The sequence below is a fragment of the Eleginops maclovinus genome, chromosome 24, assembly GCF_036324505.1.
Source record: "Eleginops maclovinus isolate JMC-PN-2008 ecotype Puerto Natales chromosome 24, JC_Emac_rtc_rv5, whole genome shotgun sequence".
Lineage (NCBI taxonomy): Eukaryota > Metazoa > Chordata > Actinopteri > Perciformes > Eleginopidae > Eleginops > Eleginops maclovinus.
Genome location: NC_086372.1, coordinates 9,445,453 through 9,589,631, shown reverse-complemented (window position 1 = coordinate 9,589,631; position 144,179 = coordinate 9,445,453). Strand labels below are relative to the sequence as shown.

Sequence of the window (144,179 nt, the reverse complement as noted above, 5' to 3'; positions counted from 1 at the left end):
TTTATTAATATGCCTTCATTTCTTTGAGCTCTTCACATCACTTTAGAATATAAATAACACAAAAAGCTTAATAGTGCACCATTACTTACTGTCAATCACCAGGATTGATTTCCCACACATTGCTGATGATGCACGAGGACACTAGCTAAGCAAGCATTCTGCAGCGTTTTCATCAGTCCCTGCTTTCATTTGAATTATACAGGGTTCAAATCTAGCCTGGTAATACCAGCCTGTCTGACTTCGCTTCTGTCCGGCATACAGTCTGGGACAGCGTCATTGGATTTGGATTACTGTAATGGGTGGAAACTTGTCTGAAGCTTAACATCATTGGAGTTCCCTTTAACCAATCACTAACAGTTGGTAATGACGTATGTTCTGAGGCTCTGACGTGACGCTTCCTACTTCCGCTTTCACAGTAGTAAACAAATCACTACCTGCGAGCGTGGCTGTCAAAGACATGTGTCGGTGTTGTCAGTGTAACCCAAGGATTCAGGGGACAGTTCGTAACTCGAAACAATTATTTGAAGCTAGGAAGAATTCCTTCAAGAGTTGAAACAACCGAGCGGATAGCTAGCGTCTCTTCCTCCATCGCCATTGTTGAACTGCAGACTAGACCACAATTCAAACTCGGCACCAACTTCGACGTAATCGCTCTCAACCCCTCCCCCTGTTCGCTGATTGGACCGATAGAATTCTGAGCTCCAGTAATCGTACGTAATGAGTTCTTGCCCAGTCTCACTCACAGGAGCAAAATGAAATTGGGCGGAAGTACGTAGGCTGGTATAGCCAGGCTACTTCAAACCTGCCTGTGTATCCAACATCCATCCAACATCAAAGCCAATGGGCAAAGTTACGTCAGATGTTTTGCTAAATATAAGCTCAGAAGCATTCTCTGGACGTTACACTTCACATCTTGTTCATAATCAGGAATCAATACTTTATGCCAGCGTATCGCTATGCAACAGTGTGGTGACCCATTTGGAAAACCTCGAGCTACATCATTTGGAGTTCCCCGAATGCCATTCCCCCGTCCACTTAACCAGCTGCTGTAACTGTTCGACTCCTGAACAGCTTCAGTTTTTTGTTGATGTGTATTCTTTTTTCTCTGTTTGCTGCTGTGTATTTTGCTGAAGCTTTAGACTCTCATTAAATCAACTGAGGAACTGCAAGCCTCTACAAACATCAAATCTATAAATTGCACGGATGGTCTTCCGCTAGGTCTCAGACAGCACTACCCCTTTGATGAAAACTGCTGGGACAAAAACAGAAAAATAACTAGAGATTCTGAGGCAAGAAGAGAAAGTCTTGTTTTGACACTAAGATTAATTTACAAGTTTTCCCTCACTGGTGAAAAGAAGGGGTGTATGTGGGGGGAAGGAGCAGAGAGAGATGAGAGGAGCTTTTGATATTTATTAGGCCTGGACCTCACCAAAGGCCTCTCCCAGGACTGCCGATGTGACAATTAAGCCAGGTTGTGCTTTGACACTGTTTCCATAGGCAAGTGGCCAAAGTATATCTCCAGTCAAAATATCCATGCCAGCTAACAAGCTTGTTCCCTCTCCATAGAGCGGAGAAGAAAGGAAAGCTGCAGCCTTGAGACATGAACAAAAGCAACAAAAAAAAAAGAAGGATGAGGGGGTTTGGTGTTGGAGGGTAAAATAAAAAGAAAGGCGCCCCCCTCCCAAAAGAAGCCGCTGGAGTTTGCTGAAGAAAACGGTGTCAGCGACTAGATGTGATCAAGGTGTTGTGTGCAGCTCGCGTCTGAAAATGTCCAACGCCGCCAAGGCCCGGCACAATGCGGAGCCAGATAGGAACCCGGCCCCTGGGTACGCTCGCACTCGCTTTTGTTCCGCCTTAATGACCCTGCCTTGATTCCATCCATAACGCTCGCAGCTCTCGCTACACCTTGCCTATTTAGCCCACAGTCATGTCAGCTCGCTTCTCCCATTGCTCAATCTTCGCCCTCATTTCACTTCTTTTTTGTTATGTGTGTGTGCGTCCACGGTGTGTGTGTGTGTGTGTGTGTGTGTGTGTGTATGTGTGTGTGTGCTGGAAAATGCTCTTGTCTTAGAGGAGCTCCCTGCCACACAATGGCCATCTAAACTCATTAAGAAAATTCCGTAAAGAGCCATTAACAAACGGGTTCTCTTTGGCCAGAGATATCAGGTCTAATTAGGTGACCGTTCTTGACAGGGTTGCAAAAACAAAAGGCGCGCTCGCATTTGAAAAGGTTCAGGTCCCGCAAAGGGCCTCACGTTTTTTTCTTCTCCTCCCTCTCCTTGGTCTCCCCCCACTGTAGCCGACTAATGACTGTGGGCTTAACAACAAAAAAGAAGAGAAAATACCTCTCTTTCCTGGGAAGGCGACGGGGAAAAGGTTTGCCATTTGCTAGACAAAAGACTTTCCACTTCGGGACCTTTTTCCCCCTCGCCAGGTGACTCGCTGTCCTCATTTACGAGACAATGAAGCCACAGACAGACTTATTGTAAACACTTTGCATGGGCTGCTAAATGGACTGCCATGCCAAGCCTGTAGCTCAGGCTTCAGTGCCCCCAGCCCCCCCCCCCCCTCCCTAACCGGTCCTCCTCTCCCAGTTTCAAGTACAGTGTGGATTGCTGCCGTTTTTTGTTGTGCAGGAATTTGTTGGGGTGACACTGAAGCAGAAACACTGATAGAGCATCCTGAAACAGTGGGGCCTCACATGGAGAGGTCATGCTACCCGAAGTAGCCATGTTGGGAGTTCAGATGTATTAGAAATGAGCTGTGGGACGGATTACTTGCAAAGAATTGAGTTCCTGAAAAAGGAAAACTGGTTCATAATAAATTGTCTTCCCACAATGACGTAGGAACTGTGTGTTTCCTCTTATTTATATGCAAGATAGGACATTTGGATGCTTTAAAACATGTTATATTTTACAGCAGTATGTAACCGTGTTCTAATTGTCCTCCTTCATAAACATCTAAAAAAGACATGTGAGATCGTTATTGGGGATATTTGCAAAGAAGTCAGTCAAACATAAATCTAGTTGATGATAAACTGGGTCTTCTCACAATGAAGTAGAAAGTGTGTTTCCTGTTATTTTGACTAATGTTGTTTTACTTGATCCGTATCAAGACAGGGGCGTTTTGGATGCTTTAAAACTTGTCTGTGTGTTAGGGTTTATGTGTTTGCTCAGCTTTCTTTAATACGTGAAACCACCTTGGTTATACGGTTAAAATAGATGCTCAGGCATTTCCTGTTTTGGCCTGGGAATGATGCTTTTGAGACTTGGTGACCCAATGTCTGGAGCTGCTCTATCATATTGTATGGGGCCATTGTCCATTCCTTAGCAGTTGAAGACAGGACTGAGGCTGAATGGGGGAATCAAGTAAAAGTCCAATGGCTGGGGAGTTTTTGTTGTTCAAGTCTGATTAAAATGTGAAAGAGCCGTACCTGTGTAGGAAGGGGCCGTCGCTGTGTGTGGTCAGTCCGTCTCTCTGCGTCCTGTAAGCTGTCACTGTCTTGTTAGGTCCTCTAAAAGAACCCCGGACATCAAACGTGTTCCCTTTTGACGGCCACATCCCAATCTATTTACGGTCGGGACCTTTGCAGCCCCAGTAATCCATTCATGTTTGAATGAAAAGATCTTTCACCTTAATGCGTTGCGTTCCAAAGACAGATGACGATGACCTTTGTTCTGCTTTATATTGTACGTGGCCGCGTGAAATATATCGCCTCTGTTTTCAGAGAGTAGCTCAGCATAAATAAGACACAAAAAACTTGGACGTGGTCTTTCATTTACCCGGACATTAATGGCTTTTTTTCGTTGTTCAGTGCTATGATATACTGTATGGGGGAGAAAGGCCCGGTATCGTTCACACTGTTTGGATGTTTCTCAAGGAAATTGCTACAAACACAGTTAAAAGAGCTCCACTAACACTGAGTTTATACAGTATACCACTCTAGGAAATTGCATTTTCTGTGTTATGCTGAGTGTGTTAGTGCGTGTGTGGTGTGTGTCTTTACACATTTGCTTTTCCTTTATTCACTTTCTACCCAGCAGTGTTCCTCTGACTGTATATTGGTCATGATAACACTTGTTTTTCCCTTATTTTTTCACTATAATCTAACTCTCCTGTTTCACACAACTGGTTTAGATTAAGATCTTTTTTAGCAGGGCTTTATTTTCAGACGGAAGAATTTTCCCATGTTTACAACTCAATCTGAACCGGCCACATTTACATTCACAGAAGGCAATACAACAGTAACATGATTAAGGAAATGGCCCGTGAAAAACTTTGATGATTCCACAGCCATTTTGCTCTTATCTTAAGTGAAACTACAATCACACCTCCGGTTTGTTTTCCTTGGTCCAAACCGGAGTGGAAAATTTCATTTGAGTTTAGTTTCACACTGTCCAATAATAAACCGACCGCGAGTTGTAAATAAAAGTCATGTAGGTTCGAGACGCTGGCAGCAGAGGTGCAGCTCAAATTAAATCCACATAAAGAAATGCCTGACTTTGTTCTGCTTGGTTTTTCCAAGCAGGCCGAGCTGCTTCTGTCTCCTTTTACCCATAATCCTCCAGGCTGTTTCCTGTAGTTGGTTTGGATTACATTTTAACTTCTAACAAACCACATCTTAGTTCTTTTTTCATAGGACTGAGACTTCTGCAGCCATCATGGTCCCATTATCACCAAAAAATGGATGAAAATACTGAGTTTATAAGCATGGTCAGAACATTTACAGCCACGTTATACTCTGCTGGATTATGGAGCACATGGACATGCTGCCAGTGTGCAAACAGACATCAACAATGCAATGTATAAATGACCTTGCTATAAGGACATTTCCCATAATGCTACTTTTTGTCAGACCTCCTTTCTGTAAACAGCCAAGATAACTCCAATTAGGATTTGTCTTTTTTTAGACTTAACAAACTAACTCCAGCGCCACAAAAGACATAACAAACCATCAATGGAGCTTCCCCCAGATTCCTTTGTATTGGAAACCACAGTAAGGAACTTTAGATAGATTATGCTTTACATACGGCTCGCTATTTTGAGCCATTTTTAGACCCAAGACCTCATTGTCGTGGTGCAAAGTCTATCTCGGGTCATAAATAAAATATTAATTTGAGCATTTCTGAAACTGAAACGTACGCAGAGCACCGTGTGGGAACGGGATGCCCTACGATGGCGCGCAGTTTGGGGTGCAACTTGAAAATAAGTGTCAGATCCGTCCAGACAGTGACAAAGACCTGACCGCTCCCACACACACACACACACACACACACACACACACACACACACACACACACATACATTGAGTGTTTCCAAGAAATTTGAAAAATGACTCACACACACACACACACACCCATTTCCCCTCACGTATGTTCCGGTAGACGCCTGCTCAGTTTTTGAAATGATGAATGTTTTTCTTAAACACACTAATCATAAAACATATTTACGTTCTGAGTTTATGCATCAGTTCTCCAAAATGTGTAAAATCTGAAAGGCATTGGGTTCATTGCAGGAGGGGCGGTGTAGAAGATGAGACAGGTTGTAAATAACCCCCAGCCAAACAAACACCAATCGTGAAGTTATGACCTAATCTGTAAATCCAGCACAAACTCTTTGACTCAAATTTGACCTCCTGTACTTAGCATAGTTGTGCACTGTTATACACATATCTTCACCCAGCAGTTGGATTCCTGCTCTTAAACTCCTGACTGGTCCATTGTGCTACTCTTATTCTGAGCAGTGGCAGTAAAAATGTATTAATAACAAAAGGAGAGACACAGAATTCCCTGGAGACTCGTTTGATGATGATTCTCAGCCCATATTTGTGAGCTCTCAGCTGCAGCAGCAGGACCATCTCTGCTCAACAGGTGCCAGGTGAACCTCCACCCCCCCAACCCAGCTGTCTTCTGGGTATTTCCTCTCTGGAAGCTCTCACTGGTCAGAAATGTCTGCTGTGTCTCCGATGTCCCGGCACTGCATTCCTGCTCGCCACAGGCCCCGCTGCTCCTCTCCCTACCTTGGCTGGAAAGGTTAATCACCAACAGGTGGAGATTTATCGGCTGCTGCCTCAGCTGTTTACCTTCACGGCAAATGTGCTGCAGGAACACAGCTCTGTCACGCTGGGAATTTCTACTTCCTGCGTGGCGCTGGCCACTGACTACACGTTATACATAGGTTTCATTTATGAAGTCTTATTCACTGTAGCCGCTCCAAATCCTGCCACGTATATTCGTCTGATTTCTACTCAGAATGTCTTTGCACTTAATATAAGACACAATACCCTAAAGAAGTAGCAAGGGTAGGGTCTTGTTTTTAGACTTAAGTATCTGTTGAGGCAAAGACTCAAAGCTGCTGTGGTATTTGTCAAATATGGATCATCTTGTCTCAAGCAATACCTCTCACTTGATTTTCGATCCTTGGAAAATCCACAGCTAACATCCGAAAACAGAAAGCTTTTGAGCATGTCTGGCTTATTGTGTGACGTTCCTGATCCTGGTGGAATACAGTTTGAAATAGGATCAGCTAATTACGATATCTAATTTATCTAAATATCCCATTTTCAGAAATCTTACCAAGTAAATGCTCACTTTCTTTTACTTATTGCAGCGAGAACACCGTGTTGTTGTTCTTTTACTTGATTTTGGAGCTGCATTTTGTCCAGTCTTCATACCAGGACAGAAGCAAAGAGACTCTCTATGCTGCCAAATTAAGATGCAACAAAAAGGGAGCAGAATCTCAAACCTGCTACACCAACTTCGACATGTTCTGATGAAAACCCTTTTTGTTTCTGCAGTGCATAACCAAGGTTTTACATTTCAACTTAAAGAAGTGCAAATGACATTATGCTATAATTTAGCAATAGAAACAAAGTACCAACTGCACTGATGATATGTACAAAGAGAAAGAACGAAAAACAGACAGAAGAAAATAGACCAATCACAGTGCAGGCAATCCCCCCTACATGTACTGCCTGTACGCTTCATACACACATTGTCACACAGTGAATATTTATGTATGTTTATATACGAGTATATCTGATTACATATATGCTGCAGATGCTCCGAGCTTTGACCTTTGTCTCTTCTCATGTTGACCGTCAAGGTGTTAATATTCATCCTACCCCTGTTGTGCACGAAAGCTCGGTTAGAAAACCTGAAATGCAAAATAAATCGATAACCCACCGCGCTGGGTCAGGTGAACCTGCAGCCAACGTGTAGTGTGTGTGTGTGTGTGTGTGTGTGTGTGTGTCTGACGGTGGGTGGGTTATGCCACACGCACGCTGACACACACACCTTTCTTTTCCCCGTTTATAACTCTCCTGGACTCTGAAACTCTGTTTGCAATTTAAGGCTGCAAATTAGAAGCGTAAGTCATCTGTTTCCCATAATCCTCCTGTCAGACCGGGAGCTGCGGCCCCCCCACATACACACAGGCCTGAACGGCACACACTCACAGCAACACAAGGATTTACATGGATATTCATGCAGAGGCACAAAACGACTCAGAATACCTGAACCCTGAACTTATTTAGACTCTCTTTGACTCGACAATCGCTGCTCCATGGTCATTGATGAAACACTACTTCAACGTTAGAAGTGTGGACTTTGACTTCCTGAGTTTTCCCTGCCTGTTTCTCTCTCTGTGTTTAGGATTTTTAGGTGACGTTGCAGATAATTCAGTCTTTTCATTCTGTACAATCAGTTCTGGTTTGGGGTTCCTGAAGCCTAAACCGTTCCCTGGAGAGGAATAACTATTGGCCGGAGAGCCAAGCCGCACGTTGGAATACAAGATTTGCAGATGAATAAATACCAGTGGTTGTTGCAGCTCTCCGACAGGGAATGCCAGTCAATGTTATGACACACACATGTACTTCTGTTTCTTTTCCTAACTCGACTTGTGTTTCTAACAGCGGCAACACATCTGTAAACGTGTACGTGTCGAGGCAAACGCTATATCTGTTCTTTCAATAAGAGCAAAAAATCTCATTTCCAGCTGTAGCCGCAATATATTTGCAGGAATAAAAAAACACCTGGTTCATCTGCCTGGGTGACTTAACGTCCAATAGCAGCAGCGTGTAAACACTCTCAACACACTGAACGACTCTTTAAACTGTCAAGCTTCCAATTTAACGTATTACAGGGACCCTGCGTAATCTGCCGAGGTTAATGCTGTGTGTTTATCTGCAGCGCGTGAATCTGTGTGTGTGCTCTTACATCCATAGCAGCGGCTGTGAGTTTTTCTGGGTGTTAAGTGATCGTCTTTTGTTTTGCTTGTGCGCATACCTTTGTGCATGTGTAACAGTGGCTTGTTCAGTCAGTGTGTGGGATAATGCAGCAGCTCTGCGCAGACGCATATGTGTGTGTGTGTGTGTGTGTGTGAGAAACCCCGGCAAAGGTGACGTGTCCTACATGTTCACTGACAGCTTTATGGGCTCTGTGGCTGTGCGAGGGGAACAAGATTATGGGAAAGGAAACACACACACTGACACTCTGGAGCTGGCTATTATCCCAGATACTATAGTCAGGTGAGGTCCAAGGTTCAGTGCTCATGTTATTAACAGGGACAAGCTGGCGCCCAGTAAACACACCTACAACTTACCCAAGTGGAAAGCTGAATTGTAGAGGGTCAGGCGAGGTCGTGGGGGTCCAGTCTGTCCCTGTAATTATCTGAGTGGACAGCCGGCTGATCCACGGGGTCCTGAGAGGTGGACAAAACGTGTTGAGACTTTCATGCTCCGTTTCAGAGAGACTTTAAACCGGCGGAGCTTTTCCTGTCAGCTCCTCGATCGGGTTCATTTCTCCAGTTGAAGGAATTGTCACTCCGACCACATTATGTCATCTCAACCCATGAGATCATTTTTTGAGACTGAACATGCAAATGGTGCAACAGAATTGACCACAAATTGCCAACATGTACAGTTACTGCAGCTGTTCTCCAGCTCTGACTTTAAACTTTGATTTAGACACTTCTTCTAGTACTAAAATGACACTATAGTTTTCCCCAAAAGCTTCAGGAACACTCTCCTCATGTTGCTATCCTCTCTATGATCCTATGAGTTCCTACTGCGGGATGATTCTCACCATATACTGTAGAGGAATAGGCTTGATTTACTCTTGGTAAATGCATGGACTCCAGCTGATGGAAACATCTTGTGCGCTTTCTTTTTTTACATTCGGTCAGGTCCACTTTTACAGTTTTGAAAGTGGGAATAAGCACATGCTTCACATTTTCTGCTCAGCATCCAAGAGACTCCAAGAGGAAGTGTGTGCACATCCAACATTTCTGACCAGGTGCCTGATACAATAGGGAAGACAATTAAATGGACACAATGTGGATTTACGGTCCTTGGTGGATCATTGAGGAACGTTTGGGACTTGGCTGTTCTTCCAAAAACATTCCCAAGGAGAAGAACAGGTTTGCTGTTATATTCAATTTGACTCCTCGATGCGCAGATGTACATGTGAGCTGATCTGGGGAATAAAAAGTCAAAAGGCCCGCATTATGAGGCTAACAACATCCAGTGCAGTAACAGCACACAGTGAGTACTGCAGACCATTACCGTAGGACTTCAGTGATATCTGTCACAGATTGGACATAATGGCTTTAGCCCCTGTCTTGTGAAAATCTACATCTCACCGCTGTTAACCCCATAAGAAACAAGGAAAGCATTTGACTGCAGCGGTTGGAACTCCTAATTAGGTTGAAGTAGGTCTCTTTGAACCGACGGTGTAACAGAAAAAGCAAAATGTGAAACATTTTCGGCCTCATTATAAGTTATCTAAAAGGCAAGGGCTCGTGATAATGAGGGCCATCCAGTGGGATGCGATGCGGTGGGAAGAGAGTGCCTAATTGTGTCAAATGGCTGGAAGTATTTCACTTTGAATTATGGGAGAAAAGGGGGGAAAATAAAGCAGAGACGCACAACACGGACACAGTATGCCGCTTTAGTGTCGGGGAATAAATGAGGTACTATAGAAACTATAAGTGTGTGAATTTATTCAGGACAGGGTGATATAAAGGCTGGTGTGTGTCCTACACTGTCAAACTCACACCTTCATGTTAAGGCGCAATATGGCCAAACAACATACATCTAATTTACCACGTCCACAGGCAGCATGTGGTGACAGTGCTTTTAAGTGGAAACACCGACTTCCATCGCATGGTTTATTTTCATTCCCTTTTTTCCAGATGATGTAAATATGTTTTAAAGGGTCAGTTCACTTACTTTAGACATAACCTTTTTTATTTCAGCTTAAAGTTTTGAAGTATGGATAGTTTTCTTCTTATTCGCCCAGATTTTAAGATCTAATTGTTGTAAAAAAATACGATTTATTTCACTTTTTCGATTAAAACCAGAGTTTTTTTAGCTTAAGTTATAAACATGTGATTTTTCCTTATTGTTCTCTTTCAGTATTCTGCACTGTCAATACAATACAGGTGAAAATAGGATTTTGTGGTGAACCATCAAAAACGTGACATTTTTCCCCAAAATCTTTAGGTATTTTGACTTAAACTTTGGTAAAAAATCATCTAAATCAAATTCTCTGAAAGCAAGGTGTGTGGGATATAAGAAGGAAGCGTCTTGGTCACCTTGCACCAAATTGCAGCATCATGGCCGACATTATGCACAATTTGCAGACAAACATGCAAAGTAGAATCCTGATTGCTCCAAACACAGCAGTCTTCATGAAAGCAGGCATAATGGCTGCTGCACATCGACTCATTGACAGTAATGGTGGCGCGCTGCACCAGTAAAGCATGCCTTTGAACAGTAATTCCAAATCAAGACATGAGGTTAAGAGGCTGGATGTGGTGGTGGTGAGTGGGGGGGGGGGTGTCTCGTTGGTGAGAGGAGACGTCGCTCTGACAAAGGATGAATACCTTGTTCTCACAGCTGACAGCCACAATAGAGCAATCATCACCAATCTGCCTTGTCGGCCGACACACATCACAACGCGCCTCTTGAAAAGGCTCATTTCGGCGACGCGAGTTAGAGTGCCTCGTACAGGTGACAGTTGATATGCCGCGCCATCTGCATTTCAAAGCGTCCCAGTCTCGAGTACGGACAGACACTCAGCCCTTAGCAGTTTTAGAGATTGGTGGTTGTGATAACTGGCAACAGGCCTCCTCTCCCTGGAAAAAAACTCTGATTTATTTAATTATTTTCCTTGATTTGTCCAAGAAACAGTGGTGGATTGGAACTTTATCTCAACAAAAGTGATAGTACTACGGTCTAAATATACCACATTACAGGTAAACCCCCAAGTCAAAGTACTTAATATGCAGAAAGGCTCAAGCTCATTATTAAAAAAGGTAGTATATTGTACATTTCTGTATATTTATATTCTGTCATCTATAGAAACTCCATGTATAATTGTACTGTTTATGTAAATGTTTTTAATTAATTGATCAGTATTTCTAATATAATCCATTAATACCAGAGGATAACCGTACACTGGTTCATACTGACCGCCCTCCTAGATGCTGAATCACATACTGTATGTTTCATCACTTTCTGGGGAGGTTCTTAGTGGTGACGCTAATTACCCACCTGTTGTCCCAATCAGTCATATTGGAAACACCTGCGGCTTGAGTCGCTCCGGTTTTGTCCTTCAGTTTAGCTATTTAGGTTTGGTTCTTTCATCGCCTTGTAACCTCTAAATACTTAGATTGGAATATTCCCCTTCTTCCTCAACAAGAAAGTCCATCAAGTTTGCTTTTATATACCTCTCGCAGTAAATATAAGCTTACGTTTGCCCTCCAAACACGTGTTGGTTTTATTTTAAATGGATAGGTTTACCTGTTATAATTAGAGTTTAATTCCAGCTATTACACCTCATTTTGGTGCTGCACGTACTCCAGTGCCTCTGTGCACTTTAGTGAGTGATCTATGTCCCCACCCTGTGAATTCCCTCTATTTTGACATGTATCCAGTCTTGTATAAATATTCATCAAATTTCCTTCTTTATTGGGAGCTATTTTGCTCGTGGAATATATGTATTTTTTGGACAAGCCATCAGCCTGGGTAGCCTGCGTTAAATCTAAAGGAGCTTTGGACAGCCAATCCAAACACATTTGGTCATGGCTTTGAAAAACATTACCTCTCACAGATATATAGTATTCCAGACCTGTGGGGAATATGTGTAAACATTAAACTGTAGCTCTGAGGAGCGAGCAGCCGTGCCACGATGCTCAGCTGGAATTACCCCCGTATCCACGCCACGGTCCTCTGAGGGTTTGGGATATTGAGCTTTGCTTGCTCTTTCAAACGTGCACAGGTAGTCGTCATGCGGCTTTTGCAGAAATCCAAGCCCCTGGATTGTTCGTATGGGTGTTTGGTTCACATGACGTACAGCATGCTGTCATGAGGGTTCAGCTTTTATTTTGTGATTTCTTTGGGAGGATTCCACAGGACAGAGCGCAGAAGAGTTGCTTTTGGGTGGAACCCTTTCTTTCTTGCTATTAGTGGAAAACGGTAATGCTTCAAAAGTTAGAAATATATGTCGACATTCCAATTCATTTCAGAGGTGTCGGGTTTAATGATTCGTTTCATTTGTCAAATCTACAGCCTAGTAGTTGGCAATAAAAAAATAAAGTCCAAGGCTCCTGACAACATACAAATACTTTAGAAAAGACATACACTAGTTCAAGAAATGATGGTGTTACGCTTTCATCTACTGGTTCTGGTCACACACTTTCTGGCCATGTTGTTTCTTATTCTGGTTTCAATCCTATTTTAGAGACTTTATAAGGAGGCCGTATTATGCTGTTGGGGTTTTCCCTATAGTGTGTTGTATAGGTTTCTGTGCATGTAAATGGTCTGCAGAGGGAGTTTGTATCCCACACCCTCCTCGCCCCTTACTTCTGCGACATAGTGACATCACTACCTAACACGCGTACTGTATTGGCTAGTGCTCCAACATATTGTACTTGATAGATTAAGGGGTGGGAAATCTCTAAGTGGTTGACAATCACAACAGAGCTGGCCGACTAACCAATCAGAGCAGACTGGGCTCTGGTTTCAGTCTGAGAAAAAGAAAGAGCTTTAAAGCATGGAGACATGTCCCAGGAGAGACACTACAGACAAACCTGAAAATCATCATAATAGGGTCTCTTTAACGAACTCCAGTGCCTGTTTCCATCGCTAAAATGGATTTAAATCACAAACTTATGAGACATCACCTTCTCCTTAAAATCCCAGGGAACAACAAAACTTCACATTTTGGCCGGCAGCGATGAGCTGGGGCTTGTCCAACCGGAAAAGAAACCCAACAAGCGTTTAAACCTTCAGCAAACCTGACAGCAATAAAAGGTTTATTTTGCGAGCCAGCTCCCTGTGCACCGGTTTGAGAGCTAACATGTGCAAAAAGAAACTCCTGCTCTTTCTGGTCCCCTGTCCACCTGCAGTTCTCCGCGGTGACCTCATGGATTACATCACCATGAGAACATGTTCACCGGGGACGTGGCCTACATGCCGAACACCGGACTCGACCCCGGGTCGCGCTGGATGGACGCAGTCTGTCGCATCTCAATCCCTCCTGCAGGAAGCTCCACTGAACATAAATCACACGGAGTAAGTGGAGCCACTGAGCGTCATAAACTGCCTTCACATACTTAAACAAACACACGGGATCCGCTATCCTCCTGCGCTGCGTTAAGTCAAAGCCAGTTTTTACAGTCCTCTTGTAAATGTAGTGAACTGATGTTTTCAATTAAAGCCGCCTCAGAGGTGAGCCTCTACCCTTGATTCATAAACCAACCTTAATAAGTTTTCATCGAGTCGTATCTCTCGAGTCGCCGCGAAGAAATACGCCCGGTGAGGTCGGCCACACAAGAGCGGGTCCAGCTGTGAGAGGAGGTGAAGGTTTGATGTGAGCTGAGGGAGGAAATACTCCTGCACATGAGAGGTGAACTCTCAAACAGGCTGCTCCCATTCCAGTACTAATCAGGGAGAGGAACTCACCCACTTGAGTTTAAACTGGATCTCTGAAAACACCGTTTCTTTCTGAGTGGACAATAAAACCTTTCTTATAAATATGTAAGCTTTAAACAGGACGCTCCAAAGGATAAAAATGAACATATTTAGCAGAAAAATGTGAAATAAAATGATTGGTTGACAATTTTAAAAGCGGATATTGAAACCTGAACATATATGAGGACAAATAAGTGAGTTTGGATACAAATAATTGCACGAATGCTTTAGCAAAGACCTTGAGATTTGAAAGAAGTCCATGTTTCAAGAATGCAAACGTAAGAAGTATAAGTGTGTGTTATTGGAGCTGTTATTATAGCTGCTACTCCTCTCTAGGTTCATCCAATATTCTCCGTAAAGTCTCACAACCTTTTGTTTTAGCTAAATATCATTGACTCATATCATGGATGAGTATATGTTCCAGTCTCATACATGCTTCTAGAATTATTGTTGGAGGACGACGAAATAGATATTTTTTGTTACAAACACATTTTCCTCCCCACCTGACAAGCGAGGGTGTGTTCCCCTTTGATATCCAAACATCCACACGCACAGTCCGCCTGGTTGACTGCATTCATCACGCTGAAAGCATCACCTCTGCAGCCCGAGTCAAGAATGATGTTATTACCTTATCAAAGGTGGAGGTGTCTGCTGCTGCAGGGGGAAAGGAAAGAGATGGAGAGGGGGGGGGGTTGACGCTTCCCTTTGACTGGCTGGCAGCCGGCGGGACACCAGGCGTATTTATCCCTCGCCGCCGGCTTATCAGCGGCGCCTGTAAATCTACCTGACAGCTCTTTACAGGTGCCGTTAATCCCGCTGATTCAATTCATTTTGCTAACTGCTCCGATGCAGCCTCTCTCCACGGGAGAGATCAAACCCTCGCTCCATTCTCGCCGAGTTTAGTTTGTGTTGTCCCCGTGATGGAAATCCACTCTCTCTAACGTGGAGATGAAAGGTGTAAGGCAGTCTGCGTGGCAGTCAGATTATTCCCGCCAACATGTTGCTGCACACAGGGATTCACTGTTTTTTCAAACTGTTATTTACAGAGGAGAGATTTGCTGTGCAGGTATGCCAGGTTGTGCTACACGCTCGCATGTATCCGTACCCCAAAGCTGTCCTGTTAAACTCCAAAGGTGCTGAGAGGCTCTATTTGGATCCTCATCACACTGATTTCCATTCAGCTTTCACTCAAATATTCACTGTTATTCTGTGAGATTTAGGTGGCAATTCAGAACAAAACCTTCCTCTGGTTTTCTGCAGATAATGATGTTTTTATACAACTTAGCTTCCTTTTCTCCCCCCATTTCACTATCAGTGATCTGTCAGACGGTGCACTGCAGTGTCTCAGTTTGTGTTCACACTGAGCAATAACATCCACCGTTCACTGGAAACAGGGGAACATGACGATGACCAACAAATCTGTGAGGAGCAGGTCACCTCTGTCAAGCTTCCTCATTTCATGCACAGGATCTCTGTCTGTCTTGTACAACTTTAAGAGAGGTTCACTCTTGCAGCATCTCTCTCAACTGTAATTTATAAGTACCATGTCCTCCGGAGTGGGCCAGAGGAACTAATCTAAGAAAGATCTTTGCTGTCATTGCAAAATAAATGGAATTTAAGAAGACATTTGGCAAAGATCTTGGTCAAAGGTCATGCATAACTGCACATCAGCAACCGTGCAGCTGTCCTGGTCAAGGACGCCAGAGTAGGAAAGGAAAAGTGAAACATCTCAAGACTCACTTTGATGACTCAGTGGTTATGAGCGAGGCCTCCACAAATCACACAGTTTTAAATCAAAGTAATAACCTTTGTCTGCCCATCGTACCGTACTTTCACTTCCTTCCTAAATGCAGCTCCAAGCTTCCAGTCCTGGATTCTCCAAGGCCTTTTTTTTTTCTTCCTGATCCTGAGTGGGCCACTCACGAGGAAAAACAGGAGCAGATAGAATCTTGGCAGGTTTGCGTGTTTAAACGGAGCAGTCACCTCCGCCCGGCTTCCTGCCGCAGACATCAAGCACCAACCTTATCGTTTCCTCGCGGTGATTAGTCCGCTTCCTGGTGGCTGCTTCACAGGTTCAAGTTTATGCTCCGCGTGCCTCAGAGCAGCGTTTCTCAACCTTTCAGTGAGTCACACACTGATTCTACAAGATCAAAATGATGCCATTTAAAAGTAATCAGTACTTTAATTGACTATTTCCCTCAACAGTTCATAATCTGTTACATCTGTGTGCAAAACTCCTATGATGTGGATTTTTTTGATATTATATGAGCAATTGTTATTATTTGTACGGGAGATTTTCTCCATGCTCATGCCCATACTGCACCTCCTCTCCTTTACATGTGGAAACAACACAGTCGGTGCATGTCTGTGTTTGTATGTTGATAAAGACGCCTCACAAATACTCTGTCAATAAGGGGAGAAGACTGGATTTCAACCAGCAACCTACATTCATATAACCGTTTGTTGCCCCCCCCCACCACCCCACTCTCAGCGAGCTGTTTTCCTGCTCCTCTCTGATGGGACGTCCTCTCTCCGGCTCCGAGTTGAGGGGCGTTTATCTCTGACCCGCAGGTCCGGCCCCGCTGTCTCAGCTGCCAAAACAGCCCCATTCAACATTGTGCTGAGTTCATCAATGCTCCGCTGACACACACACACACACACACACACACACACACACACACACACACACACACACACACACACACACACACACACTGCAAAAGATGCACCCAATGAAATCACAACATGGTATTTTGTTAACCTCCGTCTTGCTTTTACACCGATGCAGTGTCACTTTCTGTAGGTGGCAGTCTCTCTTTTAGGGATATTTTTCATAATTCATTACAAAAAAAGTCTTGAAATATTTTAGTAATCACGTTTGAAATATTTTCCAAAATATATAGATATTTTTTATAATATTTAACAGATGTTTGTGTCACTCAAAAAGCAGTCTTAAAACAGCTATATTTTAAACATGGAGCTACACACCTTCATTATGCGGAACCTGAAAGCATTTCATTATTTTGAATAAATATGATACTACTACATCATTTCAGGACTGTGTGTGGAATTAATGAATGTTAAGCTTTATATTAACGACGAATGACTCTAAAGTAAAGCTGATATTTTTTGCAGTGTACATACAATCCCAGATACAGGACAGCCTCCGTGGGTCTGGTTGGATATCTGGGGACCTCTATGACAACTCCACCGCCTCGTGCCTATCAACCTCCGACAGGTCAGGTCCTCATTCGCACACAAACACACAGATACACACACACACACACACACACACACACACACACAGACACACAGACACACAGACACACACACACAGAGGTCCCAGACCCGCGACCTCTCCCCTGTCACAACTGTCACTTGACTTCAGCGAGCAGAAACCGCTTTTATCAGAGAACCTGAAGCGCAGCTCTGACAAAGCGGAGGAACTGCCAGAGTCTGACCCCTGTGTATATTTAGCAGCCGCTTGGCAGTCGCCCATCCCAACTGTCGAGGCTGTCAGTGTACACACACACACACACACACACCCCCACCTCACTTTGATTATGTTGAACGGGATTCACAGGGGGGCGCTTTCACTGTTCGCTTAATCGCACGCATTCAGGTAAAGTCGTGAAACACCTCCGCCATGTTTGACTCTTCAAAGCATGTTCCAACGTCAAATAGTCTGCAAGTTGTCTTAGTTCTGACTCCGTAAACACCTTTTTTTTAAAATCAATCTCCTCGGGGAGGCAGGTTCAACTTTAACGAGGGTTTAATGAAAGCTGATTGTAGCGACGTGGCGTCCAACAGACTTGATACCTCAATAGTAGGCTGCTTTTTGCTATTACTGTGCCTTAACAGGTTCAAAATCTTGCTTCAATCCAATTGCACTAATTTGGGTTATGATTAAATGATATGCCTTGAAACCGTCAAACCGAGAGGACAAGAATTGGACAGTTGACAGGTTAGTCAACACAAAGGTTGACATCCAACATCAGTGTTACATCCTCTCTTATAAAATATAAAGCATGCCTGTGTCAGACCGGGTGGGAAATGACCTAGTGTCCTGGCTAACAAACTTTCCCTGATGTTAAGTTTGATAGGCCCAGTTTAGTCATAAAACTATGGCAGGATTTACAATCATGTTACATCATCCTATAAAGAGGCATTTCACAGATTATCAGCTTTCAAATTGAAATGTAGAGCGACCCTGCACACGTGTAGTCTCCTGTGCAAGTTTTCGTGAACTCTTTAGTGTGTGTACAGTTGCAGAGGTGCATCCTGGTCACATCTCCACTCAGCTGCTTTTTGTTTCGCTCCTTGAACTCTGTCTTTGCACTCAGCTTTTTTTGCCGTTTGATGATTTTTTCAAGAGCTCTGCAGATGTCACTTCTTTTCAAACGGTGCATATCTGACCATTTCATCTTTTATAACCCTCGTAACCCCATCACCCTGCCATCGTTTGATGAAGTAGGCCAGAGCAAGTGTCGACATTAGACATTCAGCATCAATGCAAAATGAACCAGGGACCCTGCGCAGTCTGAGGCATCGACCGACTTGTAAAGATATCAAAAAGTTTGCCTGCTCTTTGTACTTCTTGCACTTATTTCTGGAGCAGAACATGGAGCCTCGCATTACCGTGGAGGACTGTAGTGTCTGTTTGATGTTTAAGACTGTACTTTTATTACTGCTCCATATTAACATGACCTTATTCACCTGCTGCTAAATCAACCGAAAGACCATTTGGGCCAACAAAGTAGGAATTTGAAACAAACTGTAAGATCATTTCCACTTCTGAGAGACATTTGCTTTCATAAAACCCCAATTAATCCTCGTCTTCCAAGCTAGTGAGTCCCACTGTTTGTACGGTGTGAATGAAGCTCCGGTGTATTAGCATACGAGCCCACCTTTGTTTGCCCTCTTTGCATGTCAAATCGATGCTATATGACATGTGATTATCCTGGTGTAAGGAAACGCATGAGGTCTCCCTCGCTTACCTTCGTCTCGGCAACCTTAATGCAATGAGCAGCGGTGCGGTGGTGCGAACTCTGAGCTTTAGACGGTGTTTGAAACTCGTACACACAGAAAGCGGGATGGTGTGAATTATTACAGAGCTCAGGGTGGATGTGTTCTTCTTCCACTTCCTTTTTTCTACCTACTATGCCACCCTATTTCACCTCTTTCAGTTGTTCTTGTTCTCCTTGTTCTTTTCTCTTAAGCTCTTTTGTCTATGTGGTTCTAGTTTAAGTATACTTACTTAATTAAATACCTTTTAACTGAAATGGAAGACAGAAGCATGTTAGAAGTTGGTCCTGCATTCTGCGTGTTCAGTCTTGCAATACTTTTCAGGCCTGGGTTAAGTTTACACACACAGTATTCCAGCGCTCGCTCTGGCTGAGTGCCATGCGCTGCTTAGCGAGAATCTCAAATTGAACCTAATCGCTTCTCCAGTCAGCGTGTTTAAATGGTCTTTTCGCCAGGTTAATGGGATTTCTGCCGAAAGGTCTGCACTCGACGTCTAAAGTGGTCGAGACAATCGCAATGAGCTCTGAGTCAAGTGTGATTAACACGCTGACCCGCCTGCAGCCATCGCGCCTCTGCTGCCTCTCAGCTCAACTGGAACTGTGTTCAGGTCCAGTCACATTCACTTGTTAGGATGTAAACAAGGACGTGAGGAAGCAAAGAGTAATGAGAACAACAGATAGGGAAAAAGTGAATCCCACAGGAACACAGCTTGTTTGTTTTGTTCCTTCAATTGATCATAATTGACATAACCAGAACTAGGGCTGCACAATTCATCTGTGATGAATCAAAACCACATTATGGACACGTGCGATATCCAAAGCGTTTAGTCGTCGGTAACGGCTTTCCTTGTTTGGTACAGATCGTCTTTAAAAAATCACCTCATGATACATTTAATATGTTCAGAATCATGCATCCTTTCCCAGGAAAACTAAAGTGTATATCAAAATATTAATGGATTAAAAAGCTGAACTATTCTACGGCCTCCATGGCTTGTGACACCGTTTTTCATGTGCTCAGCTAAACTGCCACAGACTCCTGAACACCCAACTTTGTATTCACTTGATTAATGTTTCTTATCTCTGTGATTTTCCCCCACATGACAGCTATTTCACCAACAGCTACACTCTTGCTACTTTACACATAGTATGTTGTCTAACTACCCGACCCTGATAATGGAGCGAATTGTTCCGCATCGATCCCCGCAGTGCTGTGGCTGTAATCATCCGTTTGTGTGGGTCAGTGTCTGCAATGATTTCTCTCTTCTTCTGCCCTCCGACCTTCATGTAGTGTAGAAGTGAGTGTGTGCGGTGCTGTATTATTGTTGTTGAGCATTAGACAAATGAACCGTCGTGTGAGGCAGAAATGAGCTGCGTTATCACTTCTCATGGCTTCCTCTGACTGATGCAGCGTCAGTGAAGCGTTGCTGCCTCCGCATGAGTGTCAGCACACTTACTTCTACCTTGGTGAAGACTTCCTGCATTGTTTTCTATAGCAACATAATATATCCCTGTGTCTCAGGCTTAAAAGGGCCCTACTTGCTCATGATAGTACTTAGTTTACATGCTTTAATGTTCAAAAAGCTCTTTATTTTTCCCATCCTGCCTGTGCTGCAGCTCCCCTTTTCACCCTCTGTCTGAAACCAGAGCCCAGTGTGCTCTGATTGGACTGCTGGCTCCCAGAAAAATGTTATATAAAGCATTTGCCTTTGCCTTAGTGTAGAGACACATACTACTTTCCTCTCTTAGCAGCAGAGGTTGAAGGCCCGTTATATTCATTATACTTCTACCTCCCAGTTTTTTTCAGGAACTCTCTGAGTGTTATCCTGTGATACTTTTCAAAAACAACCTGCAGTATATACATTCACAGCAGCAGGAGTTAAAGAAAACATCAGGTAAAATCTCCAAAGCCCAGAGCTTATAAAGCATTCTGCCAGCCACAGAGTTAAGCCACACCTTCTTTCCGTGGAAAACTGCCATCATTTATTTGAATGTATTACTTTTTGATGTTGCTTCAGTTGTCAGTGGATATCTCGTTGGGGAGGAAATCTTCACATGTTCAATTCAAACGCTGCAGGCAAAGGATTTCTCCTCCCTACTTTTGAGAGTAGCTTGCCTTGGAAATTAGGGTTGATTCTGTGACAGCTACAGTACACGTGAGAACTAGGTCACACATCATTTAGGGTACTTACTTACCAGTGCTTAAAACAGGTTACTCGTGCCCACCTAGTGTGTTAGGAGAGTCTTTTAAAGGGCAGTTATTCCATCAACTATGACAGAGCGCTTTCAATTAAAGTGAAAGTAAAACACCTTCACATGTTGTGGTGTTCATGTGCTGCTGGGAAACTTCTACGTTCGTGTAGCGTCAATGTGTTCCTGCTCGACTGTGGCTGAAGTCAGCCGAGCAGCTTAAGTATAAAAAAAAAAGGATTTCTAGTACGACTCCGAGCCTGGTCTGCTGTATTCAGTTACTAATGTCTGCGCTTCGGCTCGGAGCGGGTGACATCATATTTGACATGAGATGCCAAGTGTGAGAAACTGAATGTGTGTGTTTTGTTCTCTTCAGGGTGTGAAGGTATTAAAGCAACTGGCTGGATAAGTTGAGAGGCTGACGACTGATGGGCGGGAACAGCTGCACAGGTATACACACACACACACACACACACACACACACACACACACACACACACACACACACACACACACACACACACACAGACACACACAGACACACACACACACACACACACACAGAGTAGTTTCTGTATTATAGTCCCTCATTTCTACTGTTACTGTTGGAAGGGCTTTCCTTTTCCACTTGACATACTTGTTGTGTCGTTTACAGTTAAAATAAACTAACTACTAAAATAAATATATTAAATAGAAATTTACTTTTCAATAACATTTGGACATCCTGCATATCCTCATCCGCTTCAGGAAACATTTCCAGGATTAAATGGTAGGAATTTAGTCTAAAAAATATCAGTAGTTAACTGTTTCCAAATACAGTTTAGGACTGGGAAACATTAAAGCTCAGTGTTAGTGTAAAAGATGTGCTCCTGAAGTGCTACACTGGTGAAACCTCAATGTATCATCCTGTAACTGAACACTACAGTCGCATCCTGAGGTGACGATGAGCCAAAATGGCATCACTTACAATAATTGTCCTTAAAATTCCTTTGGGAGAAATTCTGAGTACACACACAATCTCACACACACAGTTTCACAACAGGTGCAGAGGAAGATCAAGTTGCAACACTTTTCTCCCCCCCCCCCCTTCCTCTTCTCATTCCCGCCTCTCTTTTTCTCAAATTAATGCCAGCGAGAGCAGCTTTAGAGACATTTCTGACGTGTGTGTGTGAGCAGGAAGGAGGGGGGGGTCGCTAATAACCAGGCAAGGTACACTAATCTCCGATGGCAACATTTGGTTTACCTTAAGCTGGAGGGACAGCTGTATTAAAAGCAGGAATTATCCTAATCAGTTCAAACTCCATCCTCCTCCTCCCTCCCCTCCTTCCTGCTTCACCTCTTTGCATATAAAACTTCCACATTAAGCTTAAGAGTACAACGGCTTAGCTGCTGTTCGCCCTACATCTGTCTCCTCTGCGCCACGACCAATCAGAAAGGTGGATGGAGGGATGGCGAGGGAGGAAGGGAGGGGAAAACAGAGGAAGGTGTAGGAGAGGGGGAGAAAAGATGCAGGACGGCAAATGGAGAAGAGGGGGAAGAATGGAGGAGGAGAGTGATGGAGGATTTTTACTTGATTTAAAAGTGAATATATTAGATGTGCTTTATGATCTCAAATAAGGAAAGTGTGTGTGTTGTAGCAGCATGTAAGCAGGTCATTAAACAGGAGTGTAATATTTAGAACAACAACATAGCTTCAGATTTTGACACCAGGTGTAATTGATTTCTCACGTAGCTGAGCATTGATTTGATTCTATGTTTTCCTTCTCTATTTTGCCATATCATTTCCACAAAGCCAGGTGTCGGCGCTAATGACACCCTGACCCTGTTCCTCGGTGAGGTATGTGTGTGTCCGACCTGTTCCGGCTGCACTGCAAACAGCTTCTATCTGGATTTTCTTTTCCTTTTTTTTTTTTGCCTCTCTCCGAGGCCCTCGGCACCATAAATCCGACTGATTACTCCGCACCCCTTTTGCTTGACTGAACCTTCACAATCAGCCGTGGCCGCCAACAATGAGGCCCTGATGAATCAAACATCCATGGCATTAGTTTCACCTTGCTGCCCCTTTCCCATGCGCCGCCGCCTCTTTGTCAGGCCCCGGTTTGATGAGAAGGACTACTGACACTGGCTGCACCTATTGATAGACAATTCTGTAAAGACGGACCCCAACTACCCTACCAAACCCCGAACGCTCCTCCCTCTGTGTCCCCCTGTTGCCCCCAAAAATAAGCGACAACATTTGATTGGGGCTCTGCACTGAAACCCCTGCTGCTGGTTTGCTTTATTGGAATTTCTCAATGTTATGTATATTTACCAACTCACATACAACTACCGTGATGTTATCAAACCCAAGGAAAAAGAGAAGTGACAAGAAACAGGAAGTAGTTTCAGGTGCAAGGTAAATTCTCCTGTACATTTGAGAGCACGTTAGATAATGCACTCAAAGTAGAACTACTTCACCATTCCACATGATAAGCACACGGACATTGCATCAGATTATATTCCTTCTCCTCATATAATCCTTTAATGGGAGAGAAACATAATCTTCACCTTAATTCTTTTTAAGCTTACATGCAATGGTCTTTCAACCAGAAGGTTGTGGGTTCGATCCCAGCCCGAGCAGTCAACATGTCGATGTGTCCTTGGGCAACATACCTAACCCCGATGTGCTCCCGATGGCACGGCCAACGGTGTATGAATGTGTGTGAAAGGTAGCTCCTAGAGCAAAAAACTGTACTGCTCTGTGTGAAAGGGTGTGAATGGGGTGAATGACATGTAGTATGTGAAGCGCTTTGAGGGGTCGAAAAGACTGGATAAAGCGCTATATTTAAGTACAGGCCCATTTACATTCTACCCCTAAACCTCCACTCATGCAGGTTATTTTAACACGGACCTATTGGTTTTATCTCTACATGTATCTGTGTTGAATGAGCCTGCCATATTGAGGGAGTAGACTGCTCTTTTTGGTTACATAAAATGGCTTGAAAACATCCACTGAAGTATGTCATGTTGCTTTGAAGGACTTAGGATGTAACAAATACTTGAAAATTGGATGTGCAAATTCATCACAAGGTTTATCATCCCCAGATATTCCTTTTGTTTCAATTCCGACGATATTCTATGATAATAATATTACAAAATACCTTTAAAAATCTGCCATGCTACGTTCAATAAAGACACAATATGAATTACCCAATAAAATACCATTTTAGACTATGCCATTTTCTGATCAACTCCTCCACCCCTGCACATTGGTATCAACAGCAGCTTTTTATTAACCTTTAAGCGGCACAAAGGTGCGTTTCCGGACTCGCTGTCTTTATATTTGTTTAAGTATAGTATGGAGCAGGCAGATGGACCATGCCGTGCTATCACTAACAGAAGATCAAACCCTAATTGTACTGTGAAACTGTTCGGGGCCACTAACAGCGAGCACAGAGCTTGGCAAACACGAGTGTGTGTGGGGAAGGAGAGAGAGAGTTGCTATAATGCTCAAGGCTGCTTCTAATGAGAGAGGGACCCAAACACACTCTGAGCAGTGAGCGCTCATCCAACGTGCTACCCACAATGTTTTATTCATTGAGATATATTTGATTATATTTGAATTTAATTGACATTTGGAGATAAATGGAGAGTTTCTTCCCAAAAATGAGACATCCACTATTTAACAAAATTAACACCTCTTAAAAAGTGATGACTGGCATCAAAGTAAGTCACATTAAAAGCTTCTGTTGAAGTAAGATGATTGTTCATCACCAGAACGAGGCCTTGAGAAAAGAATATGCCAATATTGGAGAAGATTGACGTCGTTGTGGAATAGCTCAGTCCTTATTTTCAGACTTTGATATTACATATATATCCTGTACCTTCAGGAGTTCTATTGTGTGTTACTTTATACTTCTAATGCAAATATTATACTCGTTAGTCCACTTTATTAAGAATTTAAACTATTTGGGATATGCAGAAGGGGGTGCAGCAGGTGCACACCCCCGGTTTTCGATTGGAGACATATTGTGCAAGTTTAAGGACATTTATAAAATGGTTTTGCAAGAATCTTCAGGAGGTACTGTACCTATATCATTCTTTATTGGCTATGATTCCACAATGTATTCACTACTTTATTGTGCGTGCATTTATATAATGTTTGCTGAATTCTTTTTGTAATTCAGATTCTCGCTACGGAGATCTGTGGAGTTACTTCAACAGGACTAAAAGCATACAACCCATCAGCATACTGCCAGGCGTGGCTGGCAAATACTTTGACTCTCACGGATCATTTAGGTAAGAAACATCCAATCACAGAGCCTTAAAGTCTGGTTTACGCTGTGGTAATCTGATCAAATGTTCAGCATTTTAAATCACTTGAAATCTGTCTACGGACCATTTGTTTTTCGTTCTTGATCCAGTAAACTGAAGAACCTCTGAGAGGCTTTTTTTCGTTTTGCTTTTTACTATTACTCTTTTTTCTAAATGATCAAATGGTCATTTGTATTACATTTGCTGTTTTATTTCCATTCACAACAAACTAAACATTCTCACGAGTTTCCTTTAAAAAAACAAACTATAAAATCCTGATTTTTCACCAATAATTAAAAGTTGAAATACTTTAAAGCTTTGAACGTAACATAGTCCTATGATATTGATCAGTTATAGCCACATAATGTGAGTAAGAGGTTTTCTTACAGCTCCATAAAGGTGCTAGATGAAACTATGTGGTTACCGTGCCATTGGGAACTCTCGTGTATACCTTAAAACATGGTAGATTGAATAACCTTTATTAACACGTATTACATCCTCAACGTTATACATGAAACACGGTGTGCCCTTGGATGTACGGAAAAGCTTTTATCTTCTAGAACCCTTTTAAGTCTAAAACAGTTCTTTGCTGCAGCACATGGATTGTTGAAGCTTACATTGAAGCTTACATGCAACAGAGGCGGTTTCTGTGCACACACACAGACGTTTGGAGTATTTCCATGGCATAAAAAATCCCTCTTTGTTCGGGATGATGGCTTCCCTTCAGTCTCAACATGTGTCCGGCCCAGTGAGGTTTAAATCTGCCCACCTGTCCACACACTAATCCCCCCAGCCTTATTACAAAACTGTGCAATTAATTAAAGGCTCAATTGTCGGATTAGTAACCTACATTCAATTTGATACTCGTATCACTAACTCAAGTATGTACCAAAAGTGCTTTTTTTCCAGGATTTAGGGAAAAGAACACTGGCTCCAAAATAAAACTCTTAAAACGAGTGTCAACTTTGAGTTGTTTCCAGGAAAATGATGCAAGAACAACCGAGGTGGCTTTAGTGCAACAGCAGTGCTATTCTAGTTTACAGTGGCATCACGGAGATTAAGATTATCCCCGCTGTATGTTTACAGCATAATGAAACAGGCCTCATATAATGACCATCAAATCTGGATTAGGTCATTCACAGCAGAGGGGGGGAATTTATTCCAATGATTATTGTGAGCAGGTTGTACCGCACAACAATCCCTTCCTTGGCTGACGTATGCCTGAAGACCTCTGACACGCACACCTATACACACACACACACACACACACACACACACACAGATGCATCTCCTTCTGTTCAATTGTATTCAGTTGTATTCGATTGTGTGGCTCATTCACATGTTGAATCACACACACACACAGGCTGCAAGAATAAGGGGTGTGTGTGTGTTTGTGTGTGTGTGTTTACAGGGCCGTTACAAAAGCAGGTTACGGCAGCACAGAAATGACACGGTGCAACAGATGATGGGCATTATCCCATCAACCTGCTGTTTCTGTACACACTCTGTCCCCTGTGTTCTCTTTGAAAGGACAGCAGGGGGGGGGGGGGGGGGAAGAGAGGGAGAGAGGGAGAGAGAGAGAGAGGGAGAGAGGGAGAGAGAGAGAGAGAGAGAGAGAGAGAGGGAGAGAGGGAGAGAGAGAGAGATTCCTTTCACACACACACACACACACTCTTCCATGCACACACACACTCTGCACCTGTCACAAACAGCCTGTCAGAGCAGGAGAAAAGAAACTTCAGCCATGAGGAAGAGCTGTCTGTGTGAGCCGAGATGAGTAAGGCCACGACTGATTTAAGAGAGAAAACGTGTTGTTTTTAAAGACACAGTAGCCAGGCTTGAACACTGAGTTTTGAGGATGTCAGTACCCATAAATCCTGCATCGCGTCGTCACCAAATTTCTCCTGAAATTTTAAAACCCAAGACTAACTCTTGATAGCCCTGTTCTCTTACCGGACCCAACTGCAGCAAGGACAACGGCTTGAGCTGAGAACTACCTTTATTCACAATCATCAACACGACCAAAACCATCTCCCTTTGTAAACTCAAAAGAACCCGGAAACACGAACTTAAATACAAACAAGACCAATCAAGAAGACGAGGCGCAGCTGGGGAGGGAAAACACAAAGGCCCCAGGTGAACACAATCAGTAATCAGACAGGAGGGAGAACCCAGAGACAGGAAGCAGATACAGACATGAGACAGGGGGGGAACACCTTTCATAGTAAAACAGGAGAACAGACAGACCGTGATAACACAGAAAATAAACAGATCATGAAACAGCCATGTAACTTAGAGGCCCTTTAAGTATCCCCTCCCCTGTAGATTGTTCTATAGGTTTTTTGTGCATGTAAATGGTCTGCTAAAATCCCTGTGTCCCCTGAGTTTCTCTCGCTATGCAGCATACAACAGGACAGACTCCGATCCATGTTACTCAACACCATTATCCGGCCTTAAGAACATACATTTATTCTGTGTTTAAGTGCGGGCAGGATAATGGAAGCTCGGCTATTTATAGGAGCGTCAATTCCACTCATGTACTCACTTATACTTGGGTATGAAAATATGAAGCATGTTTGATTTAAATCAGGACGTCCCAGGTGAGGGAGGACCCTGTGAGGGAAGTTCAATTCAGGCATGTCGACGTTCCAACCTGACAGAGATATCCAGGATTCCATAAAGGAGCAACACAGGCCCGTGTATCAGCAAACACAGGATCCGCAGACATACAGGTGTAAAGCTTGTGTGTAATATACCTTGCCAGAAGGTTAACTCCGCCGCCTGTAAATTGCCGCCGCTCCCCCCCCCCACCCACCCACCACAACCCCCACCGGACAATAGGCTCAGCAGTGGCCTGGTGATTGCCTCCTTTCAAATGGAAATGCCGGTCGCCTCTCTTCTGCCAGGTTCCCCTAAGCAGTGTACAAATTACAGTTTACAAGGCATGGAGGAATAAAAAAAGAGGCAGAGAGCAGATAGACAGGAGAAGAGAAGGTGGGAGGGAGCAAACGCAGAATATCTTTTCTCTCGCTATTTTTTGTTCTTTTTTTTTATATATAATTCTCCAAAGTGACATGTAAATTAGCCTTTAAGTGCTCCACTCGGGGACTGTGATCGTGCCCTAATTGTCGCAGTCAATTGTGGCCAACAGTCTCTTCAATCCAGGCAGCTTTTGACAACAAGCACGCCAGGATCAAAAGACGAATCATCGACTCCCCTCCCAACACACACCGACACACGCTCCTACAAAGAGAAACGGTCGAGGTGAGAGAAATGGAGGATGTAAAGAAGGCAGGAAGTGATGAACACAACAGCAATTTGCTTCCCAAAATCCTTTTGAGTGTCGAGATAACAAACGCCGCGGATGACACTGCGGGGAAACAATGGTGTGTCTAAAAATGAGCAGTGGAGGTGCACAATGCATCCAGCAGACTGCGACTTTTCTCCAAGTCCTGCAGGCCCATAAACTTCAGCGGAGGATGAAACAAGATATGTTTGTCCGAGGCAGCGCTGAAAAATAATGCAAACATGTGAAACGGCAAACAAGCGAGCTGCAAAAAGTCTGGAGCCTTATCAAAGAGGCCAAGGGCTCAAAGCTGACTGCTCGGCAAACTTCTGCCACAGAAGGTGAAGAAAGACCAGTTTGCTGCCATTTAGTTTATAGTTATTGATTGTTGGGGCAAGACACACACACACACACACACACACACACACACACACACACACACACACACACACACACACACACACACACACACACACACACACCATGTAGACGGTTTAAAGGTTTGGAGGCAGTATATCGAGTCATAGCATCTTTGTTTTGCTGTACTGTGCTTATTATCTGTACGGCGTAATGTGCTTTTTCATTATTAAGGGAAGGGAATGTCCTTTCACAAAGCTTCGGGTCTGAATTCAAAACTAAGACATATATCAGAACTGACAATTAGAGGTTTTGCAAAAGATATAATGCTGCTCTTTTGTTTCCATCAAAGGACACTTTTATACACCCTTAATATGCTGTATGAACAGTGGTGACTAAGACATGATTAACACTCTAATATGTTTGCTGAAGCAACTCAAAGCACTTAATTGAGGTTTTGATTAAAATACTGTTCTTTTTCAATATTTAGCCAAAACCACAATCTTTCCCAAAACTTAACCAAGTCTGTCATTAATCTCAGCCTAAGCAAACATCGACCACATGCATCAAACCCTGGCTTCAAAAGCATACTCTCTTATTTATATTTGAGTCATTAAAATACACAGTGGAGATCCATCATTCTACCTTTAAAAAAACACACTTCCCTCGGGATGTGGGTGTCCATTTGCATGAATTATGGGTAATGAAGTCCTCAAAATATACAAAAATGACCAGCCCTAACCCTTTACATAGAAAAACGCTGTGCATATGAGTGTGCGTGTTGTATTTGAACTATTAAATGTGGTTGCTGATCATGTTTCCTCTGCCCTTATCAAAATATAGCAAGTTCGTGTCTCCTCCATTCGCAGTGTATCATCATGTGGAGCGATCGGACTGAAAATCTCTGAGAGCCGGACAAGGTTCGTGCCCGTGTAAGTCAGATCTTTTAATTCTATCTCTGTGTCCTGAGAGGATGTAAACTCATACACAGAGGCAGATATTAAGAGCACGCCGATATGCAAATGTCTGTCGAGATTAGAGCTGTAACAATTATTCAAATGTTTGATTAATTATTCATCGGAGACGCCGTCAATTATTAATTTCAGCGAGCGATAAGTCCTCTTTTTTCCCTTCTTCTCCTTCTCTGAGTTACAAACTTTTCTTGTGGGATCCATCAGAGTCCCAATCAAAACCACTTTTATTTGTCAAGTGCAATAAATGTGCGTAAGCCACATCCCATCAGATGCATGGACCTTTTTCTACTAGTAGAACTGTTGACCATTTAAAAGGCTTCACCCTCTTTTTAAACTGCGGATGAAGAAGCTTGTCACGGCATCCTGTGCTGCACTGCATAGCTAAACATCTGAAAGGCATGTTACTGTATGTGCAAATGTGTTGACGTGACTCCCAACTTTAATATGTTTTACATGTAAATATGGTTAAAGCAGGTAATAAACAGCAACAGCATATCAATTCACCAACAAGGTAATCAATACATTTAAAGGATTAGCTGTAACACTGACCATGTTCCCGAATAGGAGAATACATGAGAGAGACATTGACGGTATAAAAGAGTTAAAAAACACATGGTCTTTGGGCTGAAAAATAAAAGCAAAAGTAAGGTGTCAATTAGATTAAAAGGTATCACTTTTGCGTCCCTGATACTAAAACAGATTAAAGTTTGTATTCCCCTGCCTTCCCCAACTTGTTCTGAGGATCCACAGAGGATCTGACCTCAGTCTGCCAGACAAGAAGAGGAAAAAAGATGCCTAACACACAACACGTTTGTCTTTCTCTAAGAGTCTCAGTCGAATAAGTGGTCATTTGTAGAAGCCTCTGCACAGTCTGCAGCTAACAAGAACAACATAAAAAATCAATACTTTTTTGGTGTAAGCATTTGTTCCTGCAGGAATCTGCTATGCAGCGATCTTGTTCTGCTTTCTTCTTCAACTGAGAGATCAGAAATGCTCCGAAAGGAGTTTTTTTTCACTCCCTCTCGCTCATGGCAAATGTAAACTAAATTCATTTTGCATGTTTGAGGAGTTCTCGCAGATCACACGCTGGAGCCTTCGCCTCTCGCTCTTTAATTGTCCGTCAATCTCTGGAGTTGTTTTGGTGCTGAGGCTCTTGTGGTGGCTATCACAGCCAAGCCCCGCCGAGAGATGTTCAGTTTGATGTTGCAGAGCTGGAAGAGCCACAAACAAGCGCAGAGAGGAGATGTGATCTAGGATACTCTTCTCTGTCGTGCATTCAGAACCTCTGAACGCCAACAACGACCGTTATTTTAATTGAAGAGAGGCAAACACTGGCTTTTAGGGCTCAAGCACAAACTGTGTGCTGAGGGTCTAACACTCCAGAGGCCGCGCTGCAGTCACTTGACAGCGGTTTTGAATTGTACGAGTGAATTTTTCTAAATGTCCCTCTTCTTTTTGTAGACCCACTTTCTGGTCAAGCCAGCTTTGTTTGATTTTCACATGAAGCGCTCCCAATTATATTTACATCAACTCCTTCAGCTGGGGGCGGTTGTGAGAACTTGCAATGACTATTTGTTTTCTTTTGTCTGTCTTTAATTGAAAATGTAAGTTGTATAGTTTCCTAAAAAAACCAAAAAACCACTGGACAAATAATGAGAGAAGATTTGCTTTATTTATCACAATTTTAGAAATGTCAAAATGAATTACAAGTGAATGAAATAGAAATTAAAAAACCAAGATACACACATCAGCAGTAGAACATACACACAATAGAAACAGTGGATATATACATATCAATAGTGAAGGATATACATCTAAAGGGTTTATAGAATAAAGAGGTATAACTGAATAACCAGCGATCTGTGCGAGGGGCAGATCTGAGTCATTAAGAGGCGTTTCACCCCAACACCAAATCCTCCCTTCTTACTTCATGTCTGAGGGATGTCATATGTCAATGCATGATGCAACTGCGGGGAAAAGCATCACCACCCAACACACGAGCATCACTGCAGCACTGCTGTGTGTTGCTTTGAGAGGAATAACTACGGTATCTCGATAATACAACCCGAGACAGATTCTAACACACCTTGATGTATTACGAATTTGCCTGAGAGTTGAAATCCTGTTGAAGTTGATTTTATTATCCCGATAAGAATCAACGTCTGGAGGAAAAGCTGAGTCACTGTTTTGCTTGGAAAAGAGTCAGAGTTGTTTGTGCCAGCGATTTAAGTGTTGGCACCAGTGATCAGCTTCCTGCAGCTCCAGGCCAAAGACATCAGTGTTAGCATCACATGTAACTTGCAGCCACATTAGTGTAGCTAACTTTGACCTCTCCACTGTTGTTGTATTGGCAGGAGCTTAAACCCCATCTACGGTTACACTGCAGATAAATATTTAAGGACATAAATATTGTGTCTTTCCTCAGAAATATGACCTCTGTTTTTTTTATTCATGATGCAACATCTCCAACTGCGACCCTACAACGATGACAACCAGGAAAATGTATGCCGACATCACGCTTTCCACACCTGAGAGATACAGGTGTGTTTTTCCTTTGTTATGAACACACCTACCTGTGCTTCATGGCAGGGCAAAACATTTCTTACCTTTTATATTATTGTTAAAAAAAGAATGGTTTGACCCGAGTATCGAAAAAGTGTCTCAATAATAATAATAATATCCTCTTCCTCCCAAACATTTCATTTATTTTAATACAAGTATTTACGTCAGCCAACGCCTTACATTTAAACCAGAGCCTTGAATTCAAACTCACAAATGATCAGAATGAATATCTCGATTGTGAACAGTTTGCTGGAGCTGCTGGCTCTTTTTTCCTTTTCTTTTCAAGAGCAATACTGGGCATATATTCATGACTGGATGCCCCACAATGTCATGTGACTCTCACAGATCTAAATTAGGCCAATAATCAGGGACGCCTGGCGGCTGAGAGTTGAATGCACAACATGTACACAAAACTGTGTTTGAGTCCCGAGGCGTGTTCTGCTGCGGCATCTCTCCCTCTCCGTCTTCCTCCACTGTGTACCAGTGATGGCTGCGAAAACAAGCGATTACGGACATTTGTTATAGAATGTGAGAGCAGGCCGATGCTCTCTTTATAAATATCAGATAGGAGACGGTCAGCCATGTTGACTAATGACCTGATTTGAGTGCGGATCTTATTTCCCTCTGTTCTGAAATCTTATGATTACCTGATCCTGTCACATTTTGATATGAAGAGAAATATGTAAACTATTAAAAGGTAATTATTTAACTGTAATTGTTTAAAATCACCCCCAATAATTTGGCTTTGACCTCTGACCTTGTTACTTTTGGTTGCTTGCTTCAGAATTTGACGCATGTACATACAGTATAAACGAACAGTCTGAGTGACTCGGCTGCTAAAAAATGCTCATAATCCTGAGATCCGGAAAGCTAAAATGATCTTTTTGTTGCTGTTCCATGAACTCTGAAGGCTGGTGAGACTTTCCGTCATGTGAAAGCAGCTGGCGAAGTTAATACAACATAGTAGTGAGAGTATGTGTCTGTTTTGGAAGTTAAACACTGGTATGTACAAACACAAGTGGTAATTAAACTGACAGATTCTCTAAATACTACGGAACATTTCTACAACCCCTCTGCACCACTGTGTTTGTGTTTACGCTGTCAAAAGAGCTAAAAATGGGCCTCACCACACACACTCACACACTCACACACACGCTGAAGCAGAGAGAAAATTAGGATTATAATCTTGGTAATCAGCAGTCATGCCTGAGGCTGACAGCTGCAGAACTGCACAGCTCCAATGTAGGTGTTGGACATTAAAAACCATTAAACCCAAGTGAATTTCCACTTATTGATTTTTCTGGGGCAACATTTCAACTTCAGAAAAATAAGCCGGGGCCGGGTAATGTGCTGCAAAAGCTGCCTTTTATTTATTTAGAGAAAACATACAAACACAGAAGATAAATCATTGAGCAATCCAGTCGAAAAAAACACAATTTATTAGATAACATTAAAATAATTACAAATCTGTCAACCTGTTTTCGTTGACAATTAATCTAATTTATAACAATTTTCAGAAAACCATCTCTTTTCTTCCTCTTTCTAAATGTGATCACACCGGTTTAATGCAAAATTAACAATCACAAAATGGAGCTAAGAATTATGAATTCATACACGTGTGTTTCTGAAACCCCCCTCACCTCATTTAAATCAATATATTCATTAAGCACCAGGTCCCCCTATAGGTCACACATCGACTGTAATCCGTTTTCACGGTGAATATACGGCCCCACGTAGGAGAGCCTGCGCGTAAAAAAAAGAGGCGAGAGGTGCCACTCCAGTCTCGCTTCAATGAATGGGACACCGATCTGGAGCAAGTGTGTGTGAGAGGGAGAGAGAGAGAGAGACTGTGTGTGTGTGTGTGTGTGAGAGAGAGAGCCAGAGAGAGAGAGAGAGAGAGAGAGAGAGAGGCTGCCGGACTGCTTCGTTTACATGCAAGCACCGTGGCAGTAAATTACGCATGACAATAATTCGCCCAGGACTGGATCCACTTTCGACCCGAGGAAAACGGGAGGCTGCACCCCCGCTTCTGCCCCCCCCCCCCCTCCTCCCCCTTGTAGTTTGATATGAAGGAAAGGGAGAAAATGACTTCATTTCGCGATATATATATTAGGCTACTCAAATAATGACAACAATGAAATAAACTTACCAAAAACTCAATTTATCTCTCGTGGCTGAGTCCTTCGATTCAAGCAGAGAAGTTGGAAGGAAAGTGAAGCCATGTATACAATTACAATAATTACTATAATTATGTAATAATAATAATAATAATAATAATAATAATAATAATAATAGTATTGTTATTAATATAATGAGAATAAAATAAGTGGTATTCTACTAAATCAGAAGCTTTGAAAAGCGTTTAATATTTAGAATGTGTAATCTCATAGGAGCCTCGAATCTGATTTATTTTGCTGCATATGTTTGTTTTTTTTGGGATGGAGGTGGATGGGGGGGGGCGCCATCTACCAGTTCAGCCCCTTGATTGATGATTTAATTAGCCATACAGTGGCGAACTGCAAGAGGACAGGACACAAAATAATGCTTTATTTACATAACCAATCACTGCGCTGAAAAGGTGGAGTCTCTCTCTCTCCCTCTCTCTCTTTCCCTCCCCCCCCCCTCTCTCTCTCTCTCCCTCTCCCAGTCAGACATTGCTCGAGATGGCTGACTTCTTTAATAAATGTGAGATTCATCCTGTTGAGTGGCGTCCAGAAGGGAAAATCTGTCTAATAACCCTGGAATACTCCTGTGATAGTGCTGTAATATTCCTGCAGGAACTTCCACGTCACTTTATTCTACTTTATGGCATTATTCCGGCTCCTTTAGTGTCCTCAGACTGCTCCTGCACTCATTTCTGTCACTACTAGGTCACAGTCATAGCTCCATAATATCGCACAGTTATTCTGGATTGACTTTTGTAAGGTATCCGACAGAACATGGAAATAAACAGAAGCAACAATGCACATTATTATTTGTAACTGTATACATGCAATCCCACAGACACGTACCTGCTGCACTGATTGCAGGTACACTGCTAATAAATCAACAATCAACGCTGCTCTGCAGAAAAAGTGAATCCAAAGTTTTTTTTTTACATATTTGCTATTTTAATTTCCCCCTAATAATACAAATCACACACTCTGCAAAATGCGCTGAGAAACTCCAAACTAATGTCCAATAATTTCCAAGAGAAATTATATCAAAGCAATCTGAACTCCTGACATTTAAACTCAATACAAGACAGCGTCGGTTGGAATGGAAACAAGTGGAGCTACACCATCACTTGTCTGATTTTAAACCCAACAACAACTCTAAGTGACGGACGGATATGTTTTGCAGCGTAGATAAAATGAACCGAACATCCCAAACCTTTTGCAGTCGCAGCCAATTACAATAATGAAGAATATGTGGCATCGCCTCCCCAACTCCTGCATCCTGCCGTATCAAGCCTGCTATTTCTGCAAATTTAACCGAGTGGAAATAGGAATACAGAAAAAAAATCCTTACATGACTGCGGACGGCGTGGACGCGCTCCAAGTTTCTTCCCCCCCTTCTACATTAACACACACACACACACACACACACACACACTGATTGAGGAAGAAAGGGGAAAAACACTGTCGTCTGTTCTTGTCTCTGCGCCGAAGCCCGACATAGTTGGTTTCACTCAAAAAAGAGAAGAGATGGAGAAAGAGAGAGGAGAGTGAGGGAAAGAAAAGAGGGGGGAGAGAGGGAGGAAAGAAAAAAAAAAAAACTTCAACCCAGAAGATGCTCACGTTTGGCTCTCCTCAATTATCCCCTCCCGTGAAGATAGGTGGCGTGCGTTTCAGGGGGCTTCTCCTCTGTGTTACACGGCAAAGAAAAGGAGGTGGAAAGAAAAAAAATGTCATTAGAAGAGGCGTAACACGTCAGTCCCTACCCAGGTTTGTTTCCTGGAGTGGGTGTAAGACATCAGTTGTAAACCTGCCCTAGCAGGAATAGCGGTCCCTCCCTCCTCCCAACTATTTCTAAGGCTTTATTTCTAAGGCTTTATTATCACCGGTGGAAAAGGATCCGCTCACCGACGCGCTATCATCCCTCCTCGCAACTACTATCCACAAGACACCTCTTTGCACCCCCTAAAAATCAGGTATGTGTCTTTTCCATTTTTTTTTTATTTACAGCATTTTTTTTCCCGGATAAATGTTGGACGATAAACTTCCTTTCTCGCGCGACAGAGTTGGAGCTCAACTTCGCCTCACCTGCACAGGTGGAAATAGGTGCGTTTGTTTCGAGATGGTTTTCCTCTTTTTACCTCCGTGATGTAGCGGCGCGTGGAGGTTCCTGAAAGCCGGGAAAAAGGAGCTTGTTGTTGGGCTGCACAACACCGCTTATCATGGGAGAAACAGGCGATATGCATCCCATTTCCTTCTTTAGTCTTCATCTTATTTTATTTTATTCTAAGCGTACAAGTAGTTCCAAGTTACATAACATCTTGTCGATATGCACCTACCCTAATAACGGTATTTGCTGATAAAATAGCAGGCGATCCGAACATCCCACGCAGTGATTTGACTCTTATCGCTTTTGTTTATGCGCAATTTGTCCCTTAAAGAATGTCCTTATAGTCCGGAGTCATTTGGCACATTTAAACAATTATTTCCCATCTGTTATTTATTAACTGTTGACAAGAGGCTTTGGATTGAGTTTATTAAAGCTCGAGGTGCAATTTTCTCAGGCGAAACCAAGTGTTTATTGAAGTTACATGACTTTCAATCAGACCTCACAGTGATTTCAAGCTGGGGCTCAGGCTCGCTTTTCGCCGTGTTTAACGTGAGTTTCTGGATTTGACCCTAAATATGTCAAAATGTGATTTATTAACCAGCTTCGCGTTCTGTGTCAAACTGGGAAAGCGAAATTGTGGACAAATGTTGTCACTTTTAATACAAAACATTTATTTTCGTAAAAGTGAAGGAAAATACAAACCGGGTTGAGAAACTTTTCTAAAAGCTAAAACAATGTAGGTATGTCCTCGCTGCAGTGGCGATATGAATTGTGGTTTTGTCTAATAAGAGAAATTACAATTCCCTTCCTCCTGCTGTTTGCTTCGCTGTTAATGCCACTAAGCTGAGAGCCGATCAGCTGAAAATCAGAATTAGATGGACACGGATGCCCTCGCCGCTCCTGCTCATGCTTTCACCCACGGCTCTTTTTTCCTCTCTCTTTTTTTTACAATCTGTCCCTTCATCCAAGTTCCATTCGCTGTTTCTTGTCGCGCGTCCGGAGCAAGTGGATCTCCTCGCTAATACCCACGTTGTTGGTGTTGCTGTGTGTGTGTGTGTTTCCCGTCAGATACCAAGCTGAAATCAAGGAATCGAGTCCATGCGAGCTGCCATCTGATCCCACACACACTTATCAATGAAGCAAGAGATCATGGCGGATGGCCCCAGGTGTAAGAGGCGAAAACAAGCCAACCCGAGACGGAAAAACGGTAAGAAAATCACGGGGGGAGACTGAGCAAGCATTCGGGGGGGATATCTTTGGATGTACGCCTGGTTTGAAGCTTTCCACTGCGGTTCGGGGGTGTGTGAGGCTCCGCGGCTGGTGCGCATTTCTGCCTTTACGCAGGGATAAAGGGACCGCTATCCGGGGAGAAACTGTGCGTAAATGTCTGCCACGCGAGCCTTTGGAATCTTTAAAAAATAGCAGTTTTAAATTTCATGTGGTTATTTTGTGATGTTTGCGAGGATGTTAGTTGGAAACTTGGTGGATGTTTGAAAGTTGGAGCGGGGGTTGTCGCCGGGACTCAGCCCGCCATGGGGGGACTGTAACGGTCACATCGCTGGCTGCAGCAGGCTCTTGCTGCTCGGTGTAAAAGTCCAATCTTGCGACTTGAGTTTTGATATTGCTCTAATCCGCCTGCTGGCGTGCCATAGCCGTGATGTGTTCCCTCTTTAAATAGGCCTTTACGTCACCTCCATAAGAAACATTTTAAAGTGATTTACCCCCACATTGTCGCTGTTTTCGGGACAAGCAGAGTGCTGGAATAATTAATAGGAGATTGTGTTGTTGCTTCAGTTTTTCTGGCTATTTGTCCACCTTTGTCTCTTTGTGTATTGTAGTGGAAGCATTATGTATAAATTTGGTGACATGTCCGATAAATGCTGGACATTAATTGGGTCTGGACTGGGAGCTGGAGGTGGAGATTTGTAGGTTTTTCTTTCTCCATTTGACTGCACACTTTCCCACAAGAGGCAAATCTGCAGTGACATTTCCTGGCCCCGTTATTCCTGATTATTCTATATATGCTCCAAACACAGCGAAAGCAGTGTGTGCTGTGATTCAGGGCTTTTTATTTGCTTTCTTCACAACAGTTTTTTAATCTCTGCCCCCACAGGTTATTTATCTAGATCAGATTTCATTTATTGATTTCAAACAATCAATAGCAGACAAGCATTTTGTTCCACACTAAATAGCACAGACCATAACAGTGGAGCTGGAGATTTCCAATATATATGTACATGTGCGGCATTCATGCTTTATAAAAGGGAAAATAGAATAATAACACACGTTCAGAGATATGACAGCCTGTTTAGCTGTGGCCACCTGTTTATAAAGGGGGGAGTGAGAGGGAGAAAAACAGCCTTGGCTTTTGTACCGAATGCAGCATTTCATAAAATAATATTAGCAAAGCAAATATAATTTTCACACCCTTAAAGCTGACAACAGAAGGCAAGCTGTGTACAGAATATTTCCATCTCTTATAAAAATGCATCCAGGAGAAATTACATTTACAGCAATATATTTAATTTGATTCTAGTTTTAAAATCCCCTTTTTCTTCCATAACAACTATCTCTGTCTGATGACCCCCCCCCCTCTCTCCTCTTCCCCTCCCCTCCCTCACCCCCAATCCTCCCCCCTGGGAATGCAGAGGCTTATTGAGGCTTGGCCACTCTCCCCCTGTCTCTCTGCCTGTCTCTCTGTCCTCTTCCTGTGCAGGGATGGCAGGGCGAGTGTGTGTGACGGCCGGCAGGACACACTCATTCCTCCGGCATTTTACTGACAAAAAAACGCCTCCGATGCACCAAAAAATTGCAGCGCGTACACACACACTTTTCTATATTTTTTTACCAGATGGAGGGCGGACGCACCCAAACTCCCTCTTCCTTCCCCTAAACAACACATCACATGAATACACACACATGTTAATTCTCTAATTTCTCTAGAATACATTTCAAATGTGGTGGCGTAATTTATAATTTGCCTGAGAATATTTTTGCGTGGCTTGATGATATTTTTTCTGGAATTGTTTGGATTGTTTTTCAAAATGGAAGCAGCGTTTGTGCCAATTAGTATTAATGAGGCATTTGCTCACTAAGTTGTCTAACCAATGACATTCTCATCCAGATGACTGTTGGCCTTCAGGGTTGGAGGTGCTACAGTAGCTCCACTCACTCACTGCCCAGCCTGTCATTTGGTATTTAAACACACTTCATGACTTACCCCCCCTCCTCAACCAAACCTCTGTCTCCCAGCTCACACACTCGGAAATGGCAGCAATATTTAAAAAGCGACATTTTTTTTATCATCATCCTTGTTCCCCCACTGTTAAAGCGCTCTGAAAAGCCTTCTCCTCTCCCGGTGTGAAACTTGATCTCGGCAGCGTGAAGTGTTTGAGAGTTTGGCCCTCGCCAGGTGTTGCTTGTCACATCCAGCTGTGAGCGCCCAGCAGAGAAGCACTCGCACACCTGTCCTTATTTTCGTATTACTCAACCAGCACATGCATCAAAAACAGGAAAGTAAATCTGCTTCGTAATCGTGTTGTTTTTGATCGTGTCTCTTCGCGTCAAACTGTGGCGTCTGAGCAAAAAGAGGAAACACAGATGTTTCGCTCTCTGTGTGTTCGAGTGTTTTCCTTAATTCTGCAGAATTCTTTTTACCCCAGATGACATTTCATAGCCGGGACATTCCCTCGGAAATGCGTTGATTACATAATCTGAAGCAGAGGCCGATCTCTACCCCTCTGTCTCTGCATCTCCCTGGCTGCTGGAGTTTCGATATAATGTGGTTATCACAAATTCACGCTTAAGGTGGAGAAAAAATAGGGGAATTTGTGTGTGTGTGTGTGTGTGTGTGTGTGTGTGTGTGTGTGTGTGTGTGTGTGTGTGTGTGTGTGTGTGTGTGTGTGTGTGTGTGTGTGTGTGTGTGTGTGTGTGTGTGTGTGTGTGTGTGTGTGTGTGTGTGTGTGTGTGTGTGTGTGTGTGTGTGTGTGTGTGTGTGTGTGTGTAGGAGGGGGATAGCCTTGCTTTCAGTCCCAGACAATGCCAGATTTCTGCCAGTCTAAACAATTTGTCCATCTCTATTATTCCTCTGTCTTTTTAAAGTTGTATTTGCAGCTCCCGCGGTAGAGAATAGAAAAGGAGGGGGGGGGTAACACAAGGTGCTCCCTTTCTTCCTCTTCTTTTTCTCTCACCCCCCTTCCTCTTTCCCCTCCCTCCCTCCTCCTTCTTATCCCAGATTTTCCCTCCTCAAGGTAGGGGCAGCTTTTTGCCATCGTCACTGAGCTAAGGGGGGGTTAAAAGAAAAGAAAAAGAAGAGGGGAGATTTCGCGGGGCGCTTGCGGACAATTGATTGTCAGTGGTAATGTGTTTCATTTACATGTTTATACCGTCAATAGTGGCGGGGGGTTGTCCACCGCGCCATTCACTGCTGCCATTCCCATACGGGTTGGCAATTGTGTGGCAGACACCTTGCACTCCTGATGGCTTTTTTTTCTGTGGGAAGAAGCTGGGAAAAGTGTTCTGCAGTGCATTCATGTTGAGGGAAATAAGGGATTATTTTGTTTAAGCAAGTGAAATAATTACTGTGAGATATTACAGGGGCCGGCAGTGGAGGGGGGGGTGGGGGGGGGGTAGCCGAGGATGAAGTATTTTTATAACCTCGTGGTCGAATCAAAATAGACACATTCCAATTACCCCATGTAAAACGGCGAGCAGGTTTCCCTCAATGCAGGCTAATAAGGAGGCATATTTGTCCTGTCACAACTACACACTGCACTTTGGCGTGCTGCGTGAGGCCTTATTATTTTACCGAGCGTACGGGAGCTTTTTTGCATCACTGGATTTTTTTTTTTCTCCTTCCCTCTCCCTCGGCTGCAGTCGTCACGAGCTAAATATATCCATCTGCTCAAAGTGTGTGAGTCAAGTGTATATAGCCGAGCACATAAAAATGAATGGACTTCCCTTACGAGATCATTGTGATTTGGAGCCTAGCATTTGGTCTATAGGAGCAAAAAGATGTTCCCTTTGGGTCATTTCTGAGAGGATTTTTCCCAGGGTCGGTGTGTCTAAAGGGCCGCAGTATTTACAGTTATTGTAATTCACATGATTTTATTCTATTTTATCGAGCGTGTCGCAGAGACACGGAGATACAGTCGTCGCACTGTGATATCGCCGGCTTTCAAGCTGATATGTTATTCAACAAATCCTCTAATATGTGCTTTCCACAAGGAATTAAATCAGGAATGTAGCTCAGCAACAGCTCCACACACACACACACACACACAGCACAACACACATGCACCATTTTTTTCCAGCTTTGATAAGGCAGATAAAAGCAAATAGCATGGCTTGTGGCTGTACACCCCCCTCCCCCCCAACCCACACACACACACAAACCAAAAAAAAAAAAAAACTAATGATCATCTCAACTCCATCCTGGACACTGGACAGAAAACTTTCATCCCTCCTCCTCCTCTTCCCAAAAAAATAGCCAAAAAACATTTTTGACACATTTCCCTTTTTTTCCATTTTTATTATTCCTTTTTTTTTTTATTATTCCTCGACCGCCCTGCTTGTGTGAAGATATTTTTCGCCTGGCGGCCAGAGAACACACACTTGCAGAGGCACCGCGAGCCCGGACCCCTGACACCGCGGGTCTTTGGAATGCCTTAGGTACGATTTCACTTTCGCTCACATCAATGCTGACCTGAATGCCTTTCATATCTGATCCGCCGTGTCTCTCCTGGTAAACATCCCCCGGGGGGAGAACAAAGAAAGGAGCTCCTCTTCTTCTTCTTCTCCCTCTTAATCACAATTCAGCCCCTTTCGCCGCCAGCAGCAGGGCTACACATTTGCATTCAGCATCAGAAAAGGGCCTGAGATGAAAAGGGGGGCGAAAAAAAAAAAAGAAGAGCAAGAGAAGGAAAAAAGAAGAGGAAGGGAAAAATAGGGAGAGAGGCAGAAAAGGGTGGGTGGGTGTTGGAGAGAAATAACTAGGGTGTTTGTGGTTGTTTGTTGGTTGTCCCCTGGTTACAAGCCCTTTATAGCCTCCCTACTCTAGCAGGGACCCCGGCCCCTCCTGACAGACAGATAGTGTTACGAGATGGCATGCCCACACTATTCGTGGCCACTCACACTTAAGAAGAAGAAGAAGAAGAAGGGGAAAAAATTCTGGCTGCGACCGATTGGATTGTGCTTTACAGGACGATAAGAGCAGGTGTCTCTCCCACCCCCCACCCCCCCCTGTCCGTCTGTTTGTGCTTCCAAAACTTCCGTGTAGCTCAAAATACTGAATTTGCCAGCACACTTTTGTGGGGCTCTTTTATTTTTCTGTGGTCGGAAAGTGTGTTCTCATTCTTTAATACAATGCCATCATTTTGGAAAGCCTATGGAGCGAGGACACAATACATCCCCTGATGTAAACACACACAATGCGCTCGGTGCTGTTGCTTTATCATAATGATTAGCACGATATCTTTATCACCCGATTCCCAGGCTGGAAGTATGCAAATCTTAAGCAAAGATGGGGAGACTGAAGGGAGGGGGGGTACCTCCGCTCTTTAAATGGCATCATGTGATATGGATTCCAGTTTTCTTTATTCCCCTTCCCTTTCTTTTCCTCACCCAGAACTTTTCTTTCTTTTTGGTTAAGAAGAAGGATTATCGGTACACCTTCCCTCCCTCCTCCTCCTGGCCAAGCTGCGCAGGATTTAGGCAGATTTACTTCAGCAAACACCTTTGGACACTGGGGGAAAGTAGGAGTCTGTTTGCAAAAGGGGCCTTTTGTTCCGAGAGGTTCTGGATAATGCCTTACCAGGCAGCCATGATATTAACCCGTGCTTTGGAGGAACAGGGTGGAGGTGGTGGGGGGGTTAACTCTTTGTAGGATAACTCTTTGCTGCTTGTGCATCCCCTTTGTGGCCATCCATCCAGCTCTCCCTTTAAAAAAAAAAAAGCAGTTGGTGTTGTTTTAGTAACCCAAAATTCCTCTTGTTTTTCGTGATGGGACATATTGGTTTGGAAAAGCAAAGCTGCAGAGGTTACAGCGTATTTGGGGTGATGCACACACACAAAAACACACACACACAGACAGAGCAGCTCCCACTGCCAAGAACGATGAAAGCGAGAGCGGTGGCTGGGATCCGCTGCCTGACTAACACCCAGGCATGAATCAGCCAATAGCGAGCCAACTCTGCCCTGTGACTTCCCTTTATGTTTAAACGGCAATCACGATGCTGTGTCCAAAACAATGTGGTGACAACGTGGCATTCCCTGCATGTGTTTGACCTTAATCTTTTGCGTTTTCCCCCCATGCATCATAAACATGGAGGCAGTTTTGCATGAGATTAAGTCACAGTTTCACAGCTGAACTGTTGCTGAACTTGTGTTCGTCCCCAGAAGGAATTGCCTCAGAAAACCAGGTCTCGCTCGCGTTCTAGCCAATTGAAACCATGGCGAGGCCTCTGCTCCTCCAGATATGAACGTAGCGAGCTAAATGATTGTCCCTACGAGCATGTTGAAAATAGTCTCGGTGACACAGCGATTGTCAGAAGTCCGCTCGGACATCGTGTGAAAGCAGCAGAGATGGAGAGTGATGGAGCAAAGGTGACAGACTTAAAGGTGTTTCTGGGGGCGGCGTTCTGCCTGTCAGGCTCTGACCCCCCCTCCCTCCATCCCTTGTTTTCCTCAGGATTTGACAGGTCGTATCAACACTGTGCTGTTCTGCTAGTCTGAGTAAAGTTGCAGTGCAGTCAGATGTCTTTCTCCTGCTTCCCTGACTTTATTTCATGCCTTCTTGCTTGTTTTCTCTCCCCCCCTCCCCATCCCCTTGTTTTCTTCCTTTCACTCCTTGTGGTTTTGACAAAAAGCAAACACAGAAATTGAAACTTCAGTGGTCCGGCAAATAATTGCATGCATTTGGACTTTTCATTTACGTGTGTACACTCTTTACCCTAAGCCGGCATGTTTTATGCATTGCGTGGAAGGGAAAATGCATTTTGAAATATCATGCCTCATTTGAGTCTTTCTCAAGTGAAAATGCAAAGTCTTTATTTGGCCCATCCGTTCCGTCTCGTCCTGCTGTTTGCACTTATTCAGTTGTTGCGCCGCGCCTCGCATGTGATTTTCCCTTTTTTTTTCCGAGTGTCGACTTTTTCCCATTTGCGAGGGAGCCTGGGCGCGACAGACGACAGGTTGCTGAGCAGGTGTAAACTCACATTTGGAATTCATAATCAATCGGCAGGGGGCTAAAAAAACAACTTTAAAAACACCTTCTTTATTCCTTACATCGGTCTGTGCACAAGAGGAGTTTGTATTGCATCTGTTCCTCCAAATGAAATGTAGCTTTAATCCAAGTTTACCTTCCCCATTGTCTTCCCCGTTGTCTTCCCCATTGTCTTCCCCATTGTCTTCCCCATTGTCTTCCCTGTTGTCTTCCCTGTTGTCTCTTTCAGTGTGCAGATTCACTTTAAGGAATGTTTGTGACATAACCCACCTTTTCGCTGTATAAATCGTACGTTATTTCTGACCTCCCATGCGGTTCAGACATCAAAGTAATATTTTTCACAACCTGTCATATCATATCTTTTTTTTAAAGTGCTTTTAGGAACGTGATTGTATCTTAATAGAGCAACAAAGGAACAGATATAGATTAAATCTAAAGAACAAACACGTCACAGCTGGTGTGTGTGTGTGTGTGTGTGTGTGTGTGTGTGTGTGTGTGTGTGTGTGTGTGTGTGTGTGTGTGTGTGTGTGTGTGTGTGTTGTGTGTGTGTGTGTGTGTGTGTGTGTGTGTGTGTGTGTGTGTGTGTGTGTGTGTGTGTGTGTGTGTGTGTGTGTGTGTGTGTGTGTGAGACTTATCACTGCTGTCAAGCGTAAAGCAGGGCACAGCTTCGTGACGTTTCTGAGGGAGAGGAGAAAAAAGTAATCACCTCAGTTGCCCATTAAAATGATTTCTTCCCTTTTTTTGCGCCGGCTGCTTCAGAGATGACACCTTTGTGCAAACAAGTGTGGAAAGCAGCCTCCAGTTTTCTGCTCTGATGTCGGCACCGCTGATCTGCACATACACACACACACCGGACACACACACACACGCATATTTAGAGAAACACACACTCTTTGATGTATGTTTGATTGTCGGGTGGAAGAGCTCTTCTGGCAAGGTCATGGCCACGTGGAACAATCAATAACAGATCAGCAGATTAAGGCATGGTGACATCTGGAAATCTAGGCCCTTTCCACACACGACTTAACCCATTTTCAGCTCACCATCTTACCTTTCATTCAGGATAATAGAACATGCTATTTGATCAGGGCTCCCTTTCTTACCGTAGTTCATTATTCAGAAGGTGTCCCGCTTCTCCGCCACCTAAGTGCACCCCTCTCGTTACCTTTTGCTTTTTTTAACGAGGACTTGTCTGCTTTCGTTTGTGCTCCGGTTTCCCGCCGTCTCGCGTGGAAGTAAATTCAGATGCGTTATCTCAATTTAATTGCAGCCGATTGCCAGGCGAGATTAAGTCGGAATTAGGTCATTTTGCGGTTGCACAAATTTCGCTCACTTCCCCGCTTTCATCTCGGGGCTTGATCAAGCACGTTCTTAACCGGAGGTTGCAGCCAAAAGAGGAAATGGTCAGAAGTTACGCTCTGGCCCTCGTTGTTATTCAAACATACATTTAACCTTTGGCAAGAGTGAGTCAAGGAGAACTGAAACAAGAAGGGGGCAGCACATCTTCCCCTTTAAATGTCATCCAGTCAGTGGACATGTGTAGCGAAGTCGACCCTGTTAAAAACTCTGAGAGGTGAACTCGCCTGTTAATGGGTTCTGACTGGAGAGGGAGCCCCCTCTCCTGAACGCCTCGTGTCCCGTCGCTGTCAAACGCGAATGTCAAACAAACACCTCCTCAGGTAGCGGGGGGATAATCACACCGACAGGCCTGTCCTCAGCCTTTCTGACATGCAGGACGAACGGGGGCTGAGGCGGAGAGGAGTTATCTGTGGCTGAAGTTAGGGTCTGGATTCAGGGGCGAGGCGGTCAAGCAGAAGGTCAAAGATGTGTGTTTAATCAGGACAGTAAATGGAGGTTGGAGTTTGACAGGGCCGAGCTCTTTGTGGTTTTAGTTCTGGTTTCTGTGACAAGGCAAGGATCCAGGATTGGGTTTTGGTTTGGATGAGGCACTGAAGCAGAATCTCAAGGATAGGCGCTATGTGATTATCATTATCTGTTTTTAAAGTCATGATGAGGTGATGAAACTGAGGGTTGTGTGGTTGTGGCTGTAGTTTGCGTTCGACGCCTCTCATTTCTTTGGCTTTAGGATGAGTTTTGCAACCCAAGTTATGACTGATTTGGTTATGGCTCCTATTCAAGCTGGATTGCTGGAGAAAAATCCTGGCTGCCGAGGGATGGATGGGTGTTTTCTGACCTGGAAAACTTGTGGGAGGCAACACAGTTTGGGTCATTTATGGAGACTCAAGCCAAGTGTTGGCCGTGTGTCACAGCCTGGTCATTGGTGTAGGCTAAGGCTTTACGACCCGTGGGCTTAAGGTCTATTATTTTTTATTGCTGGGCTTTGAATGTTTGGTATATTGTTAGGGATTTTGGAGTTGAACTCTGAACTATTGAGAAGGTTTAAAGACCAGACTTTCCTTAGAAGTAAAGGTGACAAACTAGAGAGGGTTCTGGAAGTTCTTGTTGGTCTTTAAACTTTGCCTTTTTTGTGTCCCTCCAGTCCATTTCCCCCAACTTCCATGCATCCCACCAGCAGCTCAGTCAGTCATCTAAGCAGTCAGCCCACTCTAATTACTTCTCCCCCACCCAAGGGAAGCTACTTCCTTATCGGCTGGCCGTCTTGCTCCGGCATTCCTGAGATAAATTCTCCACCACTTTGTTATTCTTACTACTTAGGGGTATAGGAATTAGCATGTCCATCAAAGCAGACCTTGTACTCTGCCTTTTTTCTCACACCCCCCCACCCCCCCCTTACGACCTTATCAGTGGTCGTACATTACAGCCAGGCATGGGACGTGCCCATGGGCTGCAGAGGTGAATAACGGACAGGGCTATCGAGCCTGACATAAAAGGCTGAGGGATGAGCGGGCATGGTGCAGCTTTACTGGAGTCTGGCCTTTTGGAGTGTCAGCACTCTCAAATTGCACTTGGTCCATGTAGGCGTATTTTCTGTTTGTAGTTATCGAAAATGTTTGTATTAAAGTGATTCCAAAAAGCTACCATCTTCACACCAATCTTTCATAACCTTTAAGCCCATTTATACCTGTTAAAACCTCCACTCGGCAATTTCAATCACACACGAGCATCCCTGGGTAAATAATCAGCGCTCCATTCAGCCTCACTTTTTTTGCAGATGTGCGGATTTGATCGAGACCAAGCCCTCGCTTCCTTCCTTCCTTCCTTCCGCTCCTCGCCGTATGTTTCCCAACACGGTTTATACCTCAACAGCAAGCAGACGCCGCCTTCTAAACTGGCAATCACAGTATCCCTAATGTTATTACTTTTCATAATTAGTTACAGCAACACTCATTCCACGACTGGCGGAAAGGAGTATTCCTTAGTAATTAAGGTAATGAAATATTCATTTATGCTACCTTTTCAGCAGTCGCACAAATGAGCCAGCCATGCTTAATGTCCGCCCTGCCTCTGATTTTATTATGATGGCAGACTGGCACATCTGCAATTAGCACCCGCACTGACAGTTAGCGTTTTTTGTGCGCGGCGGTAAGCAGAGGGAGGTGAGGTGAAGCGGAGCAGGGTGGGTGCCCCCTGGTGCGATTACAAGCCCCTCCTTCCTCCTCCAGCACTCCACTAACCTCGTCTGCTTCTGCCTTTTTTTTTGTGTTACCTTTATCTCCTCCTCCTCCTCCTCCTCCTCCCCGCCGGAGAGGTTACCTTTTCCCAACGGAGCGAAATCGACTTGACATAACTGTTCATCAGTTTCAGTCCCCCTCCTCACCCCGAGGTAGTTTGCATCAAATCAGGCCCAGTCAGGCTTCAAGTGGAAATTGGCAGGCCAGAACCTGACAGTGGAGGAGAGAAAGGGGAGGGAGGGGGGGGACGACTGGAAGCAGGCTAGTCGCAGCACTAGCAGCTTGAACTACATCCAAGATGGTGATCGTGAGGTCAAGTTTTGAGGTTAAGTGCTAATAATTCGAACCGGAGAAGAAGTTTTTTTCAGGTGAACTGAATCACATTAGAATATTAGTTATGGTTTGGATTGTAATCTCACAAATGTGTGGATTCTTTGACCAAATCCAGCACAAAAGGAGGCTGTTTTATGTCCATTTGCAACTCAAATCGATGCAGTGTGAGTAACCAGCCAGGATGTGCACTTTTTTTTCAGATTAAGGATACACACAATCTTAAAAATGATGACTGAGGAGCCATGAATATTAATGACCAGCTGAGTAAAAAAATGAGGTTTAAGGACCTTTTACTACTGCTTTTATTTTGGGGTTTGCAGCATATTTGTGCGAATACATTATAAGCGTTTATGTACCGCACTTCTGAAAATGGCTGACACTTGCAAACAGTCACACATGATGACCAGGCAAGTGCACTTTCTGCACACACACACGTGGACACAAACACACAACTCTACACACATTACAATCCGGATTTGCATATCGTCAGACATCACGCATTGGCAGAAACAAAAACAGTAGTGTACACACACACACACACACACACACACACACACACACACACACAGGCCTATATATATATATATCAAACTTTAGATGCACACACACTTCACACACACATGCTAATTGGCAGACAGACAGGTCGCAGCAGACGCAGATGTGCCGTTTCTTTCCTTTTTTCTGCTCCCGAACCTCGCCGGGCCCTCGGAGGGAAGCAGATAAGGACTTTGTGATGAAACTTTTAGTGAATCTCGCTGCTCCAGTTCTGTCGCCGCCACGTCACTTAGCTCAAAACTCCTTCCCTCCCCCCCTCGCCTCCCCCACCCTCCTCACAGCTGCTATATATTCTTATTAAGGTTGAGTGGGAGAGGTGAGTGTTTTTTACTCGCTTCTCGTTCCCTTCTGACTGTCTGCAGCCTATATTTCGACAGTATTTGGAGGATTTTAAAAGTCGCTTATCTCTTTCACACCTTTTATCTTACCTTCCATTGTCTGCCTTTTTTTTTTTACTTTTTGGCTCTTACTTTCCTCCTTCTGTCTTAATCTTTCTTCCTTGTGTTTTTTTTTTTTCTCCCCCCCGTCTTACTCCTCATCTCCTCCCTTCCCCGCCTGTCCTGAGCTTTGCATTTGCTCTGATGGGCTGATGGCCGTTTCGACAGGGCAGCATTGAGGTAAAACGGTGTGACGGCAGAGTTTTGTTAAGCCGAGAACAAAGGCTCAGAGATGCAGGGCCAAGCCATTGTCCTGCGCCCGTATTGGCCTTGCCACAGTTTTGCAGGATTTAATGCTCTGTTTACCTCCAGCCAATCGCCACTAATATTCAAAGAGGGGCTTCTTCCTTTTAGACACACCTCAGGATGATTTAAGATAGATCCATAAAAAACTGCAGCTTTGTTGTACGACTGATTCAGAGAGGGAGAGGGGCCAAACTGTTCTGTGCCGTTTGAGAAAAGTTCATCAAAAAAGTGAAACATTCTAAATGATCATTATTCTCAAAGTTGTATTCAGTTTTTATTTAGTATAAATTACATCTTGCATTATTTTAAATTTAGTTGCCACTTTCAGCATTTAACTTTGAAACCAACACTTTGGATTCAAAATAACAACAACTTTATTAAAACCTCTTTCTCTCGCTCCTACGGTAAAGATGACCGGACCTATTTTAGACTGCAGAGCCCCCACCGTGTCTGTCACTGTGACTGGGAGAAAGATATGAACACTGTGTGTGTGTGTGTGTGTGTGTGTGTGTGTGTGTGTGTGTGTGTGTGTGTGTGTGTGTGTGTGTGTGTGTGTGTGTGTGTGTGTGTGTGTGTGTGTGTGTGTGTGTGTGTGTGTGTGTGTGTGTGTGTGTGTGTGTGTGTGTGTGTGTGTGTGTGTGTGTGTGTGTGTGTGTGTGTGTGTGTGTGTGTGTGTGTGTGTCAGTCTGGTCCGTTGGAGTTCCACTGCATGGTCTTTGGGCAAACTGAAAGCAGTGCTCAGTGGGATTAGAGAATGAGTGTTGCTGGGGGTGGCAGAGGGCGGAGGATAGAACACAGGAGGATTCTGGGAGCTTTTTCTGCCCTATAGCTGGTAGGCACTTTGCAGGGATCTCTATAGGTGCTCTTTAGAAAATGCACTTTAAAAGGTGTTCAGAACTGTTTAGCCTCAGCTCCATTTGGTCAGTTTGATTCTAAAATCCTCCCAAAAGGGTTCAAAATGAATAAATGAATTAGGATTGACGTAGCCAGACTTCATTTCCAAATCTCAGTGAAAGTTGCTACTCAAAGCTTTTTTGTCGTACAAACTTCCCCCATTAGCGGCTGAAGGAGGCGGCAGCTTTTTAAAGAAGTGCAACACAGCGGTGTGTTTTTGTTTTTACGGCAACAGTCACTCTGACATCAACATAAAAGCGAAGTTTCAGCGAACAAGGGGCAATAAACACAGTCGAAAGCGCCGTCATCGAACCCAATGATATTTTCACGAGCACATAAAGATTATGAGTCCATTCCAGTAGCACCCATCTGTGCTTTCATTTGCGACTATATGCCCAGCAGTTAAAGCGGCGGCCGAGGGAAGAGATGGGGATGACTTTCATTTGGGTAAATAGTTTGTTAAGGTCAAAAGAGATAAGAAGGGTGTAATCCCCCCGACAGCAAGCCCCTAAAACCTCAGGGTGATTGACAGGTTGACGACAGTTGTTTGGGGGGTATAGAACAAATAAAACACTTCCTGCCAAATCCTCTCCGCGCTCCAGCGATTAACGGGTTAACTAAATGAAACAATTTGTCAACACACACTTTCCAAACCCCTTTTCTGCTGCTGCTTTCCCTTTTTTTCCCCCTGCAAAACAATTACAAAATTACAGTAGATAAAAACTGAACGGCGGCAGTATTTATGCAATCAACATAACGAAGAAACAAAACAATTTAATGTGGAAAAATCATCATTCATCTGCATTATAATTGCTTCTCTTTCACATCTACGGGGATGGTTAATTAAAATTGTGATTAAATGCGCCTGCACTGCCTAAGATGTCTTCCCCCTAAACAGGTGCTACAGAATTTAAAAGTAAAGAGAAAAAGCTAATTAGCATTGGAAATTGAGAAATTGCCTGCAAGAATCAGTGTTAATTTCAGTCACTGATGAGGTAATTTATAAAGGGTGAGCGCCGAGGAGTCTGTGCAACACGAGAGATTGCAACACCGTCTCCCTCGCTCTACCTCCCCCCCTGCACATCCCAGCATGCAGGTGAAGCTGTTTGGAAAATATTGAGGCTATTTGGTATTCCGTCTTCGTTAGCGTCGCTTTCGGAGTTTATCTGTGCCCCCACAACAGACTAAATAATGACATATAAGGGCCTCTCACACACACACACACACCTTTTCCCTTCGCAGAGATAAAAACGAGAAATATAGAAACGAAACATCCTCATTGACGGCCTTGTAGATTTGGTTTTACCACTTTTCAGGGTCAAGCAGCTTTCTCGGCACCGAAACGGCAGTTGTAGACTCTTCAGTTCAAGTTAGGGAAAACACAACATCAAAACTGTGGTGTCGTGGTTTTTTTCTTTCCTATTGGACTCCAATCCGAGCGGAACCCGTCGCTCAGGATGTTGGCCGCAGTCCTCCGTCCCGCTCAGAGTTTCCAGAAACTTCTCAGATACTGCTGATCTCGGCCTCTCGTGTACACTGCTCCTAGTAATTACCTGTCATTGTCCATCATTATAGTTTGCCTTGGAGAAATGTCAGGCCTGGAACAAGACAAACTGTTCCGTCGTGTGCTGAACTTGGCCGCGCATGGGTCGAAACTCTCTCTGAATTCTGCCGAAAACCTATTTGTATTGAAATATGTAAGTTTGCATAACGTTACATGCTTCTGTCTCGGTTCTTCAGACAGAAAGGCCCCAAAAGTTAACTTCCTGTTTGACCTTTCCTGATTTCTCACCACGTTTTTACAGAAATTCCGCCATGAGAGGGGGGGGGTTGTGGGGGACAGGTGGGAGGAAGGCTTGAGCTAGCAGGTCATTAGGCTTCCTTGGCGGTGGAGCAAAAAAAAAGCAAACGGAAAGCCAATTTGCTGAGACATCCTCTGTCGACCTTTCATCATAACTGAGGCCTTTTTCTCTTAGATTAAGTCCAGTGAGCAGGACTCAGCCGCCTGTCAGCCCCCTTAAGCCCGACACCCCCCCGCCTCTCCTACTTTTTAACAATCGTCTCTCTCACTCAGCCTCAAAGCTCCCCCAACTTTCTACAGCTGCTATGTGACAAATCATGTACTTTACACCCCTCCCACCCCCTGCGTTTGACATCCAAGCTGCTTGTCGCGATGCTCGAGTTCTTCATAAAAACCTGAGGTGTTCCGTATCTTTTTCAAAGGCGAGCATGGTTTACGTGCAACAGTTGGACGTAAAGCCTCTTGGTGGTTGTTGTTGGGTCATTTTTTACACCTTTTCTAGTGGAGGTCACATCTTATACCACGGGTGTCAGGGAACTACGGATAAAATGCTGTATTTGTAACTGAAGGAATAGGATTAAAAAAAAACAAGATGCAGGAATCCATCCAAACTCAGCAGAGCTCCTTCATGATTATTCTATTTCATCATATTCTCTCCTCTACATCCTTTCTCCTTCCCTCGGAGTCACTCGGCTGAACAGGTCAGGCAGTAAGTGACAAGGTATTTCGTCGTTTTGTGAACCTTTGCCAGACTGATTGTTCAGTGCAAGTGTAGTGTAACTGAGCCGCTTGTAGCTCGCCGGAGTGTGGAAAATAAGATCGAGGACTGATTTTCTTTCCCCCTCCTACCCTCCTCCCGCCCTGTCTGTCTCTCCCCTGGTTTTACAGCAATGTAAGATAGTAAAATAGATATGTAGCGGGCTCCTGTGCACCGCCGCTCCTGTCGCTCTTCATATATTTCCGTTCCACCTGACAGCCCGCTGTACCGCTCCAACATTTCCACTTGCACTGGGATGACCCGTGACCACTTGTGTGCTATTACCGGCCCGGCACCATCCAAACCGAGTCCTCTGCTTCTCCCAGGTTATGGATGTGATGCCGGCACAGGGAAAGTCTTTATGTTGTCCACACTTTTCTGCACCAGTGACACAGAGACAAAGTCTAGCCTTGTTCCTGTTTGTTCCTAACAATGATTCTGGCCATATTAATAACTCCACATTGAAGAAATAGTAAATATGTCTGACAGTTTCTACTTGTTTTCAAAGGATTTTTTAGAAGCATTCTGATTCCTGATAAATTAAGTGCTGGAAATGGTTTAAAACGCTGCAAAAAAAACCCTGCTTTCCAGTCCAGAATTGCCTGTACATTTCCCATAAGTCACTTTAAGGATGTGAACCCACAACCACTAGCCGAGTTACTGTCTGCCACACAGTATTTATCTTGTAGCAGATGGAGGAAACCTCTTGAGTGTAGTACTGCAGACTCTGCATTGTTTATTACTTAAGGCACAGTTTGGAGATGAGGGTGTATTTATCAGAGAAAATCATCCTGCGCTGTAGCTTGTAACTGTCTCTCTGTGATTTAAGAGGTGACGGGGATTCCACATATTGTCCTTTTCTGCTGGGTTTAAAAATGTACATTTATACGACAATCCAGAGAGAAACAGGAGGAAAGGCCTCCCTAAAACCCTCGGGGAGAGACACCGGGGGGAAGAGAACAATCGCTAATATTAGGCGGAGAGGAGGAGGGGCGGGGGGGGGAACACACACACACTCGCACACAAACACAACAAAAAAACCTTGAGTTTGTTTATGTGCACATAATGCGAGTCTGTGCGCCCGGTGAAGCGCCGCAAATGGGAGAAGTATGCGTGGGTTTCTCAGGTAACAGGATTACGTGGGCACATAATTGATCCATTTGGGGGAAAAATGACAGGGCTCTAAAGAGGCCTCGGCTTTGGAAATGGAGTTTATGAAACAGGCATTCGTAAATTCAAAGGAATCAATATGTCAATTTTATTACATCTCCGGGCCAGATGGGCATTAAAGGCACGGCTCATCCCTCTGCTTCTCCACCTCTCTCGCTCTCCCCGTGTCATCTCTCTCTCAGGGACTCTCTGTCACTGTCTGTCCTCCATCTTTCTCTCTCAGTCGCACTATTGTTCCTCTTCTTCTCCCATCTGCAAGTTCTGGATGACAAAGGACGGTTTTATCCTTTCTGTCTTAGACTGCATCCACACTAAACCATCTGAGTTTGAGAGAAAAACAACAGGCTAAGTGTTTTCAGGTCATTTAAATGGAGCTATCAGTCCAACATGACAGTTTCGGCATCATGTGGGTGAAGTTTTTCAAATGAGCCAACATAGTCTCTTAGTCCCTGTATTTATCTTTCATTCTCCTGCTCCTATGCCTCACATTCACCCTCTCACTATCTACACATTTGACAAAGGTCTCCTCCTCTCGCTGTCTTCTTGTCATTTTTTTTCTGCTTGTTATCTTTCTGTCTCTTCCTCCCTAATTCCTTGTCTCGCCTCCTTCCTCTCCTCTGTCTCTCACTATTATGCACACATGATTTAGGTCTTTCTATCTCGGTTTGTGGCCATATTGTTGCTGAGATTTCCCCCGTGCACATTCATGTCTCTATATTCGCAGAGGAAGCTGTGTGTGTGTGCATGTAAGTGTGTGTGTGTCTCCGAGGTATCAAATAACCCTGTCCAGGCAAATGCATCAGCTGAAATATGTTTGTCAATGCAGCTGTTGACTCAACACTATTATTCTTAAGAAGAAGCCGTTTAGAGCGAGCGGCACAATAAACACATTCAAAGCCGGGCCAATAGTGGAGCTTTTAAAGGAAGAAACAGGGAGAGAGAGTGGGTGGGTGGGGGGCGGGGGGGGGCAGATTAAGCATTCTGCATTTCCCTCGCTAAAATATTCACGTTTCATTTAAATACAACGGCATCCCAGGCAAGATTTAATTACCATCCAGAGCTATAACGCAAATGAATAATGCAGCAAAGACTGATGCAAACGGATAGAAATATAAGACTCCAGTACTCGATGCATCCAGGGGAATAAGAGAGGGAAAGGAAGGGGGAAAGGTAAAAACAGACTTTTGTTTTGAAAGAGAGACAGAGATGGACAGGAAGGAGGAGAGAAGAAGAGCAGGAGGAGGAAGTCAGGGAGGGAGGGAGGCAGGCCCGGCTTCCTCGGCGTTTGCCAGGATTTTCCCTCTGCCATTCCAGTAGTTCATTTTTTGGAGTAAGTAAATAATAAGAAGTTGGTGATGCCTGCGTTTTTAATTCCACCCCCTCCCCTCGCCTCACTTTTTTTTTTGTTCAGTTCACTGACTGACATCTGCTATCAATGCTAAGCAGGTGTTCCCGTGCAAACAGACGTGCCCCTGTTTGTGTTTCGCCATCCCCGCCACCGTGCACCCAAATGAGCAACGTGATTAAGAATCCTGTAAATTTTTGAAAGGAAACGGATGGCTGCCCGGCTAGAACGTAATTACACCGCCGCCGACATCCGCAGCTCACCGCTGCAGCAGCCAGAGCCAAAGCAACAGCAGAGAATTAATAATATATAATGGCATCTTTCCTTGTAATTCATAAATGAAATAAAATGAAGGAGGAGTAACTGCTGATAAGTTTTTTTTTTCTCTTTCTTTTGCCTCTCTCTGGGGGGGCGGTGGGGGGGTTTCAGCAGCAGTGGCAATTTTCAGAAATTGAGTCGAGACGATCGTCTTCCGCGAGCGTTAACTCAGAGACCCATTTCTTTCTTTTACTTGCTCCCGGTTCTCTTCCTCCCTTTAAGCTCATTTATTTAGTAAGTGAGGCCTCTGCAAATGTTCCCTCACTTTCCCTGTTTTGTCATTTTCCGCTTTCACTGTGCTGTATGATCATACATGCCTGGCGATGGACAATTAGCTGTGATGTCTCAAGTGGCAGCTAACTTGCTTCCCCTGAACTTCAAAGACAGTTGGCACATTAAGTTTGCACTTTCTTCCTTTTTTTGCCACTCGATTTTCTTTACCTTCACTGACATTTTCAAACGTGAGAAGGAAGGCAGGATGAAACACAGGCTTACTGAAAACCTCGGACAAGACCATTTTTGACAGAATCTGTTTTACCCAGACAGAAAGATGATTATTTCCCCGCTCCATCCATTCAAAGATCCTAATCGCTGGGGGTGCCAGGTACATAATAACCTTGCTTTACACAGGCTGACACATTGATATATGAGAGGAACCTGGTGTAAGTGCACAGGGACGTTGTTAGACATGTTCTGGGACAATGGCCGCCACACAGGGATTTGCGGAGTTACCAGAGCCTTGTAATGCACTTTTCAACCAATTTATATCCATTTCTCAGTCTGTATGGCAGTGCAGGCACCTTGGCTACTGTTTCCCCCCACAGCAGCTATTGATAGTGGCTGACAGACATTGTTTGGACAGTGAAAGGTGCGCCGCCCTGTAAACGCTGGCTTACAGGAGGGAGGCAACACTCCTCTCCTGTCCCCTCTAATCAGAGCCAGAGATGGTTGCATCCTCCCTTTCGGATACACGATAATTACCCTCTGTGTGAACGCTGGAGCTTCACTCTGAGATGGGGAGGGACAGATGCTGACAATTATATTAGGGATGTGTGTGTGTGTTTTTTCTCTTGTAGCTATGTTTCCCCTTGCCGGAGCTCATGATATGAAATAATAAGGTGTAGTTATGTGTGCAGTAGCAGGACAAACATTGCTTTTGTGCGTTTGCTATCTCCATAAAGCAGAGATCAACGGGTTTACTGTGTGTGTCACTCAGTGGGAAGAACAGGGCACTGAGCTCGGCTCTATTTGGGAAGCAACGCTACAGATGTGCGCATTTACACGACAGTTTATCTCAGACAATGATGATATCTGTCCTTCAGGGTTGTGTAGGAGCACTGTTTATTGAGACACCTCGAAGAGTGAATCATCACACTTTAACTGGGGAAAGTTTGTCCATAATAGGTTCACTTTCCAACTTTTTCAGCTTTTATTCACTTAGTGAGTCTTTATTAGCATCCCCATTAGCATTAGCATCGGCTATTTTTATACGTATAGTCAAATTTACACACATAAGCCACATAGAAACAGTGCATCTCATGTGATTAACAATGCAGTACAATTATATGATCTTTTCAACCATGATTGAGCCCACTAAATTGTCATTTTTGCTATTGTTTTGATGAAAGTTTGAAGAAATATTTAGTATTCTCTTATACAATATGTGGTGGCAATGCAAACTGACCATGGTTTGAACTTTGTTTTCACTTTAGGTAATATGACCAAAGTGAGTCCAGATTTATGCACAAACTATGTCCAACTTTGCTTTGCATAGTAAAGCACCAGTTAAAGATTGTATAGTATTTATCAGCAGCAAATAAGAAGCTAGTTAGAAACTGAAAGAGTGGCGTAGTATCCAGTGCCCGGCGGTAACAGTTATTATGTGTGACAGCGGTGTGAATGGGCCGACTGAGAGGATACAGAGTGCTGTTGTGACCTATAGAAAGCAGCATAATAGTGGTGTTATTGGAGGAGAAAGACAGCACATCTCTGTGGTCACCGCCGTGTGCAGACGCTGTGTTCCTGCTCCAGCTGCTGGGAGATGATTCGGGTCACCGCTGGGGGGGCAAACTGACGAATCAACGGGGCGATTGTGTCGGGTGCCAGTCAGTCGTAATTAAGAGCAGGATCAGTGGGTGGATGCACGCATACACCCTGATAGACCTAGGGACATACATGCGCATTAAGAGGGACACACACACACACACACACTGAAGCCAGGCCTCTATACAGAGCAGCTCACCTGAAAATAATCGCTCCGAGGGGCAGCAGGGGATGCAAATGAGGCCGGAGGTTAGCGTGGGAAAAGTGGAGCAGCGTAGCCTGGGACTAGGTGATCCTCCGGGCAGGGGGCCGGCCTCAGGAGGGGCCTTTGTTTCCAGCCTCCGTTTAAAAATACCCAGCGTGCACCTCCTCCTTCTAACCCCCCCTCACTCCTCTATCACCTCCCAGTCCGGGGCCAAGCAGAGAAAAGCAGTGATATATGGTTTGTTTAACAAAGGGAGGTGTGTGTGTGTGTGTGTGTGTGTGTGTGTGTGTGTGTGTGTGTGTGTGTGTGTGTGTGTGTGTGTGTGTGTGTGTGTGTGTGTGTGTGTGTGTGTGTGTGTGTGTGTGTGTGTGTGTGTGTGTGTGTGTGTGTGTGTGTGTGTGTGTGTGTGTGTGTGTGTGTGTGTGTGTGTGTGTGGGGCCTGACTCGTCATTCATTCAGGTTATTTTCATCTGAAGTGACAGATTTGCTTTATCAGTCAGATGTGGAATCATGGAGACAGATGCTCACGTTTTGTAGACTCAAACTGCGCCGGTGATATTCTGTGAATGTAAATATTAATCACCGCTGTCAAAGAATGTGAATTGTTCCGTGCTTTCTCTGATTTGTTTTTGTGCTGTCAGCATTGGAGACATAACAACTGTCTGCTGGAAGTTGATTTTGTTTGTTTGTTGCAAAGTTGTGTTTATTTTAGTAGATTTTTCTCAAACTGTGGCTTTTCCTCAGAAATGATATTTAAAACTTCACTATAGCCCTCCTGCTATTAAAGGTCAACGGTTTTATTAAATGTATTAATTCATTTCCTCCTCTCTTTCTCTTCTGGGTACCAATCCATGTCCGCCTCTTCTTTGCTCCAAAGCAGGTAAGCACCTATTCCCCATCTCCTTCTGCATTCTACATTATGTAAACAGAACCTGCATTACCTCCTGACACGCACCAATCATCGAGAAACCCATCATTTCACATACGGGCGGACGGCGGTGTACATATAAAGCCGCCCATGCAACCCGATGAATTTCATAGCTATAACGAAGAGGGAAATATAGCTTTGTGAACAACACGTTCTCATAAATATTTAAGGAGTCGGGTACGAGTGGAGCTGTAAAAACGTGTGAATATAGAAAAAGAACCTCCAAACAAGATGCTCAGCGGCGGCGGTGCAACCTGTTTGCAGGGCCGCAGCGGAACGGTTCACACGCTATACCTCTCTCTCTTAATTATTATTTATTGCCACTACCTCTGCTCCCCTCGCCTCCTCTGTCCCCTTTATCGCCTTTCTAAATAATTTCTTCGAATGAGGAGGCTTTTTTACCCGCTGCAAGCATGCACGCCCGCACGCATGCATGTACGCAGCTCTCAGCTTTCACTCATCAAAGTTTAATCGAAGCCCGCATTTTAGTTTTTTCGAATAAAGCACACTTAAAAAATTTAGATGCAAATTATTTTGCATTATTCATACTTTCTCCCGGTCCTTGTAGATTTAAACATTTCCGAGGCCACCTTGATTCGAGTAATTACCTATGCCTCGGCAGCCTCCGTCATGAATAAGGTATTTCCTACAAGCAGAGTATGCGCCTGATGAGCTTTTAAAGTGGCTGTACACCCAACTTGTGTATTGCTTCTCCTGCATGAGTGACTAGAACATGCATCGCAATCGCTGTCAGGTGGGGTGGGGGCAGGGGCAGCAGAGAGTGACAGCACTCTCACTCTCATGCACTGGGGGCCTTCAAGTCTCTATCTGTCGTCTCCTTTGTCCCCTTCAATCCCTCCTTTTGCCTTTCCTCGTGTCACTGCCCTCATGCTCTCTGCTTGCTTTCACACTCTGCGAGTCACTTCCTGTTGCAGATACGTCTCACTTTAGCCAGTTTCACACACATATCCACAAACCAGAACTCAGACGTGCAACTTATTGCACCTTTTTGCCGTTCTCACTGCTTATAAAACACCTGGGAAACAACCTGATCTTCAACATCTCATCCCTGTCTCTTCCTCTCCACCCTTCTCCGCCCCCCCTCCCCACTCCCCGCCCTTGGCTCTTTGTATCTTTATCCATTTCAGTCTGAAGGATCCCAAAGTGTTTCAGATCTGAGCAGTCTAATACCCGTCTTTAAGCCGGCGGCTTTGAAATCTCTTTTTGACATAACAAGGGAACTTAGCTTCACCCACTTTACCTGAGTGCGGCTGCATATCCTCCTAAATCACACCTGGCTTTGTTGGGCAAACACCCCCCCCGCCCGTCCTCTCGCCGCTCTAACACCCTGTAAGCACTTCTCCGTGTATGAGGAGTTTCATTTCAAAATTAGATTCCCTTTTATTGCAAATTGCTGCATGGAAGCAGGAGTTATCAGCAATCTCGAAGCATTTACATAAGACATATTAACATTTTACAGGATGTTATCTCAAGAACTAAGAATGGAGAAATGAGTGTCAGGTGATAATTAGTTTGCTGAAATGTATTCATAGTGTTTTTGTAGTGAAACCCTCTTCATGTCGCTCTTAGAAATGACCGTCACCTTGACAGAAAGCACCTTTTATCCGCCTTAAGCTGCCGTCTTTGAACGCATCTCAATAGCAGGCTTTTGCATCAAGTGCATGTTGTTATACGTTTAACTGTCTGCAGCTCGCAGCACTTGGAATCTGACCTCACCTTCAGTCAAAGACGAGGAGTATTGATTCTCAGATCAAAGCTGGACAGATGACACATTATACCCTTCCTGTTATATCACATGCAGCACAACATTTTGTTTAAACATCAGAAATGAACATGTTAAGCTGTAACTGGAGTCTAAAGAGTGAGAGAAAGTGTATTTTTCGGCAGGAATAGGGACCATAGCGAGGTTAGATGGGAAAAATAATGCAGCTGTGGCCTATAAGCGGGGGGAGGGAAAACAAAGTAGTTGACTCGGCGACTCCATCATCTTTACTACCCAGCAGAAGAATTAATATTTAAACATTCTAATAATGTAGCTCGCCTTGCATGCACTTTTAAGCAAAGCAACAATATTTTTCACCTGGGGTAACACAATGATTTTTCTTCCCGCTGTGCGCAATTTCCCTTTCTGATGATCTCCTCCAAGCTTTCCCACCTCCACGCTGCAGCCAGGCGCACATCCCCCCACCCCCAAACGCACTTTCACGTTATTTCTCACCCCGGCAAAAAAAAAAAATAGAGAAATATTCATGGAGATAAATATTGAAATGAATTTTCCCTGCATATGAGCAGAGACGGTCGAGGCCGTGGCTCTAGGAATGCACAATGCGTTCCCTTGAGGAGCGAGCTGTGATTCATAAAATCGAAACCTGTTTGAAGGAGGAACTCGGTGTGAGGGGAGAAAAGAGAAACAGCGGAATAATGGAGAACAAACTTGTGGTTTTCTATATCTTTCCTACATTTGCTGTTGGTCTTTCGTGCCCTTTGTTAATGTAAGCTTCAGCTAATTCTACACCTGTATATAGCTGTGTTCTGTGGTAGCTTGAGAAAAATACACATTTGAATAATGACATGACTACCTGGCACTTGATCATTTTGATAAGATCTCAGTGTGGACCTAATATATCAGCTGGGTCAAACAAAAAAGGTCAAAGTGAGGTCAACAATGTTAAAGGTCACAATTTGGAAAAGCCATTAAATCTGACACCGACACAGACAAATGTTTCCTTTTTCCAACCATGCTATCATTTGCTCATTGATCCACTTCCATCTGTTACTGGCTTTTACCATTTGAGTCCTCTTCTGTATTCTCACTCCCTAAATACACAAAGAATCGGATTATTATGATGTAATAGCTACTCCTTTCTGTCAGCATCCGTCCCACTTTCACCTCCAGCTCCCCACCAGACAAATTACCTTTTCACAGCCTGCTTTCCTCGTGTTTAACATCAGCTCAGTCAGCCGCACACACACCTCGCACAACTGTGAGAGTTGAACGCAACACAAAGCCTTCTATTAGCATCAAAGGTGTAGGTAACTGTTGACTCCCGGGAGAGCAATACAAACAAATACACGGTGAAAAGGAGCAAAATTAGCCAATTCAAAGTATTCTCAAAGGGGCTGAGGTTGAATATTTTATAGTGTTGTGTTTTAGCGGGCGTCTGTGAACGCGCCCTGTCAAGCCAAATGCATTACAGATGCCTTAAGGATTTGTAATTGATCATGAAAATGAATCGCCAAGCGGCCGGGGCTAAACTGGATGACATAAATAAGAGTTATGCATTAGGCCTGGATTTGTTTATGTGCATCTGAGGTGAGGAGGACTGTTCATTTTTTATAAACCACAATGGCATTTATTCTATTCCCGCACAACTCACAGTGCACACACCTTGTCTGCAACCTGCACAAAAGAGCGAGCTTTCTTATAAGATCATGTCGTAAGCTGATTTCGACATCTTATGCAAGGTGCCTCGCCGAGGAAAGAATAGTTTCTCTGGCGCCTCGGGGCACAGATTAAAGTCGATGCTAAGGTGTGGAAGCACCTTTGTGTTGATAAAGACTCTTTCCCTTTGATACATGGTGTAACCGAGTGAAATCCAACAAGCTTGGCGCTAAACGGTGCAGAACGAGGCTAAAACCCTTCCCACCCCTTTCTCACAGGTTTGGAAGTTTTGGTGGCGAGTGAGAGTGTTAGACGCGTGTTATAATGAACAGTCAGAACGGACAAGAGGCCAAACTGGAAAGCAGCTAGTGTTTTTACATGGAGGCTGAACCAGAGTTCATTAGTGGAACGAAATAATAAAAACTAGCCATCCTTAAAAGTCCGAGCCAAATCATCTGTTTTGAGTTTTTGATTGGAATCATATCTGGGTCCATGTCTTCTCCTAGAGCCACTCTCTGTTGGGTGTCTGGAGTTCATAGTGGCGCAGGAAAGTAGTCGTCATTATTTCAGGCTCCATGTTTTACTCACATGTTTGGCCCCCTACACAAAAGTCCCCATCCAGAGAGAAGGGCTCAACACATCAAGGAAACTATGGTGGGGGAGGTAGGAGAGGGGGGGGAAGAACAGTAAGATGAGAAACAGGAGAAATTCTACTTTCAACAGGTTCCAAGGGGCCAAGAGTCAATCGACACTAAAACAACCATGTAAACTTTCAAATCAGGCAAGACGGCACCGCCACATTCTCCGTTATGTGGTTTGCTAACGACAATGGTGCCATTGAGGTGTGTGATTATGTGTGTGTGTGTGTGTGTGGTTTCTAGTTAACCCCCTTGGGACCTCCCCTCCCTCCCTTCCACCTCCAGCCTTCCCCTCTTCCCTCCCAGGAATAAAGCCAGACACTGCGTCCAGGAATCACCTTTTAAACCTTAATTGATTCCCTTAAAAAGAGGCCTGTGCTGCCACCCTGCATTAAAGCCCGGGAGACGGGCCTCATGTCAGATTGGCCTGCCGCTCTGCATTTGTCCCACTGCTGCTGCTGGCCCGGGACATTAGCGCAGGATCGTCAAGAATTCAGTCTAGACTGGCAAGCAGGGGGGATTTAGCGCGGTGAAGGTTGGAGCAGATGACTTTCGCCAATTAGATTAAATCCCGGCTAATTTAAGGTACCTCTACGGCCATCTCAACTCCCACCATGTTAGGTAACTTGATATTTTGGCGCTCACGGTCAGGGAAACTTTGTTCGATTGGGCAGATTGATCAGAAAACAGCACTGTCATCTCTCTGAATTCACATCAGAAAATCCGTTGATAAGATAACACCTCTGGAAGACAGCAATCAAATTTACAAGAAGATGATATTGTTGTGTCTAATAACAGAATAGCTTTCCTTGGTGTTGTTTCTAGTCATAATGGAGCAGAAGTGTTTATTGGGGTGTTGTTTGTCCACTCATTCGGCTCAGCAGGTGATAAATTGCCTCTAATGTGTGTGAAAGAAAATATTGTTGCTTTTTAGTGTGTATCAGGAATGCAACCTCTAATATCTGTTGATTTAAGAGTCTGACTTCTCGTCCAACTCTGATAAGCCGACAGTGGGAACGCTGGATTTAAGGTTCTCCTCACAGGGAACTCGTCGGTCTCTGCCATGAAGTGCACAATGTGTTCCTGAGGAATGCAGCGAGACGGCGTGCAGCTATTTCGGTCGCAGCGCAGCAACGTGTTGGGATGCCCATCTGGTCTGAATCAATCAGACCGGTCCCCACGCCAGCGTCTCCGCGGGTCCCTCAGCTGTAACAATACAGCCCGGCTCGTTCCTCTCGGACAAGGGTCGCCGATGACCCAACACCTGAAGAGAACTATCGAAATCTATCCGTGAACACTGTACTCGTGACATACCGTAACGGTGATGTGAGAGTGAAACGAGAGCAGTCTCACCCAGTTTACCAACAGGCTAAATATAAATCCTGTTTGATGCTGAAACTAGATCAATGCATCAGCCGGCCTTAAGGAGCTGCTAACTTCTTTTCAGTCTGGCTTCCAGTCCTGTACACCTGACGAGGGATACAACTCTGTCAAACTTTTTTAGAAAGTGACTTCACCTCTGCGTCTCTCCATCAACCTGAGAGCGCGGACCTGTTCGCTGACCGTCATGGCCGTCTCGCAGAGTTGTTGGAGGCAGAGGTTGTTTTTTTTCTGCTCTCTGAGTGAAGGCGGAGGAGGACGGAGGAGGACGGGGGGGGGGGGAGCACTCTGCATGACAATACCTACATCTGTCTGCCGTTTTGTTCTTTGTCATATCAGGGGCTGTCTTTGTGGCAGAGCGCTGTCGTGGTAACAGGAGGTTAGAGGTACGGGGTGGGGGTGAGGAGGGATGGGGGGGAGAGGTGGGTGGCGGAGCAGGAGGAGGAGGGAGGGGGAGTCGAAGGGAGACTTGTGACTCAAACGCCCCTGTGACACAGCTTTTGTTGTGCTTCCATATTTGATCCTCTTAGCAGTTTGCCATGCCTCCGCCCCCTTACTACCCTCCACTATTACTACAACTATTAACACACACACACACACACACACACACACACACACACACACACACACACACACACACACACTTTCATTTGCTCTTTGACCACCTCTGTCCCTCCACTGTAATCTCTTTTGTTCGGCGTTTCTTCACTTTCTCTCGTCACCTGTTAGCAAACAGCCCTTTGCGTGTTTAAGCTCTGTGGCGTGGTTTCCACTATCAGGACAATCACGTCACATTTTTAAGATTGTCCAAACTTTTCTATTCATCTCGTAAATCTTACTTGTCCCTTCTTAGGTGGCACCCTTATTGCCATCAATTTGCTGGTTAAAGAGCAGGAAGAGTTTATAACCCGAGTTTTTTTTTCCTGCCTTCCTCCCCTCTTCTCACACATGGAGGAGAAACAAAGTTGAGGCAGCAGGCCTCCGGAGAGACCATTACAGGCCCTTTATTGTTTCAAAGCTGAGGTCATCCTTCTGCTCAGCGTAGTCGAAACAAAGGCCACGGGTTTATTGCAGGCTCCACTGTGTGAAAGGAAACGCACTCCAACATTGTTTGATTCTCAGAGATAGTAGACAGCCATCCCTGCTGTTTCCTCTCCATGCTAAATAACCACATTATTGCCATCGAGCAGGTTGCTTTGCATCAGAACTGAAAGATTGTAAAGGACATATTTTGCTACAATTCCAACCGCTTTGTGCCCGAAGGTGCAGCTGAGGTGCGGAGCGTGACACTTTGCTCGTGTTGGGATGTCATCCCTGTTTTCCCTGACATGTTGACGGGCATGAGAGGCAGGGAGGAAAAAAGACGGAGGGGGTGAAGGGCAGCTGAAGTCAAAAACATGCAGGAGAGGTGTCATGAGGTCTATTTTCCAGCTTACTGACACAAAGATGTTGAGCTATGTTCAACGGCAGATTTGGAAAGGTGTGTTTTTTAGTTCAATTACCAAATCCTTTGGCTAATTTACACATATTTATGCTAAATTCCTGCATGCAAAACACTCAAATCCTTTATAGTGGCCTCTTTTCTGCGTATATGTCACTAAAAATGATAATCAGACAAGTGACCCGGCATGATTCACTGTAATATCAAGCCGTATCACCATCAGGCTAAATAATAAAGGCTCATCAGGCTCCATAGCCATGGTCATAATGTCAGCCCCTTTGTTTTTGATTCGGTGACCTTGATAATTGTGATGGTAATTACAATAAGTGGCCATTATATTTCAAGGTGCAGCGACCTTCATTATCCAAATCAATTTGAGTCACTATCAATTTGATAATACCCTAAATGCGTGGCTGCATGGAAGATGCACACTCGGCTGTCGTCTGCCATATAATGGAACGACGTTATTGAGATTGAGCCGCCCCTCTCTCATCCGCGCTGGCAATCAATATTAACAGCTTGTAAAAAAATACGGCGGAGGATTAGCCTTCCCCAACAAATGGAAAAAGATACTTAAACAAAGTGCATCGGATCGGGTCGTCAGATAGAAAACTCACAGCTCCAGTCTGATGTTTGCATCCTGTGAAAGTTGTCCTGGTTGATTTGTGGCTTTCAGGAAGTGACCAGCGGAAACTGATATGTTTGCATTGAGGCTGCGGATGGATATTTCTGCATGTTGGCTATCAGAATAGATCAAAGTATCCAATGTCACATGCAAACGCCATCTGATCCCTAAAATCCCCAGCTTAATATATATTTACCAGGTCATTTCCGCCTGTAATCAGTCATTTTCAGTGGAAACGGTTAAATAAAAAGTGAAACTCTCTCGGGAATGACTCGCTTATATGGAGATCTCAGCCCCTGTCTCAATAGATGAGAGCCTTGCTGCAGCCTGACAGATTAGGACATTTTACAAGCCTCTTTATGCTACAGGAAAATACAACCCACCGACTACAGGGCTGTTAAATTCTGCACCTGTATTGTATTGCAGAAAAGTGCAAGCCAGCACTTCTCCTGGCCTTGTCCAGCAGCAATATTCAGAGCTTATTAATAAAAAACAGACAATTGTTTGGCAGTTCTTTTGATGTATGTGCCTATTCGCCGGGTAACCCCCCCCCCAGTCTGACAATGCAGGAGAGAGATTGTTTTCTCTGAAACGGACCTCCCCCGCCGTCTTCCAGCTGAAGCTACTCAGCCGGCCCAGGGCATGATTTGCGAGGTACCTGACATAATTTACTGTCCCGGCCGGTCATATTTCAAAAAATGTGGACAAACAGTATTGAATAAACCGCCAATATAATTAATGGCAATCATGATCATGCGGAAATTGTTTGCCCCCTTACCCTATTCATACATTGAACAGATGTAAAATAGATATCTGGCTCTACAGGGTTACAGCACAGGGGAGGCTTGCAGAATAACGCTGCAAAAAATAGGTCTGGAAGTAGAAAGAGCTCCAAATTAGTCTCAATTTGAGGTTGAGATGATTTGCTGGAGGTAAAAGCACAACAGTGATTTGTTGCAGTGTTAAAAAAGGACAAAAGGGATGCAACCAGTTGGCAAAACAAACACCAGCGAGGTAAAGTAATGTGTACTGTAACCGTTTACATTTGTAGACGCTAAATTATTTTGGATGAACCGCGTGTTCAGAGCAGAGCAGTAAGCCTGTCGTCCTCTCTAACATTACAGTGCGAGTAAAAAAAACTGCAATTATTTCAGTGACCTCATTGTCATCCTCTGGAAAAGATGTGTAATTAGCACGTGTTTACAAGTCTGGCACACCTGCAGCTCATCTTTCGCTGTAATGTTTGCCTTCAAGACGCCGGGCGGCTGCCAGCCACTGTCACCGCCTGTCACCGAGACGAGAGGGAGAAAGAGAGAAAGAGGGAAAGAAAGGAGGCAGTCGGAGGGGTGAAGTAGAAAAAAGAGCACCACTGTGTGTGCCATTCTTCCAGAAATCTCTCACTGGCTTAATGCCGTCGTCGCTGTGCATGTGAAGAAATGGGCATTTACATGGGTATACAATAGAGACTACATTACTTACACAGTAGCCTCATTATATCCCCGACGCCTACCTTCTGCCCCGCACTGGTTTACTCACTCCTAGCTCTTATTGTTGGGGTATAATGGCGCTTGGGCATTTCTGAAATTCCCTCATTATTCAGCTTATTAAGGCTGCACCAACTCGATAATCGTGCCGCATTTCGTGTCAAAGGGGGCGACTGTGCTGATTTGCCACATTTGAAGGCTAGACGAGGCTCCGAGCTCAATCCTCCACGCATGCAGGCGGGATGAAATTGCTCTGTAAATACAGGCGACGAGTAATGCTTTTCGCACCGGCTGACACAATGCACGCTCCTCCCGGGAGTCAAACCCAAGGCGAAGTGCACCTGACAGATAACCCCGCCGATTTGGATGTCATTACAACAGGCCGGGAACGCACGGCACAATCTGTCAGTACAAAAAGGAACACACCGACACAACATACACGGCTTCTGATGAGCAGGGGGAAGGTGAAGCGTCCGTTTTCCTGACACCTCATGCTGCATAGTTTGCACACACCTGAGTGGTAGAAAACAGCGGAACTACCTAAGAGTTTTGAGCTGACATCTGTGGAGATATCAGCGTTCTGTAATATCTTTACGGGGGTTTACTCTTGTTTGCGATAAGGGTCGATCGTCCTACATTTGAGACCAAACAGTCGCTTCTACTAATGGCACTGACAGAGACTGTGAGCAGCGTGTTGGTAGAAAATATGCAGATTTTTTTAATATAAAGACTGCTGCCACCATGACTAGTCACCCCATACTTTAAAAGGAACATACGCTCTCAGAGCTTTGTGGCCTCTGAAACAGAAAATGGGTCACAAAGAAACAATTGCCAGTCGTCGCACAAAGACCGTTTTTCCCTTCTCTTCTTTTCTGTCTTCACATGTATTGAGTTTAATTATTGTGTGAGGCGCTTAAGCTGTCTTTGGGTTGAAGCATCCTGTCTCTTTCTGAAGAATATTCAGAGGCGGTTCAGGATGCCAAGAATATGTGGCCGCCTAGGGCTGGTCGAGGCTACATTTTGCTATGTGACATGTTGTCATATACAGGGGGAAGAAAAATCAATTGGCAATTAAATGATACACCTTGTGAGGATGACAAGAGGCATTTGGTTGCACAGGAAGAAGTGGGTAGTGAGGGGCTTTGTAATGAAGGCCTAATGACTATTCATAAGCGATTTTCAGTCCGCTGATCCACTCGACTGGGAAGCTGTGCCCTGGAGAATCGGCGCTGTCACTTTCCCTCACCTCAAAAAGGCGCCGCAATCGACGGTGTAGGATGCGAGCGAGAAATTACCCAGAATTCTGCCCTGGGCCCGTCTCAGGTCACATGCAGGAGAACAGGGGGGGACACACACATCTGGCACACTAAAGGTGCCACCGGGGGACAAAAAACTAACTGTGAATCAGGAGGCTGCAAACACACAGGGCTGACAGCAGCGGATACCTTTTCACACGACAGAGACATCGGGGCTTTGTTCTTCTTCTCTGCCCGTATCCTGTTCGTATTATCCAGCCAGCAGAGCTTTGGGCTGGCCATCTGCGGGGGCTTGAGCGCCGATTTATGACCTTGCCATGAACCGTGGTCAATACGTGATAAATTTGAGAGGCCCTCTTTGCAATAGAGTGGCGCTCTAAATGTGAGATCTCCAGGGAAGGATGCAGCTGAAGTAAAAGGACTCATTGATGACCTTTTACCTCCAGCGTTGGATCATCGGGTCACTTCCTGCCGAAGTGCCCGATCGCCTCCCCGCTTGCTGCATCGCTCTCACTGGAAATATCATTTGGCAATTAGCAATGGCAAGGCATTTCAAAACTCTGCCCACTGACCCTTTCCCTGATTACTTCTATCACAGTTTCTCTGTCTGAAGCTTAAGCAGCCCTATCTGATCCTCTGGTATCACATTCCGAGTTAAGCCAGCTGCCATGTTTTCATACAACTGACAAATACCACTGCATGTATACATCCACTGTTCCAACATGCCATTATCTGGCTTTTATCGCCTCGTGCGGCTCACCTTATCTAAGGTAAATACAATAATGTGCTCATTAGGCTCTGCTTCATGGCTACTTGGCAGGCATGTTTGCTCAGTAATAAGAGCCTGTCAGAAGCAGGCCAGGTCAGTGGAGTGGGGGAGTGTGTGTGTGTAAACGGAGGAGGCTAAAACTCAGATATCAGGCTTCCAGTGCAGCTCTGCGGTGGAGTAATTGAATAAATCCAGAGTACCTGAGCAAGTCCGCCTTCGTGGCTTTTCCCCCCGTCTTCGAGCCGACAGTCCATAGCTCCTTTTCCTTTTTTTCTCCCTCCGCTGCACGTGGCGCGCCGCCAAAACGACTATTACATAATTAATCTGCATTGATCATCTGGTTAGCACATGAATCAAATGGCGGAATAATTGAGTCATGAAGTTTTGAGGTCCCTGCTCGCTCTCGGGTTAAATGTGGAGCAGGAGAAGTTCACCGGACAATGGTTTAACATTTTGAACTCTGGGGTGAAAAGTCAGTCCCGGGCCTTAACGAGAAAACAAATCGAGTCTTTAAATTAAGGGAAGCTCGGAAGAATCAGTTTGGTCCAGATTAGATTGCTCCCCTGAGCGCCGTAAAGATTTTCTCCTTATAAATTCTCCAGATTTCCTCTCTTTATTTGGATTGTTTGGAGCTTTCACCATGCAAGTCATGCATTTCAGTTTTAGAAATAGTAACATACATTACTTTGTATCACCCTTTTAGTAGAATAACTTAGCGCTAGAACAATAGGTCAAGTGAGACATTTCCTCTTTGTGTCACCCGGGTTGAAACAGGGACCTGAGTGAATCACAGCTCCAATAGTGCTGGGCAAAGCAAGTCCTGCGTGGCGAATGGACCTCATCAGCAGAAACACCAGAGCTGTGTTCACTGCTGCAAAAACTTAGCAGGAATTGTACAAATAGGTGGAATAATGCTGTCTTTCCACAGGCATTAGAAGAAATAGAAGGAGTTAAACTTTCCCCCCTCTGATGCCTGCTGTGTCTCACACAGATTAGGACCTGTGTGTGAGAAGCTGAGGCAGGAGCAGAGCAAACAATGTCCGTCTAATTTAACTCCTGAGCCAATTATATTCACACTGGAAACGTGAAGATTGTCTCGCTCGTTTTAAGAAAATGAGACTCGATATAATGCACCAAAATGAGGCGATAAAGGGAGGATTCTCACAGTGAAAGGGGGAGACGGAGCGCGGCTTACCCCTCCGCTCTCACACGGGGTCAGCGCCGCAGCAGCTGTAGTAGCTAAGTAGTTTTAATTGAAGTAGCAGCGCCGTCATTAACATTGCTATCATTATTACAAAGCGAGCGGTTCGGATGATACTTCTGTCCCCAGCCGCCGCCACCGCTCCTGCCTCCCACCCCCACCCCCACCCCCAGACACCCGCACATCATTATGCAGTGGCATCTATCAGATACTGGCTTAATTAGGGCCTGTACAGCACATTAAGCAAGGGGAGTAGCCAAGCTCAAATATTTATAAGGTTGAGTATATTTATGATCTGTGTCATAATCCCTTATTGGAAGATTTCAGCGGAGGTTATACAAAGCAGACCCCTAGCTGTCCCCTTCCCGTCCCCCCTCCCTCCTCTGTTTTACATTCTTTGTAATTAACTCTTTTATCCGACTTAAAGCAAATGCACATGCAAGATAGGCTTTATTTCCATAACCTGCGTTTGTTATTTCAACTTTGACATTCTTTAGAAACTTGCAACATTCAATAGATGCGACAAATGTCCCTGAAAACAAGATAAGGGCTTTGGACTTATCAGAGAAAGGACAGACAGTTTTGGTTTTCTGCAGCCTGAACTTGTACCTGTTAAACTTTGATAGTTATTTAGTCTGATAACCCTCGATAAAAAGACACGCTGTGTTCTGAGCTCATACTCCGGAATAGTGGCTACACAGTATAAGGCTTTTATTTCCTTAGAATCTCATCTCCTGAGCGTCATAAAGTTAACCTCTTGCTATTTTTGGTGAGAGAGTGCAGGTCTAAGTGAATGGCACCTCCCCCCACCCCCTCCACCCTCCTCTGCGATAACTCCCCTCGTCTGTTTTTGTTCGGGCCAAGGTATCGTTGTTGTTAAGAGCCCTTCCCTTTCTCTCCCACTCAGGCGTCTCTTCTTTTTTAATGCCTTGCCTTGGGAGAAACCACAAGGGTCATGTTTATTTAAAAATACAAAAACACGAGTCTGTCCTTGTCCTCAAAATTAGCCCCCACCCTCTACACTCCTCTCTCTTCTTTGTGAAGGGCAGGTAAGAGTGGAGCGGGGCAGCAATTAGGCGTCCTACTTGACTTTTTTCTCTCTTTAGTGGTTGAGGGGTTGCAAAGGGTTTGATGGCGATCACATTGAAAGTGACTTGATATACCAACCCGAGAATAAAACCAAGACAAATATTAGACAAGCACCTGAAATAAAAGTCAGTGGTTGTAAGAGTCAGCATCTTTAAAAATGAGCCTTGAATGTTAAGCTGTTATCCTCCCAGGTGGAGCCTTTCCCAGCAAACTGCTGCAAATGCTATTTTCCGATTGCTAATGTCAGGTAGGGAAAAAGCTAGACCCACACTACTAAACAACCAGGCTCTGTCTTCCTATGTGCTCACAAAAGAGGAGATCTCCAGTGTAACCTCCACCTACATTGTTGCAATCCCCCCCCCCAAAGCTGCGCTGTGACCTCTACCAGCCATTCGTGATGAGGTCTCAGCGTGGGCGTGCCTAACATGCCAGTATCCAAGGGATTCTCGCACTGCTGCCATGGGTTATCCAGAGCCAGAACCTGTGGGAAAAATGGTAAGGTAAATACTTCCCGGTCACTGAAGCCCTGCTTCTAAGACGCTCTAATACAGATCTGGAGGCTTCAGCCGCTGTTTTTCTGCTGACCTCAACCGCCATACTCTTTCCTCTCCGTGGCAGTAAGTGGAGTCGAGGAGCCCCGCTCTGAAGAGTTCAGCTCGCTGTTGTTCTCCAATCACTCAGGTGGGGAAGTGGAACGCGTTCACCTCTGGGTGTAATTGAGATTAAGTCGCCCTCTTGTTGTGTGGGAGGAAACAAGTGCTCTCTTTACAGGGTGCAGCAGCATTTTAAGGCGAGCCACAGTTGGAGTGCATTATGTTGTTTGGCCATATGTTGCCAGAATTGTGTGTCAGAGAGAGAAGGTGGGGGGGGGGGGGGGGTGGCTGTTGAGTCATATTTCCATTTCAGCTGATGTTGTGATCGAAGCAGCTCGTAAATGATGTCAGAGAGGGAGACTTCTTACTCAAATACTTGTATTCTTAGAGCGACCATGTGCTATACAGACGTGCTTGGTGATGAAGAATGGTGAGCTCATCTTCTCATCAGCTCCAACTGGGTTTTTTATCCGATTAAATATGTGTTAACAAGTGAAATCAGCCGCTGTTGTTGGAAATGAAGCATGTAGACTCTTGGGTCGGGAAAGGTGTAAAAAAACAAAACTCCCACAAACAAGCAAAACATTGCGTAACATAAACTACAAAACATTATTTGGCCTTTAAAGTATAAACACGAGACCTGAAGTAAGCTTGTTTTACTTGGAAGTCTGCAGGACAAAAAGCCAAAATGTGCAAGAATTCCTCTGAAATTCAGAAGAAATCGGAGGTCAGCTATCTAATATTTCACTAATATTATCCCTACAAGCAGCGGTTGTCTACAGGGTCCTAAAAAGTTTTAAAAGTAGAAAGCTAGATATTTGCTTTAAGTATTTGGTGTTCCTAAACTCTCATTCACTCCTCCCGCCTTTCATTTGCAGATAGAGTTCACGCAGTACCACCCACACTATTAGATTATCAGTGATCTCAGGGAAATGTGGTATTGTTGGAAATACCTCAGCAATGACCACCAGAGATAGAAGGACCGCACACTTTAAAAGCATTACATCTTCCACGGTGATGATATTAGTGCTCGCGTAGGAAGGGAAACCCTGGGAGGAAAAGGAGCATAACAGCGCGTATGAAAAACCGCGACCCCTTGGCCAGGTGGTTGGTGTTGGGGTCTCGCTTTTATTGATTTTCGTTACTTTTCTGACAGCCATCCTCCTCTTTGTTTGGCCACTGAGGGCGGCGAGAGGAGCAGGCAGCGTGGGGTGTTCGGAGTTTGAGAGAAAAGACGAGAACACCGACAGCGTAGCCTGGCCCGGGAAACCTTTGCCTCCTTATCTGCCTCTCTCCGCGCTCCCACCAGAGAGCTAACACATTATTATGCATTTTGCTTTATTTTACTCCATTGATTTAAAGTCATTTGAAGGTTCTGCAGGGACCTAGTACCTGGGTGTTTTTTTCTCTGATAGCTAACGGTGTGTGTTTAAACAGCGGGGCCTCTGCTAGATACAGGGTCTATTTATCCCAGAGGGAAATTTAAGTGTCAGCAAGAAGCAACGAGACGGTGGGACACAATAAAAACATGTTATGTCTGCGAAATACAGAAGAGCCAGGCAGTTAAGGCACAACTCACTACCCTTATTTTTAAATGACTCATTTCATACCTTTTTAAATAATGGGCATCCTTTACTTAGAATATTCCCTTTGTGATGTTATTTCTGCACATCCTGTGTTGATCCCTGCAATGTTCCCAATATCAAACATTCTTCTTTCATATCTGTTCGAGAGACGCCACTTCAGGAAACCCACCAAGGTGTCCGTTCGCTCACGGTTCCAGCCCTTCAACCTGTCAGACACACTTTTGTGACGCCAAATCCCTCTATTCATTTTTCTCTCCTTCGGCACAAATATATTTTCCTTTTTTTCCCCCCCTCTCTTTTATCAAGGGCAAACCTGAACTCCATGGCAGACACACACACACACACACACAACATCCAGAGCAGGGAGATCTCCAGGGCCTGTCATTTTACATTTACATTTTAGCCATTTAGCTGACGCTCTTATCCGGAGTGACTTGCAAAGAGTGCGACGGCAGACTGAACCTGAATGTTCAGATGTAGGTGAAAAACAAGAGGAGAAAAGGTCAGGTTTTATATGTATTTATTATGACTGGGGGTGTCGCTCTGTGACCTTAACAGCTTTTTTTATTTTAACTCAATTTGAGTGTCAGAAAGAATGCATCGTTTCAGACAAACCTTGTTTATGCAACACTTTCCTGCCATTAGGCCTCGTATCTTCACACCTATTTTAATCTTTCATGAAGCCATTTTGAATAAGCACCCGGCTCTTTTACATCCTGGGAAAAAAAAGACAGCAGCAAGTATTCTGAGACTCTCCACCTGGCTGTCTGAATTATTCAAACGCACAGGAAGTGAAGCCCACCCCAACTCGCAGGTTTTCAAGGCCAAAATTGCTTCATCATGCCCAAGTGAAAGTATGCATACATTATTCAGTTAAACCTGAGAAAAATCAGACACCTCCCTAGGTATTTGTGCCTGTGCAACAAAAAAAATGCGGCCTCTTAGATTTCTGAGTAGTGGACATTTTTTCGCCCAACCCTGTTCATTTTCCATGATTGCTACATCCATTTATCGATAGATCATTTTACAAATACTACCTTAGTATGAATAATTTCCTCTCAAAGTCAAAGCTTAAGCAATCATTCTGTTTTTTACATAACCTGTAACACCTTTATTGCTGTTTCCACCTCTCTGTATCTATGCACACACACACACCTAAAACTGCACCTATTCAGTCCTCTGTGCTATTTCTCTAATTGTTTCTCTCTTCTATCGACCGCCTTATTCAGCCACTGTTCCCCATAATGAGAGATAAGTCGCTTCACACCGTCAAGCACCTTTCTCATTTGTCTTGCACGCCAACACACACACTCGTATATATCTGTGTACAAACACACATCCTTCCCCCACTCTCTGACACATAAGACACATCCTTACACTCACACAGCATTGGGCCTTGGGCCTACTATATGGCACTCTTATCTTCAACACACAGACTTAGCATTATGCCATCAACAAGCTAGTGTCTCCTGTCGCACTGATCTCCTCTCAGGTTGGACTTCCTCTGCCTCTTTCTTCATTGTCGCTAATTTAGCATTGCTAATCTAATAGGACGGCGCCTTTATTGAATACATCGCAAAATTCATTCAATGTCAGAGGTCCTTTTCCACACTGGCAATATTGTGTCTTTTTTCCTTTTAATTCACTGTTCATGTATGCTATGAATATTCCCATGCCATGCATAATGTAATTAAGTATGGCCAATGCAGTGTGGGCAGCCGTCCCAGAGCCTAACTCCGAATATGAAACCTTATGAACTGCTTTGCTTTCCCCGTCATTCAGCTCTTGTGGCGGTAATGCACCGAGCAACATTTCTGGAAAGCTGTGTTGCTGCAGTTGTGTTTCAGTTGCTTGCATCTTATCTTTTGCTTTAAAAAAGAGGAACTCAATACATAGTTCAATGGGGAATGGCAAGCTGGCTTGTTATCAGGAGTTTGCTAATACGGAGAAACCAGACATCAGACTTATTTCTGATGAAATGGCTCTTCTTGCTCAAGAACAAGAGAATAGGTACTCATTTCCAAACAGAGAACGAGGCTAAAGGTCATTGTTTGAGCGGCTGCATCAGTTTTTCCAGGGAGAAACTGATGTTGAGACATGTTTAACAGCATGCTGTGATGAAATAGAAAGATCATTTGTGTTTCCTGTTTAGTTTCCCATAAATGTCTGTTTTGTATAAGTTGTCCTAGAAGAGCCTTTTCTGAACATCTTGGATGTCACACATGCAAATTATCTCCATCATTGATGCAGTAGTTTGTGAATGTTGAGGCCTTGGCAGAGGTTTTGACTTGCAGCTTCTGGGCCCAGCTGTTGGACCTTGTTCCATATAAATTATTGTCAGACTGAGAAAGAGAGAGTCACAGTGTAACAACTTAAGGAATCCCAAATGTAACAGCTGCATGGATGTTTTATCCAGGCCTGCATGCATGTGTTTTCTCAGAATTTCCCATAGCTCCTGTGTGATTACGCATTTCTGGACCAAATGTTCTCACATGATAAAACAACAAGATGTTTCATTTGTTATTGAGCAGCTTAAGGTTTCAAACTGACGTCAGGGTTGTGTTTGTGTTAGAGTTGAGGAAATATATACTTTTAAGGTACATCCCCTCAGGTATAGTAATAGAAACATGTGTAGGTCCATGTATTCAGTGTGTCTGTCTTTTCCAATCTTGTCAGCTGTTGTTCTGTCATTCCAAACGGGGCTCAGGAGAGATTTGGGGGTAGGGAGTCGAGGGGGAAAAGCATGGCCGAATGTAATTTCTTGCCATCCTGACAGCGCCACAGAATAAAGTGGCGCTCTCTTCCCGGGTGATTGGAGGGAATTGCTTCTCAGGGTGACAAATGATTAGCTGTTATCTCGGACAGGATTTGAGTCCCACAAGCAAGACAGCAAGTCAGCCGACCGACAGCCGGGCCGCCGACTGACTGCGCTGAGTCAGGTACCTCTATGGGAGGATACAAGGGCGTATTCACAGGAAATTAAGTCGCCAGCCATGGTTAACCGCCTCCTTCGCCCCCCCTATGAGGCCCCCACCAGGACAAAGCCTAATCCGCTCTGTCAGGGGCAGATTACGACTTTGTTTAATTGGAGATGGGCTTCGCTGACAATCGGGCCTGTTGTCCTTCAGTGGTGCAGGTGTTTTGTTGGTGCTTTTTCATCATGATGATGCATCCAGCAATGTATGCCAATTGTATTTCAGCCATTTCGAACAGGTTGGCCATTAAAGCCCATGCAGCAATTTCTAGTTGACAAAACAGACAAAATACTGGGCCTTCCTGGCATAGAATACAAGCATACCACTAGGGGAACTAAACGCCTTCATTTATAGCCATAGATATGTTAATGATCCACATATACATATATATATATATATATGGTGTGTGTGTGTGTGTGCAGCCTACTGAAGCACCTCACACCTAATGAAAGGATCAGGTAAATGGCCAAGATGTCCTCAAGCCCCTACCATAAAGCCCCTGTAAAAATAAAAACTGTCTTTACCAGAAGACATGGAGCAGAGTGCACGCTGAGATGAACTGAGGAAGAGGAAATCTGTCTTGGTGCTTTACAGCAAGCCCTAATGAAGAGGGTTGATTCCTGTGTATCACACACGGATTTTGACACATTAATCCCTGGGTAGACTTTGAGCCTTTGTCCGTCTAATGGCTCTTTGGCACCTTGGATTCCTGTTGGAAGCCAATTTGTAGCACTGACATCGAGGCGAGTGAAGCAGCTCAGCAGCGGCGGCCACATTTGGAGAGAAAAGTCAAGGTGTTAAAGCCTGATTGGTTCCACTCCGCGGTACAACGGGCGGTTGGTTGTCAGCCTGCGAACACATGCTTCTCAAATGTGAAAATGTGTAGACATTGGCCCCCTTTGCACCTCACCGTGCCCTGTACAGATAAGAGAATTTGAGAGTTATAGTCACATTAGAGGAAGGCTTGAGGGGAGGGAGAAAAAAAGTCTGAGCTGAAATATCTCTGTCGCAAGAGTAAATAAGTTCTCCCCATGCCAGCGAAACCCCATGGGATCAATTAGCTGCCCATTACCATAGATACAGGGACTTTCTTATGCAACAGATTGCTTCAAAATTTGAGTGGAGAGATGAAGGAGACAAGAGAATGTTTAAGGACCTTGTCAAACTTCACCTCTGACTCGAACAAGCATTGCGGGAGGCTTTGGCATGTCGCTCGGGTCACGAAAACAACATGAAAACGTCTCTGTCAGCCGCTCTGTTTTCATTACCTGAAACAACAAACAGCGGAGAGAAAAAAGGAGACGAGGAAGGAAAGAGTGAGTGCTCCCCTGGGGCGCCATTTACTTCCTGTGCAGATGAGAAGATAGTTGCAAAAGGCCTCCTTGGCTCTTGAGATTGAGTTCAGATTCTCTGCACTTTCTCATTCCCCTGTTTTCCGCCGTCATCTATAACATGACTCCGTTAGTGAGACGACATATTTGTGCCTTCACCACATGTTCATGGTTAGGGTTTTGTGTTCTGCATTTGAGCTCAAGTGCCAACTCTGCCAGGGTTAAAGGTTCATTTCCCCATGAGCATGTCTGCCAGGCTAGTAGTCCGACTCCCACCGGGATCACCCATGCTAAAAATGTAAGCAGCAAAAAGGTCTGGATAAAAATGTCCACCAACTGGCTCATGCTATGTTAACTACACTGGAGGGAATTGTCCCACAATAACAACCACCCAGCAGAGTTTCTGCATGAATCTGTCTCTTCTCCTACCGCAGGGAAGAGGGCATTGTTTGGCCGTCCCGCCCTCCCTGGCCTGAGGTTGCTGATATTTTAACTAAGGTGATGATAGCCTCAGTTGTTTTCCTCTGAGGGGCGTCACCCCCACCAGTCTGCTACCTCTCTCCCTCCGTGGGAGCTAGACTTTTTCAACTTCTTCTGCGTGATTTATGACCTCTCCATCAGAGACATCTCAAGGGTCCTCCCCCGGCGCACACACAGCCCTGCCACAGCGAATCCTGACTAAAATGGATTAGGCGCAGTTATCCGCAAATGGATCCTCGCCTACCTCTGTCCTGTTAACTCGCTAGCTTAGGTTTGATTGCAAAGGTGGAGTGGGCCTGAGCGGCTCTCTCAGATCCGTGGCGTCTCTGTTTGCCCGCCGTAATTACCTGTTTTGAATGAGTTAATAGCCATAGGAAACCTGCTTGCCAGGGATAAAAGGGACAGTATCTGGCGTTCAAAGCGATGAGAGGGTTTTAACTGCACTGGGATGTGTGTATATGTGTGTGGGAGGGGTATACTTTTCCTTTATGTGCTCTCGAAAGGGAAGAAAAAAAGTTCCCTTATCAGGTATGTACTTAAAAGGATCCCACTGCTGGAAGCGCACTGTCTTGAGGGAAAGCGGAGAGAAAGATGAAAGGCTTTTGTTAAAAGTGACGCTTGGCCCAGGTTTCCTGTGCCTTGCCTAGACTCCCCTGTCCCTCCCCGCCTGAGTGCTCGGCTCTCTTCCTCCCACTTTTGCCTTCTCTGCCTTGCAATGCTGTCTTTGAGGGGGGAAAAGTAAACCCTTCTTGCCGCCTGCCGGTGTTAGATTAAATACCGAGATGGCGACAGGAAAAAGGCAGGGAGGAAAAACAAAAAGAAAAGTGCCTGCCTTCTTAGCTGGCTGGGCCGGGGTGAGGGATGTTGGAGGAGAGTTATCAGGTTGGCGACGGAAACTGCCTGTTAGTCAGCAAGACTCCCAATCTGGTGTAGTCCAAACATGCTGCCCCGGGTTTTCGATGACACGGTAATCTGTCCCAGGGAGTTCAGGGTTGATCTAAAAAAGAGAACTCATCTTTTTTCTCCCTTATCACTGCGACATAGCAAACTGGAGGTGCCTAAGGCCACTAACACAATAACAAGAGAATAAAATGATCTTCTTGAGGGAGGTTGTATTGAGCGCATTTTTCATGGCCCAACTATGTCCTGGTGGGCTTTAATTCCTTAGCAAACACAGAGTTAGTGGCATTATTGGACATCTTGCTGAACACATTTCCTTTCATTTACACTTTGCAAATGATTTGCCCCTTACAAGAAAATAGCAATGATATGACTTCCGGGAGCTGTGAAAATTGGAGACCTATAAAGCCATTTGGGGGCTTGTTGAGCCGCTGAGACGAGGTTTCTAAGGGATGTGAAGGAAGTATCAAGAAACAATGAGTGTAAGACTTTATGTCTTGGCTTAGTTCCCCTATCTCTCTCTTCTCTGCTCTCTCTCTGCCGGCCTGCCTGACTAATCAGGACTGCTAAGAGAAATGGTAATAGCTTGCATGCAGTGACAGTTCCGTGGCAGGTTTGTAAGCGCTCCACCGGGGAGAGAAAAAAGGCAGCCTAGAAATGAGACTCAATAAGCACAATAATGTGTTTAACTTGTAAACCAGTGCTGGTGACAGATTACGGGCGGTCCAGCAGTGTGGCAAAGAGCCGACGTCTCAGCCGTTCACCTTTTGCCTCTACATCTGTCCTGCTAATGGGCTCCACTTCCACTTCTCTGCGATAGAAACCCAGCTCCTAAAATCCTCAGGCGAAGCTCTCATTCCTCCCCTCATTCTATTTCCCAATTAGACGAGAGGGCATGATTAGTTTATTAGCAGTAGCAAAAGCTCCGGCGAATGTGTTTGCGGATTCTTAGCTGTTAATGAGCAAATTCAAACCCTATTGAACGGACGCGGGCGGGAGGGGGAGGTTATTCGCGTGCGCACTCGGCTAATAATAGCGTCCCAAAGACAAAAGATGGAGGAAATAGCATTATAGGAGGGGGGGTGGTTAGAACAATGGAAGCCTACCGGCACTCTTAATGGCATGCTCTTTCATTTTTTAAATTGTTTCCCTTTTGGAATTATGTATGCTCGCCATCCTCTCCTTCAGGGTTTGGCAAAGCGAATATACACACTCTTCTTCCAGAGCCAGCCCTGCTAACACCGGGGAATAGAGGCAGGTCTTGAAGCACAGGAGACAGTAGTTCCACCTGTGGGAAATGAACTCCAGTGCAACCCCCTCTTTGTTTTCCCCATGCCTTGGCAGGCTTAACCACCTCCTTTACAAGGCAGGTAAATTGTTCATTAGGGCTGAGGTAAAAGGGGGGTGGGAGGTGCTGCCGAGAAGGATTTTTTTTTTCCTTTCCTCGCACGAGGCTGAGAAGTGCGAAGAACAAACAAGTCAGAGCATTTGTTCAACGGTGTAATCTACACATCAATTATCCTGCTGAGCTAATTAGCACCTCGGCGTACCCCAGGTACCTGAGCACTCACACATGCTGCACTCTTTCAAGCCACTGATCAAAAAAAGCAGAGGATTGACAGAAACACGGGGAGGCAGAACCCAGGGGTAGGTTGGGGAAAAAGCCTTAGATCAAAATTTCCTTTTTACTTACAGTATATGGAGACTACAGAGTGTGTTGCAGCCACTCGCGTCATGCCAATTGAGCTACTCAATTTGTAAGCCATATATGCATACACACGTATGACCAATTTCAATGTTCCTATTGAATACGTCTTACTTTTGAATGTTTTGCTGCATAGTCAGATTAATTATCTCGTTAAACCTAAGGTACACAGTATGTAGTCGCCAAACTGCTCTCAGTAATGTAATAATAGGGAGACAAATAGCCAAATATATGTGCATCAAAGGTTGTGTGAGCCATATTCTTCCACTCACTTGTTCCATTGTTGCTTGTAATTTTTCTGGACCTGGTTAACGTCACTCAGGGTAAGAGGTACATATTAATACCTGAAATGTAATTATAAATGGACCGAAAACAATTATATATCTCGATTTCATTCCCTCACCGAGCTGGCTTTTGTTGAACATCCTCATAAGAGTATGTTTTACGCTTATCATGCAGCTGACCCTTATTATTACATTAATACTGCATGTCGTCAGTCTGGGAATTTAAGCCAATTATCTTATAATATTCACTGAAAGGAACCTTGTATGTTTGTCTGAAACGGAAAGTTTGGAGAGGATCTAAGTGGCAGAAATGGAGTGAATGTTGTGGTTCAATACAAAACCAATTATTTAAATGGACATATTAAAGGCTGCACCTGTAAACATGGAGGTGGCTGTTGTTTTGAACTGTCGTGTTAAGGTCTTTAGCTGTTTTATTAAGGTGTAGCACAGTTTGTGAAAGAGCCCTAGGTTTCCACATCCCCACAGCTCCCTCCTCCCGCTCCCACCCTCAACTCCCACCATGTAATTAAAAGTGTAGTTTTCGCCCTCCTGCGGCTAGTTAAGAAAGACAGGTACAACATGAAAAAAAGAAAAGAAAATGCAAAAGGCAGCAGGGAAAAAAGGAAACAAAATGCCTCGGTCTGCTCCTGTTTACTCACACCCACGTCATGTATAAGTCATGGGCTCTGGGGCCTCGGCTGCAGCGGCTGCCTGTTTGTGCCGTTTACCGAGATCGAGAGCGAGGTTAAGTTGTGTCATCTCGCTGCTGTCTTACACCTGGCGTACCTTGCCGTTAGCGCTGTCTAACACACCAACACACACGCTGATAGAAAGGTGTGCAAATCCACACTGAGTTGGGTAAATAATATCGATTCAGAAAGGAGAAATGTTTTCATCCTTAAAATACTCGTCTAATGTATGTTCACCCTCTACCTGAAGGCTCCAACTTCCCACATTCGACTTAAAGGAAAAGCTTCCAGGAAATGCTTTTGGACGCTCAGGTCGTTGCCCTGACAATAAGCTATGCCCCCTATCTGTCCACCTCCACACACACACACACACACACACCCTCCCCCCTCTGGCTGGATGGCAGCTAATTGGGAAGTTGGTAACAGTGTCAGAGAGTCGCCTTTCTCCAGAGGGCTCTCCCTCTCTGCGAGGGCCCAGGCCACCTCTCCAGTGTGTGTGTGTGTGTGTGTGGGAGTGTGTGTGTGATTTACTGATTGGAGAGCCCAGTTTGCCGGTTGCCTGCTGGGGATGAGGCACACACACACACACACACACACACACACACACACACACACACACACACAGACACACACACACAGACACACAGCAGACCTTTGTCACCTGAATAGCATCCCCACCAGGTATCAAACAACCACCAGGAAATGGAATGTGTGTGTGTGTGTGTGTGTGTGTGTGTGTGTGTGTGTGTGTGTGTGTGTGTGTGTGTGTGTGTGTGTGTGTGTGTGTGTGTGTGTGTGTGTGTGTGTGTGTGTGTGTGTGTGTGTGTGTGTGTGTGTGTGTGTGTGTGTGTGTGTGTGTGTGTGTGTGTGTGTGTGTGGGTAACAGATGTGATTTTACTCTCTCATTACCATGTGAATGAGGCCCTGGGCCCCCAGATTGGCTCGGACCAGAGAGGAAGTCTTCTCATTCCCCCTACTCACCCTCCTGTGGCCCCTCACCTGGCCCCACCCCCCACACCCCCCTGGTTCATCCTGTCTGATCTCTTTAGTCCATCTGAGGTCCCTGCTTGACTCCCCCTCCATTCCCCCACCACACACACATTGATCGACCTTTAAACAGCTGGTGGCTGGCAGAGTTTTATGACAGCGAGAGGTCTCACTCTCTCCTGTTTTTCTTGTCTCTTATGTGAAAGAAGGACACAGAAAAAGAAACACAAGTGGTCATCCTGTTATCACACATAATAACCAGAGCAGTCAAAGTCTGGCTTGTTGCTTTTGAGGAGTTCTGTAGCCGGTGAGAAATTGTTGTTTAAGCTCTCAGGTGCTGTTTTTCTGAGATAAACGTGGCCATGGCCCCGTTGCCGTGGACAGGAATGTAAAACAACCTTGGCCAGATCAAACCGGTTGTTTTCGCTGCTCGACAGTTTTGGTGTCTGAGGAAAAAGGTGAAAGAGTCTGGGATGAATGCCTGCAGCTGCAAGGTGGTCTGCTTTGCTACTTTAAAAAAAAAATGGACCAAGCTCTCATCTTCCTTTCTTCTTTTAATGTTTCTTTTATTTAATTGAATTGCTCAAGAGGGAATTCAACCCCTCACCCTGATAGTGTTGGTGCCTTGCTCAACTCACAGAGCAAATGAGGATACTTCTTTAATTCATGTCCTCAGTTCCCAGAATGAAGCCTGTATTCCCTTGATTTTGCAATATTAAAAGATGAACTTCAAGCAGTGATTAATTATTTTCCTTCCAAAATAGATGCTCAGCGTTTGAGAGGAGAAGCCTTCATTTGTCTCTTTTTACGCCTGGATCTCATTCTCCCTCCTCCCGGTGAGGGAAATCGGCATCAAAAGCTTCTGTTAGTCGGTAATTACAGCTCAGGTTCTGCTTAACTGTTATTAACAAAAAAGTACAGTAATCTGGCCTGGCAGTGCAATATGTTACCGTAGCTTTCTAATTAATCTTACAGGGAGCGTAATAAATTTACAATATCAGATTGGCGCAATACTGTATATAGATTTATTAAAGCTTTTAATCAGTTCTGGCAAAATTAATTTTGCAATGATTGCTTACATTTGAATTTGCATATACTTAGTGCAAGTAATTTATTTTTATAGATTCTTTTTTATTAAAACGAGGCACGTGGGGGCCGTCAGGGATGAAGAATTGCTGGATTCTGCCTCAGTGCTGCGAGGGAAAGAGCTACCTGATAGGTGCAAGAAAAGGTGACTGTGTTTATAGGTGTCATTTAACTTTCATGCAGTTCTCTTAATCATATACAAGTGCTCTTCAGTCACAGAGGAGAGTTTTAAAGGGATAGCATCTAAAGGAAATCAGATTGAAGTTGTGATTGGTCCCCCTTTTAATGTATCAACACTTGATATACCCCTTGCTGTTTTACTCTGAAAAACTCCCTATGTCACAAACGTACAGAGAAACACACACAGGAACACAGACGTACACTCCCACACACTCACACTTAAACACACAGACACACTTGCGCACACACTCGGGAGCGGTGTAGCACTTCCAGGGCAGATAAGAGTGATTCATAAACAGATGAACCCAAAGCAGATGTGTTATCGCGGTGGCGCTGCGCACAAAGTACTGCAAGGCCACACCGGCTCTCATGGGGCCATCACAGACACACACACACACACACACACACACACACACACGAACGAACGAACGAAGCCAGGGTCCAATATTAAACAGTCAGAGCTGATAACAGAAGGCTGTGACTATCAGTTTGGCACCCCCTCCCTGCTCCACCTCGAAATCTAACCTGATACGAGGCCATGTCAGCAGATTCCACCACCTGAGTGTGTGTGTGTGTGTGTGTGTGTGTGTGTGTGTGTGTGTGTGTGTGTGTGTGTGTGTGTGTGTGTGTATGTGTGTGTGTTAGTGCGCGTGTGTGTTTTTAACACGTGTGAAAGCGTGTGCTTCTATTTATAAAAATGTTCTGCATGCCGCTTGGTCATGTATGTGTGTGTGCGGCTATTTTTGTGAATGCATGTTGCTGCTACATGTAGGTGTGTGTGTGTTTTGTGTGCCGGGGCGTGGACTCATGGCACTGAGCCACGGTGTCCCTTTGAGACTGGGCAGGAGGAGGAGGAGGAGGAGGAGGAGGAGGAAAAAGAAAGAGAAAGAGGGAGAGAGACTCTGCCGTAGAGAAAGAACGATTTAGATAACAGTCTCTGCTTTTGGCACACACACACACACAAACACAAACACACACACTCCTTACTATCGGAAACACATTATTGTTGAAGAGAGCTGACCACGGGAGAACCCTGGCAAGTACCCCGAGATAGGCTCTTATATTTTTCTCCCTCCCCAGGGAAGAATTCATGAATTAAATCTTTCTATTAAAGGTAACCCTTCCCTCCTCCCACAAGAATACACACAGAAATGTGAGCGCTGCAACCAGTGACGGTTTCCATAACGACTACGATTATTTCCAGGACCACTGGAAACATGATATAGTTTATAAAGTGTCAGGAAATACAGAGAGATGCAGATTGTAATCTCCCAAAGAGAAGAATCTGTCTGTAAACGGTCATTCAATAAGTAAAAATATTCCATTTGAAGTGATTCATAACATTTGAGAAGCTGAGTGTTAAAAACCTGTCAATATTTTAGCTTTTTCATTCAAAAAAAGGCTTCTTAGTTTTTAATTAGTGTTCCTTATTTTCTGTCCATCGATGGATTAACTGTTAAATTACCACACAAATGTAAATGATGCCTTGAGTGCATATTTGGAAAACATTAAAATATTGAATTTATGATTTAATTTAAACAAATAGGAAATGTATTAAAAAAACAACGTGATCAAAAACCTTATTTTCCTCCTTTCAACTCATTTGGGAATGTATTTCTTTTCACAGTAATATATGTTGTTTATAGCATTCAGCTGCAAACACAGAGTAAACATGTCCGTCCCTTTATTATGGTAAGACAGATTCTACACATCTGCTTTATACGCTGTGTGTTCTGCTCCCTATGAACGTGCAGGTGCTCTTCTGCTGCCTCTCCTTCTTTACAACTTACATTCAGACATCGGCACACACACAAAGCCTCGCAAATTTCAAATTGTTTAAAGTACTCGCTGCGTTCATTCAGCTCGGAGCATAAAAAGAGTCTTTATAGTGGAGGGGAAATTAGCGATGGTCTCTCTTATGTGTGTGTGAAGCAGCGCTTTGCCTGCGACGACTCCCCAACTGGAAGCAGTTCACCCGGCAAACGTTTTCCTTTGCTCCTCTGTGTGTGTGTGTATTTGGTTAGTTACAGTAATTACGGCCCAATAACTGACAGCCAAAACCAGGCAGGAGAAAGTAGAAGGGGGCTGTTTTTCCTCAGCCGCGCGCAGCCTTGCTGCCGAACATCTGCTGAGAGATTTGCATATTAATTAACCCATATTAACTCTAATTATTCTGGGAAATTATCAAATAAATTAAATTTTCTAATTTTAACCGTTTTTTCCCCCTCTTCCCGTTGCTTGACGTGTGTCAGGGTAGCAATGGGCGGCTCACCTGAGTCAGAATAAAACATATATTCTCTCTAAAACCTCCCCCCCTGCACATACGCAGTTCCTCCCCCCTTCCTCTCCTTCCCCACCAACACTTCCCTCCTCTGTTCTTCTTCTCTGAATCCTCCCTCCCACTCTCCTGGCCTGGGAGTCCTGAGGGCAGCCAGGGGAAGCTTTTGTGTGTCTTTTTTATTCTTCTTCTTCTTTGGCTTGTGTGACGAGGAGGAGGAGGAGGAGGGGGGGGGGAGGTTTACTTCGAACATTTGTTGGAGGCAGGAACATGTGTGAACTGTGGGAGGAGGGGGAGGGCAGAGGGGGGGCACAGATGGTGAATCCATGCAGGACCCGGCAAAGGTGGGACCTCTGAGCTGTTGAGCAAACCTCGAAGCTTTCTCTGCCCCCACCCACACCCCCCCTATGCCTGTTGCTCCGGCCTCCCCGGCAAATAAATGGGACTTTAATTGAATTAGAGTCAGAGCGGCTGCGAGGGTCTCCGCGCCGACAAGCTGCGAGTTGACGGATGCTTGTTGACGTGTTCCAAGTTTCCCCATCAACACAAACACATCTGAGAAACAAGAACTACTTTAGGTGTGTTGTGGATTATTTAAAGAGGAGCAAACCCGACGGAACGGTCTCTAATGGTCAACAAGACAAAGAAAAATGCAAGTGGAGAAAAAAGTTCTAGAACTTGCTATATTTGGTTGTAAATCTTAGAATTAACCGGCTGTCGAAGCAGAGAGAAGGTCTGCTGGTGTCCTGATTCAGTCCCCTGTTGTAACGTTTGAGAGGTTACTGTTGAATACATTAAAGCCCTCATTTTATTTTGACAGTTTAAAAGAACTTGTGTCTTTAACGACTCATATCAGTCAAACTCACTCACTTCACTTTCAGCGACACCCCTCCCCCTCTTTAATGCACACACTGCCCAGACAGACTCTCACACACACACACACTCCCAGGTTGCGTTTACACTTCACTGAGTTTTCACCATTCATCGTCTCTCCCAAGTCGCCCCCCCCCCTCCCTGCCCTCACCCCTCACTCTCTCTCTGTCTCTTTTCAGGGCTTTTGTTTGCCCTCTGCCACCGTCCTTTCACCGACTTGGCCCTGATTTGGCCCTTGTGCTCGATCACACCATTATACTGAGACAAGATAGCACAAAATATCCAAACATGTCTGCCTTTCTTTTGTCTGGCTCCTAGACAGCACCAGTGGGCCCTGTTTAACGGACATAATACCTGAGGGATATTTAGAATGTAAGACATGTGATATAAATGGCTGCATGTTCAGTTAAACAGTTATTTGAGGATATGAAAACCATCCAAATAAAATCCATTTAGTAAGTTGAACCGAATTTGGTTTTTTGTATTGTCAAAAAAAGGAAAATATTCTTGAATTATATCAAATGTGTGTCTCAATCCCCACTTGTATAACTTTTTGCATTCTTTAGGATATCCGTTTCTTATTTTGAGCTGCTTATTTAGTGGAAAATACAAGAGAAATAAGAAACAGCTATTTTAAAATAAATGAAAGAAGGAGTATTCAATGTAACATTTAAGTAAGTTAACAAGTCTTCCTGCGAGGTTTCCATCCGACTTACGGAGAAGTGTTCAAACTGTTGCAGACGGGAACAATGGCAGACAAAAGGTCATGATGAGAATCCACTACCGCTGGCCGTAGCCACAAGGCAGCGACCTCGCTTCCACCTTAATGCCCTCCCACACACACACACACACACACTGACTCACACTCCTGCTTATCTATCTCCCTCGCAGCCATCCAGGTGATCCGCTTGGCTCACATTCATGAGACAGGGAGCGAGCGTGAGCAGTTATCGTCCAATAGGGAGAATGTCCTGGCTCATTATCGGCGTAGGAGGCCGAGCGTGTCACCTGGAGCTAAGCCCCGACACTCGACTAAAAAAGTCAGCCGGGGTTAGTGTGAGAGCGCGAACGTGGGTGTTAGTCATTCTCCCTGCAGCCATCACCTCCACCGCTGGCCTGCCGAACAGAAAGAGCTCTCTTTCTCGCTGGCTCTCACTCTGCAGCAGGAAGGGCTTTCACCGCGGCCTCCTCCAGGCACCGGGCGACGGCTTTGGCATTGTTAAATAAATGCGATTATACCTGTTAGCATTGTCAAACGGTTTTTCCTCGGCACAGAGCAGGCCTGACACCTCTGAACCTAGCTTGCGGGAAAGATTTTACTGTTAAAATAAGTTTTAAATTGGAGATAAGTTTCAATTTTTCTTGAGTTTGCATGCGCCATCTCTGGCTGCTAAGTGTGAATTTTAATGATGTTGCATTACTGAATGTCTGGTCACTTATATCAGATATCTCAGAAGTCAAACCATCATCACCTTGAAGACTTCCAACTGTAAACACGAGCTCATCTTTGATTTATTCTAAGTCACTACCTCTTAGCTTGAAATAAATTCCGTACATGCTCATCATACGTACAAGGTTTTTCTGACAAACAGATGCATGGGTTCAGCATCAAAGGTACAAGTTGGTGGCCGTGAGTGTGTTTAGAGTCTTTGAATGCAGCATGTGGTCAGACAACTGCTGTCAAACGCACACAGGGACTGAGTTATCTCTGGGTTTTGCAGCAGTCGATTATGAGTCCAACATTAAAGGCGTTTTTGATCACTGGAGCCATTTGTCGGCTGTCAAACCTGACGCTCTGTAAATACAATCATTTTAGATTTGGAGTTTGTTTCCCCGACACTGAATTAATTCCACCGGCTCCTCAGTATCTGCAGCAAACGACTGCCAGAGCTGAAGCAATGCCCTGTGCCATTGTTTTTTTTATTTATCTTCATCAAAGAAATGATGAGATTTTAATAAGACTCTCTCCCTCGCTCTCTGCTCCTCTCTCAGGCTGTCACCGCTGATGCTTCCAGCCATCCTGATCAATATACAATATTCCTCTGTGCTCTGTACTCTGTCCTGAGTGACAGAATAATGCCAGGCCTGTGAAAGGGTTATGTCAGATAGTTTAAAACCCGATATTAAACAAGAGTTGCGCTGTGTCAATTTAATTATCTGCACGACAAGTCAAACAGGCTCCTTTTATTTAGCCTAAAGAAGAGAACAGGTAGCAGGAGTTTGTAAAACACAGCCCATAATTGCTTTTGTTAGCATGACACTTAAGGTAAGAAAAGGAGAGTTTTTTTTCTGAGAAGTAAACACTATCTTTTCTTTGTCTTTCCCTCTCCTCAGCAACACAAAAGACTGATTAAGAGCGAGGTTCGGGGGAGGGGGGCGAAATAACTGCCTGTGAAATATTAGTAGGTTAGAATTACTTTGTTGCGTGACACAATACCAATAGATGCTTCGTGCTCGCAGAGGGAGAGGCTCTTGTCAACGGTGGCACCTAAACAATGGCGGCTTTCTTGACGTTAATACTACACGTTTGACTTGACGAGCACCCCACTGTCATTTTCGCCTTCTTGGAGGTATATGTTGAATGCGGAGGAGACAGCTGACGTTCGGAGAAGATTGCTTCTACTGTAGCTTTGGGAGACAGTTCAACGCCCCCCGTGCTTAAATTTGTTCTGAAACTTCAGAACAAGACGTCACAACAAAAAAAACAGCAGGAGACGGAGAAATTGTTCAGATTTGAAACTTCTCCAGGATTTTTCAGGAAAGTTTGTTATGCAGAAAGTCTGGTGGACAATGCCTTCCCTCATTCCCTATGCGGGAGTATTGAAGTCAGAACGGTGTGCGTTGCCGCGGTGGATGTGTTGCTAAACAAAAAGAAGCTCCCTCGCTGCTTTTATTGGGGAAGAATGGGCCCTTTAAAACCTGTCCAGCCTTAGATAATTTCATTCAGCCGGCCCCTGCTCGCCGTCATTGAATCTGCATCCAGAGATCAGGTTCACAGCGACGGGTTGATAGCTTCCCAAGCCTCTTGGCCTTTTGTTCTACCCGCCCCCTCCTTCTCTGGAGGCTGGGGGACACAGAGCTGATGGGACATTGCTGAGAAAAGGTTCAAAACCTCCGGGGTGAAGGGTCACAACTTCCAAAATGATAATCTTGTTGTTCTGAGGGGACGTCAAGATGAAATTCTCCCCAGTTTGACCAAGTTTAAAATGTTTCCATCATTGATATTTAAGTTAAACAGGTAAAGGCGCTCCAGTTTCAAAATAAATATACAATATTTCATATAAAGCCTTAACATCAATTGTACCTAGGTAGATTTGGACCACCCAGGAATTACGTCTCTCTCCACTCGGGGTCTCCAGCTTGCGTTGCCTTTTTGTCATCTCTGAGGGGCATTACTGAGTCTGAACTTGCCTAAACCCTTGTGATCACACCTCTTGAAAAGGTTTTGTTTCTTCCGTCGATTGGTATTCGAGGCAGGTCACCACACTCCCACCCTCCTCCCCACCCCCTCCAGCCGGCCTGCCACCCCTCCTCCACCACCCGCCCTCCCCTCCCACGTTTGAAAGCCCTGTTTTCATTTTAATTTGCACCTGTTGTGCAGTTGTTCGCTGAAGGCAAGTGCGGACCAGTCAGTCATACGGAGACGTGCTAGGAGGAGATGTGGGGAGGCTTATCTTTTGATATGTATAACGTCTTCAAAATGGCATGAACTTCATCTGCTCAGCGCTCTCAAATCTGGGAGAGTTCAAGAGGCAGGGACACTTTTAGGCCTCGGAAGGCAAAATATGGCACATAAAGTGTAATTAAGCCAGTGGAATACACAATGTGAAGCACATTATACACTATTTATGTACACGCTAAAACGTTCTCCAAACTATTAGATATAAATCTGTTGATTTTCATCAAAGACTTATGAGCTTGCTCCAGCTTTTCCTTATTACTCAGGAGCATAAATTCAGCTAAAGCGCATTAAAAAGCGTCACTATGGTGGCTCAAAGTCTGGGTCCTCCCATGATTGGCTCATACCGCAGAACATTCTTGCACAAGCTGCCAATGAGGTGTGTCCCCATGTGATGCCATGTTTCTGGCTCGCCCTCATGCTCCATCTGCGCCCCTCCAATAAGTCTTCTGACGGCCCTTTCTGCCACGATTTACGCCGCGGCGAGCATGCGCTGAGAACCTGCCGACGTTGGTGACAAATTTGCACGCAAGCCACCTTTGATTGAGTTCACAGCCCCTTATTTACAGGCCGTCTATTTTGAGAAAAAGCAGGCATATGTGTGTGGAAGCGGGCGGGCCCTGCTGATGCTGCTCTGGAGTGTGTGTCAGAGTATCTCCTTGAATGTGCGCACCCAATAGACCTCAAGGCCCTGTCGTATTTTCTTATGTTAGGAAATGTGGTTCACGGGCAATGCAATTGTGATGAATAATCTAAACGACTATAAGTTAAGCCCTTTGTATGCATACCCACAACATTGGTAATATCGTACGAGCTATGCCGAGCATGTGAAACGTGACGGGTATGTTTGGGAGCAGAGCCGTCCTGAAAGGTGCAGCTCGTTGGCATCCCAGGCATGTTAGCAGGAGTGAAAATGAGTGGCTATTTTGGCTTGCATCTCCTCGACAGCTGTCTGCCCACCGCTGCGGTTCAGTCACAGATTCCAGTCGCGGATGCTGTAATTGGGGTGTAACCCAGAAAGAAAAAAAAAAGCGCCTACGCCTTGGACCGAGCAGTGATGTGGGGTGACCTTTTTAATCTGGGAATAAACCTCAATTTGCAAAAACAAGCTGAAATATTTCTCCTATTCCTCTGTCATTTATGTTAAAGAGCCAAAGTAGATACGCCTACATTACTCACAAACATGTTCCTCTTGATCATGAGGATTATTGCCCGGACTCTCCTGTACTGACCTTCCTTCCCCTCTCTCTGTGTTGCAGCTCTGAACTATGAGAATGTGGTTGAGACCGGCTCAGAGACGGAGGAGGAGGACAAGCTGCTGGTGTCCGAGGAAGACCCCCTGATCAACGGTACGGGCAGCCCGGCCAGCCTCACCAACCCGGAGGCCTCCCCGCGCGCCGAGAGCCACGGCCTGCTCACCAAGGAGGAGGAGGACGACGAGATGCGGGACAGCGGCGTGGAGCACATCTGGCCCGACAACGACATGCTGAGCGCCTCCGTCGACGGTACTGGTGAGTGTCCAGATGTTGCAAAGAGGGAATTCATTTCATAGAGTTGTGCACTATGAGGTTCTTATCCAGTCTCATTGCTCATGATAAAGAGAACATATGTTGAGGTTTTTTCCATTTTATTTATCTGCTATCTGAGAATCATGACCTGCATTCCTAGAAAGCACAAAGCTGGATATTTGAGTTTCATCTGGTCCAGCCTAATTGAAATTGAAAGAAAAAATAAACCTAATTGTTTTGTTTAAGATACAGAAAACCGTCCTCTTTCAATACAGACAGCTAAAGAAAGACATAAAGACACTAGCTTTTGTTCTGAACTCTACCAGATGTGAGGGTGCAGGTGAGCCGTCAATCACAAACACACCACTAAGCTGACTTTCCGATACTTTATAGCGAATGTGTGCACATCCTGCCACTCGTGGTGTCGCCTTACACCGTAAACCCCACCCATCTGGAGCCCGGGTAGACTAAAACAAACCCCACGGAGCGTAGCGCAAACACGGCTTGAGCCAGGTCTGACGGAGCAGCCCTGACGATGCTCCCTCAGCAGACACACACGATAAACAGTTTCCTCGTGAGCGGCGGAGACCATTTGGTTCACGCTTAGAGAAAAGTCCCACTCTGAGCCAAACAACGGAAAATATTTACAGTAATGTATAACCTCGGGAAAAAAAGCTGCAGGAAAAGAGAAGCAGCAGGAGTGTGCTTTTGATTCAATGTTTCAGATTCTGCAGAAGGCATGCGAGGCTACTTTTACTCCATCAGGGTTTATTGTATTTCACCAACCTCCAACAGTGACTGATGCAGTGTAATACCCCCCCCTCCTCACAAGCTGCTTAATCCCAGGCAGGTGATACCTTCTCCAAACCTGACTGACTTATCGTCTTTTGTGGAGCAGCTCAGATTGCAGGGGCCCCAGTCACGGATGCTTGAAAGATAAATACTTTTAATTAGGGGGCAGGGTATAATCATTAAAGGAAGCCAGACTGCTGCGAAAAGTCATTAACAATCTTAAATGAAATTTTTATTTTTATGATAGCCATTTACATGTATAATAAGAGTCAATGATTCTTGGAAGCATGTGACAGGAACAGAGTATGGCGAGAAGTCATGTAAGACAGCCAATTTAAATGAGCCAGGCTTCGCTATTCATTTCTGCTAATGAACTAGCTGTGCACGCTGCCGAAAAACTGAGGAACATTCAGCAGTCTTAAATTTTAATATGGGGGAAAATTGCACATTTATTAGGGATGAAAAAATCTCAACATTTGCCTCTCCTAAATAACAGTTCCTTAAGGGAGGGAGGAAGAAAAGACAGTTTGGTAAATAAATCAAGATAAAGGATAAACAAGCTGTCGTTGCATACGGTAATTGTTTATTTGATAAAGACCCGCGGTGCCATAATGTCTGTAATTCAACTATGTTGCAATTCCCAGATAATATGCTTCTCGTGTGATAAAGTGTCTGACATATTTCAGAGAGCAAGTCAAGTTCATTAGAGCGTTTGGGAGTCTCTTTCCCAATCTTGCGGGTGCTGTGTTTCCCAGCCTGTTTTTTCTGCTTCCTCGGTGCCTAAGTGTCTACAGTGATACCTCAGCACATAACTTAGGCCTGAGATAAGTTAGCACCCCCCTCCTTCCTCCTCGGACTGATTTGGTCGTCACTCCCCTATCAAGAGTTTTTTTTTACGCAGGTCTTGGAAGTGTAAGCGATAGTAATGTGTTCATGTGTTTTGGTAACGCAGTAAAAGTGAGGACAAATGTCGCCCAGAAACAAAACAGACACTGTTTGGTTCACGTGTCGTAAAAGTGTCTTTAGCAACACAGCTTAGAGGATTTTCTGAAACTATCACATGTAATAAAGACGGTTTATCGCCGAGCCTCTTCTGATTCCAGGGCACAATCAGAGTCTTGTGTCTGTCCTTGACATTCCTTCATCCCACATAGAGGCTGGACGCGATGTGCTGGAAAGCATGACATCATTATCACTGACAGACATTTTCAAATAAATCACCTGCGTTCTCCCTTCGCCCTTTTTAAAGTCTCTGTAGGGCGTCTTAACTTTGCAGCAAGAAATCACTCTTTTTCTCTGACTTTGCTTGAGCAGAAATATCTGAAAGAATCTATCTATCTCGCCAGATGTGTCCTTCTGCTTTCGATAAAACAGTGGTTCATGTTTTCATTCCACATAAATCAAGTTTTGTGGTTATTAATTTGCCAGTTAAACACCTAATGCATCCAGGAGTTACCCACATTTTACAATAAGTGCAGTGTTTCCGATGCTGTCCTACCCTGCCAAGATTTAAAGAAGCACTATTCTTTGGCTCTTAAAATGCTGGAACGATGGTGTAATAATATCAGAGATGCCATCCTCTTTCTCAAACCTGTTTTAATCAAAGCTTTTTTCTGTCTGCTTCTGGAGCTATTGTGTGCACACTGGGTAGGATCAGGATGCATCAGGGCTAAACGCACAACGGCAGAACTTTAAAGCGCCTGCGGTGAGCGGCCATAAAAATAGGAATGTTTTCAAAATAAACAGCATCAGAGCCGCTATGAAAATAGGTGGAATACGTCTGGCCAAGGTATTCTGGACTCCTCCTGAGTCTCAAACCTCAACATCGCTCTTCAAGGAGGTGTGTACCTTACTGCCTCACGTCCTCTGTGATTTACCACTGACAAAACACACTTTGCCAGCATTTAGTGGACAGTTTTCCTCCAGAATGCTTTCCACTACCCAAAATAGGTGCATATTTGTGGCAAAAATGACTCCAGGAGAAATCGAATCCCTCTTTTTCTCCTTATTTTTGACATTGGTCTTGTCTTATAAAATGTGTGCAGTGGCTTTTCTTACAGTAGAAGGACCCAGGATCCTATAATGACACTGTCCCAGTTGAATGTAGCTTAGAACTGGCATGGATTGCATGTATGTGTGCCAGAGGCCGTAGAAGTGAGGTGTACGTGGTATTAGCCTACCTCCTACTGGAAGCAGCCGTCCTCCCTTTAGAACACAGATAACAAAAGTTTTCCAAGGTAAATAGGGGAGAGTGGAGGGCCAGTAAATCCCACTGGTCATCCCCTTGCGTCAGACCAAAAGAATGCAGCCAAATTTGATTACCCAGAGCAAACACGGTGCCTACGAGGACACACAGTGTGAGGGAGTTTGCAAACGTGCTGATATCTGGGTATATTTTAATCCGTGGTGGAAGGTTTTTTTAATCTGTTTTGTTTTGTCATACTTTAATTTATGTTGTTCGAAACCCATTCATTTTCTCATACTGCGACTGCGGTTTGGATGCTGTTTGGCAGACGTGCAATCAAATGTAAAGTTAAAAAACCATCGCAAGGGGAAAGTTAAACTAGGACATACCCCTGCAGAACAGTCTGTCATTATTCTGTGAAGCCATTGACAGGGGTATTTATCATTTCACCGCAAAAGCCAAATCTTTAATTTCAAGAAAACCCGGAGTAGCGAGCCTTAGAAAGCATTCCACGACTTCCCATTGTCTTCAACTAAAAATAAAGAAATGTTTGGTTTCTGGCCTTTGTGCCGCAGGATAACATTATTATAAACAATACACCCACCACCTTTCCTGTAATATCTCAGCCAGGTTTCTGTAATGTATGCGCTCATCCCGGTTTAATAGCTGAGGGAGAGTCAGAAACATCAGATCCTGCTGTGGACTGTAAAAAAAATCCTCACAATGCAACACTTGTAACGTCCTTTCCTGAGCAGCAGAGCAAGAACAGATGCGTGTGAGGCACACAATGCAGGTTTTCTGTTCTCTTTTTTTCCTTTTTTTCACTCAAAGCCTGCGTTTTCTCGGAAGCACCTTGATTTAATTTTTACCGTCGAGGCAGGAAGGAGGAACCGAGAGTATCTTAAGCTGATTGTCCGGTCAGTGTCCTCCTGTCGACCGTGGTGGGATGAATTTGTCAGAAGAGGGTTTGTTTATGAGCCTGTCAATCCACCGTTTATTTACTGTCACCTCACCTGTGCCAGGGCACTGTCTGCACACTGGGGGCCATTATCCTGATTGGCAGTAAGAACCGGTCCTGTTTGAACCAATGCTTCTGCAGGGTTTAGTTATTCAGATGTGTCAGACACAGACCTGAAAATGAATCTCTGGGGGTGGACAGAAAGAGAGTCCAAAATCTTCAAGGGAAACTGCTCACATATACCGAGCAAGTATTGATTAGTTAATTTAAAAGATGTAACCCCTAAGCCTAACCCTAGATTGGCAAATCTAATTTTGGTGCCCATATGATTGGGCTTCAGTCTAACATACTTCTCCAGAGAACGTTAATTCTTCCTCTCCGCCCACCTGAGGTTTACCCTAACCAATGAGGTTATTTCTGCCCTTGAGAAATGTTTGTGCAACGAAAACTCTTAATTTGTGGTTAAGCGTTGTATTCTTTTGAGTTGGTAGCGAGGCACTAACTCTCTGCCAGGGGGTTGTGGCAAATCAAAAGAATGTGTGCTCTCACAATGCGCCCAACAAGCAGCTTTGGAGAGAAGCATCCACCAAATGACATATGATAAAACGAGCGTGATGCTGCATGCAGAGGATTGCCGCGGCGACACAGCCAGGGAGTAATAAGCTCCGCCTGCGTGTTGGCTGGAGCCCTATGATTGCTCAGGTGGATGTGCTCCTTGTTGTGTTTAATCGCTGTGTTTGGTGATTGAAGCTTTCTTCGCCTCCCCCACCGCTTGTCGTCATGTTAAAGGTAAATAAGTCACTGTCTGGCCCCGATGATAGCATTCATTAGGCATGCCGAACAAAGCCGCGGCGCACTGCGATGCACAGCGGTGCCTTTATTGCTTTCTCCATACCTTCTTCTTAAAGGCCTCATTGTCAGTGTTTGTTGGTTTGCATGGTGCACAGAGGTACTCACCCCTCCTCTTCTCTCTCACTCCCCCTCCCCACACCTTCTTTTCTCTCTGTTTCTGTGCAGATGAAATGAAAGATGACTTTGACACCCTGGGGCCTGATGCCACTTTGCAGGCTGTTGGAAACGGTACAGGTGAGCTGAATGAATATTTTAAATGTATTTTAGTTGTGTGTCGCTCTTCTGCCTTGCTGTGTACTTCATGTCCCTGCACCACGCTTTCAAACAGTCTGTGCCAATGTTTCTGGCTTGTATCCCCTTTAAAATAAAGCTAAGAACTTGTAACACAGTATAATGTTTAAATACTCATCCAAATTAACCGTCATTGAAGGGTCAATTACTTTTTAACACCCTCTAATTACTCGTGCTGTTTTTAGCCTTCCTGCTGAGCTAAGTGGGTGTGTGTTTGTGTCCCGGTGCCGATTCCTGGTGGAACCGAACCTTACCTGCCATTTTTCATTAAGCCACCAAAGCTGATTCGCAGCCACACACCCCCTCCCTTCCATGATATCATCCTGGCCACCCTGACAATTGGCCCGGGACGCTGTTATGGTAAACCAAACGCACCCCACAGAACGCCATGCAGGCCTGCATCAAAACCCTCCCTTCAGCTTTAATTACGATTACTTTCTGCACGTCGTGATGTTTTCTTCTTTCTCTCTCCGTCTGTGTTCTCCTAGTCCAAGCACAGCAACTGTTTTCCATTTTCCCTGCTTAAAGGAGTTTTGGAAACAATGCTGTGGCACCGCTGTGGAAGCTCCCCGCCACTAAATCACATGTGATTTCATTTAAAGACATAAGCAGTTTGATCACGTCCCGGTGCCAAAGCGCACTTTGATCCAGGTGATTTCCTCCCTCACTGGAAGAAACCCTGGTTGTTTCCCCTTAAAGAAACATTTCACAGTTAGATTTATTCAGCGAGAATGACTCAAAACAACCTTACAATAACAGCTACAATCAGCCAAGCATTCTTCAGAAACCACAAAGAGCCATCTAATGAGAACGCTGTATATTATGCTATCACAGTTATCAGAAGCGATCCATTGGCACCGATGACATTTCACCATTTTTGACAACCAAATAACCACTACCTTGACCTTTCGCAAATTGGACCGCAAACTCATCACGGCCTAACAAATGGCTCTTTACACCTCACCTTGGCGCTCCAGTCTAAAAGCTAATTAACACGAAGTCTGATGAGACGTCACTCCCTTTTTGGTTCAATATCGCTGTACGGCCTCCAGAATTTTCCTCAGGTTGTAAACAGCAAATGTGTGTTTCTTGAAAGTCGGCCAGCCCCTTGACTAATGAAGGCTGCTGATTTCTTTTAGCTCCGGTTTGTTTTTTTGGAGGCAGCTATCTCCACACTGCAGCTTAAGAGTTTCCCTGAAGAGAAGGGACTGGGAAATAATTTGAGAAAACGCATTGTGTGGCCTCAGCACTTTGGCTGGCTTAAGATACATTCTACTCAGCTATGGCACAGCATCCGTCTCTTTTTTTCTGCACTGGTTTGTGGTTTGGCCCCGGTAATCTGTTCAACACAGAATCAACAAAAGCCACAGTCTCTTGATTGACCTTATATGTGAAAGTCGATACAAAGAAACGTGGCTCTGTTGCTGATTAAGCCAGACCTGTGTATGTATATACTGTATACATGTCGGTGAGTGTGTTTCCTTTTTTATTTTTCAACTCCAAATCAGATCTTATGTCATGAGTAAATTGGGTCAGTGAAGTTTTTTTTACACGATGCTCCTCAGCAGCTCATGGTAGCGCGTTTATCTCCGACTTTTGGCCGGATTAAGTTACAATTCTTATTTTAGCCGGCATGGCGTGACAAGCAAACCCCGTAATTTAGATGTATTCTCCCCAAAGCACGGCTGTAATGTTTTAGGGTGGCTGTCCTCATCGCATTTCCACCAAGATGTTCCCAATATCCTCCTGTAAGACATTTCTCTGGGGAAGAAATGAATCCAATTTATTCCTCCCCCTCTCCCTCTCCCTCCATCGGCCTCCTCCTTCACCAACTCTCTTCTTCTTTCTCCCTTCCTCCCCTTCAGTCAAGAGCGTCGATTGCACTTCAGAGTTCGAGGACTTCTTCGCCAAGCGGAAGCTGGACGACGGCGACAGTCACGTGGTGAGCATCGCCGAGTACCTGCAGAGGGGCGACACCGCCATCATCTACCCAGAAGCCCCTGAGGAGCTGTCCCGCCTGGGCACGCCAGAGGCCACCGGTCCAGAGGAGAACGGTACGTACCAGGGCACGGCAGGTCCAAAGACAAGTCAGGGAAAGAAAAGAGCAGATCGTTCAGATGAGGTGTACTTACACAGAAATGTGTTTCTAAATATTAGCCACCATAAGCTACCATTAGCCTCGTGCTTAAAAGCAATTAGAAAATGCTAACGAACAAGATTACAATTGTGTTATTCCTCTAAAGACTCTGGGTTTGTATCAAATATGGCCTCCTGTTGTAGCTTGACTGCTGCAGTAAAGGAACGTGCTTGCTCAGCTAACCCCCCCCTTGTACCAGCAGAGGTTAAAAAAAAAAGAAAAGAGAAAGATAGTGTGGGCGAGCTCTTCACGCTGACACAACCGGGCAGCTGTTGGTCCCACAGATTCACCGGATGCCTCGGTGTTTACCTACAGTCTCAAGCAACAGCTGGGCAGGGGCTTGAAATCAGATAGCGCACCTCAGAAGATCCCCGGGGTGTGGGGGTGTGGAGAAAAGTGGGATCTGGAGTGGGTTCATGAGTCATGCTGCAGACATGATAAGTGTCAGTGGGTATGGCATTAAAAAAGTGAGGGCTGTTAGGAAGGGATGGGGAATTATCTGTGTGTGTACTTACAGTATCATGTGTTTGTAACTATGTCGAGGAAAGTAGAAGTGTGTGTGTGTGAGTGTGAGGAGTCGGCAGGAGGTCGTAGTGCAGCGGATGCCAGCCTGACACTGCTGCTCTCATGTGGAGCAGATTGCACAGATAACTCCCATTCCTCTCTGGGCAGCCCGCCCGTTAGCTGCCATTGATTCGCTGACCTTTTGGCCCGCTTTCCCTTCCCCTTCCTCCACCTCCTCCTCACTCCCCCCCCTATCCTCCCGCTGTCTCCCGTGCAGACCTGCCACCTGGAACGCCAGATGCCTTCGCCCAACTGTTGACCTGCCCCTACTGCGACCGGGGCTACAAGCGCTTGACATCGCTGAAGGAGCACATCAAGTACCGCCATGAGAAGAACGAGGAGAACTTCGCCTGCCCCCTGTGCAACTACACCTTCGCTTACCGCACCCAGCTCGAGCGGCACATGGCCACACACAAGCCTGCACGGGATCAGGTTAGGGGCTCTTCATTTTTAAGTCACTTTGTATTTTCCCTCCTCCTCCTCTCGCTGTAGGTACTTGTATTTTCCTGTTATGGTACTTTACCTCTACTACATGGTATATGTAAATATTGTCTGTTGTACTCCACTGCATTTATTTCACATATATACACTAGTTACTGTGCAGATTGAGGTTATTACACTGAAATGAAACACTGACTTGTCAACTCATTTCCCTGTGTGAGGTTAATTGAAAGGATTTATATTAAGTTGAATTTAAATATTACTTTTTATTTAAACCTCATTGTGTGAAATCTGTTGGCATACGTTTAATTAAAGTCAGCTTTTCAGATTTTCCCGTGTAATCAGAAACATAAACAGACACACATTATAGTAGTTTACCCAGTAGTTTATAAGGGAATTCAAATAAACCCAACCCTCAGCAGTGAAGTGATGAGCTGATTATGCACTAATATTTTTAATAACATCATTTTAAAATATCTGCCATTTCCTTTGGCACTTAATGGTAATACTTTTACTCAAGTACAATTCTAAATGCAGGGCTTCTTCTTGTAACGGAGTATTGCTACTTCCTCCACCTCCGCTAACGTGCTCTGATTCCTCGAGAAGAGAGATCATTTTTCTGATTGGCAATCATTATTAATTTTTCATGGCATTTTGAAGATGCAGATCCTTTAATGGTAATAACTTTAATTGAGGCTCTAAATGGTTTTTTGATGGCCCTCCCTGATATAATTTTCCAGTCTCGTGTTCACGATCGAATGATTGTGCGAATTTCCAATTTGGAGAATTTTTATCAGCTCCTTAACTTCACTTCACTCCTGGCCTTTAATGTTCTTCTGGTGCAGCCCGCAGTCGGAGTACTCCATCAAACCCCGACCCTCCACCCACTTCTAATTTCATGCACTGCATAAACATCTGTGTATACTTGAATTTTCTCGAGCGATTTATATCCTATATGTCTGAAATATAATGTGAATCTGCTGGCAGTTAGCATGAATCACCTTAAAGTCCTGTGAGGTGAAAACACATCCAGCAGTCACGGCTGTTTAACTCGCTGTCAGCCGAGAGTTGAGGATGTGGGGCGAGATAGATTGTGGCAAAAAAAAAAATTGCACGCTTACAGAGTTTTCGCACATTTGTGGATAATTATAACTTCTCAGCGAACTAAAATTGAGCAGTAAATTTCAAAGTAGATGGAGTCTGTACTTGTGCTTTGGAGGATGTTTTTAAGTGAGGAATTTGTTTTAAAAATGCGATAAAAATAAGACGTCAAGTTAATCTCCTAAATGTAATGGATCTACTTTTTTAGAAACACACTGAAATATAGCCAAGAAGTACTCAGATCTGTTACAATTAAAGTCATGCATTTAAAACCAAAATCACCTCAAGAATATATATAGTATAATATGGTATATATACTATTAGACTGTACCATTTTATTATATCTGATAAGGCCTTAAAATGTTCACCAAATCAGTGTTAAAATAGACTAAGGTCTTTCTTTGAATTACTATAAGTTGATATATTTTGTGTAAATAATCTAAATATGCAAAGTAGATAACTAAAGCTAGAAAGTAAAAGTAGGGCAGTACATATTGCATTTTGTAACGAATAAAAGGTTTCAAAATAAGAATTAATAAAACGTCTCCAGGCGAGCGGTGTTTGTCGTCTACCTCTCATGAACTCCCCCCACTACAAAAGCCTTGTAATGAACAGCAGAGCCGCCATTGAGCCTCTCTCAGATGATATGCTGAATCCCTCGCAGGTCGCGGCGTTGTGTGTGCTCTGTGAAGCGAGAATGACAGGCTCAGACTGTGGCTGATTTGATCAGATGTCAGCAGCCAGCACTTTCACCTGATCTACCAGCTGGGTGTAAACGTGAGCAGATGGGCCGGCCGCTCTCTCAATCCTCGTATTACAATGCTGCTGCTGCTCCCCTCCAGAGAGGAGGCCGTGGCCAAGACTGCTATTCAAGAGCCACAAAGACTCTTATCTTGATTTGTAAATTAGCCGAGTTGTTTAGGTGGTAATCCTCGGGATGGGTTTGAGGTGATGTCTTACTGCTTGGATTTGTTTTGTGTGGACTTTTCTTTTTGAATCTTGGTAATTATAGATAAGCACCACTTTTTCTTTAATTCAAGATAGACCAAAACCTGAATATTTCACCTCCTCTTGGTTTAAGAGACACGTGTATTCATGTGAAAATGTACGTTGGGCAATTAGGAGCTAACTCAGGAGGAGCGATCAGATTAACATAAGGAATAATGTAGTGATAGGTAAACATGTGCTCCGCTGTTCTCCCTCGTATGTTTACAAGCCTTAATACTCCTCCTCCTCTTGAGCAATTAGCTGAAATATGACTAATTAGAGGTTATACATATGCAAACATCCAGTCGGGTCCCCGCCCACAAACAGCAGAGGTGGCGTTCACAGCCTGCCGTGGAGAGACACGGAGCATTTTGCCGGTGCCATTCACAATTAAGCCTTACAGAGCGATTGTATCTTATTAGCAGTGGTGGCGGGACTAAACTTTACCGGGCAGGGGTTCTCAGGGGGGAAGTGAGAGGATGGTGGTGGTGGAGGTTGAGGTGGGGGCGGCAGGCATCGAAGCAGCTGTTGCTGTTTGTTTATGCAACTCGGCAACATACGAGCGGTGGGGTCCCTCTCCGGCGCTTGGCGGGGCCCCCGACTCTCCCTGCTTGATCTTTGAAGGTTGGGGCTGTTTGAACAATTCCTCCCAGTCCTCCCAGTGTCCTGCGCGCCACCATCTGTCTCCCCAGGAATGTGGGGAGAGTCAGCACACACCCCGTGCATTTGTCAAGGCTGAACTGGGAGGAGGGAGTCGCTGTGTTTCTCCCCCCAGCGACTTCAGAGAATATGTGTCTTTTTTATTTATTTACTAACCGTTTAACGTCCTCTTGGAATTAATTGTTTGGCGAGTGACGAGCCAGGTTTACACCCAGCGTTCTTGTGTCGCTCCGTATTATATTTAGATTTTCTGTTCTTCTTTTCAAAGATCAGACCTTGTTTGAATTGCAAATTTGATAGATTGCCACTGATGTTTACCTTTGAACAGAGAATCAAGGCCGGTCCTATGCGCTCTGTTCGGTATCCTAAGATTATTAAAGAGACATTCAAGGTCTTGAAAAAAACCTCAATAAGACATTACAAAGTGTTGTGAAGGAGAACAAAGTGTGGATACAGGTATGCAGAGAGGATTCTGAATACCTTTCAGACTGATTAGTCACAAATTAATGAAAAGCAGATCGGATCGGCTCTTCTAATGAAGGGGAAACGCTCTAAAAAGACTTTTCATTTATTCTATTTTCTGGCCTGCCAATTTCTAAAGGCATGCCTCCTTTGGCTGAGGAGCCAGGAAATTAAAAGGTATGTGATTCTCTCTGTTATCACCGCCGCTGCCTGTAGTCGGAGGTGGGAGTAGAAAGCCAAGACGCTCCGCTGGCAACAGGCTCCGGTTGGCTTGTTGCTTGTTGTCATGCCGACCGATTGTGATTATTTACTGAACTCTCACCCCCTGCGATGTTTGTGCATTTGTTTTAATCTCTCTGTCTCCCTTCTCTCACAGCACCAACTGCTCAACCAAGCGGCCGGGAACCGCAAGTTCAAATGCACCGAGTGCGGGAAGGCCTTTAAATACAAGCACCACCTGAAGGAGCACCTCCGCATCCACAGCGGTGAGCGACGCTGCTCTATCAGTAATCAGAACCGTGGTGACAGAACACCAAGGAACTCTTGTTGGTTTATTCTGGACCCTCCCTGCACTCTGCTGTTGTAAAAACTCCCCAAAAACTCTGATTTCCTCATTCTGGGCAAATAATTAGTGTACTGTAACTTTAATGCATTCAATGTTTTCTTATCTTTTTTATTTCATTTTTTAAAACAACATTTTAATTCCCTGAATGTGCTCTACATTTTTCTTTATTGAAATCATAAAATGGGATGTTGAGCTTAACCCAGCCCGACATCTCGATGTTTATTAACGTGCAAAGTCACCAAAGACAAAGCTACTAATTTCACACACATTTTCATATCAGCTTTCTATATATTTTTTTCAGGTGAAAAACCGTACGAGTGCCCCAACTGCAAGAAGCGCTTCTCCCACTCCGGCTCCTACAGTTCCCACATCAGCAGTAAGAAGTGCATCGGCCTGATCGCCGTCAACGGCAGGATGCGTGGCAACATGAAGACAGGCTCCTCCCCCACCTCCTCCTCCTCCTCCCCAACCAACAGCGCCATCACCCAGCTGCGACAGAAGCTGGAGAACGGGAAGCCGCTCGGCCTCTCCGAGCACAACAACCACCTGAGCATCAAGACGGAGCCGCTCGACTTCAACGACTACAAGATGATGATGGCGTCGCACGGATTCGGTGCTCCTATGCAGTTCATGAACGGATGCATGGGAGGGAACAGCCCACTGGGGGTCCACCACAACTCTACGGCACAGAGCCCCCTGCATCACCTGGGGATGGCTGGGCTTGAGTCACAGCTGCTGTGCTACCCGGGGAGTCTGGGTAACAATCTGAGCGAGGTGCAGAAGGTGCTCCAGATCGTGGACAACACTGTGTGCAGGCAGAAGATGGACTGCAAGCCCGAGGAGCTCTCCAGGCTCAAGGCCTACATGAAGGAGCTGGGGTCCCAGGTGGAGGAGCAGAAGCAGGCACTGACCTCCTCGGGGGCTCAGGCCAGTCTTCCACTCGTCAATCACAACGGCGCCACCAAAAGCATCATCGACTACACGTTAGAGAAGGTGAACGAAGCCAAAGCCTGCCTCCAGAGCTTGACCACGGACTCGAAGAGACAGATCAGCGACATCAAGCGGGAGAAATCCAACCACATGTTCGATGGCGGTGTGGAAGAGAAGGTGCAGGAGAATATCATGTTTACCCCCTACGCTTGCCAATACTGCAAAGAGTCCTTCAACGGGCCAATCCCTCTGCATCAGCACGAGCGCTACATGTGCAAAATGAACGAGGAGATCAAAGCCGTGCTGCAGCCCAGCGAGAATCTGATGGCCAACAAGCCAGTGATGTTCATGGAGAAGAACAGCCACTTATCCTCCTCCATGATGTCTGAGAAGGGACTGCCTGTGCAACTTAACCCCTACAGGGACCACATGTCTGTGCTGAAGGCTTACTTCGCCATGAACATGGAACCAAATGCAGAGGAGCTGCTCAAGATCTCCATAGCGGTCGGCCTTCCTCAGGAATTCGTCAAGGAGTGGTTCGAGCAGCGGAAGATGTACCAGTACGGCACTACCAGAACCCCCCCACTAGAGCACAGGCACAACATGGACATGGTTGGATCCTATAACCACAACACTCCACCAAAAGACTCTATGGCAGCTAGGTCACCTGTGTCTCTAATGAAACCTGCCGACCGCATCACCTCCCCCTCCATCGCCGAGCTCCAAAACAACGTGAACAACTGTGACAACCAGCTGAGACATTTGAAAAACCACCAGTTCAGCGGCGGCGCCAAAACCGCTGGTGAGAAGTTGGACCACTCCCGCAGCAACACCCCCTCCCCGCTCAACCTGTCCTCCACATCTTCCAAAAACTCCCACAGCAGCTCTTACACTCCCAACAGCTTGACTTCGGAGGACCTGCAGGCCGAGCCGCTGGACCTGTCCGTGCCCAGACTCATGAAGGAGCCCAAGCACGCACTGACTGTCAGAAGCAGAGCTAAAGTCAACAGCATCAACATGGAGCATAACAGCATCCCTTCTCCACGAGAGCACTTCGAAGAGCCTTTGAACTTGGCCTATCTCAAGAAGGAATTTGGCACTACCAACAACGGGCACCTTGAAAAAAGCACTAGCCCCATCTTCGGCATTAACCCGTTCGCTGGCAAACCCCTGTACACGTCACTTCCACCTCAGAGCGCTTTCCCACCTGCCACATTCATGCCCCCCATGCAGGCCAGCATACCGGGTCTGAGGCACTACCCGGGCATGGATCAAATGGGCTTCCTACCACACATGGCCTACACTTATGCAGCAGGGGCAGCTACCTTTGCCGAGATGCAGCAGAGGAGAAAGTACCAGCGGAAACCAGGTTTCCAGGTAAATAAGCCACCTGTGGTTTTGTGAAAAGCCCCCAGGCTCACTCAGCTTCCCGAAAATGATCTGAACTCATTTCTGCACTAATTAAAAAGAGAGAGAAACGCTCACCTGAGGTAGATTAAACAGCTGTGACACGACCCCGAGGTGGGAAAAAATAAGTGAAATGCAGTTAGTGGTGTCATGGAGGAAATGGGGCATTTAAAAGGTTTCCATGTTTACAAGCAGGAGAGATATAGAGGCCAATCAGTGAAATTACACAGCTTAGATAGCTTTTGTTGGTTCCAGCTTTTGTTATTTGATTTACTTTCTGATGTATAACTAAACTCTATCTACTGACTAATTAACATACAAAATATTAGTGGTCCTATTTGTATACATTTAGGACATATTTATCAAACGTGTGTGTTGTCAGATGTGTAACGGAACTTCCTGATTGGTAATTCTTTTTGTAATAATGCAGTAATCATCCAAAATCCTTTTTTATTTAAGATGTCTGTGTTTTAATAAATATCCTAAAAAGGTCCAAGTTAAGCATAAAAAAAAATCCCATTTGCACAAAGTATCTCACAGCATCAGGTTCAAATTAAAAACAGGAAAGATGTTTCTAATTATTACGGCTCTCCGTGTTAAATTCCCCCCTCCGCTGAGTGGAATACATTAATGCTCCAGTCCTCTCGCAGCGCTGGCCTGAACTCAGATATTTAGTTATTAAATATGGGTGAAAGGCCTTTGTAAAAATGACAAAGGTGAGCCCCGGAGCCGTGCACTTCTCTGAAATTTCCCGTCGCAACTTTGCTGCATTTTAAAGAGAGCCTCAGCCAAAATGAGCTCCTACATGTGGATTAATAATGCACCGTCTCCATGTTCATTACCACTGAATGCTGAGGGCTGTTTAACATAGAGGGAACCATTTTGATGAAAGAAAAAAAAGTATTAATAATGTTTCCTATTCTAAGTTATTAAATTAGATTTTAAAAATACAGCTACAGGCGTTTAGTTCAAATTGATTGCAGAGTGATAGTGGTCCCTTCTAAAAACACAGCGCTGTCCTCACATTATCACTGAGGAAGCTTTATACTGGCCATTAAGGTGCGCCTTCTGATTCCAATCATTATACGGGCCGGCAATTTCAACAAGCCTCCTCTAATGTTGTAATATTGTTCGCCATCAATTCACATTTAAGACTAATCTTCATCATAAAAGCGAATTTTAAAGGAATCTGCAGAATTAACACCGTGGCACAAAATGAGACCACACTGAATACACCATTATGGCTGTTTCATAATGGTGAGCGTGTCAGTTATGGATGGCTGGTATTACTCGGCCACTGAAAGTTTTATAAGAAATCAACGCGGGTATGTGCTGCTAATTAAAGATGCATGAGAGCATGTTTGGATCACTTTGCTGCTTTATCTAGTGACAGACTGCCTCTTTCACTGACATTAGGAAGCTTTTATTTAACACATCCTGTAACTGCATTGTTGTGGCATTTATACCTAAAGTCCTTTTTAATATAGTATGTTTTTGGTGTTCAAACATACATGTCGAGCAATTAGAAGATAAACATGGATGTATTCTTGTTCAGTTCAGCTACAAATATGTTAGAAATACATAAACATGTTTAAATAAATAAAATCTGAAGTCGACGGAGAGCTGTGAGAGCCACAACCCTGAAACAATAACTACATCCTTCTACCTTTTTCTGTAAATTATTTTCAACACAATCACCACCTCACTTCCTAGATAGACTTCAACCCTTTACTCCACACAAAATTCATTCTTTGCCCTTTGTCTTTTTTTGTTTCTTCTCCTCTTTAAGGGGGACCTGCTCGACGGTACTGCAGATTACATGTCAGGGCTGGACGACATGACAGACCCCGACTCCTGTCTGTCGCGGAAGAAGATTAAGAAGACCGAAAGTGGTATGTACGCGTGTGACTTGTGCGACAAAACATTCCAGAAGAGCAGTTCCCTTCTAAGACACAAATATGAACACACAGGTATATACTGTTCTAGACCCTTATTTTAAACCCCATTGCTTTTTTTATGTTTCAAATGTTTGTGTTTTCCAAACCCTCTCACTATGACAATATTTATTTTATGTTACCCCCCCTTTTCTCCTTCTTTCCTTCCTCTGTTTGACCCTTCAGTTGTATATGTAAACCAACACCTAACATGCTTCTTCGTCGACAGGGTTGCCAATGAATGTGTCAATTTCAGATGTGTGTTTGAAGCTTTGTGTGTTCTGTGTTTTAAAGAGGAATTTGAAAAAAGTGTAATAATTAATGCAGGTAGCTATCATCTCAAGACATTGTCCTCTTTATTTTCCAATCATATCCTGCTGTATTAACCATTTTGATATCTTAAAAGACCCACACCTAGATATATAAAGAAGCCAGGCCTTAATTCCTATATCGGACCCATTATTGCCGATAGATCCCATCAGTGGAGTAGTGCTCAGAAGCTTCAGAGCGTTGATAACAAGTCTTTCATTATAGTTATTATACAGAGATCCTCTTTCACTGGGTTGCATCATTTATTTTATCCGCTATCTGTAGTCGGCGCTTTATGCAGCCTTCATGTTATCAGCTCGGACATAAAAGGGAGGGAGGGCGCGGAACTCTTAAAAAAAAAAAAGCGGGAGCGTTATCTGCACAGCGCCCCGCATCTCGCCCCCAACGCCACGCTTTCATGTTGTTTTTAGCAATATTAGGAGGCTCAGAAGTGCAGAAAGGATGGCCAGATGTTGGACAGAAGTGCACTCTGAAAGCCTGTTGCAGTATCAGAGGGGGGTCATGTGATGTGTGCGCGGCAGGCGGCCATGTTTCCACACGTGCTGCGCAGCAGTCAATGACAGAGAAGAGCCAAAATTAGAGAAGTTATTTGGAGTAGCTTGCAGGTAACTTCAAGAACCCGTAGCAAAGTGTTTTTGGATGAAACTCTGAGAGTAGCAGCAGCCGTGCGGCCACATTATAAGCCAGAGGACATTTATTTAGCCAGACAGTTTATGGCCCTGTGTCATACAACTATGTCACCCTGCCCTGTGGCCGGCTTGGGTTTCTCATTTCTGCCTTGGCATGCAAATCGTCCCGTCACCTTGTAGCCAGAGGTGCCTCAGTTCCAAAACCTAAAGCAGGCAAGGCGTCACCATGAACTGGAATTGTGTTAGGAGATAAGCAGGGTAGCCCATCGCCCCTCCCCCCAGCACATCTCAGATTTGTTTACCCCTTTGTCGCGCCTCCTGTTTGTTTGCGTTGCAGTAGTTTATTTATATTGCATTCATCAGTGTGGCACGCAGGGCCTAAAATAAGTAGTTGTGGTCGAATTTCTCCATGCTTTAACCGCGGGAGGGAATTTCCATAATGTAGGCCCGTGAATGCGAGCGCACTTTCTCCTCGCGCTCCCAATCTGAATAAACAAATCACCCTAAGTCGTATGTCAGAGAGTTGGAATTAGCCCTCCGTGATGTCATTTTTAACTCCATGCCATCCACTTTTGCCTCAACGTTTTTGCTTTCCTCTGACTTGTGTGTGATTTCTTGGACAAGCGATGCAGACCACTCACGTCCCCGCTCTGTGTTTTGTGTCCCCGTAGGCAAGAGGCCGCACCAGTGCCAGATCTGCAAGAAAGCCTTCAAACACAAACACCATCTCATCGAGCACTCCCGGCTGCACTCGGGTGAGAAGCCGTACCAGTGCGACAAGTGCGGGAAGAGGTTCTCCCACTCGGGCTCCTACTCGCAGCACATGAACCACCGCTACTCCTACTGCAAGCGGGAGGCCGAGGAGCGGGAGGCAGCGGAGAGGGAGGCCCGTGAGAAGGGCCATCTGGAGCCCACGGAGCTGCTGATGAGCCGGGCGTACTTGCAGGGCATGACTCCTCAGGGTTACCCGGAGATGGCAGAGCGCGAGGCCATACTGAGGCACGACGCAGTGAACGGAGGGATCAGAGAGGGACGGAAGGAAGTAGAAGGAACGTATGCGAAGATTGGACGTAGGGACGAGTTTGAGGAGGAGGAAGAGGAGAGCAAGAGCATGGACACGGACCCGGACACGTTGAGGGACGAGGAGGAGAACGGAGAGCACTCGATGGACGATAGCTCGCTGGACGGCAAAACGGAAACCAAATCGGATCATGAGGACACGATGGAGGACGGCATGTAATCGGGATCTCAAAAGCTTCCCATCTTAAGAGTTTTAAGTTTTCGGTTCAGTATTCTTACCTGCTCGGTTTAAAACGCCGTGTTTTAAGCCGTACGTGCACGTGCCTGAAGCTTCCGGGAAGCTTTCTTTGACAGACTCCTCGGGGGGGAAAGATGTCTGCCGAACTAGACATGGACTCAAAAGTCAATCTGAAGGAGGCATTGAGGGAAGGGAGGCATGGGTTTGTGAAATAAGCTGCATTATGCAAACCGAACAATGAATAAATGAATACATTTCAAAAAATGTACAGTACTAAGGCCTAAAAATATGTGTGGTGCTAACCTCCTCAAATAAACCCCCTGTGTTCCATAGTATTTATAGCACAACTAGTGACTTGTACAAATTGCACTCCGCTTCTATAATCATGAACAAAAATAATAAAAAGTATTGCCTATGTATATATTTATACAGTGTTGGAAAAAGAGCAGTAGTGTCTGCACTACAGTCCTTCGATATTACCTTTGTTATCACCTACCTACCTACGGTGTTGTCTTTAGTTTGCCATGTTTCCCGGCCACAAACATCTCCAGCCACACTATTTTAGGCCTCTCGAATCAAATGAAGGAATTTCAACAAAACAGACTGTATGAAGGAGCTTAGAGGATTTTTTTAAAGAGGATGAAGTTTTAAAGAGACCTTCGTTTTAAGGGAAAATACAGTTTATGGACAGATGGTATGGGGGAAAAAATGAAGGACGAAGCCTTTGTAAGGTGTTTTTGATAAGAAAAAAGAAGCCTTATATGCAAACCTTTTAACCTGTGTGTTTTCTGCAAGTGCCACCCTCGTATTGTGTAAAAGGAAGGTTAATTTTCTTCACCAGCTTCAGTATTATGAAATGGTTCACCGTTGTTCTTTGAAGCATCCGTGTCAGTATTAAGAAGTATAGGCAGCAGTTCCTTAGTTTACATTATGTTGTGCAATGTTTTCTTTTCTTTAACTTTGTCAGTATTACACCAAACCATTTTTTTTTTAAACAACAAATTGCATTCATTTTATTTGTAGGTTGAAAAAAAAACATTATTTATGTGGCCCATTTTATATTTCCTAATTTTATTTATTTCATACTGTTGTGTACAGTACTATAGTTCTTCAATATATAGATATATTTTAGTAAAAAGGAACATGGTGTCGATCATAGGGGCAAATTTTACGTAAAGAGAGCATTTATTGTGTTTTGGAACATTGTGAAATGCGAAGTTTAATCTTATTTTATTTTATTTCCTTTTTATTTTCCAGTTACTGGGAAATTCCAAATTTGGGAACTTTTATACAATTGTGAAAACACTGTATTTTCGACTGAAAAATTCCACTTTCTTCATCTTTGTTTCTTTTTTTAAGCTAAAAAAAATGAAGAGGGACTGTTAAATACTATGTATGATATCATGACTGAAGAAGAATCTTTCCTGAAATGTCTTTGTAAAAGTATTATTGAATTCTTAATTTGTAATTTCTCTTGAAAATGACCCTGCTCGAATAAAAGTAGCCAAATTACAGAGTACCAAACCTCAGCGCTTCATGTTTATTCACAGAGAACCAGCAGCGGCGGGCTCCGGCACTTTAAATTCTCCAGAAGAGTTGCAAATCTTTCCTCCTCATCTCCACTTCATGCAGGAGGAATAGTGTGCGGCTCATTATTATGTTAACTACATACAGTTTCAATTCACATTTCCAAATGGATCAAAGTGAATTGACCCGGCCCTGCTGCTTATTATGCCTCATTTAGGTAAAACCAAACATGTTCTTCACGCTTCCACCTGTTTGTTCTACACCCACTCACACCACGATGACTATCAACTGTGCAAAGAATAAGGCTTGAAATATTCTATGTCTTTATTAATGTCAATAATTAAAAGGCTTAAATCCGGCGTACTGACTTCAGCACCAAATGTGTGTTAATCCGCCACAGAAAATAGTCCCTAACTATATTTTCTACTGTAATTGTTATTTTTGCAAAAAGCCGGTTTTAAATGAAACTTTATAAGATATATGTTTATATAAATGTTACAGGATTTATTTACAATAACAAATATATAGAAAATATATGTGTTATGATGAGTTTCGGCCTTAAATTATTTGATATGATTACATTTTATGACGATATCTCTCAGACATGTCTCGTTTAATTCCATGATCAAAATCTCTTTAATGCACTTTTTGTTTTTGTATGAAGAATTAGTGCTAGAGTTAATAAATCAAGAAGTATTATTATCAAGTCAAAATGCCAAATACTAGGTTTATTCTAATTATTTTCTGCAATTTAGACCATCAGATAAACCAAGACGTGTGAATGCCTCACATTGGATTTGACCAATTTTCTGATATTTTAAAGACTGATTAAAAAGAAAATGTAATACCAGAATTTATTCAGATGTACAAATCAATATATAATAAAATAAGTGCTAGCTGCACTCACAAGCTATTTCAATGTGTGTAGCCTTCCTAACTGAACACACAGGATCTAATCCCTGCTCCAGCCGAACTTCTCCTTTTCCAAATCTCATTTGGAACTTCCCCGGGCTGACAGGTGAAGTCCGGCAGCCGAAGGAGTCAGCTCCACTGCAGGAGCCGCTCTCCCCCATTAGCCCCTCTCGCTGCGTTATGCAGATTCGAAGCTACATCAAAAGGCCGAGATGAAAGCGCTAAAGGTTGAGCGATGGCAAACATCAGAACGCGCTTTGCATATTGCGATTTTCCTATCGATCGGCATGCCATCGGATCATTCGCAGACCATCTCGCAGATAAAAGAGCCGGTCTTAAATGATTAGCTGATGAATTTGATAATGTGCTGTGAGGCGCCGGGACAATTACACATGCGGAAAAATGAGCACACGCGTCAAGACGAGCAATCCTCTTGAGAATATCTCCGCCATAAAGAGAGGGATTTCGACCTGCCTCTGCTTTTACATTTTACAACTGTTCGGCTTCCATACAAGCTGGACTTCACCGACAACAAGGGAGGTCAAAGGTCGAGACGGATGTGATGAAATATTCCTGTAACCATAGAGTTGGTAGAGGTGGAGGGGATTGATGTATTAGGAGAGCTAAGAGGGGGAAAACTACAACTCCCAAAAGCGTTGTTTGTGCAATTGTGACGAAACGTAGCTCAGTGGAAATCTTATTTACGGCTCAGGGTAATTCAGAAAACAACTCTACTGCCATCCTTCTTTGTTGTCAGTTTGAGTTCCAGTTGTCACTCGTTGAATATTGGCTGATACTGATGGTGATCCAATTTACAGATCAATACTGTCTGAGACTATTAGCCCGGGCTCAGAAGCAGGACAGCTCCTAATGCAATCAGGCCGCATGACAGGGCCCTGAATTGATTTCTTGTGTACTAAATAATTTTTAATTTTCCCATGAATACGTTTTGACTGAAGAATTACTCCTTGCTTCATTTTAAAATGGACACAGGCAGAAATGAATTGTTTCTGCAAAAACTATGCATCAGAAAGCCGAAGCCAGACACTGATTTGAGTCTAACCCTTTAACTTGCCCAAACTCCCCCAATGTGGTAATGCTGACCAACCACAGTGAATAATAGTCACTTTAAATTCTCGTAAACATTTACAAAGTGAATATGCTCAGATTGTATGTATGCAGAAAGGGATGCATGTGTCTTAATTGAAAAAATATCAATTTATTTGATTAATAAAAAACATTTATGATGCAAATATTAATTTAACCTCTTTGTAATGTCCAAATATTGAAAATAATATACCTGCCTTTACCCTTTCCTCAGATTCAGTGCAGAGGTTTTCATCTGCTCTGGTGTAAACGGTGTTTCCTGCTCATACAACATTTAAAAAGCAGGAAAAACAACAACACAAGCGTGTAGTAGTAATTCATACCAGTGTCATGCAGCCATATGCCTGGGCCAGATTGGTGGTGTATTTTGGACAGCTGAGCTCTAATGATTCACTGCTGGGCCTCATGGAGACCAACGCTAAGTGTATATTCTGCCTCAGGCTTCTCACTACCTCCACAGACACACTAAGCACTAAAATGGACTTGTTAGCATTGAATACACTCCAGTCTGTTGGACTTCTTCTCCACCCTTACCTGCATCGAGAGAAATGTCACTAACCGGACTGTCTGTAGAGGAGGCGCAGTGGCTCTCGGTTGTCATCTTCGCTTTTAAAAGCGTGCTTTAAGAAACATTACAATATGGAAAAAAGGAGGCAGAGCATGGAACATCAGCAGCAAAATGAAGACGTAAGGGAAAAATAGATCGCTTTAATGAACAAAATAAAGACGATAGAGCATGACAGCACACGTTGGAGGCCAGTGAATGAAATAAGGTCTGAGGTTTGAAGTGTGTTTTTCCATGTTGCAGTCAGTCGCAGCGGCACTGGAGAATAGATCAGTCCCTGACACAAATAACAGTCAGTAGTGTTACCGCTGATGAAGAGAGGAAACTGCTCTCAAGTGAAGTAATCCAGTTACCACCACAATAGCCTACAGGTGTCCCCTAACCTTTGTCCACATTTCCGATGCTGGAGCTGTCCAGGGTCCTTGTGGTCATTGGACTCCATTGCAAATCAGTTCGTCGATGTGCAGTATCTCTGAATTTGAGTGGAAGGGCCTTGCAGTTTTAAAAACAGGTCAAACTTAACAGAAATGTGCCAACTATACAAAGGAATACACAAGGTTTACAGAATGAGCTAAGCTAAACCAAGCTAAACTAAACTAATCTATGCTAAAATAATGTAAACTGAAATAGGCTTATCATAACTCAAGCTTGATCTTCCAAATGTTATTCCTGGAAATAATGAATGATCCTGTCTCCAAATGTTGACTGTAAGAAAAGAAAGGAGCCTCTGTGGATGACCCCGGGCAATAAAGGTCAATATTGGATCCACATTTTGCCAGTATAAACACTTTTTCCTCACCCATGATGTCATGGAAGGAGGGTTTGGACGAGAGAAAAGTAGAGGAGACTCTCACACTTTTGACCTCATTAAATTATTTACATATCCCCATATGCCACCCGGACCATTCGCAGGGCACATGAAGGACGGGAGAGAGAGCACTCCTCGGACCTGGCAGTCGGCGAGAGAAAGTTCAATGACAGGCAGGGAGGAGAAGCACAAGTGACCAGCAGGGATTAGCCAATCAGAGCGTCAGAAGAGCGGCCAGCTGTTCATTCTGGCCAGAGCAAAAAAGAGTCCCGGAGCAGGTGGTGCAGCGCGGTGCCAGCGGTGCTACAGAGGAGGGGAAAAGGAAAGGAAGAAGAAGAAGATGGCGATAAAAGAAACGCGCCTAATGTGGGGACGTTACTGCACACTTTTGGACCTCCATTTATTGCTTTGCACAGCATTATTATGAATACATATTTCAGGGACGAAGTCTGAAATCTGCTGTTGCAAGAAGAAGCAGTCTTTACTCGTACCATTGACTGAATCAGATCCAAAGGTTTCACAAAGCATACTCAGTGAGGAAAGAGCTGAAGGTACAGGTGAAGCCAGTTAGGAAACATCCAAAGGGAGGTCAACACTCATTTTCTCACGTGAAACTCACACGGGACAACTTCTCAACATACGTCTACACATATTAATGTATGTTTTCTGCAGACTGGCATGTGAACTGTGTGCGTGTGAGGGGGCAGAGTGAATACAGCAGCTGCAGAGCGCCACAAAGACAACAATGCTCCCACCGTCGGGCGGGCGGGGGAGGGAGGGGGGGATTTCGGTGCACCGTGGTGATGTTGGACAGCTCTGCAAAGACCCCCGCGTGGAATTTTATTAATTTGCATTTATGGTTTTATGCTCTTGCTCCCACCGAAACACCAGGTTTGGCACAGCGGAGTCATAGTATGGCAACTCTCCTGCAGAGATCTGGAGAGGAACAGTATCTTGAGGGCTTAAAGCAAAGTGGTAAGAATGCATTTAACAGAAGACATGACTCTATCCACGAAGCACACATCCCATCATTCAACAGTTTAAATGTTGATTGAGGACATATTTATTTCATTTCAAAGCTTGGCCATAAGCCAATGAGCCAGTTCCTGTTAATGCTGCTGCTCCCTGCTCGCTCACACTTTGTAGTAATTGGTGGTTTAAATAAAGTTTTGACTGCTTCCTGTCCAGTCTGTCACCATGATCACATGTGCTGATTTGTTTGTTGTTGAATCCAGAGGAAAACTCAACTGCTGCGAGAGTTCAGAACACATTATCACTGAGGAGAGCATGTAAGTATGAAACAGGAAACACTGTCAGATGTTAGCCTCAGTGGGCAAGCTGTGTTTTGTGCAATTGTGTAACATAATCTATGTCTGTTACTTCTGTTTTGTTGGGCATGCTAGACAGATGAAAGACCAGCCACCATGGCAGGAAACTCCTTTTTAAGGGGTTGTCTACTTTAAGGCCCAAAAATGTTATGCACTTCATCTTTCCTCTGGTTGTTTCAGTGCTGAGGAGTCTAGAGGAGAATCTGTCTGCAAAGGAACTGGAGTCCAAACCTGCACAAACGGAGGCTGACACACTCTAGATAAATGCTTTCAGACACACACACCAAAACAAAAACAAAATGCAACAAGTAGATTGCAAACTCTATGTCTGTATGCAGAAGGAGGTTTGAAATACCAAGACAACAACACACTCTCAAACCCAGGAAAGGCTGTAGGTACCTGCTTTGTATTTACTTTATTAACTTCTATTCTTTAGTTCTTTTAAGTCCTTTGTGTCAGGGTTTGGGGAAATAGGACCCAAGTGCAGCAACAAAGGGAGGCAGGTATGGGTACAAACGAAAGGCGAGCTTTATTCCAAAAGCTGTTAATACGAAGTTAGGAAAAATCCAAGGACATGAAAAACACTTGACTTGATACATGAAGACGACAACGAACTGACAGAGAACACAAGGGAAAGCAGGACTAAATACAAAGACACTAATCACGACACAAGCCACAGCTGGGGAGGGGAGGCAGAAACATGAGGGCAACAGGTGACAACAATCAGGGGCGGGGCAGACGCTGACAAAGACAGAAAGTAACAGGGCCTGCAATGAGAAACAAGGTAAGCTCAAAATAAATAAATATAAATAATAATATAAATAAAGGTCCTCTTCTTGCAGTGGGCTAGCATCAGGTGACACTTGTGTATCTGTAGCTTTGATTGTTGAGTGGGGGTACGATACGAGTTCCTGAGAAGCTAACTGATCATTTGCTAGTGTTTTCTCAGCTCAGATGAGAAAGAATATCCTATTTCTTAAACAGTTTTAGCTAATTTCTGGGATTTGATTGTGTTGAGTTCCTTCTTAAAGAGTCATAGACAACATGCCTTTCTCGTAAGGACAGTGATTTCCTTCGACACTCAAAGGAAATGATCTGTCAGTCTGTCCGTCCGTCGCTCATCCAGATTCCCCCCTCTCTCCCTCTGAGGGGTAAGTGATTATGTGTTTTGCTGCGTTTGTGGAAATCTTTTGATATGCACAAACACAGATTCTAATGCGCGGCAACAGCGGCTTTTTTGGGCTGACGGCTGATTAGGATGCCGGCTCATGGCTGAGTCTGCGGGGCCCCAGCTGGGCGCAGGGAACATCGCTCATTACACATTTTCTAGAGGAGGAGAGGCTAAATCACAGCGGCTCGCAGCATGCCGGTGTAGGTGTAATCATATCATTCTAAATCACCGGTCAGTTACGCGCCGGAGAAGCCTCGCCTCGTGCCAGAGGGCCGGCTGGAGCCTGATTAAAGCGGGGCCAAAGACAAAGTGACACGTCCTTAACCTCATCAGAGGAGACGTTAAGCTAACCATCACTTACCCGTCAAGGTGCGAGGTTCACCCCGCAGAGACCCTCGATGAATTCTCAACATCTTCCTCTTTTTCTTTTGTAAATTAGAGCCTTCTTCTCGGGGAGCGTCATGCATTTTTTATGAAGGCATCATGGCCGATGGTGGATGGCTGCCTGGGCGTTCCCATCACTAATATGCCACTGTCCTCTTGATTTAATTAGACGTTGGCCCCCACTATCTTCGACAAGGAAATATCTGCTCTAATTAAGCGGTATACTTCACCAGAGAATGAACAGACAGTGCAATTCAACGCAGGGTTAATGTGGTCATAAAAAATCCATGATTTCTTGCCCTTTGCCCTCCTTTTTCCTGCCATTTTACCCAAAAATTCTCAAGGAAATTAACTTCAAATGTGTCCTTTGTCTCTGTGTGTTTTTGTCTTCCGTACAGGCCAATTACTTTTTTTTGGGGGTTTGGTTTATGATTATTCATGCTAGAGAGACTCCCAGCCGTTAATGGACTTAGCACTGTTTTGTACTCTCTGGCTGGAAATAGATAATTACTCCATTGAGGAGGCGAACCTTTGCAGGCCAACCTTCCTGTTGAAAAGCAGTGAATGTAGCGTTACATGTATGTAATTTCTTAAAGGCAGCATTGCCTCTGTAGCCTGCAGGGATTAGTCCTAATGACAGAAGTTAATTATATTAAGAGTAATTTTCAAAAACAGTTCATGAACTGCAAATTATACTTAAAATTGCTCCTTAATGCTCTTAACTGTAATTAAATTGCCTAATATCTTAAGAAAATGAACGCGTGGGATAGGAGTGATGGGTTCAGGGACATTTTAGGACTGCAGGGGGTAATGGACCATGGATGAAATGTGATATTCAGATAGAGTCCTTCTATTACAACATCAGGAATGCTTTCCTTGGACATGTTATCCAAGGATGTCAACATTTAAGTCATGTTTTGGGCTACCTGATGAATGTTAATCCAATATTCACTTCATTTAAGCTCTGCTAACTCTTATGTTGGATACAGTATGTTAGCATTATCAATGTTAGCTTATAGTAAAAGGCTTTTGTCACACATATGGAGAGCGTGGAGCCGCCTACTCTCCAACAGTTGGACTCTCTTGCAGTTTCCTGTGACAGAACTCACCCATAATGACATGCTTGTAGTAAATTCATAAATGCATGAGATGAGTCTGCCGTGCCACATTGCAGCATGTCTCATCGTCTGCGTTGCAAAGACTCAAGTTGTTCTCCTAACGCCTCCACGCGCTCCAACTACAACTCCTGTCCTCTGTGGAATTAGTTTTTCTGTAAAGAAAATGTCTCTCCTCTTCAAGCTGGTGAAACCTTGACACATAAAGTGAAAAGTGCTTGAGCTGTTGAACGTTTTAATCCCCATAACTGTTGACGACGTGCATTTTCTAAGCATTTCTGAGCTCTACAGGAGGGGGGGAAAACAGGAGAATTATGTGCATTTATCTGCCCCGTAATTAGGTGTATTTCTTCCCTGAGTTTTTATTTAATGATTGGCTTTTACAGCGAGGGCCAGTACTTTTGAAGTGTAATGAATCTCCTCTCAGGCGACTTAAGAGTTGGAGGGGAATGGGGGATAGAAAAAAGAAAAGAAACTGCCGTCATTCTGCCGCTTTGAACAGCCCTTAATCTGTACAAAATTTAGGTTTGCCTTGCTTTTTCGAGATCAAAGACTCACGAGAAAGTGTTATTCAATCATTACTGGTATGTTAAACCAGCAAAATGCCATTGTTAAAGTACTTACAGGAGGGTTTTCACCTCAGAGAAGAGGTTTGGAAGCTTTCCGAGTCATGCCATTTGTGCGACTGTGCATATTAAATCTACTTGGAATGTCGTGTGGCTGGAACTGTGTGTTCTGCGTGGCTGAAGTGCATGTGAATGTGTGTGTGGGGGGGACTTTTTCTCCACCTCACACTTTCAAATGCAAAACTATGCATGCACAAAAACACACACTCGCGGTGTCTTCCATCTCTGCCATGAAGCCAGACCCCCCTTGGCTTTTCTCACTTGTAATCATGTCCAAATTTGCACAGGAAGGCAGGGGGAAGGGGAGAGCCATGTGAACTTGCGTGGGTGTTTTTCTGCTTTTTGTCTATTTTTTTTACTTACAAAACCCGCTTCTGATTACCGCCGATCTCTGACGCCGAGATTCAAATCACCTCTGAAGCCTTTCAAACGCTGAGCTCGAAAACATTTTTCCTCTCCGTCCCTTTTCAACTAAAAGTGAAATTTGGCTCGGGGAGGGAGAAACACTATATCTGCCAAGTAACAAGTACATAAAATATGAATGTAAAGAATGCAGAGAGAAGTCCTCGCTGTCAGGAAGCCTCGAAGGTAATTGGTAAACAACAACTTGAACAACTACAGGAAGTGGAGATCACAGAGAAGCTCCTGAATCCAGTCGCAGTTCACCTTCTCCTGAATACAGTTGAGGGTTTTTAACCTTCAACGCGTTGAGGTGTATGAATTTCTTCCAGTGTGTCAAACATCCAACACTTATTTACATATTTATTGACAGCTAATATATGTAACCTTTGCAGGTGCTCTTGCATTATTAAAACATCAACTGCAGTTAAAACAATCAAAGTCATCGGTTTTTGGGACGTTTGCACGACTTGAACTTACTGAATATTGTTAATCATGATTAGAATGTGTTTATTTTGTAAACCTTGAAAACCTGCATGCTATTTTTTACGTATATATATGTCGACAATCATTTTTAAATGTAACTGAATATTACATTGGACCATGACATCACATTTTAAAATCTGTGTTCTTGTCAGGGTCGACGTGTACTTGGCCTGCTGGTGCACATCTCCATTCACTCCTAGTGTGCTCACGGCAGCTTGGAGGAGTTTGTGGCACTTTGTATGACTGTGTGTTATACTGTGTGTGTGTGTGTGTGTGTGTGTGTGTGTGTGTGTGTAAGGCCCACCTTGGCAGTGTCCCTAGCTATCAGCAGGGCCCAGCCGGCGTGCTAGCAGTGAGAGCGTAGTGTTTGTAACAAAGCCGGTTTTTACTGTAACGCTTCACATTTGTCCCCCGGGCGCAGCAAGGTGCCACCTTCCAGGAAAGAGAGGATCTGTGGAGGGCGGCGACGGGTGAGGGTGGCGGAGAACACGGCGGCCATGTGTGCTGAGGAAGTCTGCGCGCCACTCGGACCTCCAACGCCACACGCAGCCAGCACGCGGGGCCAACGTGTCACACGAGACGCGACAATGAGATGGAGGAAGACTTCACTTTATCTGCCACGGTTTCATTCCCACATTTTTTTCTTGCCTTTAATTCTAAAAACACCCTTCCTAGAACAGGATAGTGTTACGTTGAAATCAAAGTGTGTCGATACCTTTCCTTAGTTTAAATAATAGGTTCAATTCATATGATTTATTTCAACCAACCAAGTTATGTTAAATAAAACACTCAAATAAAGGGAGTGTTCTTTTAGCTGAGTAACCTTGTGATGCAGGACAGAGTATTCCTACACTCTACTTATACTCAGGCACAAGATCTGTGAGTACTTCTCCCATCTATAATACCACCAAACACGTGGTGCCCAGATCCCATGGGACATTCTCCAGCGAGAAGTTTGTCCTAGAAGTTTTCTTCCTGACAATGATCTGTTTCTCATAAACACCCCGCCGCCCTCATTTGCGTGATCTCGCCGAGCATCAATCTGCTGTCGGTGACGCTGTCGTGGAGAGGGCCGCTGCCTCTGATCGGGTCTGAAGGCTTTAAATAGCTGCGTGGCTCTCATGGCAGGGTGTCAGGGCCTATCGGCTGAGGCAGGGAGGATGGTGATGGTGGTGATGATGATGATGATGATGATGGTGCAGTAGTGGTTGGACTGGGTGAAGTGGGTCAGGTCCGAAGTGAGCGGACATGCAGTGACACCGGCGTGTGATGTGACCCGTTAGTGGTAGTGGTGGGGGGGCTGGATGGAGGGACTCAGGGCAGCTCTCGTCCTCTGTGTCTCGGCTGATACGGGACACTGGTAGCCACAGGGCAAACAAATCGGAGTCAGAGCGATGCTGGCTGAGAAGTTTACTCGCTGCACTCCACGGCACTCCACTCTCAGCTTCAGAGAAGTTTACAACCATCGCTCTCCTCTTTTTCCTTTCTTTCTCCCCGTATAAAACAGCAGCAGATGATGGTTAAGATGGAAGATGATGGAATTTCCTGCTTGCTAATTTTACCCGTTAAAGTTTTAAAGGGTTCATTGTTCATCTCTAATCCCATGCTCCTCCAACAAACTAAATACTTAATAAGTAGAATAGTGCAAGTGATGTTAAGAGATTGCAAAATATAGCAGGATAAGAGATTATTTCCCTATTCCTTACAGCTTGTGTCTTTTCTTTTAAATCTCTCCTAGCATTTCGAGGTTTGTGTTTCAAAAAAATCTCAAGGTCCACGTACTGTATCTTTAGTGCCACATCTTTAAACTTCACCGTCATTTCTCTTTATTAAATCTTCTGTTCTCCATATTTACCATAATCCCCTTTTTACTAAATCAGTAGATTCATTTGAGTCCTTGTTTATTTATTGTGCAACCTCAGCATTTAGATCTCCCTCAAATCTGATATCACTCCCCTGCATTTCATGCCCACTCTTTTTATTGAAGTTTTTATGAGACACCTCCATGATGACTAAGAGCTTCTCTTTTTCCCTTTTTAATCTCAAGGATTCAAAGCTTTTAGATTCATATGTACAATAGTCCCATCAGTAGAGTTATTCGAACACTTGTTTATTTCCTTTTGCAGCAGCGTGTAGATCTCCCTCACATCTCGTATGACTTCACCTACCTTAAGAGTACATTCAACATAATTTCACTAAGTATAATCCTCAAATCTGTGTCGGTTCAGGATAAAAATCACCCCAACTCCGGCCAAATTGCATGTTGGATTTATCGCAGAGCCTTTGACCATGATATGAGCTGGTGTCTTCATCTCTCATATAAACAGGGCATGTGTAGCCACGGGGCAGCAGCATTTCAGAGGTGATCAGTGTGATGCAGGCTGAGAACACACGCATACACACACTTGCAACTCCACTTAGTATTTGTTGTCGGGTTGAAGTCAAGTCATGTTAAATTCCTTCAACAAAATCCCAACCTCAGGAAATGGTAAAAGCTGCCTAATACATGTGAAAAAAAGAACTCCGCTGACACAGACTGATTTCAACATTATATTAGAAATGAAATCAGTTGAAGTTTGATCTTTAAGGAAACCCCTCCTTCAGTCACATTTCTGCACTGTTAGAACTCCTAACTCTGTCACATTCACCAGTGACACACTCTTGCAAACCTCTTAATATACATTTTCAACTTGTAAGAAAGTGCTGCTGCAGGAATCGAGTTGTCAGAAACACAGGAGAACAAAGAAAACACAAAACAAGCTCCAACAATAACACCTTGAAAGGATTTTTGCTAATTTGTGAACATACTCTCCGTGTCTCTGAAGGCCGAGCGACTTTGGGATTCCAGTCAGAGTTGAGCGATGATTAGATTGCTTCACCCAGTCCTTGTATCTTCGGTCTCGCGGTGCCTTTAATATGCAAATTGTAGGTATGCAAAAAGCTCTGATGCTTTTATTTAAAAGACATGTCCTCGGGCGATAGCAGTGGGCTTCCAGGGGGAGCTCTGTTCTAGCTTGAAATAAATAGTTGTTAAAGGGATCACACAAGTTTGCATCTTGAAAGATGAAAAGCTAATTGACATGAATAATTTATTTGTGTTGCGGTATCTTAAAGATATCAAATAGCGGTGGATGGATAAAAGCGGAGTTCACACGATCGTGAGCGGTGACTTCCCAGTATTCAGAGGGAATTACATCTTTTAGATTAGTCGTCATCCTCTCGACTCATCGTGGTATTTGTGCTAAGGTCACTCGACAGCAATCAAATATTAGCAGAATACTCCGAGGTATTAGGAATCATGATTTGAGTATAGATCATCGTTTTTTGGGGGAGATAAGATTCAAACATGTGTTGCCATCACATGTACTGTCAATTAAGGTAGAAAAAAAGACAAAGGTCAAAGGTCAACATCAACTACATAATAATATTTTAGGCTTTTTATTTTTTATAGATAACGGATTTTTAATGTATCTGCCGAGAGTTTCGCCCCGCCCCTCGCCCCTCGCTCCAATGCCCATTTGACCGTTCAGAAAGGTAAAAAGCAAACACTAAAAAGGCCTTTCAGACGCTCTTCCCTTTACTGGTTCAGGAAAGGAAAACAAATGGTCCGTAGATACATGGATTCTTTTTGTCTTCTTAATGATGTTAAGAATTAAGTGAACTGTCCCTTTTCTAAAGTCTAACTTGATCTCCAAAAAAACACAAATTGCCCATCCTATATTCAATGAACTAAGGTTGTTTAGTTTCTAAGTTAATTTAAGGGCAATTTTAATTGAATATTTCCTACAAAATATTAGTGATTTATTTTGTTTCATTCTTTACTGCTAAGCCCTTTGTTCTTTCAAATGTGGAGGAAAGTGGTGGTGTTGCTATAGTCTTGCACCAAATGGTGCTGTCATTTTGCTAACCTTGCATTTGAAATAGAAGTGTGCCTCTGTGCTCATGCTCCAACCGTTATTGTATTTGTTTGTTCTCATGTCTGTATATTAAAATGACTCATAAAGCACCTTTGTGCAACTCTGTGGGTTCTGGCTTTAGAAGAAACTTTTTCATGCTAAATATTGTCTGAAGCTGCTCTTGTTCATGGAATAATGTGTGAGAAGATATGTGCTTGTTCCCCCTGAGTTCAGCCTTAGCTCCAATCAAATCCTTTCCTGACCGACTGACATTTACCCAAAATGACGAAGGCCGCCCACCCGGCCTCCACCCCGGCTAAAAGCGAGCGTTCAGAGTTTTAAAACTGCAGTTTGACCCCAGCACAGAGGAGGTCCACACACTCTGAGTTAAATCCTACTCCATATCTCTGTTGGCATAGTTAGAATTCACAAGTGCTCAGCTCTTGTGATTAGAGGAAACCCACAATGCCCTCTGTTGTTGTTCTGAACTTCTGACTGCGTGGGCCTGCGCGCTGCACCGAAGAGTCGGCAGCGGGCGGAATATTTGACATTTCTCCGTGATGACAGTCTTGTTACTACTCTCATTTTCGTACTGTATGCATCCTCTCTGTGCGGACCCACGTCTCCCGTGGCAACACAAAATCTGATTTGGATGACAAATACATTTCGGCTCTGGAGAGTGGATTGTTTTGGCATACTCCACCCAGCTCGTACTCAAATTCAGGCCTGAGCACTTACTTTTGAGAACTGTTTGACATACGCTGGGCGTAAATGTATTCTTTAGGGAAACACTAAAAGTGGTTAGGGTGAATTATCAGAAGCTCTTCTCTGGTGTACATAAGAGAGGCAAGAACAACAGGACCTTAGAGAGTACTCATCATGTACAACACCACATTTCTCGTGTTGCCATATGAATACTTTGCTGCAGCTTTGGTGACTTGAAACCATACAAATGACCAGTGATGGTCCATAGCTTATTAGGAAAAGTTCATATTAAAAAACATATGAGGAATTAGAAGCAGCAGGACCACTTCTCCAGCTGGTACCACACCTATGCTGCTACTGTACACTATGTTACATTAATGCTCAGAAGCTTGGAGAGCTTTCCCCCTCTATTGAATAAATATGAATAAAATAAATAAACAAAACATATTATTATTATTAATAGTAGTCATAATAATAATAACAACCATAATAATAATAATAATAATAATAACAATTATAATAATAATAATAATAATAATGGTAATAATTATATAATAATGATAATTATAATTATAATTATCATTATAATAATAATAACAATGATAGGATTACTCCATCAACACATTTACTTTGTGAACATATGGTTTTTGGCATTTCGTTTTTTCAAAAGACATTACACAAATGAAGAAAACATAACATCACTTTTTCTCTTAATATATTTTGGTATAACTTATATTTTTAGGGTTTCATAATATCATAATGTTTTAATGAACCTCCTTTTAATATTGGTAAAAGTGTTGTTTGTTTGTTTGTTTGTTATTTACGTATTTTGAGACCTCTCAGCCTATGACGTCACTACCGGTGCGCACGGCCCTCAGTCAGCGCCTTCAACCTGGGCCGCGCGGCAGGTGAGTGTCAGCTAAAGGGAGTGTAAGCTAATTCTACTGTCAAATAAGCGTTAAAATCTGCGGAAGCAACGCCTAAAGCAAAATAAAACACTCCTTAAACTCCGTAAACTCCGCAGACTTTGCTCTATGTTGTTGTATTGTTAATTAGATGTTGGGAAGGTGTTTGTGTCGCGCGGCAGCAGCTAATTGAGAAACACTGATTAACCGCTAATAAGCTAGCCTCGTGTAGCACGCAGCTGGTTTTGATTGCATCTCTCACTTTAACGGTGGACCGAAGCGGCCCAGTTACTGTACTGCTACTGAACTGATGTCCTCCAGGAGTGTGCACTATAACTCTCATCGTGCACAGGTGTTTCTGTTTCACAATAACAATCCACTTTATGTTTACACCTACAAGGAGTTGCCTCCGGTGCATGGTGGTGCAACCATAAAGACATAAGGCAGGGCTGTCCAAACGTTGTTCACCGAGGGCCACATGCAGAAAAATACACGGAGAGCTGGGCCACTGATAGAGGTGAATATCCTCTCAAAAGTTAAGTTAGAAGTTAGCAAAACAAATCTAATGTAGGTGAATAATGCTCGATACTGAAAACGCTTTCAGAAAAAAACAGCCCGTCTCTCTTTAGGGTTTCATTAATGTTGCTGGCAGCTCATTCCTTAAAACAGAAGCCTCAGATCGCTGATAAAAAGAGTAAATATGAAGGTTAAATTTGAAGCTTGTTATAGAAATAAATTATTGGGTTTTTTTATCAACGAAGATTTGTTAGAAAATGTTTTACGTTTTAAATGACTGAATTTATTTGAAGCAGAAGTTTAATTTGTGGGCCATATTCCATTATACTTTCAGAATTTGCAGAGGGACGATTCAAAAAGGCCTGCGGGCCGCATTTGGTCCCCGGGCCGTAGTTTGGACACCCCTGACATAAGGGAACAAGTGGTTTGAGAAGGTCAAAAATAAAACGATTATAAAAAGAAAATACAAACAAATACCTTCAACATTAAGACAGAATAAAGACACGTTTTTACACCACATTTAAATATACAAAGATAAACTAAAAACACGTCGACTCCATGAATATAAAAACACTGCGCAGTGATCATTTCTTAAAGCGCCGTGCAGAACTGTGTTTTTATTGTTTGACTTGTTATAACCACACTTGGTAAATGTATACTGTTGTTGAGTGTTGCATGATCACAACACTCTTAGTACTTTGTGAAATGAACATATAGTTTGAACTGTAAATGCGACATATATCCACATATCACATTTATGGGTGCTGTGTAAATGCAATGGCACACATACATTGGCCATATTCAGTCAGGATTGATTTGCATGTGAAAACCTGGTCTATATCCTGACTTTATTTTGGTCTCTTTCATATTTTATCCAGAGGAGAGAATAACCCCCCCCAGTTGACTGAGAGCAGCGACCCTCATCTGGACAGATTCTGCAGCAACATGAAGTCCTGTACAAGGTAAGGTGAAGCTATAAAGCATAGCCTAACATGTGTCAATAGGAATGTGCATGTGTCTGATTCCCCATCTCTCTGATTAGGCTAGTATACCTCTATGCATAGGATGTGTATTTGATGACCACGAAAACATATATCTTCTACTACCGCAACTGCCCCTTCTGCTCTCAATAGTACCATAAACCTGCTGATGCTCCCGCTACTATCACTATTACTTATGGTACTACTCCCGGTGGCGTATTTAATTCACCATCTAATCGTTTCTAGTTTTGTTCTTGGAAAACTGGTTGTGTTTTGTCATTGGCAGTGATGCTGACATTGGAAATGTGACTCAGTTTCAGATTATAACGCGTTTAACTGTGTGTGTGGGGGGGGGGGTGAGATAAAGCAGTTTTTGTCGAGCCTGTAAAAAGAATGGAAGCACTTTAATATCCACCTTTTTTACATTGAAATGCCATTGTTATATAAGCACTGAGTGACCCATTACATGTGTATTTGCAGAAGCTCCTTTCTGCTTCTTTCTTCAAAACAAGTGCGATCAGACATCCTCTCCGCTGTTCAATCTCACTCTGAGCACTAAAACCTCTATTCTGAAGTCACGCCGTGCACAAATGAAACCCAGCGTGGTAATATGCAGCAGGATATGTAACCTCACAGCTCCTCTGGACCAGATAGCAAGTGTTAAATGAGAGGAGAGTGGAGTCTTTGAATAAAGAAATCCACTCTGATTGGGGAGGTGAGGGGCTGACAATGAAGCCCCTCGCTCTGGTTGAGCCTGCGAGAGGCCGACTTGTTCATCCCTTGTTATGCGGCTAATGTGTATGATTTAAGGGGGAATTATGCACATCTCAATGTGCCTATAAATGACATTATTCATGCACAGGTGCTGCACTAAGCAGCTCCTGAATGATAATTAAGATAATCTTTCTCTTTTTTTTCTGCTTCACGCTCGCTCGCTCCCTTTTCTCACGGATCCACTTTGTTCAGGCAATATCTCCTGTGTCAATACCTCGCTAGACTGCAGCCCCTCTCCCCTCAGCCATTGTCTGATCCTTATTCAGCACTAAAACCCGCACTAACAAGTGAGACCACGTCTATGTTTCTCCCCCGAGCCCGACGGTATTTCTGAGAAATAACGTGCCAAGTTGAATTAAAGTGAGAGAATAAAAAAAAGGGGGGAAAAAAACTTTTGCAAGGAAGAAACTTGGCAGCAGCGTTCCCGAGGGAATTCACCGCGCAATGAATTTCTCAAACGAGAATATGAAGACATTGATGTCGAGCACTTTGCATATGATAAGCTCTTTTTCCATAAAGAGAAATGATTAGTTTTGGAATGGTTGGGAAATGTTGCTGGGGAAAAAGTGTCCTCAGATATTAGGGACATTTAGAATACATTTAAAAAATAGAGGAATTTTGTCATAGTTAGGGGGAAGTTATGCCAAAATGATAGTTTAAACTTGGCTTTCCTGATAAAAATGCACTAAAGCAACACTTCTTTTTTCTTTGCACAGAAAGGGCACATTGTTCTTGATGTGTTTGGATAGTAGTAAGGGGCATGGGGCCAAATGTTGGGTTAGAAAAGCATCATGAGGGAGATAGTTAGTGGATCCAGCTTGGTTTTTGTTGGGGAGAAGCAGAACCCCTCTCCATGTGGTAAACAGTGAGCGATGATTATCGTCGCTGACAGAGAGGAAATCCAGCTGTATTGTTTTAGCACGGCCACTTGTTTACAAGACCCTCTCTCGAGTACATGAGCTGCACTTTATTCAGTTTTCTTTTGTGTGCAAATCACTCGTTTTGTTTGTGTCTTTCTATTTTCTTGTTGTGTTATGCTGCGAGTCGGCCCTCTCTCTGGCCCATGTTTTAGAGGGAATCCATCCAGTGTCCTGCAGCTGGGTTTCATTACTGCCACACCCTGTCATTTCAAACAAACACACTGGGCTTGTATACCAGAGCCCGGACAAATAAGAGCTGCACATTGTTCATTCTGTTTGTTGTATCGTGCTTTTGTTGCTGGATGGGTTTCTGACTGTCAGGTATGTGTCACAGAAAAGAGATGGAATGTGAGGCATTAAGACCAAGTGGAACAGAACAAACTATAAACCATATTAAAATGAATCTAAAAGTCATCAGAGTACATGGAAACTGACTTAAGTACTTTTGCGGTTGTGTACGTTACCTTAGTATTCCCATTTGATGCTACTTTACTGTATATACTGTATATGCCTCTACACATTGTTTGGTTTTGTAAAATGAACAACTGGTGATGGATGTATTATTGTCTTCCGTTCTTGTATTGCTTAAAAGAAAGATATTTGAATCTTCTCCCACTGCTGCAGCTCAGGGAATTTGAACCTCTCAAACCTTACCTTTTGACCTTTTTTGCAAGTTACGTTTGGCATTCTTTTTCTGAGGAACATAGGACAGCATTTTGCAGATTGGCAGGATAACAGCGTTTGTTCAATACTTTGAAAAATGTACAAGATAAAGACCAGTAAATGATCTGCTTCTGCCTCATACTGCAGTTTGGTTAAGGTTAGGTCACTCTGTAAAAGCCAAGTTATGATTAAAGCATAATACGGAATCTAAATCTGGAGAATAATTTGAATTAAGTACAGCCACACAGTAATTAGTGACACTTTACAGGCTCTTACAGTACTGCTAAAGAAAAACCTTGGACCACAGTCACATTTGTCATCGCCGCCGTCGCAAAAGGCAGAATTAGCTTCCTCTAAAACCCAGATTTCCTCTGCAAATGACACTGAATCATATATATTTGAACCGTGCCTCCTGGCTACAGCGTGTCCTGAAACGTCTTTAATAAGGATGAGGATGTTAGGAGCTGGTATAGCTCCAGTTTTAAATTAGAAATAACCCGGCAGAACGCTTGACTTACAGGAAAGGTTAGCTTTAAACACAACACATTAATCTCTGCTTCTCGTTTGCACATTTATAGATCTGCGTGTGAGTTTTCCGTATGTGAGGACAGAAACGGCCATTAAACTAAATATGGAAAAGCAATTACAGAAATGTGCAGGGAGGAGAGTCCTCTGATATCCTGGATAACAATATGAAAAGAAGGTTTTGATATCAGGTTTGTCGCTGCTATCAGTTTAATCTAAATATGATGAGAATCAATAATCATTTGGAACAGAATACACTCTCTGCACGGGCATCACCATTTCCACCTGATTGCAGGCTCTGCTTTACCCCGACTGTATCCCCCTTTCTTTGTGACGTAAGTTGCAGCGTTTCTGATGACGGGCAATTTGAAAGTGCCCTATTGAACACACACACACACACACACACACACACACACACACACACACACACACACACACACACACACACACACACACACACACACACACACACACACACAGAATGCTGTTTTATGTGACCATTAGCAGATTGGAGCCTTACAAGCACCAATATTTGAGAGAGGCAGCAATCGTCTCATTGGCTGAGTTTGTGTCCACTGGTGGCACTAAGGAGCAACTTTGTATGAGCTTTTAAATTACATAATTATTGCTTATTATGATGAAAAAGTATTCAAATCCTTTACTTTAGTTGAATTACCGAGACATTCTTGTCAAAACACTCCATTACAAGTAAAAGTCATTCATTATTATTCAGTATTATCAGTGAAACGTAACAAAAGGGACCTCATATGTGTGAGGTTTTCATATGTGATATATAACATTATCAGATGGTTGATATTGTATTGTAATTTCAGTGTTGTAGACAAGACTTCTGATACAAAATGTCAATGTCTACAACTTTCTTTCCTAACTTTTTGGAACTGGATTGGACAAGTCCACACTTCTGTTCCTGAAACAGGTTCAACCTTTAGACATGCAGTGCTTTAAAAGTGAGTTTCTGAAAAGTATTCAAAGATCGCAAATACATTTAGGAGAGTAAACGTAACATGTAATGGAGTAGACGTATAAAGTAGATGATCATTTTAGGAGAGTAACCTCTAGAAAGTGTGTAATAGGGCTCAGGAGTTCAACAAGTTTGATGAGCTTATCTCTCTCCAAGACTTTAACAGCATCTGAAAGCATGTGTTCAGCAGCACATTTCCAGAAGTGCTTACTGACTGTCATCTGTGCAAAGTGCTCTGGTTTCTTCTTCAACCTGAGTTTGTGTGTGCTGTACTTTAGCCCCAAAGAAGTGTAGGCATGTGTGTTTGTATCATTAATCACTTTAAGATCATACACAACAGAATCTAGCACACATCAGAAGGAGAGATGTGTGCGGGGGGGCTGGAACATCTTTGTTCCCTCTCCTCTTTAGAGGGCTTTAGCCGGCCCGTCTTCACTGAAGCATACAGGATGTGCCTGATGTTTCCTTGGCAAAGGAAAAGGTAAAAATAGAGAAGATTCATCTGGTTTGAGTTCTGCGGCACCACATTACTTTAGGGGTGATTTTTTTCCTTTTTTTGTTCAGCGGTGCTGGGCTTCTTTTGTGTGATTGAAGCTCAAACGGACCAGGAAATGCAAATAATCCCGGTTCTGAAGAGTCCAGTGACGTGATTGTTGGGCCGGTACGAGGCTCGCCACATTAAAGGCAGAGTTTGAGCGAGAGATGAGAGGAGACTGGGTTAAGTTAAGCGAGAGGAGAGGACTTCAAAGCCTGCTAGGTTGGCCTGCCATATTGGGAGTGACGAGATGTGTCTTTTATTAATAGCATTCACCAGAGGTTCTTGTTTCTGCTCTCAACTTGTTCCATTGTTCTACAATCACCACAATGTGGGGACAGAATGAACAGAACGCTTCACAGCTGCAGAGCAAATTACACCTTGATTACATGCAACTGTTGGATAGTTTGGAGGTTGTTTTAGACCTGTTAGGACTCTGTTAGTAGTGTTTAGCATTCACTTAAAGTTGTCTGTAGTTCAGGGAAAACATGCTCATGCAGCAACAAATTATCCAAAGGGGTCACAAAATGAATCTGATTGGCCTGAATATTACCAAAAGTTCTGCCACACAAGTAATCCGTTTCATCTGAGAAATTTCCAAAATGCTTTTTTAGTTTCCACCCTTTTTGTGGGCTTTTAAAATAACTCAGAGGTCACAATCCTAAAAGTTGATATGACACCACCTTTCTTTTTTAGTCATTATGCAGTTCTTGTCTACGGCCCAAAATAATCCAGGATTACTTGAAGAAATGGACTTTATTGGACAAGCTGAGCGAATCCAGCAGCTCTGACGTCTCTGTGTCCCTGAAATGCGATCATCTTGTTCTGTTAAACTCTGTTGTTATGTGTCTGCGTTAGTGGCACCAAGACATTTGTTGTAATTCTGATTTCTGTTGATTCTTCTGCATCTTATCAGCCTTTAAAAATCCCAAATGTGTAATCCGTGTCACTGTGGAGATCCACAGATAGCAACATTTGGGAGAGACTATGGGTGTTACTTTGTTTTTCTTCTTCTACCAGCACAAGTGTTGCTTTGCCTGCTGAAACTCCTCAATTATCATAATAATTTAGCAGCAGTGGTCTTCATTCATACTCACTGCCGCATCAGACGCTATTTCAGAGATGGCTGATTTGCATATTACGATGCGAGCACTGCCCATCATCCCTTGTCCTCATTAAACATCCGGTATCTCGCCGCCTTTTTTGTCTGTTTTTAGAAAAAGAACAAATCTGGATTCAGCCGCTTTAGTTCTCCTCAGCGGACTTGTAATTGGTGTTTACGTGATTGGCTTTTACTCTGTTCGCTGCTTTCCCCATAAATCCTTGTCAATCTTAAGTCCGTCTAGCATGTTATCAAGTGAACAGAAACAAATAGCGCCACAGTAAACATTCCATAATTGACTGTTTAGAAGCGCGATCATCAGTTTAGGGTTTGATTTGAGGATGTAATCTGCTTTTGCGGATGCCAGGCCATCCAACCAGAATGGACCGCAGAGTTAATGCAGCTCTAACCTCTGAGGCATTTATGCTCAGTGAATGTACTTGTAATGATTAAGTTTGAAAGAGCCATGTTTTATCATTGGCCAACACAAGAGTTGACAATCTAAAGACCTTCAACCAGAAATAATTAGGATCTATTTGAGTGCTGAGTGTGGTGCACAGTGCTGAGACAAGAGCTAAGCTTGTTAACGAATGTGGTGGCAATTAAATGGCTCACCCCCCCCCCCTACTGTTTATGTTTTTTTATCACCTGAAAATTGATTATAATTCCCAGCATTGCTTGACCATAAAGTTTCAAAATCTCTGCCAGCATAATTGAAAACCCCCTGTTCTAATGCCGCGCCTGAGCATTGTTTTTGTGAGGTTTCAAATTGTTTCGCCACAAAAGACCCAAAGTATTTTTAGTGCCCGCAGATCCCACGTGAAACCTGAGCTGGCGACATGCTTGAAATTAGTCCGGCTGCTTATTTGACTGTTTTCCCCCCTTCCTCCTCCCTGTTAATTTCTCCACATAGTTTAACATTAAAATCAGGTCAACCTTTAAGATTTATGAGCAGGGAGGGAAAAAAAAAGAATTAATGGTATGCTATTTTTATTCAGTCAGTCGTCTGTTAATTTGGTATGACCTTAGTCAAAGGCGGTGAAATAACAAACTCTACTTACTACTTAGCAAACCCCTGGTCTCCCTTGTTGCTTTGCTGAGGATGTGAGGAAGGAACGAGCCTGTGTTTCTGTAACTCTTATCTGCAAAACTCAACACACAGGACATCAGTGGCACTAAGAAAGGAATACTCTTTCATCTCATTTCATAGCGTATTGTTTCAATGAAGCGCTTTTTATTAGCCGATTGAAAACGTGTTTTTTGCTACAATAAAAAGGCTCCTCGATTGGCATTTAGAAAATAAATTGTGACAGCCAAAAGAGGCAGCTCATCATGCGATGATGGGTGCAAGAAATGTTGGCCTTAAAGGTCGGCGCTTCGTCTCTGAGCGTCTTTGTCCGTGAGAGGTGCGTCACCTCTATTATTTCCCACCTTTTTCTCGCTGATGAGGTCCCAGTGTGACTCTCCTCATGACAGCATCCAAACTTTGCTGCCTCAGAGGACTGAGCGCTCACAGCCCCCCATTGAAGCGTCCCTGCAGGGGTTTTCTTCACACAGTGGCTAAAGGGGAGGGGGTGAAGGTGAAAGTTTGGCACCCAGCGACAGATCTCCAACAGGGGAGGCCTTTGTTGCCAGGTTGCTCACACTCGGCAACGTGGAGTCAGGTGGCCTCTGACCTGACCTCTACTCCGAGAGAACCGGTGGGCAGAGAGGCCGAAAAACGAAAGAAACAGACAAACTTGGTTGGAAGAAAGGAAAGGATTGGAGGAAGGGGAGATTGTGGGGGGACGGCATGAAACAAAGTGCTCAGAAATAGGTCAACCAGTATCTCATTTTTCTTGCTAAGCTTGTAATCACCCTTGACAGGCACACTGTGGAACAGGCTATTCACTCTGAATCCGTTGAATTACGGACCCTAACCATCCGTCTCATGATATAAGGGAACATTCAGAAGATGGAAGTTGTTTGATCTTTCATACTTTGCAGACGAGTGTGTTAATAGTTGGGACTGTCTTTTGGTGAATCCAACATGATGTTTTCTAGGTCTCCTCGGAAGAGAAAAGGAGACAGTGTTGATGTTTGGCTCAAGGGCACCTTCTGATCATTATTTATGAACTTCAGCAGACCCGTCCGGCCGTTATTTGACCCACCTTTTGAGAAAGACAGTCTCTAAAATGTGCAGATAGTTTTACTTTTATTTCCACACTTTTTTCTGGTTTCCTGAACATTAATAAGATCCGTTGAAATCTGTTTACATCAGTCCGGTAAATTATCCAAGGAACAAAACATCTGAAACGATTGAAACCGACTGCAAAGAACGGTATTACAAAACCAGGACAAATGAAACCTAAACTCAACCTTGATGCCGCTATATGTGAATGAAACATTTGCAATTTAGACAAACTGACACTTAAACCTTTGTATGCATATTTTCACCAGGAAATCAATCAGATCTTTATGAATTCCTTACTAAATTAGATCAGAAAATGCAAGCAGCCTGGAAATAATTGTGTCCCACTGATGAATGTTCATCAGAAAACGATTTTCCATCTCGCCACAGATTTAAATCTGATCTTGTTAAGCTACCAAGGGAGTGATCTCGCCCATGGGTGGCCGAAGGATACTTTGTCGCTAATGAGGTGTGCACAGGCCCCGTGGGTAATGGCAGTGTCACGCCAAAGCTTTTTGACACCTAAGGGCAGCCGTACAGTATGGCCCAGTGTTGGGCTGTCGGCTGGCATTCATTTGACGCTGAAACAATGAAACACGTCGACCATAAAACCGGGTTTTCATTGGTAATTCTGATCCCTTCCACTCTAAATACCCATTTTAGTATGCACTTTACCCATTATGTCTGTGTTAATAAGAAGTCTCTTTGAGAATGTGCCCATTGTTGAGTGAGTCTGTTAATTATGACAGCTCAAAGTGCCGCTGTATTCTACTGACTCCTCCTCATAAGAAGCATGATTATTCATCACCTCGATAAGAATTAATATGCAGCAAGGCCTGCTCCCACAGAAATATTGTTTGGGTTTTTTCTTTTCCTCCAAATTTGAATGCTCCAAATTACACATTCAATCCATCTTTGTTTACGTATTTAACCCTGTTAAACATGGCAGCACTTTGTGACTTTTAAAGACCCGTGGCTTATTGGACTTGGAGCTGGCATCGCTAAGTGACAATTTGGATTGTGTTTGCAATCAAATAAACACTTAATGTATCTGGGGACGTAAACAAATGTTCATTCTACGCCATGCATCTGCTGGAAATAAAGCTGGGCGTCAGAAAACCGTTACCGTGATGAAAAATGAACGGCCGCTGTATTTTTAGAAGATTGAAACAACATACTATAGTCATGTTCTGATATGGTGGATTGTCCTCAGCTGAGGAAGGTCAGAAAGGGAGCAACACAATGAGGGAAGCTCCGTAAGCCCTGAAAACTATAATGTGAAGGGATCAAAAACCCCTGCTGTTTGTATCCAGAGCATTTAATCAAACTGGCATTAGTTTAGCACTGTAGCTTAAACTTTGCTTACCTCCCAATCCCAGCCGGTAACTTCATATTGTTGACAGTAGCTCCGAATTCAGCCATAGACTCAGCAACTAAAGGGATAAGATGAGCTTAAAGGGCTTTTTATAACCTGGCTATTCACCCTGATGCACTGTCAGTCCAGAGGACACACTGACTCCAACACCTGTCTGACAGCACAAAGGACACATTTCAGGTTCATTCACATGCAGCTTTTCTGACTGTTGATTGCCATTTTTATAATGAGACCAATTAAAGTGCATTATTTATTTGACCTTCCTGCCTGTGTCAGGTTGAGGGCATCACGAGGCTTGGATGATGTTTGTCATTCAAAATGTAATAAGTAGTAAGGGTAACACATGAGTGAGACATGCGTCAATAATAACGATTAATGGAGCAGGATCTACAAGTGTGGTTAAAAGCCAGTTTTAACAGCATATGTTGCCATTACCTGAGGTATATCATATATGTGAGAGAGGTGTTTTTAAGAAGCTGGTGAAAGCAGATTTAAAGGCAACAGGCTGTGTTGATTCCTCGTTTTCCAAGAATACTTATCAGGGCTCGGACACTAACTTGCACTTTGCATTATTTTTGATAAACAGCAGAAATAAAGCTTCTAACCGACTGAAAACCAATTTGAACTAAAAACAGCAATAAGACAAACCCTCAGATCAGAGCATTCTTATGATATCCCTGCAGCACCGAGCGTGTGTTTCTGCATGTTTGTCAGCATTTGTGTGTGTGTGTGTGTGTGTGAGTGTGTGAGTGTGTGAGTGTGAGTAGTTATGTATCTGCGATAATATAACTAAGAATCATGATGCAAGCTTTTCGCCCAGAGTGTTTTGGAGCTCATTTTCAAATGGTAATTTGCCTTATCCGAAGCAAACTCACTGAGTGTAAGTAAGTGATTATTTGCATGGCTGACAATCATTCGGCACGCCTGCGGTCTTTTTCCAAACTGCTCCAGTTTGTCCAGTCTTTGGAAGGAAAAACTACTCAGGGAGGGCCAGTTCTCTTTGAAATATCCTTTCATTTACCTTATCATTAGACGCAAATGTGGCATAGTTAACAATGACTTAAAAAAGAAAAGGAAAACACAGCCAGCCAGTACTTCTTCATAAGGCTGATGACGGCTCTGCAGCCAAAACAATCTTCTTTGTGAATGCTGAATACAGACACAGTTAATCGTCCTCAACAGCTACTTCTCTGCGTGCTGGCGTTCTTTTAGCTTAAACTTTCTTAGTTTTTGGTTTGAGTACCTCAGGCTTTGGGTTTTCATCAAGTTTCTGTGCTCCAATTTAATTGCTTATTACCCCATTAGAGGCATCATGTTGGTCAGTAAGTGCAGTGAAGACACCAGAACAGCAGCAGAACAATGCAGTGATTTAGCATCTGCACTCCCCCTCAATCACACTCAAATGTCAGCCACAGACTCATCAATGCCTCTAACCATGAGCACACCCCTGAGACACACACTCTCACACATAGCCCATATGACTACACACCAGCCCATCATCAGGATTTTCCAGAACTCCTTAAGTCTATTCTGGTCATAATCAAACCCACAGCAGTCAGCACACATTATTGTTATTACAAGACCCCGAATTGGGAAAATGTTTCCTTTTCAAGGAGCCATTCACAAGTTTATAATGAGTGAAACATGTCAAAGGGGAGTTTTGTAAAGCTGTGTTTCAATGCGTTCTATTATGGCTTTAAGATATTGGAATGTTACTATTGTATTAGCGTTGGTATGCACGTGTTCTCAGAAAGAACAGTTACACCCCTGTGTGACATAAAGGCTCTTTGATTAAATGAAAGATATCTCAAGCCTATGTATTAGTGTGCTTTTACCAAAACATAAATGACATTTCATCAATAGCAGCGGTTTAGTTTGTCTTAAAAAATTAAACAAATGTGCTTCTTACTGATCACTTCAAAGACATAATTAGCCCTGGGGTCAAGGCACATGAACGAAAATGAAAGGATGATAAAACCACCAGGAACAATCCAGGATGGAGGCCACCAGCCAGCATTCAATACATGTCAATAGCAATCTGGCAGATTTCCCCCCCGCACTGAGGAATCTGTGAGGGGGAAACAAAAGTCATAGGAGTCCTTCATTTGCCATGCCCATCCATCAATCAGTATTTAGGACATTGGCAAGTGGTAATTTAATAACCAGTGACCTAGGCTGGCAGGAAGCTGGCCTGACAGACAATACAAACTCATTTATCATGGGGGGGGGCTGTGCTGCAGTGGATCCTCTCTCTGATCCTGTGATTGTCGCTGCAGGAGGAAACACTGAGCACACATGAGGCTCGGCTCAGGGATAAAGCATTTAAGTTCAGCTGGATATAAGGGGGCTGTGAGAAAAGCTGCGCTGAGTCTCCACACTTTACAGTATTTACGATTGGAAGCCAACGCAACATTTGAACCCCCATTTTCACCTTTCTAATTTCTCTCCAAGAGGCTTTAAAGGTAGCAGAAACCCTTTTCCCCCACAGTGTAAGTCAACATGGCAGCCTTTCATTATAGTTAGATGATGCTCATATTGCGTGAAATGCTCAAACCCAAGATTCCATGATTTTTCGTAGCTGCACTATTACATCAGATGGAAATATTATACACGTCTTTCCACTAACATTAGTCGGACATGTTTAGTATCCGTGGAAACTGTCATCATTTGTTAAAGTGTATATTTACATACATTTCTGGAAGAGTTTTGGCAACGAGGTGTTGTAATTAACTCTTCCATTTCAACTTTTATTTATGAACCTACCTCTGATCCTGCTGCTGCAAAGCATTGTGGTCTATTTATTGTGACTTCCCGTGGTCATCGGTCTCTTGAGTCTCTTTAGAGTAGATGTCACGCTTTATGATTGTTAACATTAGTTCCAGATCATTGATGTTTCAGATTCCACAAACAGTTTCTGCTGCACTTTCTGAACTGTTTTTCTCTTTAGACGTTTTAACTGTGAAACACCCACGAACTTTATCAAAACTTCAAAGGTAGATCTTCTTTGACCGTTGTTAATAACTTTCTAAAATCCATTTTTTAATGGTTACTTTGTCCAGGCATAGACGCAGCTCTTCCCCCACATGTTGCAACCTTTACTTGTGTGCAAATGTGTTGATCCCCAGAGATGATACAGAATGAGAGGAGGTTATTTCTGGCAGTATGACTGCATTTAAACATCTTTATTAGCAAGCCAGGGTCAGCTCAGGATGATCGCCTCGCCCTCGTTTGGCTGAAATACTCTGTTTTGTCGAGCCGTTGTGTGTTTGCCCACATAGAGTAACATCATATACCTCTGTGCACTTCTGATCGCGTTGCTGCCAAATTGCAATCAGTGGGCAGGCGTCCACATGAGCTGCCATTAGGCCTCGGTGCGGCGGGTTAGCGGGCCTGCAGATGACTCACCCAGCTCGCTTCACTCCTGAGGAGGCAGTAAAAGCTGTAATGTGGATTTTAATGCGCTCTAATGATCTTTTGTACGTCTTGGGTGCTTTCTTTCCGGCCCAGCACCGTTGCACTCGCGCCGCGGTGTCCCCTGCCGGCGGCATCACCTGTAAAAGTGACCACGCTAATGAGGAGGGTGATGGTGCTGATGATGTGTCAAAGTGACAAGCTGCTGCATAATAATGCCCTCGCTAACCTGGTAACCTCGTTTATCAGCTCGGGCAGGGATAGTCATGTCCGCAGTAATGCATGATCATATAGAGCGTGATTATATGGGGATATCATGCAGCACTTAAAGTGGCAGAGCGTTTACTGTTCCTACAGATCAGCATTTTTGCACGGAAGTAAAAGTTGCAACATGTGGATCTCAATGAGGCTGTTACCGGGTAGAATAAAGGCAAAGTATGAGGGTGATTGATGCAATTCAGGGCTTTCATTGTCTTGAACATTGTTTTATCGAGTGCCACCATCAGGTAAAATAATCAATTTGTCCAGTTTTTAGTTTTCTTTACAATGAGTATAACAGCCTCAGAGAGCCGCCAGTGGGACTGTACATTAATGGCCTCGTTAAAAAATGAAACTCTATCTGAGAGCCATTTATTAAGAGTTGCATGTTCAGTACCAACAATTAAGCTCAGGGCAAGCCTCCTGCTCTTAGCACCATGAATACTGAAGTCGGTCGGCTCAGTCCTCAGGTCCCAATCAATGGGATTCTGATTAGTGCAGGCCAAAGGGACACTCGTGATTATTACCAATAAAGGGAATTAGATCAATGATTTTTTCCCCCTTCAGTAAGGGGACTTTAAAACCTGCAGCCTGATCAAATTCAAGATCAAGTCATCAGTGGAATTGCCGCTGCCCCAGCACCACCTCGCTCTGCTCCGTTGCTGCTCTCGCTGGCAGTCGGACACTTTATTGCTAAGTCAAACCTCCTCTTTCCATTTTTAAATTGCCTATTGAGTGGATATCTCTGCGGAGTTGCCAGCCTACCATTAGTATCACCTACTTCTTTTTGCTTCGGTTTAGGATATGTTTAAGGTATTTACTCAGCTTAGCAAACACGCCCATGTCATTTCATTGTCAAATGATACAAAATCATGGCAAATACAGTTTCTTTACACCAAGGCAATCATAAATGCATCTCAACACGTTTATGAGTCTCTGTAAAAATCTGAATTTATAACAAAGGATAAAAACAACAGCTAGAGGTTTGGTGTTCTCCTGTGAGGATCCAACCTGTGACACCTCAAATGTAAGACGTGTAACTCACACACTGTCACTCATGTAGTCAGGTGCTGTCCCCCCGGTAGGAGAAAAACGACTTCGCCTCTGACTAATTTGAGGAAGTGTTGTCATTTTTTTACATGTCATTTTCAAAGGCAGAAAAATACCTTTCAACACTTGTCACTCGAGGAAGGCAACAATTGTCTGATTGTGATTCCTACCACACCATTTCTCTCACCACGGATCTCTGCAGGTGATAATTTAGTGCTGCGTTCAACTCAGTGTTGTCTCAAAGAAGAATATCTCAATAAGTGTCATCTTAAAGCTAGAAGAAATGCAGAGGAAAACTTGAGAAAAAAATC

The 144,179-nt window shown here is 44.0% G+C and overlaps 1 protein-coding gene across 2 annotated transcripts; it reads left to right on the top strand.

Moving 5' to 3' along the window:
* The first annotated feature begins 36,372 nt into the window (after positions 1 to 36,372).
* On the top strand, positions 36,373 to 114,197 carry zeb2b (zinc finger E-box binding homeobox 2b). Of its 2 annotated transcripts, none has more exons than XM_063877969.1 (10): positions 36,373 to 36,790; positions 37,993 to 38,131; positions 93,942 to 94,193; positions 99,143 to 99,211; positions 101,134 to 101,322; positions 102,187 to 102,401; positions 105,997 to 106,105; positions 106,487 to 108,492; positions 110,312 to 110,414; positions 112,087 to 114,197. In XM_063877969.1, exons 2-10 carry the CDS (start codon positions 38,059 to 38,061, stop codon positions 112,653 to 112,655), a joined length of 3,585 nt encoding a protein of 1,194 aa, XP_063734039.1. In that variant the 5' UTR covers positions 36,373 to 36,790; positions 37,993 to 38,058; the 3' UTR covers positions 112,656 to 114,197. The 2 variants fall into 2 exon arrangements, with proteins under 2 accessions (XP_063734039.1, XP_063734038.1); XM_063877968.1 differs by having other exon boundaries at positions 110,312 to 110,492.
* The last annotated feature ends 29,982 nt before the right edge of the window (positions 114,198 to 144,179 follow it).

Excerpts from the sequence above, each read along its gene's own strand:
- zeb2b (XM_063877968.1), top strand. The coding sequence starts at position 38,059 with ATGAAGCAAGAGATCATGGCGGATGGCCCCAGGTGTAAGAGGCGAAAA. Across the intron at positions 99,212-101,133 it reads GGCTGTTGGAAACGGTACAG|TCAAGAGCGTCGATTGCACT; the intron begins GTGAGCTGAATG and ends CCTCCCCTTCAG. Across the intron at positions 108,493-110,311 it reads AGCGGAAACCAGGTTTCCAG|GGGGACCTGCTCGACGGTAC; the intron begins GTAAATAAGCCA and ends CTCCTCTTTAAG.